Raw genomic sequence first — 131,053 nt, 5'->3', positions numbered from 1 at the left:
GTGTTCTGCTTGCACATAAGTATATGTATCATGTGTGTGCCTGTTGTCTCAGAAGCCGGAAGGTGTTAGACCCCTTGGAACCAGAATTACAAATATTTGTGAACCATTGGGTGTTGAAATTTGAACCCAAGTCCTCTAGAAGAGCAACCAGGGATCTTAACTGCTGAGCCATCTTTCCAAGCCAGTGAAACTGTCTTAAAACAAACCAACCAACCCCTTTTTCATAGAGCTAGTCAGGAAACAAGCATAAATTAATAGGCTAGAATTGGATGCATTTGCTCCTTGAACCTGTCTTCTTATTTCTGGGACTTCAACCTGGAGCTTCATCTGTATGGTAAGACAATTTTGAGCTAAGTGGCCCCTGGCCAAGGCTCAGATTCTGTGTAGCTGGAGCCACAGAATACTGCAGTGGTGGCACACGCCTTTAATCTTAGCACTCAAGAGGCAGAGGCAGATGACTTCTGAGTTTGAGGCCAGCCTGATCTACAGATCAAGTTCCAGGACAGCTAGGGTTACACAAAGAAATCTTGTCTCAGGCCAGGCATTGGTGCCTCATGCCTTTAATCCCAGCACTCTGGAGGGCAGAAGAAGGTGGATCTCTGAGTTCGAGACCAGCCTGGTCTACAGAGCAAGTTCCAGGACAGGTTCCAAAACAATACAGAGAAACCCTGTCTTGAAAAACAAGAAGAAGAAAAGAAATCTTGTCTCAGAAAAACAAAAAACAAAAAAAAAAAAAAAAAAAAAAACCAACAAAAAACATCTAGCTCAAAGAGAAAATGTATTTTAAATGTTTAATTATGTTTAAAGTGTTATTGATTTTAAAGAAACTAATTTTTATGATCATCTTTATAAAAACAAACAAAAATCTGTAGAGGGCACAAGCTCATAAATGGGCACTAGGGAACCAGGAATGTTAAGCACTCAGGCTTGTCTCTTCAATGGAAGGGATGCATACCTGTTTTCCTTCCAGGAAGCTGGGAGTGGATGTAGTTAATAGCCTGCTGACTTGTGCTATCTGTAGGGACAGGCCACATCTAAATCCCCAGAGACTATTTTGTTTATCCCAGGCTCTCCTTCCTAGACCTTTATCTTTAGCATTATTTCTCAGTCAGTAAGACCCATCCTTAGGGGAGATGTTACATGTACTTCATAGCCTGCTGACATCTGTGCTGTCTTGGTCAGGGACCACACCAGATCCTAGGTTCTTAAGCTATAGAACCCATCTTCATGGTAGAGGCCACGTGTACTTTGCAAAGGAGTTTCAATGTACTCATGCCTCAAGCTTTATTGAGCACATGGGATTGGGATAATTGTTACCAGGAAATCTTTTTCCAGATTTGTACTGGACTTAAGTATGTCTAAAATAATCAGGCCTGGTGTCAGACTAAAGCAATGGGAATAAGGTTCCAGGGCAAAATATTGTCTGATGGATGTTTATTCGCGGAGAAATCACTTACACCAGAAACAGATAACCGACATAGGTTCCCATTCCAAGGATGCCTCCAGATGCTCTCTGTCTCCAACCTAGAAGTAATAGAGCAAGCTGGGGTCCTGGACCCCAGACCTAGCCCCCCCAGGTCATGCCTGCACCTGTCCCCACACCCCAATGGGCGTGGTCAGTGCAACAGGTGCGGGCAGGGTGGATCTCTCACTACATCAGACTCTAGAAGTTTGAGCCAGTCCAGCTAAGTTGAGGTGAACCGATTCCCTTCTTGTCTTTCTTGGATCATATCTCTGTCGGTTGTAAGCATTTGCAGAGACCCCAAAACCCCCAAATGGGATGTCTGTAACAACCTCCACCACTAAGTCTTAGGGAAGGTCTCAGGAGGAAGGTGGAAAGCTATAAAAGCCAGAAGATGGGGAGGGGCACTATGAAGTACTGTCTCCTGCCCAAGCGTGACCGCTGCACTAATGACTTCATGGTCGCTGTGGCGACCTGCACATGATTGAGCCACACATACTCCAAACTAGGTGGGGGAGGTACTCTCCCACACTTTATTGAGGAGCTCTCAAAAGTATAAAGTTGTCAGGGGTAGGAAGAAACATGCTTTGGGGGGGGGGGTTCTCTGTGTAACAGTCCTGGCTGTACTGGAACTTGCTCTGTAGATCAGGCTGGCCTCTAGCTCACTGAGATCTGCCTGCCTCTGCCTCCTGAGGGCTGGGACTAAAGCCGTGCACCACCACTACTCTGGAGGAAGAACCATTCTTTTTTGAGGCTGTTCCCATTGATGAGTTCCCCGTGCTCCAGTGGATGATCCCACTCTCATCCATATATGGGCAACACTGGTTGAACTTAGTTAATTATCAAAAATTGGGGTGGTGGGATGGGCAGGCATGGTGGTGCATGCCTTTAATCTTAGCACTCAGGTGTCAGAGACAAGAGGATCTCTGTGAGTTCAAGGCCGGTCTGGTCTGGTCTACAGAGTGAGGACAAGACAGCCAGGGCTACATAGAGATACCCTGTCTCAAAAAAAAAAAAAAAAAAAAAAAAAGCTGGGGGTGGGAGGCAGTTGGAGTGATGGCTCAGCAGTTAAGAGCACTGGCTGCAGCTGGACAATGGTGGTGCACACCTTTAATCCCAGCACTCGGAAGGCAGAGGCAGAGGCAGAGGCAGGTGGATCTCTGTGAGTTCAAGGCCAGCCTGGTCTGTAGACCGAGTTCCAGGACAGGTTCCAAAGCTACCCTGTCTTGAAAAAAACCAAAAAAAAAAAAAAAAAAAAAAAAAAAAAAGCACTAGCTGCTCTTCCAGAAGATCAGGATTTGATTCCCAGAATTTACATTACATAGCCACGCAAACACTCAAACATCTGTAACTCCAGTTGCAGAGAGTCCAAAGCTCTCTATAGGCATCAGGCACATATGTGATGCATAGATATGCATGCAGGAAAACACCCATAATATATATACATGTATAAGTATATATGTGTACACACACACACACACACACACACACACACACACATATATATATATATATATATATATATATATATATGGCTGAGCATGGTGGCACGTGACTTTAGTCCTAAGGGACGCAGAAGCAGTCAGATCACCATGAGTTCGAAACCAGCCTGGTTTACAGAGCCAGTTCTAGGACAGCCAGAACATCAAAGAGAAACTCTGTCTTGAAAAACAAAACAAAACACAAAGAAACAAACAAAAGACCTGAAGTTGGGAGGGGAGAACATTGCAGGGATCCAGGGGGAGTAGAAGGAAAAAACTGGGAGGTGGATATGGTCATACTTCTTTATTTACTTGTATGAAAATCTCAAGAATGAAAAAACTACAATGAAAAAATAAACTACTTCCAGTTCCTTTCTTTTTCTTTTTGTTTGTTTGTTTGAGGTAGTGTCTCTCTCTATAGTTTTTGCTGTCCTGGAACTCACTGTATAAACCAGGTCTCAAACTCAGAGAGCTCCACCTGCCTCTGCCTCCTGAGTTCTAGGGTTAAAAGTATTCGCCACCATGCTGGGTTAAACTGCCTCTATTTTTAGCAGTAAATTAGCAACATCAAAACTCAAGAAACAAAAGAAACCATCATGATCTCCTGTATTAAGTGCTAGGATTACAGCAATGCAACACCTTGCCTGGTACTCTCCCTCCCCCTCCCCTCTAATTCAGAAGAAAGTGTACCGCAGCCATTGTCTCTGGTGGTAAAACAAAACATAATTTATAAACCACGTTGGGATCTTACACAGCTGTCGCACCGCGGCTTTACGCTGAAGGTCCCCTGGATGTGGGTGACAGAGTCAGAAGCAGAGGCTGGGCCTCCTCCCTCAACAGGAAGCTGAGAGCACAAACCAGTACCAGGAACTAAATTCCGGCTTAATTCACCCTGATGGCATGTGACTGTCCAGAAACATGTACAGGACAGATGGGGTGGGGTCGGGGCTGGAGGAAGTCACATTAAAGTGGCAGGCTCTCTGCTGGTGAGATCAGTAGTTATGGAGGTTCACAAAGAGGAGCCACCTCCCACAGACACAGAGGCCTAGAACCACTAAAGAGAGAGAACACGGCAGCACATAGCCCAGCCCTTCAGGAAAGTAGCCATTCAGCCGTCCCAAAGTCCCACCCCCTGCCCCGCCCCACACACTGGGGCCACTCTCGGGAGCTTGGCTCCTCAATGGGGGGGGGAGGGGGAGGCTTGTTGGGGTGCTGGGGGAAGCTGCCCAGGTGGATCTCAGCCCTGAAGTCAGACTTTGGTCTCACCCCTGCCTCTTCCTAATCGATGACCTGCCCCTCCTCTGTACAAGAGAGAATGTCATTCATAAAGCTGTGGTAATTTAATGTTTAAATCGCTGTTTAAGTAGAAAAAACGCAGAGAGAGACAAAATATCTGACATTTATCAATCAAGCTCTTGGTAAATGATGGCTACTTATCATCAAACAACTAATTTTGTTTTGTTGAGACAAGATCTCATCATGTAGCCTTGGCTACCCTAGAACTCACTGTGGAGATCAGGCTGGCCTCAGACTGCCTGTCTCCCTCTGCTTTCTCAGTGCTGGGATTAAAGGCCCATGCCACCTGCCACCTCCATCTCCATGCCCTGACCTCAGGCCACAACCGAATTTCTTTCTCCCCCCCCCCCACCTTCTTTATAGGTCTGAAACACCAGATGGAGGTGCTTGGGTTTCCCTGGATCTGCTTAAAAACATGGCTTTCTGATCCACAAGGGAGAAGGGGGATGCGGAGAATGACTTTGGTGAAGTCCCTGGTCTCTAGATGCTGTAGATGAGGTTGGAATGAGAGGATTTGTCACACTCTCTGAGGTCATTGATTAGCTCTGCCTCTCTCCACCAGCAGGAGGGGGCTGCTCCCTCTGGCACCAAATTTCTTTTAGGAGGTTTTTTGTTTGTTTCTTTGTTGGTTATTCATTTGTTATTATTATTATTATTATTATTATTATTATTATTATTATTATTATTATTGTCAGTCTGGCCTGGAACTTGTTTTGTAGACCAGGGGGACCTCAAACTCTCGCATCGATCCGCCTGCCTCTGCCTCCCAAGTGCTAAAGCTAAAGGCGTGTGCCACCACGGCCAACAGAGTGGTGTTGTTTTTAATTTTTCACTGCATTTAATTCTTTATGTATCTGTGGAGGTGAGAGGGTGACTTGCCAGAGCTGGTTCTCTCCTTCCTCCGTGGGGATGGAACTTAGATTGTCAGGCTTGGTGGCAAGTATCTTCTTTTTGTTTTTTTAAAGATTTATTTATTTAGTATGTATACAGTGTTCTGCCTGCATGTATGCCTGCAGGCCAGAAGAGAGCACCAGATCCAATTACAGATGGTTGTGAGTAACCCTGTTGCTGGGAATTGAACTCAGTACCTCTGGAAGACCAGGCAGTGCTTTTAACTGCTGAGCCATCTCTCCAGCCCAGAACCTTTTTAAAAATATATATCATTTATTTATTCTTATTTTATATGTATTGGTCTTCTGCCTGCATATTCGTCTGTGTGAGCCTGTCAGAATCTGGAGTTACAGACAGTTGTAAGCTGTCATGTGGGTGCTGGGAATTGAACCTGGGTCCTTTGGAAGGGCACTCAGTACTCTTAACCATTGAGCCATCACTCCAGCCCCAGCAAGTGCCTTTTTAACCACCGAGCCAGCTTGCTCGCCCATTCAGGGGACTTTTTAAAATTTGTAACCTTTTCCATCATTTTACTTAAAATTTTAGTTGGCACCAGGTGGTAGTGGTGCACGTCTTTAGTCTCAGCACTTGGAAGGCAGAAGAAGGCAGTTCTCTGTGAGTTCAAGGCCAGCCTGGTCTAAAGAGCAAGTTCCAGTATAGTCAAAGCTACACAGAGAAACCCTGACTGGGGGGGGGGGGACAAAAACAAAACAAACAAATAAAAAAATGCTACTAGAGAATTAAACCAAAATTTATTCAAGAAGAAGAAAGAAGAAATGAAGGGAGGGAGGGAGATAATAAAGAAAGCTTGCCAGGTGATGGTGCCACCTTTAATCCCAGCACTGGGAAGGCAGAGACAGGTGGATTCAAAACCAGTCTGATCTACACAGGAAGGCCATGGCTACACAGAGAAATCCTGACATGAGAGAGAGAGAGAGAGAGAGAGAGAGAGAGAGAGAGAGAGAGAGAGAGAGAGAGATACAGGGCCCATGTTATGTTTCTTTTGGATATAGTTCTGGTTCATTATTCAAACTCACAGAGATCCACAGCCTCTGCCTCCAGAGTACTGTGATAAAAGGCTTGTACCATTATGCCCAGCTGTTGCATTTGCCTCAGTATCTTCTGGGGATGCTCCTGGAATTCTCACAAGATTCACCCCATGGCAAACATACCTAAGAGATGGAAATAATTATCCATAGACTCAAGAACTGCTAGAAACACAAAATACACATCAGATTTCAGACTTACAACTAAAATAATAATAATAATAATGCAAGGTGACTAAATAAATTTTATATTAATAACATTTTGGAAATATATTAAATGAAAATAATTAAAATTATCTTTACCCTTTTTTTTAACCTTTTGTTAAAAGGGTGCTAGAAATTAAGCCAACATTGTATTTTTAAAAAGAAACAACGAGAAGCAAGCTTGAAATTACATATATGGTTCACATTATGTCCCTATTGGATAATTTTTGCTCACTTCCCTTCTCTGGGCTCTCTGCTTTCTTTCCTCTGCATTCAAAGCTTGTGTCTTCAAAGAGACAGACAGCTTCAGCCAGGCTTATAAACCTATTCCCTCCAGCATTCAGGACAGAGCTAGGCTTCGCCCAGTGCTCTGCTGTCCCCTAGTGGTCATATTCCATATAACCCTCCAGTGACAGCCATCTTCCCTCTTGGGGTTGTACCAATTCTTGAAACACTTTATGAACCCAAACCGAATATCCTAGCTATTTCCGAACCTTTGACTTTATTTGATTCGGGGTGTGGAGACGGTGGCACCCACCTGCAATCCCTGTGCTTTCCAGGTGGTAGTCGGAGAATGAGTTCAAGGTCAGCCTCTGTTACACAGTGAGTTTGAAGTCAAAACAACACAAAACAGCAGTTTATAGGAAAAAAAATCTAGGTTATTTCTTGGCTCCTGTTTACCATATTTTTTGCTTAGTGCTGGCATGATTAAGATGCCCCTTTCTTTATAGTGGCTTCTGGTTGGTGGAAAGTTATTACTTACATCAGGAACAGGATGCTACTGACCCCTCTAAATCTCTGTATGTTAACAAGTACCTGAATTAATGGAGCTAGAATTTGGGTCCTAAGGTTACTTCCTGCTACTGGTAATTGGTGTTCATAATATGATAACAGGTTTAATCTCACCATGAGGACAATGGGAGGGTTGTTGATGAGAATTATATAGTGTGCCTCCATCTTTTGGGCAATACTGGGGATTGAACCTCTAGCTTCACAGGTCAGTGCTCTACCATTGAGTTATATCCACAGCTCTTAGGTTTATATAATCTTTACCACATATTTAGTCCAGGGCCAAGTATACTGCAAACTCCCAATAATTGTAGCCATTAGTGTGTGAAACTATTTGTTGCTTGAACAGGCATCATTTGAGGGTATTCTTTGTTGCATGCTAGGACTCTATAGCTTCATGTCAGTCAACAAAGGGAGTGGAAATAACTACATTTCAATCCATCACTGAGCTGGGAAAATACCCAGGTGGTCAGGATCTTCCCGGAAATTTGCTAAACCTGGGTGAACTTAACCAACCAGGGTAATGGGAGTGCATAGGGGAGGCCATAGATCAACTCTATAGGGACCTCCAAGTTCCCCAGAGTGCATGAAGATATTCCCAGGGTTGTCTGGAAATATAGATGAGATGACATAAAATGGGCAGCTGTATAAAGAAAATGGATCTATATATTTAAAGTGGAGTATGATGAATACCAAATTCCAATGATATTCCTATTCCTGTGGATACAGGACATTTTTTTTTTAAATAAGTGACCAACTGCTCTACTTTAAAGTGTTGAAACTGTGGTAATGCTGGGAATTACAGTCTTTGCAAATGTATTTAAACATGGTGAAGACTTGTATGTACCTGGATACAAAAGCTGAAAGTTCTCACTGGACATGGTGGCAATCATCTTTAAACCCAGCACTTGTGAGGCAAAGGCAGGGGGATCTCTGTGAGTTTAAGGCCAGTCAATAAGACCTTGTCTTCAAATAACAAAGTAATATTAATAGTAGCTTTGTAACCCTCAATCTTATGTAAGGCGAATGTGAACAGAACTTTTAAACCAGGGCTGAACTGTTGGTGCAGGTACAACTTGTGTCTTAATTAGGCTGTTTATTAGAGACACCATGACCAGGGCAACTCTTACAAAGAGAACATTTAACTGAGGTAGCTGGCTTACAGTTTCAGAGGTTCAGTCCATTATCATCGTGATGGGGAGCATGGATGCATGTAGTCAGACATGGTGCTGGGGCTGAGAGTGATACATCTTGAAGGCAACAGGAAGTCAACTGACTGTCCCCGAGAGTAGCTTAAGCAGAGAAGACTTCAAAGCCCACCCCCACAGTGACACACTTCCTCCAATAAGGCCACACCTCCTAATAGTGCCACTCCCCTTGGAGGCCATTTTCTTTGAAACCACACAAACCATCATTCCTCCCAAATAGCTTTCTGTGGCCAGGGAGATGGCTCAGCAGGTAAAGATGCCTGCCACCAAGCCTCAAGACCTGAGTTCAACCCCAGGGACCCACATGACAAAAAGAAAGAACGGATTTCCAAAGGTTGGCCTGAGCATGAAGCTGGCACGTGCAATGCACACATAATAATAAATAGGTAAGTAAATAATATTTTAAAAAAGCTTTCCAAAGCACATGCGTCAATCTATATTCCCTACAGAGTGAGTGGCAAGTGTTGCAATGTGTTTGCAAAAGTAGTAACCAAGCAACAAGAACATGTCAGATACAGGGTCAAGAGTGACAGGTGACCACGTGAGTGAGAGTACCCAAGGGCCCCAGGTTTCGTTTAATGAAGTTCACAGAAGGTATGGTGGTGACAGTCTGCAGTTTTCACAAGGCTAGCACGCTCATTGTCTAGCTCTGGTAGAGCCCAAGGCCAAGTAAATGTCCTCTGGACTTTCCAGACTCAGTCTGGAGACTCAAATTCCATGGTCCTAATGGCTTCTCTATAAGAAAGAGCCTGCTCCCTGCCCCAAGTCAGGCCCTATCCTCCCCAAGGCTTGATTCTCTGACCTACTTAATTCAACTCTTTCCTTCCAAGGAATGGTTCCAGCTGAGTATATCCTGGTGATATGGGTCATTTTGCCTGCAGGGGACAATGAATGCTCCAAGGGGTGGGAGATGATGCTACTGGTATCTCACACTTCTGTGGAGAGCAGAGATGAGCCATGTATTAGTGCTGGGTGACACTAAATGTGAGGCAAGCAAGCATAGGGCATGTTAGTGAGCCGAGACTCCACTTGGTTTAGCTATATACACACCTCTTCCAACAACATCTTTGGCAATCTGAGACCCTGATGTGCATGTACCGTTCACACATCCCTCTCCAGACAACACACCTAACAACCTGTTAACAACCTAGGACCCCCACACACACATCAAACTGCATCCTCCCACCCACACTCAAAACAGTGAAATTAAGTTGCTTCTCCCTTTAATGATCATCAAACCTAGATTCTACTTAATCACACCCTAGTTATGCCTTAGGTATAAAGGATCCAGTCTTCTCTGAACTGTTTTGGGGTGTGTCTTACTTAGAGTTTCTATTGTTCTGATGAAACACCATATCCAAAAGTAACTCAGGGAGGAAAGAGTTTATTTCCTTTACAGTTCCAGGTAACAGTCCATTGCTGAGGGAAGTCAGGGCAGGAACCTGGAGTCAGGAGCTGATGCAGAGTCCATGAAGGAGTGCTGCTTACTGGCTTGCTCCGGCTGCTTTCTGATAGCACCCAGCACCACCAGCCCAGAGTCGGGCACCACCCACAATGGACTGAGCCCTCACACATCAATCAGTGAGTACTACAACCTTAACTACAGCCTGATCTTATAGAGGCATTTTCTCAACTGTGGCACCCTCATCTCTGATTACTATAACGGTGCCAAGTTGACATAAAATTAGCCAGCACAGGGTACATGCTCAATAGGCAATCTGAGTCTTCTCAGTGAACATTTAGGAAGATTCCCCTATTACCATCTTCTGCCTGTGCCTCATTGGGCATACATATGATTAAAATCAGGTGCATTGTGGAGAGAGAAAGGCACAGCAATCAAAGGCTTATGTAATCCAACCTTGCCAATCAAATAGAGAACCACTGAAACTATTCTATCTACTAGTCCCTAGTAACCAAACTCTTCCTTCTTTTTTTTTTTAATGGACACTTTTAACTCCTCTTTCTTTTAGACCTCATAAATAGAAGTCCCAGACAATATTGTGGGGTCCTTGAGGACTTTCTTTCATGTGTCAAAGGTCACTCTTGGCCCTATATCTGACATTTTCTATCACTCAACTTTGGGTGAAGTTTCCTTGTTACTTTTGCAAACCTGATTGAACCTTCATTGATTATATATATATATATCCCAAGACCAAGACTTGGACTACAGGTAACACTGGTTGAAAGAGACTCGCTCTAACCCAAACCACTGATGCTTAAAGTAAACCAAGCTGTTTGTCCACATTAGAAGTGGGATAATCTGTCCTGTCTAACAAGGACATTCTGTGTGCTGGATGGGATGCCAAGAGCTTTTCGGATATGACCATGTGGCCTGAGCAGAGCAGTCCCACAGGGCTCGTGTTGATTTCCTGGTTTTGAAGGTGAAAAGGAGGCCTGGGCAGATCGCAAGGCTTGTTAGTGGTAGCACCCGGGCATACAGCGATCGAGCTGGTTGCAGATTTCCACACTAGCCCATCTGAAGCTGGACAGCCATGCCTGCTCCATCCACCTTCATAGACAGACACCAGCCTTCCTCAGCACCAGTGCCTTGATCTTTCCAGGCATGTGACATCACAGGGGCAGTTTACTCCTCATGGTGGATATCCACACCTAGGGAAAGATCTGGAAACCCCTGCCTCTGGGACATTTTTATGCCTTCTATAGCTTTTGTGGGGGGTGGTTTTGAGACAGGGTTTCTCTATTGATTTGGAGCCTGTCCTGGAATTAACTCTGTAGACCAGGCTGACCTCGAATTCACAGAGATCTGCCTGCCTCTGCCTCCCGAGTGCTGAGATTAAAAGCGTACCCACCAATGGCCAGCTCTTCTATAGCTTTTTTTTTTTAAATTCATTTTTAATTTAAAAGAATATGTGTGTGCACCTGCTCATCTGTATATGCACCACACGTGCACAGGTGTCAGAGGAAGCCAGAAGAGGGCATCAGATCCCCTGAACAGAGAGTCACAAGAGATTGCGTGGCTTGACATGGGTTCTGTGCAAGAGCAGCAAGTGCTCTTAACCACTGAGCTGTGTCCCCAGCTCTTATGAGAGTATTGTATTGTTTTGAATCAAAGAAAGAAAGTTATTTCCACTGTATGGAATGCCCTTTGCTCTCCTTTTCCTGTTCACTCCGCCCATGCTTCCTGGTACTGTTGCTGCATGTGTCTCCTCGGAGCTTCAACTGAAGGATCTGATCCTGTGACAATTTTCCAAAGGGTTATTTTTAAAGTGTGTGTGGGGGGTGGGGGTCCCTTTAAGCTGGAGTTGTGAGCTACCTGATATGGCTGCTGAGGAATGAATTCAGGTCCTCTGCAAAGTACAAACCCTTAGCTGTTGAGGCTGAGCTGTCCCTCCAGCCTCCGTAGCAACTTCTTAGATGCCCCCTTAGAATCATCGTCTCTGTAGTGTCACTTGGAAGGCTTACCACATTAATCTACCTGTCTCCCCAGCTCTGGCTCCTGGGAGACAGAGCTGAGTCACATTAACCAGTAACCCTAGTACCTACTTCAAATAGGGATAGTAATACCCAAAAAATGCCCTCAACTATAATTATAAACTACATCCTTGTGCTAAGCATTTTGCTTGTGTTGATTTATGTAATCTCACAATGATGCCATGATCTGCCTTATCAGCATTTTCATCTGATTTTAGGGGCCAGGAGACTGAGGCAGAGATAATCAATGTCACAGAACTGGAGCCAGAAGTGTGTGTAGGCTGCCTACATCAAGCCTGTGACTTTGAGCACTATGCCATTACCAAATAGATGCTTGTTAGGATTTGGGTAAGTGAAAGAGGCTAGAATTTCCCAATATCCTTCCCAAAATAAATATTTTTATTAAACATTTCTAAAATTTCGTATAATATATGTTGGTCATATCACCCTGTCCCCCAACATTCAACCTCTTTGTCTCTGTCTCCCTGTCTCTCTCTCTCTGTGTGTCTCTCTCTCCATTCATCCGATCTGTATTGCTCAAATTCTTTGGGTGTAGGATCTGCCCTGTTCATTGTTCACCTATCATTGGTCTTACTCTTAAGAAAATGGATTTCATGCTGGTGGGGATCTTGCTCGCTTGAATTGTGCAGGTCTCCCGCATATGACTGCCCTGTTTGTATGTGCAGTCACCCTGCTGTGCCTGGAAAACACTGTTTCCTGTGGTCACCCATCACCTCCAGTCCTACAGGCCCCTGCCACGTCTTCTGCAATATTTATTTGTATTTATTTATTTATCGGTGAGGTCTCACTGAGTTGATGCTGTTCTTAAACTCACCGCATAGCGCCAAGAATGACCTAGATTTGAGTTCCTGACCCTCCCATCTCCACCCCTGGAGTACTGGGATTATATGCGTGTGCGGACCAGCCCTTTGGAAGGCATTCTAGATGGCCCTAGGCAAGGTTTAAATTCATATTCATTAAACCTAATCCATTCAAATCCAAGGATTTAAATTCACCATGAGCCCTGGCTTCCCACCAGTTTGTTTCTGGCAAATTGAATAAGGCCAAGGGGCTGCCATGGCTGGATCCACCTTTATTCATTCCCTGGACCAGTCAAACTTTAGTTATAAAAGAAGAGAGGTGTGGGGAAGAGCTCTGGCAGCCTCAGCTGCCTGACTCCGGGGCTCAGCGAACAGGCCTGGATTCCCCTTATTCAGTTTTCTTGGTTCTCCTATAGCTCACTGTCTACAGCAAGGTGAGACCCCAGGAATTCAACTGAGAGAAAAACTCAGCTTCCCATGTGGCATAAACAAGATAGATTTTTACCCTAGCCATCCTTGAACTCACTCTGTAAACCAAGCTGCCTCTTATTCCTAAGTGCTGAGGTTAAATGTGTGTGCCACCACCACCAGTCCAAGATTGATATTTTTAATTTTATTATTACTGTTGGTTGGAGGTGGTGGTGGTAGTATTTGCCACACCTGACTGAAGACAATTTTGTTGAGTCAACTCTTTTCTCCCACCTTTATGTAGGTTCTGGGAGTTGAACTCAGGTTGTAAGGAATGGTCTGTCTTTTTTAGCTGAGCCATCTTGCCAACCCTACAGGATGAGTTTTAGATGCTCCTGATAGCCAGGCTTGTCAATAATTTCAACACTGGAGAGATGGAGGCAAAAGAATCACAAGAAAGAAAAACAGAATGCATGCATTTGTCTAGTTGGGCCAGAGGGCCTCTAAGGGTTAGATTTTTGTGGAAACTCTCCAGGTGCCCTTCAAAAAGGCAGTGCCAACTTCCACAGCACTGACAGCGGGAGGTGCTCTTGTCCTCACCCTGAAGCTTTCTACAGACTCAAAAGTATTTGTCTGTTCAATTTTATTCCATGATGTTCTTTTATTCATGTGCAGAGACTCAACATGAGGCTCTGAGTGAATCACTGATCAACTTTTATGTGATCAGTGAGAATGTATGATGTCATGGTGTCTGGTCATGGGCAGTAGGTGCTCTCGGGGGACAGATGATCCCTCCATGAATCAAGTCTTCTTCCAGGTTAGGCAGCATCCCTGGTCCTTTGTTTGAGCCTCAGATAAAGCAGTTTGTTTATTCAATAGTCTTGCAGAGAGCAGATGGGGGCAAAATACATTTGGACACTTAGCTCTGCTCTTGTCACACACGCACACACACACACACACACACACACACACACACACATGAAAGAGTGGTACGGTGAGGGCACACAGAATGCTGTGGAAACAGCTAGAAGAGGCACAACAAATGTGAACCAGAACAAAGAGCGGGGGTGGGGGTTACTGAGTAAGGAAAGTGTCTTTCTTCTTTATTATTTATTTATTTACGTATTCTTCTCTCATATTACATCCCTCCTCCCCTCCACTCCCAGTTCCTTCCTCCACCTCCCCTCTCCCCAACTACCTCTCCACTTCCCTTCAGAAAAGGGCAGGTCTCCCAGGAATATCTACCAAATATGGCATATCAAGTTACAACAGGACTAGGCACATACCTTCATATTAAGGTTGAACAAGGTGACAGCCTAACACTGTTAGGAGTCACTCAAGAACACCAAGCTACACAACCATAACATATATGCAGAGGACCAAGGTCAGGCCTATGGTTGGTTGTTGGTTCAGTCTCTGTGAGCCCCTATGAGTTCTGGTTGATTCTGTGGCTGTTTCCTTAAGGTGTCCTTGACCCTTCTGGTTCCTACAGTCCTACCCACCACTCTTCTTCAGGATTCCCAGAGCTATGCCTAATGCTTGAGAGTTTGTTTATTAGACAGGGAGGGGGAGTGGGAATGCAGGGTTATAGTTTGGAAACAGCTTTTGTCTGGATCATCTATTTGGAAAGAGGACAAAGGACTAAGAATGAGGTTGACTGCTAAGAATAAGGAGTGAATATTGGGCCAGACATTGGTGGTTCATGCCTTTAATCCCAGCACTTGGGAGGCAGAGGCAGATGAGTGAATCTCTGTAAGTTCAAGGCCAGCCTGGTGTACCGAGCTAGGTCCAGGACAGGCTCCAAAGCAATACAGAGAAACCCTGTCTTGAAAAAAAAAAAAAAAAAAGGAGTGAATATTTGGGTTCAAGTTTCTTCTCTCTCTCTCTCTCTCTCTCTCTCTCTGTGTGTGTGTGTGTGTGTGTGTGTGTGTGTGTGTGTGCGCGTGTGTTGTTCAGACAGGGTCTCACTAAGTAGCTCTAGCCATCCTGGAATTCACTATACAGACCAGGATGACCTTGAACTCAGAGATCCTCCTGCCTCTGCCTCTTGAATGCTGGGATTACAGCCATTTGCTACCATGCATGGCTCTGGTTCTCTCTCTTTTATTGTTTTGTTTTATTTTATTTTATTGTGAGGCACAGTCTCATATGGCCCTGCCTGACCTTGAATTCAATATGTAGCCAAGGATGATTTTGAACTTGGATCCTCCTGGCTCCACCTCCCAAGCATTGCACTGCTCTGAGAATCTGGAATAAGCACTTGGACACCAGTGAGAGTGGAAGAGAAGGGCACCAGGTGGACCGAAGCCCGATAGTATCTTCAAGGCTTTGATCCCAGATCCTGTTTGCACTCTCATTTTATACCTATAGCACAAGATGGAGCAGGCAAGCAAGCAAGATTTTACAGAAGCATACAAGGCGGTCAACAGATTGTTAAGAGTAATGACCCATTGACTCATTGATTCAGCTTCTCCCTCCCCCTTCCTCCTCCCTTTCTCTCTCTGTTTGGTTTTTAGAGACAGGATTTCTCTGTGAAACAGCCTCTGGCTGTCCTAGAACTCGCTCTGTAGACCAGGCTGGCCTTGAACTCACAGAGATCTGCCTGCCTTTGCCTCCCTAATGCTGGGATTAAAGGTGTGCACCACCAACACCTGGCTTATTTCAGCTATTTCTTCAGGTCATTCTGTTCAGGTAGCAAGTGAAGTTATGCTTGGCAAGTAGGCACTATAAACAGTGCTTCAACAAAATCAGTAAATAAACCAATATCTGATAATTGGTATTTTCTACTTTATTTTACTTCAGGATTACAGACATGAACCACCTTGCCCAGTACATATGTTCTATTTTTTCCTTTTGATTTTTTGAGACAGGGTTTCTCTGTGTAGCTGAGGCTGTCCCAGACCTTTCTCTGTAGACCAGGCTGTCCTTAGACTCAGAGATCCACCTGTCTCTTCTATTAAAGGTGTGTGCCACACCTGCCTGGCGGAATATCCTCCTTTATAAAGATTTTTTGTTGTTGTTGCTGTTTTTTTTCCCCCCTCTGGTGGAGCACCTCAAATTGAAGAGCTCTCACTCAAACCCGAAGTCCTAAAGGTCAAAGGACCTGCTGAAGCCTGTGCACATCTTGGGTCACAAGGAAACAGTCAGAAGAAGACAGTTGTAGCCATGATGCACTCACTGCAAACCAGGAAACGGCTCATCAGCTGCTGGACCAGCCTGAGTCCATTTTAAGATTAGAAGCCTTCTTGTTAAAAATGTCAAAATAGCCGGGCAGTAGTGGCGCACGCCTTTAATCCCAGCACTCAGGAGGCAGAGGCAGGCAGATCTCTGAGTTGGAGACCAGCCTGGTCTACAAGAGCTAGTTCCAGGACAGCCTCCAAAAAGTTCATTCCTGTTTTTTGTAAAACTTGGGTTTGACCATGTCTTGACCCATTTTCTGGAATTTGACATGTTCCACACCCTCTACCGTCACCTCCACCCTGACAAGATAAGATGTTCTACCAAGGTCCTACATAAACAAAATGCCTCTGCAAATCCCCTAACCCTTGAAAATTTTGAGCTACACGAATTCCACTTTTATGTCCAATGCTGTTTTCTCAAGCCCCATTTTAGGGAGACAGAAAATAAAGCTTGCCTAATCTAACTAAAACAATTTGGGTAACAGTCTGTACTTCCATTTGGTGGGATCAGCACAGGTGAATTGGAGCTCCCTGGAGATGACTGAACCACAAACACTGCAGTACAAGCTCCAGCAGCAGGATTTGCTTCTGGATAAGGAGGAATTACTGGTGTGGACATCAGAGTCCCTGTGAAGAAGGATCCAGTAGCCCAGACTTATACGTTCCAACAGTCTGTCCTCAAAGCCCTGCTGGTTTATTATGATGACAGGCCCCTGCTGGTAGCCCACCCCACCGTGAGTTCAAAAACTTCAGAGGTCCTGGTGCAGGTGTTCCATACCAGAAATGCTACAGGTAAGTCCATCTTTGAATCAGGGTTTATCTTTGTAATAAACATCTTAGGGTTGTGATGTTTTTAAAAAGACTTGTGTGTGTGTCTCTGTGTGTAGGTGCTGTGCTTGCTTTTATGTATGTGCACTATTTGCACCCAGCCCCCCCCCCCCCACTTTGGCAGTCTCACTCACTCTGTAACCCAGACTGTTCTTCAACAGGTAATCCTCCTGCCTCAGTGTTCCAAGTGCTGAGGTGTGAAACACCATGCCTGGCTGGGGGAAAAAAAATCACTTAAAAAAGAATCTGAGCACTCAAGCCACTGCTCTGATTTTTGTTACAAATTTGAATGGACTTTATGCAGTTGAGGTATTGGTAAATAAATAATAATTCTGTCCTAGGCATAGTGGTATACTTCTAATACTACACTTGGGAGATGGATGCAGGAGAATCATTCAAGGTCACTCAGCTACAGATGAAATAGTCTGGGGGGGGGGGAAGTAAGACAGAACAGACCCTGGAACGAATTATACTAGACTCGATTGTCATTTTTAGAACAGAGAATATGAATTTTCAGATCAGGGTGGCTAAGCCAATTTGTCTAAAATGATATTTACTGATATTTTTGTGTATCCTGGGGGTGGGGAGGGCATGCTAGGACTTAACTTTGTTAAGTCAGTCCTGCCCTTTGACCTCTGGGTGCCCGGATCTACATCAAACACCTTTACTTACTGTGAGTCACCTGGCTAGTCTTCTAAATGGATTTCAGTTAAAGTTTTCATTAGTGTGGTCCTGAGGGTGTAAACAGTAGGGTTCTGTTCTGGGCAATCTGTTAGTGTAGGGCTTATATCTGTGGTTTGTATCTCTTGCCTCTCGATTGCTCTAAGTTTTTATTTATTTTTGAGTCAAGGGTTCATGTAGCCCAAGCCGGCTTCGAACTCGCTATAGTAGAGAATGACCTTGAATTTCTGATCCTCCACCTTTCTAATGCTGGAATCACAGGCACGCTCCACCACGCTTTTCAAACCAGAATTAGATTTGCACTTCCTGTTCTGCCTACACCGCGGGTTGCTAGGTTACACTTGTTTTTCCTCCGTTCGCCTTTATAAAGGCAAAACTTCATTTCCCATGAAGACTTGCGAGTGCTGCCGTTGCGTAGCGTCGCGTCGTCGCTCCGCGCCCTTTATACACACTTCCGCCCGGGAGCCACTTCCTTTCCTTTCGGTGGCGCGCGGCGGCAAGATGGCGGTGCAGATTTCCAAGAAAAGGAAGGTAAGCGTCTGGGCCCGGCCCGAGGGCTCGCGGCGCGCTTTGGAAGTGCCACCGTGCTACCCGTGGCTCCGCGTCCGATCCCGGGGAGCGGCTGCTGCCGCCTGGCGTTTCCACGGGGCGCGGATGGACGTGGATGGTGCGCTGGGCCGGCTCCGGGCTAGCTCAGTGTGACTGGGGAGTGGGAGAACAGACGCCTCAGCTGCGGGCCGAGGTGAGCACCGGGAGCCTTCAGGCATTTACTGGACGCTTTTGAGCGTCTCTCGGTCGCCAGGATTAATAATTATGGCATAGCTTGAGAGTGTGAGCTAATCCGGCGTTTTTGGTAAGTGAAGTTTAGCAGTCTGTCTTAACCCATCCTGTAAGCCGCCTCAGGTGAAAGGCTGCTCACTATTGGTGTGCTCCCTCTGGGGACCTGCTGCAAAGGCGTCCCGGACTTTTGTCATCCCATGGGGAAGAAGTGTGAAGACCATCAGGTTTAGAAGTAGATGGCCTGGCCTGTCGTGTTTGTGTTTATGCATGGTTCATAAAGCTGCCGTCCACATTGCTGTTCGAGTTAGGATTTGTCCTCTCTCGAGGTACACGTCTCACACTGCAGATGTGCCGCTTGAGAATATAGACTTGGCTTTGTGTGTGTAAATGTTTTACAACCCTTCGATGAAGAGGTGATGACGAGTCTGACGGAGGTGTTGTCTTTGTCCAGGAGGCCTCACTGTGCTGCGTTCTGTGGTACAGCTGAAAGCACTATGGTCAAAGAAACTTCCCAAAGATGACCTAGAGGCATTTGTCTGAGAAGGGTTGCTGCATTCCCACAGGGTCATTGCGGGTAGCACTGGCTAACCGTCCACCCCCTGTCTTAACTCTGAACTTGCTTTTGGTTTAGTTTGTGGCGGATGGAATTTTCAAAGCTGAGCTGAATGAGTTTCTCACTCGGGAACTGGCTGAAGATGGCTACTCTGGTGTTGAAGTCCGAGTTACACCAACCAGAACAGAAATCATTATTTTAGCCACCAGGTAAAAATGTAGTTGACTGGCTATCACCTGTAATCACTATGTGTACTCAGGTGCTATGTAAATTTGGGACTACCAACCAGTGAACCTGGCCTTGGTGAGTGTAGCTGCTTTTTTTTTTTTTTTTTTAAGACACCATTTGAAATTTACCTTAATCTTTTTTAAAGTGTATTCTTTCTGTGTAACAGATGACATGGGAAATAATAACGTTTTCCCTCTGCAGAACACAGAATGTTCTTGGTGAGAAGGGTCGTCGGATCAGAGAGTTAACTGCTGTGGTTCAGAAGAGGTTCGGCTTCCCTGAGGGCAGTGTAGAGGTGAGTCCCCTTGGCTTTTGCCAGGGGTTTAGACTGGATTTTAGATGTTGCTTCTGTAGAATGATGATTCTGGAAATCTTTGACGTGGCCAATGAGTAGTACAGGTGGATTAATACCTAGAGTTGCCTTATAAGTAGTGTGATTGCCATTCATGGTGGGCATACCTTGTATCCTGGTACCCACCCAGACAGCAGAACCCAACAATGATCTTAAGTTTGAGGGCAGTCTTCTGGAAGCTGAAGAGTCTTACATCCACATAGAAGTGACACATAGGTGGATTGGCTATCCCATCACTCTCCCAGGTGTAGTTGTGGAGAACCAGAAAAGGGCAATGAGCCATGCTTCAGTACTTAAGGGATATTACAATGATTTAATTGAAAACTGTTAAGTAATAAACATGTCCCTTTCTTTAAAGCTTTATGCAGAAAAGGTGGCCACAAGAGGTCTGTGTGCCATCGCTCAGGCAGAGTCTCTACGTTACAAACTCCTAGGAGGACTTGCTGTGCGAAGGTGAGTTTCTGTGCAACAATATGTTTCTGACATTTTGTTAGAAGCTCTTAAGTGACAGGATCATATGGTCTCTGTTGGTACAACAGTAAGGTACCTCATGGCCACCTTGTTAGGCTAACAAGACCTAGTGGAGAGTCTATTGTGAGTTACACATGCCTATAATCCCAGCACTTACAAGACCGAGAGGAGGGCTGCTTAGTTGCAGGCCAACCTGGGTTATAGTGTGAGCCCTTAAGGAATGGTCAGAGCTGTAATGGGAATGTTTGGGTATATTAAGAATGGAACAGAAAAATCATACAAGGGGGAAATATCTGTTGGTGTTTTGTGGGGTTTAAAAGCCCCCCTGATACATGGGCAGTAAAGCATAATGTTGCTTCTGTATGAGGTATACATGATTAATAGTTAAGGCTTTAGTGCTTCTAGGATAGCACACATTTCAAGACAAGTTACTTTTATTTTTGTGGGGACAGTTCTGAAGGGAAAGAACTCAAAATCAAGACATAAATCACTAGGTCGGTCAGGTGTGATAATTCTCACCTTTAATCACAGCACTGTGAAAGTATGAAGAATCAGCAATCCAAAGCCAGTCTGGGCTGTATAGTAACAAACTAGCCTGGATGTGAGGCCTGGACCCTGTCTGAGCTGGTCTGTTGAAAAAAAAATAGTTGTGTCACCTTCCTTGCCTTGGTTATGAGAGTTAGAAGGGAATATTGAAAGGCCAAGTTTGGGTTTTTGTTTGTTTTTGAGAGACGGGATCTCACTGTAGCCTTAGCAGACCTCGACAGGTTTCTTTCTTGGTATGACTGTCCTTGAGTTCAGATTTGCCTTCTGTCTCCCTAGTGCTGAGATTAAAGGTGTGTGCCACCCTGCCCAGTCTTTCCGTTGTTTTTTAATCTTAAAGGTTTTTCTGGTGTCTTGATAATCAAGTGTGTTAGCATTGTTTAGGTTCACTGGTGATGATAGATTCTGCACATTGAATAGGGTGCTTGGGGGTTCTGTGCTTCTCAACTAGGGTGGTACCTGGGAGCTACCTAACACTTTTCAAAAATAACCTGTTCCTAACCCCTGGCAATGGGCAAAGAGACACCTTGCGGTGGTGTTGTTCTTATATCAGCCAGGGGTAGAGCAGATTGCAGTCCTTTGTTCATCCTAGCTTGATGCCTGACTTGGTGGCCAAAGCTGTTTCATGCCTAGGGCACATTAAAAATGATAATCCATTCCTGCCTCATTTGTTCTACACCTTTAATCTAGTGCTCTAAGGCAGTGGCTGGTGGGTCTCTGCAAATTTCAAGCTAGTTAGGGTTATGTAGTGAGACCTAATTTTCAAAAAGAATCTTCCCTAACAGACAGCACACAAAAGGGGCTTGTCACCAAAGGCAAGCCTGACAACCTGAGTTACAAAGGAAGGGGACATGACTCCATAGTTGTCCTCTGACTTCCATGTACTCACATATCATGTGCACATAGTAAAATCGATTAATTTCTTAAAAGGTGTGAAAAAAATACCCATGCTTGAGCTTAGCCACTCCAGTTGTAGAAGGACCTGGGCATGAAGGTGTAAATGATGCTCATTCTTGAGAGAAGATTCAAACATACAGGCCAGAGTGGGAAAGCATCTGGATGATGAATTGCTGTTTTGGCTGAACTCAGGTGTTTCCCCAAGCTACCATTTGAGTTGCTAAAGAAAATATAAGTCTTGTTTTTAAGCTTGATGGAAGGGACATGCAGATTGTATCTTTGGCAGTAACTGATGAATTTCTTCCAAAGGGCCTGTTATGGTGTGCTTCGATTCATTATGGAAAGTGGGGCCAAGGGCTGCGAAGTCGTGGTGTCTGGGAAGCTACGAGGACAGAGAGCCAAGTCCATGAAGTTTGTGGATGGGCTGATGATCCACAGTGGAGACCCTGTTAACTACTATGTTGACACTGCCGTTCGCCATGTGCTCCTCAGGCAGGGTAAGCAGCTGTGCCGGGAAGGGAACCTGGGGGTAGGGAGGTGCTGTCTAAGCACTGTGTAGCTAGGAATGCCCAGGGAAGAAATTAGCAGGCGGGTATGCTTCCATGGACTTGTGTTTGCAGTCTACTATGGAAGAACTGTTAGTTACAGGGGCGGTGAAAAATTGCATTGTTGAAATGACCAAATTGGTCTTGTCTTGCCTTGTGTGCCCTTCGGTGATGACACGATGACGAGTCAGAAAGGTCATGCCTTGCTCTAGGTCCTTGTCAGTACCATGTTCTATGGTGCTGCACACGGTTCCTTTGGCAAAAGTGTCCTGCTCATTGATTGATTTAGAGGCATTTGTCTGAGAAGGGCTAAGAGTAGGTAGGTACTGCCTTCTTGCTTTCCTGATGTGTGGTGGGAGGTGGTAAAAATCCAGCCCAGTTCTAGTCCTGGTCTCTTTTAGGTGTGCTGGGCATCAAAGTGAAAATCATGCTGCCCTGGGACCCAAGTGGTAAGATCGGCCCCAAGAAGCCTCTGCCTGATCATGTGAGCATTGTGGAACCTAAAGAGGAAATCTTGCCCACCACCCCCATCTCTGAGCAGAAGGGTGGGAAGCCAGAACCACCTGCCATGCCCCAGCCAGTGCCTACAGCATAACAGGTATTGTCTGTGGTGTTGTTCCTGGGGCAAACAGACCTGTTGTGTTGTTGTGATTTTTACTGTTATTTCTGATGTACTGTGTGTGTTTGTGTTTCTTAATGTGGGAGGGTATCAGTTAGAGCATGGTGCCCAGCCCAGCAAATCTGTCAGAATGTGTGTTTTCCTTCACTGCCTTCAGTCAAGAGTTTGCAGATACCCTTGTTAGACATTCCACCCTTTAGCAACCTTGTCAGGGTTTAAGTAACAGTCTTTTTGCGGGGATATGTTTAAGGCAAACCCTGCATGGGGATGTGTACATCTGTAATGGATGAAAGCACTTGTATGAGTCTTCTTATACTTTCTTTATTTGGTTTCAGGGTCTTGGCAGCTGTATCTGGAGACTGGATGTTGTCCTGTACAGACATTTAATAAAATCTTGCACAAAGACATAAGGCCTGACTGGATGGTGACTGAGTTATGTTGGCCTGAGGAGTGTTGCTTATCCTGTTTAGTATAAGCTGGAGGGCTTGAGCAGAGCTGACCAGAGAAGTCTTTGGGTCAGTGAAGGCTGGTGGTTACAGGGCTGACATCACCTTGAGCCTGTGTTACACAGTTCAGGTTAGAAGAACAGTTTGGTTTTGCTGTTATTGATGGGACTCAGATCCTTGCACATAAGCGACATGTGTCCCCAGCCTGGAGAGCTATGTGATATTTTCCCCAGTGGACCAGCAAGATACTTTCTATGAAAGTCTGTGACACTGGTGTGCACTTACCTGCATGTAGAAAGTAAATTGGCCTGTTTAGCCATGTACTGCTATTAGTCTCACTCAGCATTCCTAAAGTAACAAAAACTTCTTGATGCCATTGAACCTAAAGCTCAGAAATATTAAATATAAAGCTATCATTATGGTCCACATTTCTAAGTCTCATACTTGAGCCATGTTTCAGGAAATACAGTAAATTCAGAAATTATTGGTAGCTTAATTGCTATAATGTCTTAAAAGCATGTACTATTGACATATGTTTTGGGAGAATTAAAGTTAGCTTGGAAATCCTGTGCTCTATTTGGTGAGACTTCCTGATGAAGCGATCAAGGGTCTGGGGTACAGCCTGACTAGTGCCAAAAGGCCAGCAGCCTTCACGAACCACTTCTATTTCCCTGTCTTTTCACCTTTGTGGCATTGCACAGCATACGAACTTCACTGAGTAAGTTATATTAGGAGCACACTGACCATAATATCCACAACCTACCTAGCCTACTTAATTCTGTACATGTTAAGTACAGGTTACCTTTATTATGTTTAGTGTTCTGCCAACATGAATGCTTGCACACTAGAAAATGGCACCAGATCTCATCATAGATGTCTGTAAACCAACCTCTAATTTCAGTACTGTTTTCCTTAGGATGCTAAAACAACTTTGTTTTTATCAAAGATTGCAACCCTTCGGGGCCACTAATAATTAATAAATCTTTGTATTGGACAAATAACTAGCTTATTGACAGCAAACCTAACCTTGGCTGTCTTAAAATCTTCTAGTTACACAGTTATCAGGCCCTAAGTTGGAAGTGACTTAATCACACCCAAGCTGTCATAATCATAAAACTGCAGCCCTGAATAGTCCTGAAACAACAGCTGTGCAGACAGTAGGCAATCATCTACTGAGGGAGGGGTGGATGCGTAAGGGTCTGTGGCTCGGGTTGGGCTGGAACTCACCATCCTGCCTCATGAGTTTTTTTTTTTTTTTGAGACAGGGTTTCTCTGCATTGTTTTCAAGCCTGTCCTGGCACTCTGTAGACCAGGCTGGCCTCGAACCACTTGCTTCTGCCTCCCGAGTGCTAGGATTAAGGGCATGTGCCACCAACGCCCTGCTCCTGAGTATTTAGATGTGTCCTTTGCCCACCCTGCCCTCAGCCCACCAAGAGATAAACTGGGTGCAATAAACAACCTACAAGGTTCCCATAGGTTGCTTTTGGGACTCACTGCTCAGTCTAGAACTGAAAACCTAAGCGAGAACTCCAATACAATGAATGCCCATTAGTTGAGGCTGTAATAAGCTGTAGTTGCTTAAACTGCTAAGGGAAATAGCTCCTAATTTGTTGAAGACACTGATTTTGTTACATGAATGAAACATTTTCATTAATTGGTCTGTAAACTCAATTACAATGACTGATGTGGCTTTAAAATTTTGGCATTTGCCAAACAGGGCAGTGGTGGCCTTTAATCCCAGCTCTCAGGAGGTAGAGACAGCCGGATGTCTGAGTTCAAGGCCAGTCTGGTCTACACAGCTACAGAGAAACCCTGTCTTTAAAAAAAAAAAAAAAATTGACAATTTCCTGGCATGCTTGAGGTGCTGGGTTCAATCTCTAGTAAAAGTAATGCCAGCATATTTATCCTCAGGCACCACTTAGTAGAGCACAACTTCTGGGAGTAAATTCTTGCCTTTACCCACTACCATCTTGCTAGTGTGACGAGTGTCACTTCACTAGCATCCCTCCAGACAAGTGTGAAGTACTGCTGCACACTCATCTGTGTGATTGAGATATCCTGTCGTGATGGGTAAAGAGAAGTAGTGAATCCCACCTGTTTCCAGACTTGAGAAATGCAACAAAGAAGTGAAAGGGTGCTGTAATTGTTACTGGCTGTCCCATTCTTGTGTGTCCTTGTCTTCCTTGCCTGTGTGTCCAGGCAAACAGCGCTTGTACAGAACAGCACTCAGTATACTAAGTGGATTTACAATTTAGAAACAGGGACCTTTGGGGAATCTGAGTGGGAAGATTGGGAGTCACTGCTTGGCCCTCTTGAAGTAGCTAGCCAGAGGACAGCATACCCTTCAGAAGTTTGCCCTATATGGGCTATTGTTCCTGGATAGACTTGATAAGCTAACATTGCTTTGTCCTAGGTGTCCCCTGGGGTGGGGACAGGCAGGCTCAATGGTGCTGGCCTGCACTCCTCCCCCTATGTCATTATCAGCTGGGTCCAGATGGCCACAGTTCCTAATCTGTGGTATTGGAGCTCAGCTGGAACCAGAGCTTTTGTGTCTGGCTGTGATGGGTCAGCCCCAGCTGGAGAAACCCTGCAGACACGGCCCCCGGGCTTTGAGGATGGGAGAGATTGGGAAACAAGAGGCTCCTCTTCAAAAGGCAATCAGAGTGCAAATGAGGGTCTGCAGATGGGGCCAGCCAGTACCTAGTACTGCAGCCCCATCATCCCAGGAAACAGCTTTGACATCTGGTGTGTTTTTCCTCTTTTCCCATCCAGCAATTTGTCACTGCTCTGGAGCTCTGGGCCATACCAAGTGTACAGTGGCTTCAGAGTTGTGTCAGATAAAGATGGTAGGAGAGCACAGACTCCACAAAGTTGTCCCGTGACCTCCACATGTACTTCATGACATGTACACACACAAGCACGCATGCTACAGTGAGTGGATACTTAACTATTTAGACAAATAGGGTCCATTGGGTAGATGAATAGTCCATCTGGGGAGGTTAAAGGGAACTTACAAAGTAGGGCCTCACCAGATGGAAACTGCTGGCATATTGCTCTTGGTGCCAATTGCACTGTCCAGTGTCCAGAACTGAGTCTGTTCATATGATAGTCTAAGGAGAGCATGGCTGTCTAAGTGGCCCACAGAGGCATAGGAGTGCTGGCAAGGAGCAGCTGCTAGGGATGCCTTCTCTGGACAAAGCAGGCATAAGCGGAAACACACCCAGCTTTTGGGAAATGTTTTATTTCTACAAGAAAAGGGGTAACAAGTTAAAGGACTATTCACATGGAGGTTCCAGGAGGAGAGCCAAGTATCATGCCCAGATTTGCCCTGCCTCCCAGTTCAGGCTGTGCCAGTCATCTGCCCAGGCTCTGGACGATGGTGACACAGCCATGAGAACTGGTGCAGCGTTGCAGCGATGGCTGGGCCTCCACCTGCCCGCTGCTGGGATCAAAGGTGAACACACTGTTGGTGCTTTCCCCGTGTTCGTCCCGCCCGCCAAGGATGTGGACCTTCCCATCACACACCGTCACGCCACAGCTCTCCTGAGGGGACAGACAGTTAACTGGGATGCGGCCAGGGACTCCTATAGACTGGCTAGGCAATATAAATGGAGACAAAATAATTGGGTGAACTTGTCCCTCACTCTGTGTCTTAGGTCTCATAAGAGCATCCGCCCTCTTAACTGTCACTGTATGTGTATTGTAAAAGCTAAAGCCATGCCTGGAAGGTCCTATGCATGTGAACAGTAACCATCCTACAGTCTCACTCAGACTTGGCCTTGAAATCACCCAGACCCAGAACAGACAGGGACCAACACTTATACATCTACACAGTTTCTTGGAGTCTTGGGGCAGCAGGTGGGGGAAGCAAGGGGCTGTGGAGGCCAGAACTTGCACCTTTTGTCACTGATGTCACTGGAGCAGGGAACTTAGCAAGTCCCTTGCCTGCTCCCTGCTAGTTGGTACCTTCATAGTAGACCAACCCCCTTTCCTCAGAGTCATATCACTTGAATTCTAGACTTGACTTACTAAAGCCCAACTGACAGCCCTGGGCCAACCTCGGCAAGGCCAGTCTCATCTGAAATGACAGGCGATTTGTCAATGGGAGAAGACGCTATTAGCGTGGAGTCATGCAAGACCTCTCTAATCTGTAAGCTCCAGGGTGTTGGAAGTGGGCCTGCACACCTGAATGAGCCAGTGCAGGGGTCTGCCAGGGAACCTCCACTTACCACAGGGCTGGGCAGGTCAGCTGCCTCTCCCCAGACATCCGTGCCAGGGTCATAGGTGAAAATTTTACTCATGAGGCCTCCCACTACATAAATGGTGTCTTCCAGGGAGACAGCCTCAAGACACCGCTGCAAGAATGGTGCTGGTGACCGCAGACTCCACTGGTCCTCCTTGGGGTCAAAGCACTGCACCTGCAGGAGGGAAACAGCGAATGGACCTCCCCCTAATACCCCGATACCCGTGTCCTCTTACCTCTGTATCTGTGAATACTTGGCAGATTACCCCAACTCTTATCCGGCTATGATTGGCTTATACGATGCTGGGGATCAGAGCTTCCTGGTGCTATATCCCCAAGCTTAGAAGATTCTTTTTTTTTTTTTTTTTTTTTTTTTTTTGGAATGGAGGAAAAGCATTTTAACAATTCTACCTATGCCATCTAATTTTTAAAAAGATTGTTTTTATTTGTGTCTCTGTGTCTATGAGTCGCTGCGGAGGCCAGAAGAACATGTCAGATCCAGAGCTACAGTGAAAGGCAGCTGTGAGCCACTTGAAATGGGTGCTGGGAACCAAACTCTGGTCTTTTGCAAGATCAGCAAGTACTCCTAACTGTTGAGCCATCCCTCCAGCCCCCATCCTTCCTTTTCCCTCCCTCCCCTCCTTTTTGTCTTGTTTTTGTTTTTTGAGACACAGTTTCTCTGTGCAACAGCTCTGTCCTACAACTCACTTTGTGGACCAGGCTGGCCTAAAACTCACAAGAGATTCGTCTGCCTCCCAAAGTGCTGAGATTAAAGACGAGTGCCCGGCTGAGGTCATCTTTCTTAACTCATTTTCTCGATCGAAATTTGGGGGAGATTCCCGGAGTGTTGACTGGATTTGGAAAACAGGTTGTTTCACACCGGTACCCAGATCTAGCCTGCACGTAGAAGGCTACACTTTTTCCCTGCAGCCTCTAATGCCCCCTTATCCCAAAGCCTAAGCCCACCTTATCAGTGTTGACACCGTCCTGCCCGGCACCCCCAATCACGTAGAGCTGGCCAGCGCAGGGCGCCACCGCTGCAGAGCTCACGGCTTCCGGCAGGGGCGCTGTGGCAGCCCAGGTGTTGGAGAACGGGTCGTAGCGCTCCATGCTGCGCAGGCGCCGCAGGCCATCGAAGCCACCCACTGCAAAAAGCTGTGGGCGAAAACAAAGGCCAGAGCCCAGGGATTCAGGGCTATACTGTCAACTCCAACACCCCACCGCTTCAGTCTGTAAGCCCACCAGGAGCATCTCAGCGCAGCCACTGCCTGGCCAAGTTCCTCTCTCCTTAGTTCCCTGTTGAATGCAGGGGGCAGGAGACAAGTGTCTGAAGGAGGAGTACTCCAGCTGCAGGTGATGCTTAGTAAAAACCTCAGTGGTTACTAGGGGTTCGCCACCCACCTACCCTATTCCTGTGTATTTCTGGATGCAGAATGAGGTTTACAAAGATAACTGGCAGTATTTTATTTTATAAGTGGCAGAGCCAAGACTCAGTACCTAGTCCCTTTGGCCCCAAGGACCAAACCTTTCACCACTGAACTGTATTCTTATAGTGACAGCTCTTTATCTGGGAGGGGTGGTGATGTTGAGACAGGGTCTTGCTATGTAGCCCTGGCTGGCATCAAACTCATGACCCCCTTGCCACAACTTCCATGTCCTGAGGTTGCAGGCGTGAGCCACTAAGTCCAGCTGCTGTGATGACTGTTAAGTGATCTTGAGCAAGTCCTTCCTTATCTTCTGGGGCCTCAGACCCCTCCTTCCTCCAGGTCATCTATGCCTTGGATCCCAGGGCAGCAGCCAGACCATGTGCCTACCTGTCCCTGCAGGGCCACCATCTTGTGCCTCCACCTGCCCTTGTGCATGGAGGCAACCTTGATCCAGGTGTGCAGATGGGAGCTAAACATCCAGACATCACGGCTGTTGATGTGACCTCCTACGGGGAAAGAAGCAGCTCTCTTCACTTACTCACTCCCAGTGCCGTCAAAGAGTCAGAAACACCCCTAATCTGAAGGAAGGCTTAGCATAGGAAGCCTTTCTCACTGGGCTACTGTAAGACTAGGCTTTGAATGGAAGGCAAGGGTACCAGAGAGATCCAGGTGCCCCGTGGTGGTGGGACACCAGTTGTGCTCAGAGAAGCAAAGGAAGAGAGGTACCCTCAGACACTCATTAAGAGCGCATGGTGGGCAGAGGGAAAGCAGGGCATCTGCACGGTGGTGGGGTAGAGGGTGACCCAGTCACCATTTGTGACCAGTGCTTTACCTCCACTTCCATCCTCAACTTTGCTAGGCCACACGGTTTTAGCCACTAACAGTGGGGTATTATGGGAATGCCAGCCTATTAGTATTCAGGCATCTGCACTGGCCTGCCCTTGGGGTTCTGACAGGATACACCCTCACCGGCAGCCACTAAGAGCACCTCCTGTGCACATTCAATATGATTCCCTTTTAAAAGTGTCCTAACCACTTCCCATCTTTCTTTCTCTCTGTTGCCCCCACCTCTCTCTGCTTCTCTGGTTAAGAACACTAGCTAGTCTTCCAGAAGTTCTGAGTTCAATTCCCAGCAACCACATGATGGCTCACAACCACCTGTAAAAGATCTGGTGCCCTCTTCTGGCCTGCAGGGACTTAGACAGAATCTCTCCACATGAGCTCTGTCTCATGGCATCTTTCTCTCCCCCACGTCATTTTTAAATTACAAAATGGCCCCAATCTCTTGATTGGAGGAGAAAATAACAGATGTGAGTGGGGGAAACAGAGGTTCCTACTTCAGTTGTGCACTCACCGGAAACGTAAATGTCATTTCGAAGTGCACAGGAGGCAAATTCAGAGCGTGTGTAACCTGGCAGGCTAGGCAGTGAGGTCCAGCGCTGACTCTCTGGGTGGTAAGCATCTGTGAAAGGCAGCTTCAGGAGCCCCTTTCTGTCACACCCACCAATGACCACGATCACTTCGGCTAGGTCCATGAATCTGGGGTGAAGATAAACCCAACTATCGGTAGACACTCAGGCTGCTGCCCTTGCTCATACCTCCCGCAAACGGTGCTGGTGATTACTGAACCAGAACGTCAGTATGCTCTGCCTCTAAGCTATATCCCCAGTCCTTGGGTTTGCTTTTTTGTGTAGCCTCTATTCTTGAACTCTATCTTGTTTCTGGTTATTGAGTTCTGGACTTGACGGCATCCAGCACCAAGCCCAGCTTCTCTCTCGCTGTTTTGACCACACAATAAAATGCCACTGCCCTTCTGCTTGCCACTGGAACCCCTACTCTCACTAACCTATATTCTAGTCTACTTGCCTCTAAATTAGAGAAAAACGACTTTCCCCAAAGCCTTTCTCCTTCCTTTGTTTAACTCTTCGGGCGGTTGTTGGGATTGTTGTCCCTTTTACAGAGGAGGAAACCGAGGCTATGGATTACAGGCTTTCTAAGTCATGCTCAGTTTGGTCTGGTATACATCCTCCATCCCTAACAGCTAATGTACTGTGACCTTCCCATAGCCACCTCCTAGTGGGGTTATTGTTGTGAGAAAGATTACTCACATTCCACAAAGCTCTCCATTATTGTCTCTTTAGGTTTCTGGCCTCGCCAGGTTTACCAAACCCTCTGACTAGTACTTTCTTAACATATCTTGTGTCCCTAGCCTCGTGTTTAAAGTCAAAGACAGCATCATCTCTGTCTTCTGTCCCTCTGGTATGGAGGGCCATTGTGGACTATCCCACCTATAGTCTCTGGGCCTGGCATTGCACAGGCAGAGTGGACTTTTCTCATGCCTTTGTATGTGTGGCTTTTCTAGCCGGTGGGTCCAAAAAGAGCAGATCCTAACAAGACCTGATTCTCAGAATGACAGATGGGGTTGGAAATTCTAATTCTTCAAGGCAGAACACCGGGAACGAACCAAGAAGCGGTGTCATTTCAAGAGGGGTAGTGAAATAACCAGAGCTAGGAGAGACGCGAGGTCTCGCTGGGGCGCAAGGCAAGCACGTGGGAGGCCATACCTCCGCGGCCGGGCCCGCAGCGCTCCTGCCTCCCGGCCTAGGATGAAGCAGGCGCGGGCCTCAAGCAGCAGCGGACGGCAGTCGCCGCAGGCCTGCAGCAGCTCATCGGCCTCCACCTTCTCCAGGAAGTAGGCGGGTGCCAGCAGTGGCAGGCGCACGTGCTCCAGCAGGCGACGCAGCTGCCCGCGGCGAGCCGGCGCGTCGTGGCGCACCCAGCGCATAGCCGCCTCGAACACGGCCTCCTCGCGCGCCACGCGCAGCGCGGGGTCGGCCAGCAGCGCCGCCACCTCGTCGGGCGCGAGCTCCAAGAAGTCGGCGTGGCGCGTCACCTCCACGAAGGCCTGGCGCAGCACACGGCCGCAGCGCTCGGCCAAGGAGGCGAGCGAGAAGGCGGCGGCCACGCGGCGCAGCGCCAGGCTGTTGGCAGCCCGCAGGCGGCCCTCGAGGAAGCGCGCGCACGACTCACGCAGCCCCGCCACGCCCAGCCGCTCGGCCAGCGCCAGCACGGCGGTCGCCTCCTCCTCGGCGCGCAGCTGCACGCCCGCGCCGTACATGTAGTCGAGCACCACGGCCAGTGCGGCCGCTGCCCCGGGCGCCTCGGGCCCTACCGGGACCACAGCCGCTGCATGCTCGGGATGGCCGGCCGCGAACAGGCCGCGGAAGTGGGCACTGGCCGCGCTGAGGGCCGCGCGGTGGCACGGGAAGTCGCGGCCTCCAGCGCGCAGCACCACGTCGGTGAGGGTGCCGCTCCGCCGGTAAGCGTTGAGCGTCTGCAGGATGCGCTGCGCATGGCAGGACGCGGCACACGAGGTCTTCACGTCTGGCTCCGACTCCTGGTGCCCCGGGGTGTCCTGCATTCTGCGAGGAGAAAACACACTTAGGCTTTTATTCACTAGTTCACTCACCAAACACTTCCAGTCACGCTCCTAGTGTCCCCACCCTCATCCCCACCTCAGCCCATCTAGATTTCTCGTGGCATTGAGCCAGCCCCTGCCTTCTGTGTCTGGTCTTCCCCTCCAGTACCTACTTCAGCCATATTGCCCTTTTCTGTTCAGAGTTGGCTAAGGTTTTTCCTGCCAGGCTCTGCAGGAAACAGATGGCAGACTCAAAACAGGAGAGTCAAAAAAGGGAGGGGGCATGGAACGATTTATACAAGTCTAGACTATGCAGTGTTTAGGGATTCCAAGTGGATTGAGTAGTGTCTCATGGTTACCATCAACGGGAGGACTACTCTCAACTTCTGAAAGGGGACCTGAGGGAGGTTGCTGGAACCTGGAAAAAGTGTTTATAGGAAAGGTCCCATTGCTCGACCTCTAGTCCCTGGTAAAGGGATTCAGGCTCCCCTAGACACCAGTGTGTTTGTGTGTCCCTCTCTCACTTCATCATGTTGCCTTCAGATCTGGGTTTTTTGTTTTTGTTTTTGTTTTTGTTTTTTTTTGAGTCAGGATTTCACTGTATTGATTTTGGAACCTGTCCTGGAACTTGCTCTGTAGACCAGGCTGGCTTCGAATTCACAGCGATCCACCTGCCTCTGCTTCCTGAATGCTGGGATTAAAGATGTGTGTCACCACTGCCCTGCCCTTCAGATCTGTAGTTCCTCTTTTTGACAAGACCCTGTTCTATTTAGTATCTGTCCCACCCTCCGTGGCACAGTGCTTAATATTTGTATTAATTAAACTAGTGTTTGTTATAGAGTATTTTTTTGTACCAAATCATAATCCCTATCTTGGGCAGGGGTCCTTGGAGAGAACTTGGGGGACCTGGGGGGAAGCTCAGAAAGGACAGTAAACACAGTTGGAGGAAATTTAAGAAAGGGATTCCTGAGATGAGTAGAATTAGCTGAGTAAAAGCAGGGGAGTGAGATATGTTTGTAGTTTCCAGGCTCCAGGTACATGGGGTTCTAATTCTCCTTTTGTCTGGAGTTATCTGACCTGGGCGAGGCACCAGCCCCATCTCCTCTGAAACAGGATCAATGCCAAGCCACAGAACAGTAACTATTGGACGGGGTGTATGAATGTGCTGGGATTGTGGTGTGCCTCCATCAGTGCTTGCCCTTTTACCCACGCAAAGAGGGAGAGCATGGGGTGTGTGTATAGTGACCCTGACAGCTCTGAGAAAAGCTTATGAAAACACACCACAGATTGCACTGTTCACCCTGGTTAGGATTTGGTCCTTAAGAACGCACAGACAACACTGTGCTGAAGCTAGACAGTGCTCTCCTTCCTGTGGGAACTTACTCGGAGGCTCAGCTCTGCTTCTGGCAATGCCTCTCCCTTCATTCTCCCATATTCTGTTGCAGAGCAGATAAGCCTGGCTTTCACAATTTCTGCAGGATCATGCTGAGTAGCGGATCCCCTGTTTCAGCAGCACACAAAATAAGCTCCGTTGCTCAGGTAGAGGTGACCAGCCCAAGCCCACCATGCACCAAGCTGTTAAGTCTAGCCCCTCTGCAAGACTTGGCAGGGTGGGGGTGTGTCCTCAAGGAACAACCAGGAATCCAGTGAGACAGCTCATCAGAGGCAGAGGAGCTGCCCTTAGCTAGCCTAGGACAAAGCTACCCTCTAGGCTGAGACTCAAGAAGGCAGGTCTCAGGAGGACAATCCCTCTGCTGTTGTGATGGTGCCTAAGTTCACCTTCTAGGAACTTTGCCAAGACATAGTCTACTGCCACCCACTGCCCTAGGCCCAGAGAACCGGACACACGATGATGGGAGACTCAGTTTCTACCCTGCAGTCCCACCATGGAGAGGGCGGGGCAAGGACACAGGGGAAGGTGGGGATTCCCACCTGGCATCCCGTGTGCATTCTCCCATCTCTACGCAGGCTCATGGGCTGACAGACTCAGCCAGTGGAAACTGGCTCAGCACTCTACTATCCTGCTGCAACCCCCCCCCCATTTTCACTCTATGCACCCCACACACACACACACTTACACTTTGGGTGGACACTTTCCACAATAAGACAGTCCTCTACTCAACCCTGCACCCAGGTACTTGGTGCCTACCTGGCCACGTCCTCTTCCAGGGACTCTGCAATTGCTCTAGCAGAGACAGCTCCAGCCTGTGCCTGCTGCTTGCCAGCTTGCCTGTTTGCCTAGCAGCCCGGGCTCCTGATTTTACTCTTGCTTTCCCTAGAATCCCACTTGGGCTCAGCTGCAGGAGGACAAAGGGACTGGACGCCAGGGGGGAGGGGAGGGGAGTGAGCCGGTAGGAATGGGCACTGGGCTTTTGTTCCCCTCTTGGACCAGTCTTGGGAGTTGGGGGGGGGGGTGTGGATAAGCATGGAATTCATTGTGTGTGTAATGCTGGGCTGTGGTGTTTCGAGGACTGGAGGCGACTGTTGTCAGGTTTGTGAGGTATGTGTATGGGGTGTCTGCTTCAGGTAGATGGGGTGGCTGTCAGCATGTAAGTATTCTAGAACCTATATGTGTGTGAGTGCATGGAACACATTGACTGTAGTACTGGGGTGCTTGGGCTATGTGGACATGTGACTACATGATTTTGGGTGTGACCTAGAATGTGGCTGCCATGGCTATGGATCCAGGTTTCCCTCCTGCCTCTTTGTGACAGCCAATCCTTTGTTCCTGCCTCACAGCACACCTGTCATTGTTGGTTTTTGCATAACCCATTGTATCTGTGACTACTCATTTGCATGTCAGAGGTTTGAGTGTATGAGAGATTAGTATCACACTAATTAGTGTCTGTGTGGACATATGTTCATGCCTATGTGACAAGGATCACTCTGTCCTGTGTGCTACCTGTATGTAGCCCTGTGACTGCGGTGTGTGACAGGAGGAGTGTGGGCCTCTTGGAGAGGTCACAGTGGGAAGGACAAGTTGGCACTGAGCTGATAGAACGGGATGGAAAATAGAATGGAACAGTCTGGGTCAGCCTGGCCTCCTGAAGCCAGAGGAAGTGCATTTGGGGGTTAGCACATGACCATTTGCTACCTCTGTGACAGGCTGTAGGGCCTGGAATTTGTGGAGCAGAGCTTTCTGTCACAGAAGAGCACAGCAATCTGGGGAGGAGGTGGCCTTGATTAGAGCCTGGCTTGTTCTGCCAGGACACCGCCACAGGCAATGGACAACCCTGACTATATCAGGCGGGAGGGTAAGGGTGACTCCTGATGCTTTGTCCTGTGTGTGCGGTGGCCTCTGTGTGTGTCAGAGCTGGATCCTGCCAGGCTCAGGTAGGTTTAGAGATTGTGGAAAAGGGTGGTGTCGCGGTTTGGTCTGAGTATAACATGACCTCTAAATGGCTTTACATGGATCCAGTGGGATGGCTCAGCTTCTATGCCTGAGAATCTCTGAGATGTACATGGTGGAAGGAGGGAACCTACTCAGACACACAGGTGCCCATGCACACACACCCGTTTGCACAGACAAAATTAAATATAGTTTTAAAACATTTAAGCCCATTGTAGTGTCACACACCTTTAAGCCCCATACTCAGGAGGCAGATCTTTGTGAGTTCTGGAAAAGCCTGGTCTGCAGAGTGAATTCTGGGATAGGCAGGCGTACATAGTGAGACTGTGTCTTCAAAATTTTTTTTTGCTGGGTGGTGGTGGCATACACCTTTAATCTTAGCACTTGGGAGGCAGAGACAAGCAGATCTCTGTGAGTTCAAGGCCACCCTCCTCTAAAGAGCTAGTTCCAGGACAGCCAGAGATGTTACACAGAGAAATTCTGTCTTGAAAAACCAAAAAAGAAAAAAAAATTTTTTTAAGCTCCATATGTTGGGAGCTTGGTCCCTAGGCTGGTGGTGCTATGGAGAAGTCATTGGGGTCTTCCTATTGCATTCATCCATCAGTTGGTTAACAATTTGATGTTATTATTGTGATGTGGAAGAGAGTGGGAGCTGGGGTCTAGTTAGGTAGTCTTGCGTTTCCTTGCTCTCTGCCTCCTGTCCACCATTTTGAGTTGTATAAGAAATCAAGCTGAGCCGGGTGGTGGTGGCACTCACATGCTCCTGGCCACCATGAAGTTCTGCTTCTCCATCACAGGCCTAGAACCAACAGTTAAGTGACCAAGTATTGGAACCCCTGAAATCATGAGTCAAATAAACCTTTCTTCTTAATTAAGTTGTTTTCCTCTGGGATTGTGTTCCAGTGATAAAATCTAACTTATGCAAAAGGGTTTGGCAAAACATATGTTCTGAAACTGGGGGAGGTTATCTGTGTACCCTGCCTGTGCTGACTAGGTTCTTTTTTAAATTTAATTAATTTATTTTTCGTGTATTTAATGTTGGTGTTTTGCTTGCAAGTATTTCTGTGCGAGGGTGTCAGATCCCCTAGAATTGGAGTTACAGACAACTGTGAGCTGTATGCTAGGAACTGAGCCTGGGTCCTTTGGAACAGCAGCCAGTGCTCTTAACCACTGAGCCATCTCCCCAGCCTGTGGGGACTAGTTTTATGTCAAGTTGACACAAGCTAGAGTCATTTGGGAAGAGGGACACTCAATTGAGAAAATGTTCCCACCTAACTGGCCTATTGCCAATTAGTTACGAATCCTATGTCACCCGCATGGGTCCTTGAGGTGGTGACAGCCCTGCATTTTCTTGAGCCTGGGAGGCCCAGGCTCATCTCACAGGGAGCAGGTGGTCTTGAGTTGTATAAGAAATCAAGCTGAGCTGGGTGGTGATGGCACTCACCTTTAATCCCAGCATTTGGGAGGCAGAGGCAGTTGGATCTCATGTTGCTTTCAGTCATAGTGTTTATCAGAGCAACAGAAAAACACACTGGGACAGACCTACATGGTGGTGGAAGGATGAACTGACCCCCACAAGTTGCCCTCTGACCACCATATCTGTACTGACACACACACACACACACACACACACACACACACACACACACACACACAAAGAAAATCTAAGAGGTTGTAAGTGGCTTGGGGACCTTTATACTTGGGGAGGGGCTGAGGGTTCACCGAGGGCTCGCCGGAGATAGGCGGTCATCTGAGTGGGAAGACACTAGAGGAGCCGAAGCAGTGGTACACAGGGTGGCCAGAGGTGAAAAGGCCCCTTTGCTGCCCTGTAAAGTGGACGGTGAGGGTCTTCTGTAGCCAAGGGGAGATACTGGAGAGTTTCAGCAAGATGGGGTTTTCAGTCACCTCTAAGTTAGGCAAGAGAAGCCTGGAGCAGCACGAGCTGAAAGAAGATCTTGCTGAGGGAAATAGTGGGTAAATCCTCCCCGATCCAAGGAAGGGGCTGTGTAGAGAGGCTAATGAGAGCCCACTGAAGGGTCCAAATGTGGAAGGCGCTCATTTCCTTTCTTCCTAGAAGGTGACAGAATCTTCTTATAGCAAGAATTCTATCTAGAACACCCATATTGGAGATGAGACAGTACCTGGTCTCTTAAGCGGCATGGAGTTTACCTAATGCAGTGGTTCTCAACCTTCCTGATGCTGTGACCCTTTAATAGAATTCCTCATGTTGTGGTGATCCCCCCAACCATAAAACTACTTTTGTTGCTACTATGTAACTGTAATTTCGCTACTGTTATGAATTATAATGTAAATATTGTGTTTTCTGATGGTCTTAGGTGAGCCCTGTGATAGGATCATTTGACCCTCAAAGGGGTTGGGGTTGGGACCCACAGGTTGAGAACCATTCACCTAATGCAAGATGGAGCAGGGAGCAGCCTTCCTCCTCCTCCTCCTCTTCTTCAGGATGCACTCAAGACCATGTATATTCCGTGGGAGCCTCGAGTACTTCCCTGTTTCTACTGCTGACCTTTTCCACACAGTGCAGAAGGCTGGGAGGCAGATGGGACACAGATACCTGTTCCTGGCGTCCTGTTGACTTCCAGCCCCAGGTATCCTTTCTCATGCTAAGCAGATGGTGTGAGCCTGCCTCAGCCACACCCCAGCCAAACTTCACCAAGGCAAGAGGCATCTGCACTTGGCTTGTTCTCCACCACATCCAGAAGCTCACAATTTCAGACAGCCAGGGCTACATAGAGAGACTCTGCCTCAAAAAAAAAATAAATTATTTTATGTGTGTGGGTATTTCACCTGTATGCATGTCTGTACCGTGTGTGTGCAGTAGAAGCCAGTTACAGACAGCTGTGAGCCACTATATGGGTACTAGATATTGAAACCTGGTCCTCTGGAGGAATAGCCAGTACTCTTAACCACTAAGTTTATTCTTCAGAAAGACATTTTGGGGGCTGGAGAGATGAGTCAGTGGTTAAGAGCACTGGCTGTTCTTCCAGAGGTCCCAAGTTTGGTTCCCAGCACCCACATCAAGTGGCTCACAGCCACTTAAAACTCCAGACCCAGGAGCTCTAACACACTCCTGAGGGTACCCACACACAAGTGGCATGTATTACATACACACAAATAAATATTTTTTTAAATTGAAAAAGATATTTTTTAAAGGCATGCACCACCATACCCTTGGAAGACATTTTTAAGCATGAGAGTTAAGGGTGTGGATATGGACTTCTCCAAAAATAGCCCTGGTTTTACTTGTTCAAAGCTATGTGACCTTGGGTGATCATTTTGCCCCCCCCCCCCCCATAAAAGGGCATTCATTAGTTTTGCAATCCAGGGCTGCTGAGGCCCAGGCATCACGGCTGACCAACAGAAGAACTCAGATACTCAGTCATTTTCACTTTCATCTGTGAAACGGCTCTTTCTCAAATCCAGAGGCCAGCACCCAAGCCCAAATCCACAAGATGCGTTCCCAAATTGCCACTGACAATTCAGAGACAACACACATTAAGATGGCAGCTTTAATTGCCCTGGCCCTTAGCTTCCTTCTACTGTAGGCATCGTTAGCCAGATGCCCATGCTCCACTGAGCCCAGAGCCCTTTGCCCAGGTGGCCCATTGCCCTGTGGCCACTGCTGTGGGAACCTGAGGTCATGTCAGTCTGTTGATCATCCCATCTTCAAGGCTTCTTCTGCCTCAGGGGCCTGTTGGACAACTGGGTGTGAGGCAGAACAGCCCCGAATCATCTGGCCATCTCTAGCTGCTTCTCGGGGACTCAGAGGCCAGTGGTGGAGGGAAGCTGGTTGGCAGGAACATATCTCCACCATAGCCATTGGTTTTCCTCCTGAGATGAACTTCCTTGTGCTTTGAGATGGGTGCACAGAGTAGAGCTGCCAAGCAGGGGTGAGGCCCAGCCAGTGTCTTCAAAATGAGACCAGAGTCATTTATCTCACAGCACAGACAGATAAATAGACAGGGGTGGGCACAGGAAAGCATCCACGTCCTCCACTTCCTTGGGGCACATGGCACAGCCCAGTGACCCACCAAACCTTCCGGGCTGGGAGGTGGAGGGTGGTTGTGAGAGTGAACCCGGAGACCAGGCCCTCACTTCCAGGGTGAAAAGCCCCAGGCCTGCAGGGGCATCTGAGAGGCTGGAGTTCTGGTGTAGCTGAGCCTCAGTGGGGAGAGCCCCCCCAGGAGAGGCTAGAACTGACAAAGGAGCTTGGAGCACACAAGCAGGCTTCGGAGCCAGCTCCCAGGGCACTGCAGGTGCAGTTCCTGTCAGCTCTTCCCATCGGATTCTACCTCAGCTACAAGTTGGGCAGACAGATCTTCAACTAATGCCCACTCCTGTCTGTGAGGGTCTTGGCACGGCTGCCACCACCTCGAGGGCCCATGGGAGCGGCTGTGCTGTTGGCATAGGTGTCATAACTGTTGTCTGAACATACAGAGAGCTCATCAGAGACCTCCACACCATCACTGATCTCTGTTGGACCAGAGGAGACAGAATGTGAGTGGGGAAGATGGGCTCTGAGGGCAGGGAGACAGGGAGGGAAGGCACTTAGAAGCAGATATAACCCCTGGATCCAGCTAGCACCAAACCTGTGGGCACTGAACCTACGTTCAGGGCTCCCCTTGGTCCCTTCTGGGACTTTAGTCCTCTGTTCCCGGGACTGCAGAAAACCATTCCAAATCCAGGCATTTGCACACATGTGCCTCTCCTTTTGAGTGACTTCCCTCCCCAGCAATCCCTCTTTTTCCTAAAATCTGGCCCAGGTCTCCCCATCTCTGGTATGTCGGTATACTAGATACCTCCTTAATTCCACAGGCTGTGCTGGAGCCTCCTATTCAAGCCAGCCTGGCTCATCCAGCCCCTATCACAGACTGCAAGAGTAGGGGCCTGAACAGAGCCCCTAAGGACACCTGTGTCCTAGTGTTGGCAGCCAGCAGGATGTTCGAGAAAGTGCTCTGTAGAATGCTGCTTGGCTCTTTGTGCCTGGATAAGCAGCGCAGCCGTGGGGTATACCTGTTCCCACAGGAGCACCCATCCTTGGGTCTGATCATTTCATTACACAGGCACCTACGGCCATCCTTCACAACCCAGCTAAGTCACCACCACCACCCCCTTCTGCCCCAGGGAGCTCTGAGCACACTTTCTGCCTTGGCATTTCTTACAAGAGCTACAGTGACACCCAGTGTTGCCTGTCTTTACAGCTGCCTTCATCAGACTGGGAACGTCATGTATGAACCAAGGAAAGGTGTAGGACCTTCAGACAGATACCCTTGCTTGTCACCTTTGTTTACCAACCAAGGGCTGACACTGACCCCCTGGATCTGTGGTTGTCTGACGTGGAGATACATGTGTTTCCATCCCTCAGTATGTGCATGGGTGTGAGCATGTGCTGTGTGACCTGTGCAGCACCTAATCCAGGGCCATGCAGACTGTCACCTGAGAAGATGAGCTTCTCTTTCATGATGCTGACGTCCCTGCTGGTCCGGCGTACGGCGGCACTCAGCATAATCTGCTCTGGGTTGTAACTCCTTATGCCACCCAGGCGCCACCTGCAGAGACGGCCCCCGTGGGCATCAGGTCTTTCCCCAGCCTTCCTGGAGCAGACACCCTGCCCATTTCCAGAGCCTCCCCTGATGTGGCCTGAGAGACCCACAGCACGAATGGGGAAACTGAGGTCCAGAGAGGGGAAGTCAACTGATCCCAGCCAGGCTCTCCTGCCTCTCTTTCTCCCCTCATTTATTAGCAGCCCTGGCCCAGGTGGACAGTTTTATTAGTTACATCCTGGCTCTTTAGGTGGGGCAGTTGCAGGAAGGGGAGCTCGGCAGATGTGACTGAAGACCTGCTTTTATGGACACGCGAGCCCCAGAAAGTCCCAGCAGAGGCTTCCTGTAAACCCACCAATGCTGAGGAAAGCCAGGAGGGGCCAAAGAGGACAGTGACCATGAGGTTTTGTTTAGGACTGGTCCTCACAGGTTCCCCAGACAAGGATGTTAGAGGAACTTGGTATGGAGTTATCTGATTAGAAATGAGGATCCCCAACTCCCCAGGAGATGGAACCCTGATGGGTGGCTGGAGGCAGTGAAGAATCCATATGAAACTCACTGTGGATTTCTAGATGGAGCTAGTACAGCGGAAACGGACAGACAGGGTGGCGGGATGGGCGGACACTGGGGAAGCAGGAGGCAGGAGGGGAAGGCACTATGCTGTGGCTGGGCCAGCTGCCTTGCCAATCCTTGGGGGCAATGCTTGTTCCTCTGGCTCCTTGCCAGGCCCCCAGTGCCAGCCTCAATGCCTGGCAAGTTGTGGTGTTGGGAAAGTGTTTGTTGAATCAGTGAATGAAAAAATGAGGTCCACAGAGAAATTATCTTCCCTTGGCTTCATCTCCCCTCTTCTCCCTCTGGCTATTCCTGACCCTTAGGAGACAATGACTCTGCCCAGGCTAAGTCTGGTGGGCTCTTCAGGTGGGAAAGATGTATAAGCTGAACTTCCTTCCAAGGGCTCAGTCCCATAGACAGGGTCTAGGAGAACCTGGACCCTCGCCTAGATGCTGTTCAGCAAAGTTGCTCCACCCAGCAGGTCCTAAGACACCTGACCATCCCTAATACCTAGGTCTCATTTTAGAAACCAATGTTAGAATCCACTGGGCAAAGTATTAAGCCAGGGTCTCTACAGCCAGGCACATCCGGGACAGAAAAGTCACTTGGGGGCGGGGGGAGGATCTCCCGGGGGAAAGGAGAAAGGAGTGAGGGTGTGGGTCATAGACATTGAAAAAGAAAAAGTGATGGGAGAGATGCAGAGGAGCAGCATGAACCACTGGAAAGGAAGGCCCAAGAGGCAGAAGCCAATGGAGCAGGAGAGAAACAGAAATGGGGCTTGAATGGGGCAGGTGGCAAAGGGTCCCCTGAGTGCTGGACTTGGGGACGTGAGGACCCTCTCCCCTGGTGCTGAGGGAATCTGGGTCAGCACCTACCAAGGTAACACTGGTCCCCAACTGCAAAACCTGCAGCAGGGACGAAAAGGCACAGCACGCTCGGCCAGATGGGAAGGATAGATCCCAGCACGCAGGAGGCTGAGGCAGGAGGATCAAAAGTTGGAGGACAACTTGGGCTACATGGTGAGACTTTGTAGCAAAGGAAAAGAGGAAAAGAAAAGGAAAGAGCAGAAAGGAGGGGTGGGTGCGAGGTGGAGAAGGGCCAGTTGATTCAGGCAGAGACGGCAAGGGTGACCCAGGCTCAGAGCTTGGCAAACAGCAGCTTTTCAGACAGACCTGGAAAGGGAGTGGCCAGAAGGGGGAAGAGGAGGAGCAGGAGGGGAACACACCAGAATTACCTGATCAAGTGATAGCTGTGAGATGCCAGAGTGCAGCAGAGAGGGGAGGGGGAGAGAGGAGGGACATGCGCCATCAGAGCAGGATGGGACAGAGAGAGAACGTCAGTCAAGAGCCAACCCCAGCCCCTCGGTTCCTAGTTGCTAGGGCCCCAGGCTGGCCCAACATCTTCCCCTCCCCGGACCACCCATTCCACCCACAGCAACCACATGCCAGCTGTCTAAAGGGGTGTGGGAGGGTTCCAGCTGGCAGAGTAGCACTGGGTCCTTCCAGGAGTGAGCCCATGCCCTGGTTGACAGTGGGCAGACTGGCCTCTGAGGGAACAGCGCCCACCAGATACCACCCAGCAGCAGATCGATCCAGGCTTTGGGCCCTGAGCTGGGTGCTCATTCTACAGGCCATCCAGCTCCTGCTGAGGGCGGGGCCTGGGCCTGCTGAGGGTAGGCTGGTTATAGACGTGTTGGGGTCTACTCACTTCTGGAGCACGAAGATGCCGATGATGAGGCTGAAGGAGATCAGGTCGGCGGTGACCCACATGAGGCAGTACTCGTCTGGGGGCTGTGGAGAGATGACCCAAGACCAGTTTCCAGTCATGGCTCATCTAGACTAAGGGGCCATAGACTGTGGGCCCTCTTACATTAGACTAATGAGGAAGGGCAGGGGAGGAGCTTGTGGCTCCTCGATATTTTATTTTCTAAAAGTGGACTTTGGGCATGTTGGGCTAGGTGTGTGTGCGTGCGCGTGTGTGTTCAGGGTAGAAGTGGTGTGTTGAGTCTTGATTGTGTGTAAGCTTACAGGAGCTCAAAGCAAAAGCCAAAGGGTAAAAGATGGGTCCTTTATTTGCATGTAAAGTGTCATGTGCCTGGCAGATGGGTATATGACCCTACAAATAGGTAAGGGACACCTGTGTGGGGCGGGAGGACACTGATCACAGGGCCTGGGAAAAACAAAGCCCCAGGAGTGTTGAAGCCTCAGTGCCCTCATCCTCAGACTAATGGGGGCAGGCACTTTGGGGGGGTCCACAGCTCCATGAGGCCTGAACACTCCAATATGCACACTTCTGCTTCCTGCCTGTTAGTTATTTCATGTCACCTTAGAGGAGTGCTGGAGATACTTTAGGACCCCGGGCAGATGAGAGCTGGAAAGCGGGCTCTTGCAGGCTTGGCAGGGTCATGATGACTTCATCAGTCTAAAGCCCATGGCCCAGGCCTCCATGGCTTCTGTTCACGACTGAGGCGAGGGCCTCTTCTGCCTTGCCCACACCTCTTTTCCTGAAACCACCTATAACTTAGCTCTGACTTGCCAACACTGCTGCCCTCTTAGCTCTAAGCCTTCTTCTTTGTGTCCTCGGGGACATGGCAGGGTAGCCTGTGCCTCACTCCTGGGGTCACCTCAGTGTCAGTGATAGAAGCTCAGCTGGTCTTGGGTGTCCCATGACTGACCCCCACACTCTCCTCACAGTCCTCCAAGTAGGCTGCCCTGTCCCCAGCCTCTTCTGGAACAACTTTCTTTTAAAACCAAATCTAGCCAGGTAGTCTTGGTGCATGCCTTTAATCGGGAGGTAGAGGCAGGTGGATCTCTGTGAGTTCGAAGCCAGCCTGGTCTAGGAAGTGAGTACCAGGACAGGCTCCAAAGCTACACTGAGAAACCCTGTCTTGAAAAACAAAACAAATCTAACAAGTAGCAGATGACCCAGGGAGCAGTTAGCTTCTTGGGTGTCGGTCAAAGGCTATGTGACCTTCCATGAGTCAGGCCCAGGGTCCCCAGCACTTCAATGCAGACCTCAGAAGTTGTGACAATTCCAGTCTGCCTTAGCCTATAAACCCCACCCCCCTACACACACCATGGATGCCACCATCCCAGGTTCTCCTCGGGGGGACCCCTTGCAGATTACTGTTCTCGGGCCCCACAATCTCCAACTTACCATGATCCAGAGTGGAGAAGGCACCCGAGAAAGGGTATGGGAGTTGTCAGAAGTGACGGATGGAACCCCAGCACACCACAGCAGAGAGAAGAGCCACGGTGCGTTGACAGTGTAGAGGTTTACACTCAGGTTCCAGGATGCATAGTCCCTGGGCACAGGACAGAGGTTGGTCAGCTGCCTCTAGCTGCTTTGATACATAAAGCTGGAGGAGCACCCCGATAGGCTGTCACCCTCATAGCCACCCCAGGAGGAAGGCTTGTCTGTCCATACTCATAAGACAAGCCCAGCCCTGCCCAGCGCTTCAATCTTACATCCCAAGAGTGTGCCCTGTGTGTTCTGCCATGTGCCCACGTGCGTTAGGTGGAGGGTTAACCTGGGGGGACACACAGTCCCTTCCCCCTCCAGGGGCACCTGGCTTGGCACAGGGCAGGCACCTGAGCTCCTGGTGGGAAACCTGAGTGTAGCGAAGGTTCAACTTCTGGATGTGACCTCTCCGTAGGCTGGCAATGGCTTCTTTAGACCCAGATGTTTGCTGGAAGCCTGGAGCCATCTTCCGTACTAGAGGCCTTTGCCTGTTAGGCAGCCACATGACCTGCCAGCAGGAGACAGGGTAGTCAGGCTTCTCCTTTTCAGATTTGTGGTGAGGGCCCTAGCTCTCCTAGACCCTTCGAGGGCCAAAGAGAGGCCTGTCTGTGATAATGGAGCCCATAGTGAACAACTCAGGCAGATTCCCTGGTCAAGACAAGATGGGCAACCTCACCCTCCCTCCTCTGACCACAGTCAGCAGCATCTAGAGATGTGTCAGAGTAGCTTCACATTCCCAAAGTGCCACACCACAGTGATATGGGTCACATTCCTCTGAAGTAACAGGGAACACAAGCACCTCTCTTCTGAATGACTGAAAGCACTTACTGGACTCTTTCTGGTCCCCAGAGTGGACCAGTCAGGAAATAAGGTGCACACAGCCCTGTTTCACAAACAGGAAAGCTGTAGTTTGGAGGGGGGGCAAGTGAGTCTATCGTGACGTCAGAGGCTAAGCCAGGGTCACCTACAGGGCTTCACCTGGTGCTGTGGGAAGCCTGAACGCAGCACGGCCTCCAGTGTGATGTTGAGGAAGCTGCCGCGGTATGGGTGATCACGGGGCGGGTCTCGAAGGTTGAGCAGCAATGTGGCATTGCCCTTGGCTAGCTCCAGGAGCTCTGCCAGGCTGCAGATGGACTGGTTCTGGACCTCCCTGTGGTCTGAGGGTGTCAGGGAGCTGGCTGTCCAGAAGGGGTCAGTCTGGCAGAGACATACAAGGACATACAAGGCTGTCACCAGCTGTTCAGAGCTTTCAAACACTTTTCTGGCAATAGAGCATGGAGACCCAGGGCAGCCAGTGCCCTCTGGTATGTTGGCAGTTGATGGCTGTGGCCCAGTAGGGGTCTTAGGATTGCCTAACCTTCACCTCAGCGGCCCCCACCTGCTTCCCAAGAGAACCCTTTGTTTGGAGTCAGTCCTTGAGTTCATTATGTAGGCAAGGATGACACTGAATTGGTTCTCTTTGTCTCCATCTCTAGCACTGAGGTTACCCTACCCTGCCAAGTATATGAGGTGTTAGGGATTGAACCCAGGGCTTGGTACATGCTAGGCACACACTCCACCAACTGAGTTACATCCCTAGCCCTAGAGCTATAGCTTCAACAAGACTACTACGGATCCACATCTTTGAGACCAGAGACCCTTTAACAAGCAATGATAGCTTTGGGGTCAGGATGCAAGAACCCAGAAAGGGTTGCTGGCTAGCCTGGCTAGGGTCATCTGAGCTGGTGGCCACCTGCCTCCTTCCTTAGGAGCCTTCTCTGTCTCCCATGCCTAGGGCAGGACCAGGTACAAGCAGACCTTGAGGAACCACTGGCCGGCGTTGAGCCTCTGCAGGACAGTCCAGTTGAGCATGGCGGCAGGCCTGCGTGCGAGCTCTGGGAAGGCCTGTTCCACATTGGTGGTTCGCCTCAGGGTGGTGTCATGCATGAGAAAGGGCACACCGTCCAGGCTGCAGGAGAGGGTCACTGTCACCACCCACTCAGGGCTACCTGTCCCCAGTCACCACCCTCCCTTCTCCCCACCCTCAAAGGACACAGCAATTCTGTTCCATCTCAGCTACTGACTCCTCACCTACACAGGGAGCGTACTAGGCCAGTAGGGACTTCAAAGGGTTCAAGGGACAAGTCCTTTGACTCTCTATGAAGGTCAAGTGGGGAAGACAGTGGGGGGCGGCTGGGGAAAGGGGTCTGGTCACTTAGCGATGTTACTGCCTCACTTAGCAATGTTAGAAGGTAAGTACTGCCTCACTTGAGGGGGAAAACTGAGGTTAAGCAGGAAGCACTTAGCTCAAGGTCCATGGCCACTAAGTGGTGAAACCTGGCCTCAAACCAATTCCCTGAAACACCATATTGATAACAGTGCCAGCACAGGTCCCTTTGACAAAGTCCACACACTTCCCCTATCTTTATCATCCCACCAGCACTGGCCACAGTTCGCAGAGTGCTGTGCTGTGAAACAATAAAAGGCGGCACACTTCCCATGCCTCGAGGCATTTTTTTCAGCTCCTGTCGGGGAGGTATGATGGCCACAATCTATACTGCCACACTGGGAGTGGAACCGTCACATTCATGGTGTAGCTGTCCATTGCACACCCTGTGGAGCAGTGTTTGGTGTCTGTGCCTTCTCCTTTCCTCAGGGGCAGGGGATGGGTCGGTGTGGGTAACCCATCATTTATACTATCACATGCTGTGTCTATAGATGGAAATGTGCACATCACTTCTGTATGGTCTCATTTTGCTTTGTTCTTCAAGACAGGGTTTCTCCATGTAGCTCTGGCTGTCCTGGAACTCGACTGTAGACCAGGTTTTCACAGAGATCTCTGCCTGCCTCTGCCTCCCGAGTGCTGGGATTAAAGGCATGCCCCGCCAGCATCCGGTTTCTGTATGGTCTTGTATCCAGCACTACTGACATTGTATTCTCTGTACCTTTCTTGCTTCACTTAGCCAAGTGTTTGCACTCTACCTGGCAGAGAAACACAGATCTAATTCTCTTTCTAATGTGTCTGTGGCAGGGCTCCAGGTCCCCACATCTAACCCTCCCCAAATAGGAGTGAGTCTGTTCTTTATCCTCTAGAGTCTGACACAAACGTCATTTGCACTTAAAGGGTGCCCGGCTGTTGTGGACCATCCATGCCTCCAGCCTCCTATCACTAAGGCTGAGGCAGGAGGTTTTACCCAGAGGCCCAAATGCAGATGCTAGGGATGGGGTGGGGTGGAGTGGGGGAGGTGGGGAGGCTTCCACTGCCCTTCTCCTCCATGACAACCTGATGGTGACGTCAGCTTGCAGCCCGTACAGCTTCTGCTCCAGGGCCTTCCGGAAGGACATCAGCGTGTGTTCTGGAGCCAGCTGGAGAGGAAGGGGTGGTGAGGGCTGAGCTAGGGTCCCTGATGACCCCTCCCCAGCCATCCGGTGGTCTTTCCTGCTGGGAGGTCTGCTTCTCATCCTGACTCATGTGTGGAGTTGCTGTGGGAACCCAGGTACCCACACAGCTGCTTTGAAGCTCAGTTTTTCTCATTTGTTAGGACATGTGTACCTCCCAGGGGCCTGGGGCAGAGGGGCAGCAGAGTGCTGAGTATGGGCTCATATGAAAGACTGACACAGCGAGGACTAGCAAACAGAAACTCTAGCCATATCACCCTTGCTGCATTACAGGCACTGAGCAAGACTCTGGAAGCAAATGGCCATTTCCACAGGCCTGTGGCCCTGTGGCAGCCTTGGGCAGAGACTGAGTGCCTAGTTCCTTCTGGATTAATCTCAGAGTCCAGTCCTGGGGGAGATTCTGGAGGGGGAGGGGGACAAGATGGGGTTTCTGTGGTATAATGAGTTTCTTCATCTCATCATACATGATAATATTCTCTCCATCTGTACACTAATACATGGACTAAAACCCAGATGTGCTTGACACATGACTTAATAAGCTGCAACCCTATAGCAGATCACCCAAGTCACCCAGCACTTCATAACCCTGCTTTGCAAACTTGGGTGAACTCTCTCTCCTAAGGACCCACCTCCTCTTCTGCCCATTGTGGATGTGGGCTCACTGTTTTCTTTGAGAGTATTTAGATGGGAGATTTCAAGTCTTCGATTCTGTGCAGAGTAAAGTGCCATACCTCTTTCTACCACTAGGGGTCAGCACTAAACCAGAGACTGGATTTAGACCTGGCAACTCTAAAAGCAATCACTTGAGAAAGAAGCCCACATGAACGCACACTTGGTGACCCTGGGCACAGTCATTCACAGTAACGTGGAGGGGGCACTGGCTGCCCCCCAAGCCAGCATTATAAGCCTGCAAGATAGCTTAGTAAGTTAAGGTTCTTGCTGCCTTGTGAGTTTAATTCACAAGACAGCACGTTAGGAGGGAACCGACTCCAACAGATTGTTCTCTGAATAACCACATGTATTCTGAGGCATAAACCATGCACCCCCGATTTAAAAAATGTTCTTTTTAAACTTGGCCTTGCAGAAGTAAAGAGCAGAATGGTGATTAACAGAGGTTGAGTGGGGGAAAGGCTAGTTACCAGGTAGAAACGAGGCAGGGGAAATAGGTTCGGGCAGTCTGGGGGGGGGGGGCTGCAGTAAATGATAACTTTCTGGATATTCTGAAACAGAAAGAGGGGAGCATTCTGAATGTTCCTAACACAATGAAACAATGTGTGAAGTTACAGGTGAATGAGTCACTTTGATGTGAGAATAATACACTGTACATGCATGTGAAAATAAAACCCTGACCTGCAAATACACATCATTATCCTATGTCGGGTAAAGTTAAAAATAAATATAAATAAAATGAACACTACACTGCTGTGGCACACACCTTTAATCCCAGCACTTGGGAGGCAGAGGCAGGTGGATCTCTATGAGTTCGAGGCCAGCATGGTCTACAGAGAGAGTTCCAGGACAGGCTCCAAAGCAATACAAAGAAACCCTGTCTTGAAAAACCAAAGCAACAAGCAAGCAAACAAACAAACAAAAAACCCAAAAACACCACAACCAGGCATGGTGGCACACACCTGTAATCTCAGCACTCAGGAGGGTGAGACAGAGGTTTGTGAGTTCCAAGCTATTCTGGGCTGCACACTGAGACCCTGTCTCAAAAATGAAACAACGGATAAAATGAGCAAGCCACCACAAATGCAAGCAGCCAAATGCACAGCTTGGGAGACTGTCTATGACAGCTTTGTCAACAGATAAATAGCACAAAGCAGAAAGCAGCGGGGGTGTGGTGGGGTGTGGTGGGGGGTTTGTCACAGAATAAATGCCACCAGGGAGACATGTGTCAAACAGATGGACTGCATGATGTCATTTGGATCCTGATTTTAAAAATCTGTACTACAAAAAGATATTTCGGGAGACAATAAAGGGAAACTAAACTATGATATTAGGTCATGTTAAATAATTGCTGATCTGGGGGCCAGAGAGATGGCTCTGAAGTTAAGATCACTGGCTGTTCTTCCAGAAGACCTGGTTTGATTCCCAGCACCCACATGACAGCTCACACACAATTCCACCAAGTCTCAGGGGATCTGACACCCTTTTCTGTCCTCCACAGTGCCAGGCAAAACAACCATATACATAAAAATGAAAGTAAATACTTTTAAAAATTGTTAATTAGGTTGGGCATTATAATCTTCATTATGTAAATGTGTGTGTATGTGTGTGGGTGCTTACATGAATGTGCTTCAGTGCATACATAGGAGTCAAGGACAGCTTTGTGGAGTCTTCTATCTTTATGTGGGTTCTAGGGATCGAATTCAGTATGCCAAGCTTTCATGACAGTGCTTTTCCGGGCAAAGCCATCTAACCCCAGCCTGTTGTTTGTTTTTAAGTCCTTATATTCTAGGCAGGGTAGCATATGCCTATAATCCCAACACCTGGGAGGCAGAGGCAGGAAGGTTGGGAGTCGTTTAAACCCAGCTTGTCTCAAAAAAAACCAAACCAAAATAAAACAGATGAAGCCACAACAGAAAGTCCTGCTGTGTCAGAGATACATCCTAAAGCATGCACAGGAGAACCGGTCTAGGGCTCACCTCCCTACAGCAGAGGAAAACTAGGAGAGCAGAGAGTCAGGAAGAGCTGTTACAAATCGTGAAAGGCAGTAATGAAGTCACCATTACGTGGTACAGCATAGTATTTTTCCATGTATGTCTGAATTTCTTTTACTGAGGCTGCCTCACTTCCCTTTCCCATCCTGCACAATAAGCCTCCAGCCCCAAAGAGGCTGGCCCCACTTGGGAAGAATAGGTTTTAGCTTCTATTCACAGTAGCAATAACATGGGCATCCCAAACTGAGGCTCAAAGGGGCTGGTGACCTCCACAATACACATAGACAGCAAACAGAACCTCCATACAGATTCCATTGGCTGCCCCTAGGAGGTGCCAGGCTCAGCACCAGTGTGGGGTTTGATAGGAGGGTCCAGCCCCATCAGACATGCTTTACGTTTTGGTTTCATGTGCTTGTGTGTGTGTGAGAGAGCGCACACGCGTGTGCGCATGTGTGTGGTACATGTGTGTACATGAGTGTATAGAGGACAGAAGTTGATGCTCATGTCTTCTTCTATTCCCCTCCACCTTATACATTGAGTTGGGGTCTCCTCCTTGAACCCAGAACTCACCTGCTGAGCCTGACTACCCCCCAACTCCCCTGCCATCTCTACCCACTGGAGTGCTGAGATTACCGACTGGCAACTGACTTTGATTTTGTCCCTTCCTCTTCATTCAGGTCAACTGCCTTCCCTTGAGTGGTTTAGAACTCCTAGACCTGGCCTTAGCTCCGAAGTCACTTGCTTACAGCTCTCCTGGCTTCCATAAGCTAAGGGCTGGGAGAGCATTGCTGGAGCCTAAAACCCCGGGTGTCCTTAGGGTTTCTGATAAGCACTTGACTTTTCGAGCAGATGCCCGAAGGGTTCTTCAGGATCCATGCCCACCCAGGTTCTCAAGCCTTGTCAGTAGTCCTTTCTACTCCTGAAAGGGCATTATGCTCCCCTATTGCTCGGCTACCACAGACATAGCATCCACGCCCCACAGAATCCTCCCCTGCAATGTTGCCTGGTTCCATCCTCTGGGGGTACTCACCATGGGGGCCCCTCGGTGGCCAATGAGAGCAGGCTTGGGGCCCAGGTCCTTTTTCTCCATGATGCATGGAGAAGAGATGGTGAGAGGGATCAGGTAGAGGGCGAAGACCACGGCAAAGAAGGTACAAAGAACAGTGACCTGAGAGGCTGCAGACACAGACACAGTGGGAACTTCCAGTGAGTCATCCGTGTAGCCCTCACCAGGCCCAGCCAGGCCTAGTTGGCCAGACCGGAATGCAGAACTTGAAGTGTTCTGAGGAGTGGCCTTTGCTCTTGATGGGAAGTGAACCCCTCCTACAATTTATGCACACACATACACACAGACATGGGGAGTAGGAACAGGGATCCAGAGCAACCTTTGGTAGCATCTATGAACCACCTAGACCCAGCTCCCCATGCTAAGCACAAGGGCCCCACCTCATGCCCAGACCACCCAGGCAGAGTCCCAGTAGGGACAGCCTAAGCAGACCTTAGTATTTGTGAAGGTCAGGACGGGCGGGCCCTCTTCAGGGAATACTCACAGGACCGCTCTGCACGGGCGAACTGTCCTGCTACGATCCAGGAGAGTGCAGTGATGGCCACCAGGGCCCCTATGTGCAGGAATGGTGCTGTGCCCTGTGTGTGAGGAGAGGCAGGAGGGACCTGGGACTCAAAGACAGGTCCAGACTCTCAGGTCACCAGCACGCTGCTGACTGTCTCTACCTACAAGACAGGCAATCCTGTCTGCATTTGTCGGCTGAGGACTCTGGGAATCCTGCTTTGAGGGACCCCTCCCTGCTCCGTTCTGAGCCTTGGTGTGGAGAAACAGGAGTGATTAAAGGCACTGCCTGTTGCAAGGGTGCTGGGAAAGCAATGTCGCTGTCCCTAGGCCACCCCACTCACCTGCAAGGAGATCAGCAGCACCTCCCACTCATCTTCCCACAGCTGGGCCACTGCTGACATGGCCACCACCGTGGAGGCCAGGATGACCACCAGCACCATCTGGAAAGGGAAGTACCGGACAGGGTCACGGCAGGAGTGAAGGGAACTTGTGTCTGAGAGAGGAGAGGAGGAGGAGAAAGCAGAGGTACACACAGGCCAGGTGGTGTGGGCGCACACCTTTAATCCCAGTGCTCAGGAAGCAAAGGCAGGTGGTCTCTGAATTCCAGGCCAGCCTGGTCTACAGAGCTCATTGCAAGACAGTCAAGGCTACACAGAGACATCATGTCTAAAAGGAAAAAAACAAAAAAACAAAAAGACAAAAAACAAACAAAAAAAAAAACCAACCAAAAATAACCAAACCAACCAACCAAACAAACAAAACTACAAAAAACCAAAAAGAAGACGTTCACACAGCAAGGAGGAGGAGGAAGGAGAGAGCCTGGGATGGGCTGAAGGCAGCAGGGACAGAGGCAGGGGCAGGGGAGAGCTGTGCAGTGGGAGGGGGCTGAGATCGGCCTAGGGGGCACTCTAGCCAGCGCAGGCGCTGAGGCACGACTCAGCTCATGGTGTTGTCTGTTAAACTAGCTGCCTGGGTCTCCCACACCTGGCTGTTTTTTTCCTCCAGACAAGTTCTTACGTAGCCTTGAACTCCTTCCTGCTAGGATTCCAGGGATGCATCACCATGTTTATGCTATGCTGGGGACTGAACACAGGATCTTGTGTGTGCTAGACACTACCAACTGAACTGCATCCCCAGCCTGCCTTCTAATATGGTCCACAGGAAGCGTGGGCCACAGCTGTAACAAGAGCATCAAGGCACCGTCAGGGAAAGAGATCTGTGGCAACAGATGCTACCTGAACCCCCAAAGTAAGTAAGACTAAAGTGGGGTTCCCTGCTTCAGTTCTCTGGAGCCCTAGAACACTTCATGATCCCAGCCCCTCACGCCCACCCGTCTGTGGCTGTAGGAGCCGGCAGGAGCCCCTGAAGAGCACTTTCTGAAGACATCTTATTACAACAGGAGGCCTCCAGAGGAAGTGCTCGCAATAAAACTGATTCCTCATAATCTTAATACAATTAAAATTTCATCACAGTTTTACAGTTGCTGCTGTACTACCCATCCTGCTCCGCAGTATCATTGAAAGTTCAGGCAGAGAATTCTTCCCCATAGTGTTGCTTCAGCCACAGGAATAACACAGGCTTGCAACATTGTAACCCCTCCCAAACTTAACCCGGGAGCACTTGGAGGCCTGGGGTAGACCTGAACTCAGCCTTGGCTTTTCTGTCCTGGGCTATGATGGCAATGGAGAAACAAGGGAGAAACCCATCCATCCATCCATCCATCCATCCATCCATCCATCCATCCATCCATCCATCCATCCATCCATCCACTCATTCACTGGAGTCTTGCTGAGACCCAAGAAGACTTGGAATCCAGCCTGTAGATTGGCCTCTTGGCCGGTGCCTGGTACATAGCCCTGGGGTCCCTATATGTGAGTCACATTTGTGGATCAAATCCTGGCTCTGTTGCATTGGAGGAGGGTAACAACTTCAGGGATCTTCTTTGACACAGGGGCAGTGATAAGTGCCTCCCAGGAAGGGGTTTGCGACATAAATGAGAACTCACAAGCAGAGTGCTTTGTATAGTGGCTGCCACTAAAAGGAAATGAGTGTTAGATGTGAGTGCCACCATTCTGAATAAGGGTAACCGGAAGGGGTAACAGAGAGGAACAAAAGAAACATTGGGAAAAGTGCCCGTCATATACAGTAAGCAATCAAGAAACGCTGCTTAATGCTTTTTATGACAAACATGGTATCTGGCAGACAGGAAGTTCTTTCTAGAGAGCAGCTGGAAGGACAGAAGCTAGCTGCCAGAAGGAACTGGCACGGGCACCAGCTGCTGGGGAACAGCCTGAATTCTGTGAGTGCTGCTGGGTGTCCATGGGGCTCAGCAGGCACCAGCCCGCTCAGCCACATGGTGGTCAGGCAGTCACAGGCTTCAGCCTCTGTGGTTGATAGAGCTCTTCTGGGTACAAGCCCTGAACCACAGCAGCTGCCCCTGGGGCAGGGGAGTTAGCACCACAGAGCAGGGGCAGGGCACAATTCTCAGTGTAGACCACCACAGCTAGGTAGATGGAGGCTAAAAGCAGCCCTCAGAGGAGGGCCTCTGAATGGTGGCTGGACACAGAGGGGCCTTCTTGGCCACAAAGCAGCTGCCCCCATTACCTTGACCTCCCTCACCCTCCCCCCTCAGCCGCCTAGGCTTCTCCTGGGGATGAGGCTTCTCCTGTGGACTGCTCACAGGCCAGAGCTCTGGGCCACAAGACTCACCCAGTACAGGTGGCTCCCTCCCTGCCCATTCCTAAGTCCTTCTACCCTCCTCTCCTTGGGACTCAGGGGAACCAGGGACTCTAAACACAGACTAGGATTAAAATGTCCCATAAAGCTGTCATCTGCAAAGCAATATGACCCTGGCATAAAGCCAGAGGAATAAATGGAAGCCAAGTTCAGAAAGAAGTCTGCATGCATTAAAGGAATATAATGGCATCTTGGATTGGAGAGGGGAAGAGCATGTGCAGGGGAGACTGGGAAGCATATCCAGCAAGCTTGGCAAGATCACACCAGGCACCAAAATAACGAACATTTAAATGTCAAAAAAGCAATGCTACACATTATATTACCCAGTGAGATCACAGAAGAATTTTCATATCATCTTGGAGTGGGAAAGACTCCTCTAGGTTTGACCCAACACCCAAGGGTCATAAAAAGAGATGACAGATTCAAATTTTTGGTGGTGGTGGTGTTTTGGGGTTTTTTTGTTTGTTTGTTTGTTTTGTTTTGTTTGGCTTTGGGTTTTCAAGACAGGTTTCTCTGTGCAACCACCCTGGCTGCCCTAACTCTGTAGATCAGGCTGGCCTCGAACTCACAGAGGTCCACCTGCCTCTGCCTCCTAAGTGCTGGAATTAAAGGCATGCACCACCTTGCCCAGCCAGATTCCATTTTTTTTTTTTTTTAAGAATTAAAAAAAAAATCCCATGGCACAAATACAATAAACAGTCAAAAGATGAATGACAAACTGGGCAAAATTTAAATTATCTGCACTTCATCATCCAAAGGGTCAACTCCCTAGATCTATAAAGAGCTCCAGATAATTAATAAGCAGACCCCATAGCAAAAGGACATGAGATGTGAAGATAAACTCCAGTGACACAGGTCTGTGAAATGCCAAGTCTCACTGAACAGAGGGGAAACACAAGCTGCAACCTTGCAGATTGACAAAGGCCAAGGAATCAGCTCACACCTGAGGTGAGGGGACCCTGTTGTCACAACCATGCACTGTCTAGGGAGCATGGGTTGGTGCCCTGTGACAAAGAAGGCATTTGGCAAGATCAAGATTATCAAAGTAGACCTTCTTGTTGGACATGGTGGCACATATCTGTAACATCTGCAATGTATGTACTCAGGAGGCTGAGGCAGGGGGATGATGAGTTTGAGATGAGCCTGGGCTCCATAAAGTGACCCGGTCCCCCCCCCCCAAAAAAAGCTGAGAGTGAGTGGTGGTGTACATATTCCTACATATTCCATTGATGCCAGGAGGAAAAGGCAGGTGGAGCTCTGTGAGTTCATGGCCAACTGATCTACATAGAGAGCTCTAAGAGACTACATAGTGAGCAACACTGTCAAAACAACAAAGAGGAAAAGGAAAATACAGGATGTTATTTCCTCCGGGATGACAGCTGCACTGCCCAAGAGCAAGTGGCAGGTGTCAATGGGCATGGCTTCCTGTGTCCAAGGAGGGCTCCTAGCACTTTTTAAAGAGGGGGGCAAAGGTGAGGTGCACTATGTGTGTATTAAAGAGAGGGAGGATGCTGAAGATACTGTGCAGCAGTTAAGAGCACTGGCTGCTGTAGCGGAGGACCAGGGTTTAGTTCACAACACCCACAGGGCCAACTGTAATTCCAGTTTCAGGAACTCTGACGCCCTCTTAAGGCCTCTGCAGGCATTGCATTCATATGGTATACTTACAAAAATGCAGGCAAAATATCTGTGCTCAAAATAAAAATAAATTTAAAGAAATAGGGAGATCAGTGAGATGGCTAAGCAGGTAAAGGCACCTGTTGCCAAGCCTGATGATCCAAGTTTGATTCCCCAGGACCCACATGGTCGGAGAAAAGAATCGACTTCTAAAAGGTGTCCTTTGACTTCCATATATGTCACATGTCTCTCTCTGTCTCTCTCTCACACACACACATACACACACGAGAGTAATTAAAATAAAAATGGAAAGTATATAGGGAAATTTTCATTGAGCATGATTTTTTTCATGTCTGAATTTTTGGTCACATAACAGTCCTTTCTGCCTCTGAGATCTCACAGGATGGTGTGGATGGAAGAGAAAGGGCCTAGAACAGGAAGCAGGTTAGCTGAGGGGCTCCTGCACAGAGCCTCCAGATCTGTCTGGCTCTGTGGAACTGCAGGCTTCTCCCTTAGGATCAAGCATGTATGGCTTGACCTGCTGAGAGCCAGGCACAGCCCCAGGAGGTGAGCACAGCATGTGCACCCCACCCCAGTGCCAGCTGGTACCTTCTTCCAAGTGTTAGCTATGTAGTTAGAGAAGAGAGGACCTCTCAGAGGGAGCTGAGGAAGTTCCCGCAGTCCTCAGGAGAGAGTCACCAGTGAGGACTGTCCCACTGTTCTCTTCATCCCTGCATGGCTTTGGTCACCTAGGCCTGGCTCCCAAGGTGCCCCTTGCTGCTAGCTGGAACCTCCTGCTCCATACACCCAACTCATGATCATCTGTGCCCTGCTTTTTCTGTCCCCCTGCTAGCTGGGTCTGTCTCAAGGATACAGTTTGTTCCCAGGTATTTCTGCCCTTTCTTAGATGGTGTGCTCACTCCTAGCCATGCTCTAGGAAAAGAGATGACCCACCCCTCCCTTTACACTCTGGGGCTCCTAGAGGGGGTGGCTCTGTCTTAGCCAGGACTGGCCCAATTTTACAGCCCTGTTCAAGCAGAGCAGTCATTAACCTACAATCAGCATGTGTGTGTATGTGTGTGTGTGTGTGTGAGAGTGAGAGAGAGAGAGGGAAAGAGAGAGGAGGGAAGGAGAGAGAGAGAGAGAGAGAGAGAGAATGAGAGTTAGATGAGACCCTGAGACCTCTGGAATGAACACTGGGGACAGCAGGTAAGTGATCCGTGCCAGTTTAGTCTTCAAGGAGCACCAACTTGGAGTGGTTTGGGATCAAGAGCCTGATAAAAATTGACAATACAAATGTTCTACAATGCATCTGGGAGAGGGAAGGCTGCTTGGGGTGGGGGGAGCACTGCCCTTGGGACACAAGCAGCACAGAGAAGGTTCAAATAACAGGAAAGGCTTAAAGAGAAAGTGAGCAAATGAGGGCCAGAGTGAGGGGCTAAGAGCCAAGAAAAGGTGAACGTGCTGATGGGTGGGAATGATGCCTCCGCAGCAGAAGCTGAGTGGCTATCTTGTGGCAGAAGCAAAAGGTCATCAGGATCAGACCAGGACAGTCTGGGTCATTCAAGCTGAGCTGGTGCTGGTGCGTGCATGGCTGCAGGGCTGAACCCTGGGCCTTCTGTTCATGCTGTGCTGTGAGACCTTAGGCATGTTGACTAACCTCTCTGTTTTTTGCCCCTGCAAAGCAGGCAGTGCCTATATTGCAGGGCTGTGAGGGTTAAAGGAATGAATGCAAGCCAGGCCGGATGGTGCCTGGCTCGGGAAGGGCAGTTACAGAGGTGACTCAGGGGAGGGACCACCCAGGCTGTCCCCTGATTCCACACCTCTTCCCCTTCCCCAGTAGAGCAGCTTCCCCTTACCTTGTGCAGCCAGTACAGGTTCATCTGCTGCCCCACAGCAATGTGACATAGTGCCAGGACCTGAAGAGGGGCCCAGGGGGCCAGTCAAGCCAAGTGTGACTAGAAAGCTTCGCCAGCTCTCCAGATGCCCTGCTCCACACTCCTGCCCTTGGTCTGACCCTAGGCAGGCAGCACACCCTCCCCACAGGCACCAGGAATGCCCAGCCCAGCCCTGTCCAGGCCTGGCCTCCTTCCAGATTACTCCAGGCCTCCAGCCTCCTCCTCTAGGAATTCCCCTGTGAACGGTCCCTGGGTTTGGCACACAAACTTCCTGACTCAATGCATGGACTGTTTGGGAGATCCAGGCCCTAGGATTCAGAAGCAGACCTGCAGTGCAGGATGTGGTCAACCCGAGTCTCTCAGTGTGGAGGACATTGAGGGTGACCCGCCCTTTCTGGAAGGTGCCTGTAGCAGGTGCTGAAAGCCAGAATGGCTCTTGTTGGCCTGGGGGTGGGGAGGGGCTTCCAAAGGGACAGCTTGAAGGAAACTCATAAAATGAGACTTCCCACCTTGGAGGCCTCAGGCCTCAGACCCAAGCAACACTCAAGGGTCCTGGGCAGAAGCAATACTCCACACCCCCCATCACAGGCCACATCTCCCTCCTCTAGGAGGAACCCCTCCACCCATACCAGCAGGCCTGCGATGTATGTGAAGGCAGCAGCTGTGGTCACGAGGATTGGCACGGACCAGTCACTCCAGTAGCCCATGCGGTTGTAGAGGTACCTGGTGGGAAGAGGGGGCAGAGGTCAGACCACCACTGGGCCACTGCCTAGCCAAGGAGCTAGGTTAACTTAGTTCTCATGCAGCTGCAGCTTACGAGCCAAAGCAAGTCCTTCCCATCCATATTGGCTAATAGTCTTCCCTTATCGTCAGTCATGCCTACTTCTGGTGAGCACTCAAAGCAAGAAGGAGAAACGCCCAGAATCACTGTTCTGAAAGCTATTAGAGTCCCTTTCCACTGGCCCCTGTTCCCCTCAGGAGCAAGGTCAACACAGCTCTGAGGGAGGAACACACTCTGGGATCTAATCCCCACACTGTCTCTTGCTGGCTCATAGGACCTTGTGGAGGTGACAGGCATCACAGATTCTAAGGTGCCCTTGGCTGTGCCATTCACCTCAAGTTCAATGGCAAACTGTGACAATATGGAACCTTAGAATTGATAAGCTGTAACACTATAGTCCACTCACCTGAAGGGTGGGGTTAAGAGAAAGCCCTTCGCAGGGCACCAGGGAACAAAGGGAAGATTGGCGACAAGGACATAACAAACCCTCCCTAACATGAGCATCCACTGATACCAGTAAAAATGCTGAGGAAATGTGATTTTTTAAAAAAGCAGCACGTGGTATTCTTGTATTCATGTGCCATATATAGCCAGCTCCCCATTAGCAGAGCGCCATGGCTTCCCGTGATTCGCTCTATAAGCTAACACAAAAATAAGAAAATGGACACATCCTTCTGCAGCTCTGGTTCCTCGGGTTGGGTTGCTATAAACAGGTGACAGGGCAGACAGAAGGAACAAACTTCTTAAGGGTCCTGGAGGGTGCAGCTTAGCTGCTCCCCGAGTGATGACTCATTCACAGCCTCCTCATGTCTGTAGGTAAAGACAGGCTCAGAGGATAAAGTCACTCACTCAGGGTATGGAGGAGTAAGCCAGAATCAGGACACTTGGTGGTTGCCTTCCCGGAGCTGGGAGGGGACATCAGGAAACTTCACAGGGCATCTGCCTCCGTACCCCTTCTCAGAGTCCTGCTCTGAGCCTGTGGGAAGGCCTACCACTCAGAAAATCACAGGCCATGCTCATCTTATTGTACAACTTGGGAAACTGAGGCCCAAAGAAGGCCAGAAATTGGCCTTGGAGCTAATCCTGAAAGATTTTCTGGTCCTACTGGCCTCTCAAGTGTGGCCACATTGGGCAGGAAAGCCCCCAGGACAAACACACAGTAGCCTACCAGATGTGTCCAACCTGCAGCCTATGGGCCACACTCAGCTAGAGACAAATTGTGAACCTCTGTAAAACACTGTTGTGAGTTTTGTTACTTTGGGTGTAATTTTTGTCTGTTTGTTTGCAAACTCTGTCGATAACAGCACAGTGTCTCAATGTCAAAAGGTTGGACGCTCCTGGCCCTATGTGGCTCTCCTTGCCTATGCCCATCCAGTGTTGCCTATGCCCATCCAGTGTTGACCCTTGGTGCTTACATCCTCTTCGTGCAGGATATAATCCCAGGGACTCAAGAGAAGCTCCAGCCTCCCAAGAAGCAGCTGGCAGGCAAAGGTGCTGCAGTTCGCAGGCAGGCCTCTGTGGCTGCCTCTGAGACAGGGCTGGCATCTGCTGAGTCTTACCAGCATCAGGGAGGTATCGAGGGTCTAACCCCATCACTGATCTATCATCAGCTTGCTATGTGACCTCCCAAAGGCTCTTCTACCCTCTCTGAGCCCTTATTTCCTCAGACTGCACTTGACATGTGTTCTTGGCACTGACTGGCTGTATGACCACAGGTAAGTGTCCCTCTTGAGACCTCACTTTGTCCACATATACAGGGTGCATACAGCTGTCTAGGGATTGCCATTGAGGGCCAGCAAGCAATGTTCCCATGCATCTGCAATACTCCCCATGCTTTAGACACTTACAAAGATGCATGACTGGAATAGAGACCAGGGCCCAGCTCCAGCACACGAGTGGGCCTGGTTCATCTTGTTGAGCTACAGGGCAAGTGGAAGCGGCAGTAGTGTGTCCTTTGTTCACTAATGTCCTGTGTTCATTAGTGACAGTGGCCTAGTCTGATACTTCGGGGAGTGTGACAGTTAATATTGATCATTAACACGACAGAATCTAGAACCACCAAGGAGGCACTGAGGAAGTTTCTAGACTGGGTTAAATGAGGTGGGGAGACCCGCCCTGAATGTGGGTGGTGCCATCCCATGGGCTGGGGTCCTGGCTTGCCTGAAAAGGAGAAGGCAAGATGAGCACCAGCGTTCACCTCCCCTTATCCTGAGGTGATATAAGCCGCTGCCTCAAGCTCCTGTTTCTATGACTGTGACAGGCTGTGCTCTGGAACTGTGAGCCAAAGTAAGCCCTTGCTTTCTGAAGCTGCTTGTGTCAAGTATTTTGTCACAGCGATGGAAATTAACTAACACACAGGTGGGAGGACAGCAGTCTTGGGGTCCTAGCAGAATCCTTGAACCTCAGCCCACCAGAGTCTAGGGAGCCCATGCTCTGAGCCAGCCCCTCCCTCCAAGGAGACTTGGCCTCCCTTGTGTCCTGCCCCCACCCATCCCCCTGAATTGTCCTCACAAGAACCCAAAGAGACAAGTTACCCTAAGTCACAGGGGGAAAATCCAGAAGTACACCAGAGGCTTGCTTCCTAGCCCTGACTCCCCACACTGGATCCCGGAGCTTGCTTCCTAGCCCTGACTCCCCACACTGGATCCCGGAGCTTGCTTCCTAGCCCTGACTCCCCACACTGGATCCCGGAGCTTGCTTCCTAGCCCTGACTCCCCACACTGGATCCCGGAGTTTGCTTCCTAGCCCTGACTCCCCACACTGGATCCCGGAGTTTGCTTCCTAGCCCTGACTCCCCACACTGGATCCCGGAGCTTGCTTCCTAGCCCTGACTCCCCACACTGGATCCCGGAGCTTGCTTCCTAGCCCTGACTCCCCACACTGGATCCCGGAGCTTGCTTCCTAGCCCTGACTCCCCACACTGGATCCCGGAGCTTGCTTCCTAGCCCTGACTCCCCACACTGGATCCCGGAGCTTGCTTCCTAGCCCTGACTCCCCACACTGGATCCCGGAGTTTGCTTCCTAGCCCTGACTCCCCACACTGGATCCCGGAGTTTGCTTCCTAGCCCTGACTCCCCACACTGGATCCCGGAGCTTGCTTCCTAGCCCTGACTCCCCACACTGGATCCCGGAGCTTGCTTCCTAGCCCTGACTCCCCACACTGGATCCCGGAGCTTGCTTCCTAGCCCTGACTCCCCACACTGGATCCCGGAGCTTGCTTCCTAGCCCTGACTCCCCACACTGGATCCCGGAGCTTGCTTCCTAGCCCTGACTCCCCACACTGGATCCCGGAGTTTGCTTCCTAGCCTCCTAGCCTCCGTGGCGTTTGGACCTCAGTTTCTAAACATCTATCAGTGGACGAGTCCTCAGAAGCACCTTCTTCTCTGTTTATGTCAACAAAAAGCTGGCAATGGCAGAGATGACAGAGGGCCCTGCACATGGACCTGAAGTGCCCCTAAAGGAGGCAGAGCTAAACCAGTGACATCTGCCAGCCAGGGAGGCTGAGCCTAGGGACTGACTCTTCTGCCCAGACCTTGGTCTCTCTTGGCCTTAGAGTTCTTGTCTATGAAGATGGCTAGCAGCGCTCCACCTCAGGCTGACATGGCTCTGCCTTCTGTTGCTAGTCCTCACAGCCAAGGCCTACAGAACGTCCCCGAGTCTCCTTGTAAACTTTAGGGGGGGGGTGTCTAAGAGCCAGCTCAGGCTAATGCCCATGTCACCTCCTCCAGGAAGCCTTCCTGAAGTTCCAGGGGTACAGAGTTTTCCCTGGATAGGACCTTCACCGAAGGCCTACAGATGGGTGACCAGGGCTCCCAGAGTGGGGCTCACTCAAGGCCATGAGGAGAGCTGGGCCCTGGGGTTCCTGCACTTACCAGTTGAATTCATCGTAGTCATTGTGGACTTCCCACCAGAAGTAGAGCCAGGTGAGAGTGAGGCTGAAGGTGCAGACCAGGAGGAAGAACCACAGACGTTCCCACTGCAAGAGCAGAGCACAGGGCGGCGTCACATCGGGCAGTTCTCCTGGGGCAGGAACCTCCCTGCCTTCCCTTCAACTGCCAGCAGTTTGTGAGGACACGACCTGTCCAGTGTCACAGAGCTGGTTACAAGAGTGGACAGGCAGGGGCAGGGCTAGGGACCCACCAGGAAAGGGCAGTCTAAGGCCTTTCTGCTGTTCTGGTGCTGGTCCCTAAAAACAAAGAATGCCTCTCACAATCTCCTGGAGCCCAGGGCAGCCTTGAACTCCTTATGCAGCTGAAAATGGCCTCAAAGGCCTGTTGGCCCCCACATCCCTCAAGCTGGGATCACAGACATGTGCCTCCAGGCCCAGCTGTTTTTAAGGTTTATTGTTAGTGTGTGTGTGTGTGTGTGTGTGTGTGTGTGTGTGTGTGTGTGTGTGTATACAACTATGGAAGCCAGAGGCAATGGATCCTCCTGGAGCTGGAATTAGGCACTGGTGAGATGCCCAACATGAATGCTGGGAATCAACTCAGGTCTTCTGCAAGAGCAATGTGTGCTGTTTACCACTGAGTCAACTTTCCTGCCAGACAAGTAGCTTTTATGGTGGTGCTGGGTGTCAGAAGCAGGGTTTTTGTTTTGTTTTTGTTTGCTTGTTTGTTTTTCAAGGGTTTCTCTGTGTAGCTTTGGAGCCTGTCTTGTAGACCAGGCTGGCGTTGCACTCACAGAGATCCGCTGGGATTAAAGGTGTGCGCACTATGGCCCAGCCAAAAGTAGGGTTTTGTGCATCCCAGGCAAACACTATCAAAGAGCAACATCCCCAGCCCCTTACATTCCCTTGTTCCATTCTCACGTGTCCATGCAGCAGGCATTGCTTACCCCCTCTACCCTGTGCTGCTGACAGAAACACTGAAGCCCAGAGAGAGACCAACCCGTTTGCCAGAGTCACACAGTAGAAGGTTAGGACCAGTGAGCTCCCTAACTGGAAGAAATGTAGAAATTGCCTTCTCCCTATGGTGCTGGGGGAGGGGGGCTGGGAAAGGTCACACCTTCTTGACTCCGGCTGGAGTGGGTAAACACAGACCCAGCCTGGTTCCTGGGAGCCTGGGCTCAGAGGTTTGCAAATGCATGTGCTGCGCAAGCCCTGGGTTTTCCCCAGCTCCCAAACCTCTGTTGAGCTCAGCAGTACTAACTGGGCAGACCATCTTGCTATGCCCTGAGAAGATGCTGAGGTCAACAGCGATAATCTGCAAACGAGGTGACACAAGTCAGATTAGTCACCCCTGCAGCGCTGAGTCCCCCCAAGTCCCACTTCTGTTCCAGCACTGCCAGAGGATCAGGAGCTCCAGTTGGTTCACTTCCTACTGGCCCCTCACTGTTTAGCCAAGCAAGGACACTCTTCCTTCTGTGTGTGACCGCTGACCCCCAGCTTCATCCCCTCAAGTGGGAAGGATCACAGGCTTGGGCTTGTCACCCCATGTTCCCGTTTTCCCATGGAGTTGGGTCACATGTCACACCTCTGGGAAGCCTTCCTGGACTCAGCTCTAGTCCTCCAAGGCCACTGTGTTCCACGGCATCAATGCCCCCTCTTCTCTAAACTCACACTCTGTGCCCCTAGATGGCTTGAGACCCATTAGAAAAAGCATCCCCCCACTTCCCAGAATCCCTCCATCCCACATCAGTAACTCAGTGTTGTGTTTGGAGTCTGACTGCCTGGGAATAAATATCAAAGCCCATTACCCCTGACAAGCTGTGCATCTCAGGACAGCTTACTCAACCTCTCTGTGACTGTTTCTTCTCTGTGAAGTAAATACAAAAATAGCATTCATAGCATGAGATCAATATGAATGGCCCCTTGCCACCATGCAGGGGAGGTTCTCAACCCAGATAAGCCACAACTGGGTACACACTGACACCCGCACGCCAGGGTGAGTCACTCAAGTTGGTGACCCATGCTTGGTGAGCAGTTGCCACCACTCACAGTCATGTGGAGAACCAGGCTGCTGGGCCTAACCCTGCTCTGCCTGTAAACTGGGGTGAGAAGGTGACATTTCTCCCAAGCCTGGGCTATGCTCGCTTCAGGGGGGTGGGGCAGGCAGGGACACAGAAAAGCTCACCTGTGTCTGCCCCACCTGGGCATGGGCCCGCACGGCCCCAGACCAGGAGAGAGAGCCCTGGCTAGGAACAAGGCAGGGCTCGTGTCTTCCTGTGGGGACAGGATTTCGGGGGCCACTACGCTGACTAAGATGGTGAAGAAGCAGAGTGAGTGGTACTCAGTCCTTCTCTCCACATCCTGGCCCACGATGCTGCTGCTGCTGCTGCTGCGTCTGAGTCTGCACACCCCACCCCCACCCCCTAACCCTGGGCTCCACCAGCCCTAGGTCCAGTCCTTCTGACAGTCTCACCTGTTGCCTCCAGCTCCTACCTACTCATGAAAGACTTGTCTCCTGGAGTCCAGCTGGCAGGTCCCAGGTCAGCTTTAACATCCGGCTCACACTCAGCATGGCATATCCCCACCGCCCCCTCACCTTGTCTAGCATGAACCCACAACTGGCTCACTGGGACAGAGGGAGGCTCCAGTGGGGGGAACCTGAACCTACTGGGGCCCTGACCTAGGCAAACAGCCTGTGTGGGGTGGGCAGAGGGCCTGACACACGTGTGACAGGGACAACACTGGTAAGAAGCCAGGTGGCACAGGTTGGGGAAGGAGGACAGGCGGGGGACCCGGGCTCACTTGGCCATATCGCTGTGGTGAGGCAGGGCAGGACACATATGAGGGTCGCAGGCTCTCAGCAGCTGGGAACTGACAGTCAGTGTCCATAGGTAGTCAAGGCGGGCAGGGCCTTGGAAGCCTGGAACTAGGAAGCCCATTTTCAGAAGCTGGGGCTGGGGAACCTGGTGATTAAAGTCCCTCAGAAGCTGGAGGTCATTAGGTCACAGGCAGCTGATGGATGGAGATGAAGAGGCCCCGACACAGGATGGAGAGAGGCGCATGGTCAAACCAGGAACAATCGGAGGAAAAGACCTGAATGGCAGGGACTGGAAGAGAGGATGGGGAAGGAGGCGAGGAGCAGTGGGAAAGGAAGTGGCCTCCCAGCAGTTCCACTGATAAAGAGGTTCTCAGGGGCACGGATGGGCCTTGTCAGGGAGAATAACCAAGGAGGAAGGCCTGGGCATGCGCTGCCCATTATCGAGTGGGCCTTGAGGCCCTGCCCTGGCCCTCTGTCTCCCTGCATTGCACCAGAGGGGGTTACAGAACTGTGTTGCAGCACGTGGTGGCTCAGAAAGGGAAGGACTTTTTTGATCACATCGCCTATGGGTGAGCAACTGTGCCCTACCATTCGAGGCAGTGACTACACGCATGTAACTTTATGATGGTCATCTGGCAGATAGCAGTCAAAGGAGGTCAACACAGGCAAGTAGAGGCTGGGAAGTCACCAAGTAGGGGAGGATTGGGAAACCCAGGAGTTCTGAGATGCTTCCCCCGAACCTGCCCTTACCCCTCTGGGACTCCAATGGCAACCCAGGTCCAGTGTCTGTTTACCATTCCCTTCTGCAGGCTGTACCCCCAGGCCTGCAGAACCTCTGCTCCTCTGGCTCCTGGATGCCTCTGTGCCCCTGTAATCCCCAGTGACCTCCCACCCCCAACACCCTGTTCTGACTTTTGGCACCCAGCAACCTGCCCTCCGACTGCACCCAGCTGTAGAGATAGGAGGGTGTCTCAGAGCTGCAATTCTGCATCTTAGGCCGGTTCTGCCCTCAGAGCCTGCAGGTCTCACATATAGGATGGGAACTCTAAGTCTTACCTTGGAAGGGTACTGGGGAATAGTGGAGCATGGTGTGACCTGGGTCCCTAGGGCCTACCAGCATGTTGGGACACAAGGTGATGCTCTGATATGGTGTGAGGAACCAAGAAAGGATAGATGTAAAACAGTGAGAAGCAAGGAGGCTTAGGTTCAAAGAACAGGCTAGCCTCAGGCCAGGGGCCTGAGCCCAGGCAGCTAGGTGCTGGACAGAGGGACTGGCCCCTTTGTAGAGTGGTAGTTCCTGTGTTCACACGGGTAGCAGGTAGCAGGAGGCCTGTGCCACATGAAAAGTGGGGGTCTGGGGTGGGGGTGGGGGTGGGGGGGCCCTGGCCTGGCCAGGCAGCATCCTGTATTCCTGCTCCAGGGGATGGGGGGCTGAGAAGTGATAACTGACAGAGACTCCCCAAGGTTCCAGCCCACAGCTTTGTCTTATCTCCTCCTTCTCTTGCCCTGGCCCTCCAGGAGCTGTACCCTTTGTGGCAGTAGGACCACAGGGGGCTGATTTCATCAAAGGTAGTGTTTCCTCCTCTCTACCGCCTATTGATGAGCACGTGACCACCCTTGCCTGTGTCCTGTCCCTCCTACCCTCCACCCCAACCCAGAGCCTTCTGCACTCCAAGACTGTGCTAACAAAAAGACCTCATTAGCAGCCAGGCTCTGACAGAGCCCAGACCTGATTGGACACAGGAAGCATGGGCAGTGCACGGGGTGGGGCGACTCTGCTACAGTTGCTCCATTTATTACCACCTCCTGTGTGCCCCTGACTGCCACCAGGATGCGCACAGTTGCCCATCACTGCTGGCGCAGTCACTTCTGGGGGTACCCAGGCAGAATGGAACCCAGTTTGTGAACTCTGTCTCTGACAGTGCCTGGTTGGAGCTGCCAGCCCCACCCCGGCAACACTGAACACCCAGAATCATAGACACTAGAACCTGAGATGTCCCACTCAGCTTTGGCCTCCTGTGTAACGCCCCCCCCCCTCCAGACCAGGGCAGGTTGGGAGTTCAGCCTGCTACAGCTCAGGCAGCCCCAAGTAGAGCCTCCAAAGCCCTTCCCTCTTAGACCCTCAGTCTGACCAGCAGATGAACTCAGACACTCAGCAAAGCTGGGTTGAATCCTGGGTTGTTCAGAGCTGAGTAACCTTGGAGATGTCCAACCTCTTTGAGCCCCAGCTTCCTGCTTTCAGAACGAGGACAGGTATGGTGAACCCTACAGGGTAAGGTATGGTGGATCCTACAGGGTGAGGTATGGTGGACCCTACAGGGTGAGGTATGGTGGATCCTACAGGGTGAGGTATGGTGGACCCTACAGGGTACCAATAAAATACCTGCAATGTGGCACTGGCCAGGAAGAGGAACAGTTCCATTAGTCCCCTTCCCTCCCCGCCTTTCTGACTCCCTCCAGTGGAGTTAAAACCACCCCCTTAGATGGAACCACATCGACCAATCCAACCAAAGGGGTCAAACAATACTGGGGTCAAATGGCCAATGAGTGTGTGCGTAACACAGCTGAGCTTTAATTCCAGCCCTTCTACCCACTGGCTGTGCGGCTGTGGGCCAAGCACTCAGCACCTCAACCCGCAGCTTCCTCTCCTGTTCATAGAGATGATGTCACCACCACCTCAGAGGAAAGCTGCCAGGCCCCAGCGATTACACATGTAAGCTGTAAGTAGCCAGATCCACCATGGTTCTTATAATTACCATTCGCGTCTGACAGCCCTTTAATTATGTGAAGACAGTGATCAAGTCTTCACCCTCCCCCTGCTCTACACAGACTCTTCCTCTGGCTGCTGAGGACAGCAAGCCAGATCACCTGCACCTGGCCCAGGGGGTGGGTACCCATAGGCAGCCAGAGCAAGAGGTCTGGCCTGGCTTTGCAGGATTTGTGCTGAGGACCCCAGGAGCTGGGTCAGGAGGCTGACACCGGGCATGCTCAACCCCTGCCTCACACACAGGCTGCAGCCCCAGCTTTGGGGGACAGAGGCCTGAAGTAGCTTTTCATGGCATTAAGGTAGGATTCTCTACATCTCACACCCACAGTTCTGCAAAGCAGGTGAGACGGTCTTAGGAAACTGGGGCCCTGACAGGGAAAGTGACTGGCCTAAGGTCACCAAGAGCAAACACACAACACTGGTTAGCCAGAACTGGAAACCAAGCCTGTGTGTCTGTCTCTGTGGTCAACTGTCTCAAGGAAACAAGGGCCAGGTCATGTAATTATCCTTGTCTGGCCACAGGGAAACAGGTTCAGAGGGTCAAAGCTTTGCCCGGGGTCTCACAATGGGTCACAGGTGAAGAGAATTTCAGCGTTCATCATCTTACCCCATCCACAGAAGATGCAGAGCAACTACGAACCAACGTAGAAGAATGATCTAGAGATGGGGCCATGGGGTTAGGGACCCAGTAAAGGAATGCAGAGTGATTGAGAATGCAGTAGATGGAGTTGGCACACGTGGGCATGCACTCAGAAAAGCTCCCTGCCTCACACCCCACACTGCTGCTCTTCCAGTCAGTCCTTTCCTGTGGAGACCCAATAGTCCACAGCAGTGACCTAGGCAGCAGACAGACCACTTCGTTCCTGGGTGTGAGTGAGAGCAGGAACTGTCTAAGAATGCAGGGGACAGAGAGTTTTACCATCTGTTATAGGAGGAATGAGGCGAGGCACAGAGTCCTGGAGGAGGAAGAGGCTTGCTGGGAGGACTGGCCAAGGAGCCTCCATCTGGGCAGGAAGGAGCAGAGAAAGGCATGGATCGGGCAGGTGTTGTTCAGGGAAATGGCTTCTCTTCTTGCGGCCGTTTTTTTTAGATTAATTTTTATTTAGGTGTGTTTGCACTCATGGACATGTGGATGCCATGGTGCATTTGTGGACATTAGAGGATAATTTTGGCAAGTAGAATCTCTCTTTCCACTGTAGGTTTCAGGCCTTAGACTCAAGATCACCAAGCTTGGATGGCAAGTACCTGTACCTCTGGGCCATCTTGTGCACCCCCCACTTATTTTTTTACGCCAGGGATGATTCTGAACTCTTGATTCTCCTGACTCTACCTCTCAGGAGCTGGGATTACATGGTGTTAGGAAGTGCTGAACATCAACTTCATCAAACCTGGCAAGCACTCCACCAACCGAGCTCCACCTCAGACCCCCAATTTAAGTTCTCACACCTGTAGGTCTACCCCCTTTTACTTCCTTCACTTCTGACTTTGTGCTCTAGGAGAGCAGCTGAGAGCAGACCCTACACTTAAGGCATAGTTACAGCAGGAAATGCTCAGCCTTACCTTCAACGCTGAGTCCTGCCCAGCCCCTCCTTCCAGACGGCAGTACACCAGGAGGGCTCCTGAGTCTACCTCTAGAGTACAACTAAGCCTCAAGCATCTTTCCGCTTGCATCTTTCCAGACTGTGATTTTCTCAACAATTTCCTCTATGCTTTCTAAAGAGAAGAAAAGTTTAAAAAAAAATACATTTCTAACCATCTGGAATTTATCCTGGTATGAGGTAAGGGGCACGATCTCCCGTGGCTGATTCATGAATGTCCCCATACTACAGGACACTTGCAATGACACCCACCTTAGTCTACCACACCACAAGTTCTCTGGTGTCTCTGTACATTTGTTTCTAGGTTTTTAGCCTGTCTGGACAGAAGCAGGCCTTTTTCCTGGGTGAGACTCTGCTGTGAGCTTGCCTGTTCAGCCTAGCTGCCCCAGTGTCTTGCGTGGTCCAGCTCTGCTTGGGAGTCCTAGAGCCATGCAACCCTCAGCATCCAGTGACACCTTTGTGCCGTGCTTAACTCACCAAGTTTCAAATGCGGGATGGAGGAAATGTGGGCTGGCAAGGGGGCAGGAGTTCCTGGGAGACAGAGCTGGGCAGGCCCTGGCAGGATTATGCTGGCTCAGGCCCAGGAGATTTGGGGGAAGGGCAGCGGGGCAGGGCTGAGATAGATGGTAGCATTAGGGCTGAGCTGGGAGGGGATTATTAGAACCCCACCGCCAGCCAGCTCCTGGCAGCCTAAGAGGCTGGATTTATTTCTCTTGGCTACAGAAGGCTGGGCAATTAGGCTTCTGTCTGTCCTTGCTTCTGCCAGGGCACCCTCAGAGCAGCAGCTCATTTGGTGGGAGGATGGTATCAGGCCCAGCTTGCAACTCCTCTTTCCTTCTGCCCATCCCTCAGGCACAGAAGAGCTGGAGGACCCTGAGGACAGGCCACTGAGAATCCTCTTGGACCCACACAGTTTACAAGTCCAGGCTGGGATAGTTCTAATACCCTCCCTAAGGAATGGCCCAGGCCTCCACCTGCTCAGACCTAGATGTTGTTAAGGTCCTTCACAGAGAAGGTGAAGGATGCACGAGGCCCTCGCCTGTTCTGTTCTTCACACCACCCCACTATAGAAGTAGAAAACTAAGCCCAGAGGGTCATCCCTCATCGTTCAGGCTCTGTCCCTGTAGCCAAAAGGAGAGTGCCATCCGTGGAAAGTCTGTAGCGAGGGCACACTCTTCTCAGGGTTAGGACAGGGTCTCTTCTTAAATGGGACAGAAGGCACATAGGCATACACTGTCCAATACCCCATTTAAAAGGCTGAGAGGCCCAGGGCTTGCCTGAGGGCCAGGGCAGCACACAAAGGCAGAGTTAGAGATGCAGCTGCCTGGCCAGGAGGGTCTGTCTGCATCTGGATTAATCCAACCGTATCCAGGAATCTGTTTTAACAGACTTCATCACCAAGGCAACCCTGAAGGTCTCTCTTCCCTTACACTCCAACCAAGACTCAAACCACAAGGCTGCCAGGACAGGAAGCTGGGAAATTCCCCTTCTTGTCCACCTGTAGAAAAAGCCAATCTCAGCCTTTAAGGGTGGCCTGAGAGAACCCGAGGGCTGAGTCAGCATACTGCCCTGCCAGAAGCCCAAGAGGCAGGCCTAGAATACAGCAAGCTCCTTTTCACACATGTGTGTCTTCCTTCTCAAGAGATCAACGGGTTCCATCTCCCTCATAGTAGTCAGCAAGATGACGTGCATACCCCCCCCCCCAAGAAGGCAGCTTCACTAACCAAGCCATTCTCCTTCCTGTATTTCTCTTAGCACACATCGCCAAGACTGAGCCAGGCCTTGAGTCCATTGGAAGGACCAGATGATCCCAGTCCTCATGGCTAGCCCTGGGTCAAAGTGCTGTGAGAGCTTACATGTCAGGGAAGGAAGCAATGGCTTGCTTTGAGGGAAATGCATCTGAGTTAAGAGAAGGGACAGTAGAAGGCGCTGGGAGGGCCAGATTACCAAGAACAGGGCAAAGCCCGGTTAGCATGGCTAGTATGGAAGGGCAAGGGAGGGACAGAGGCGACAGACCTTCATGGCAAAAGGAGCCCTCATCCAGGTCCACCCCAAGAGGGAAGCCATTGGAGCTTGGGGACACTGACTTGCCTTCCCAAAGACGCACTCATACCCGCACAGGACAGTCTGCATCTCTTAGGGTGGCCTCCAGCTTCCCAGACTAAGAACTATGGGATGACCGGGACTCTTTCCAAGGCTCTGCCTGGGTCAGCCTCCAATTGGACCTTCTAGGTGTCTGTGGAATCCGTCCCCTTGTCCATATTCCTGCACACATGCACGTTCGTGCACACATAAACACACACCACACATGTGCTGCATGCATGCAGGCATGTCACCTCCCCAAACTCTCTTCTGGCCCCTTGGCATTTCTCTCGGGCTCTCAGAGTATTGTGTACAATGTAACCCCTAGGGCCTTTGTACAGCTTGACCCAAGGCTAAATAAAGCCTGGGCTGCTCAGCCCTGCTACAGCCTGGGGCCTCTCAGGGAACATGTTTCCCTTTCCCAGATGAGGTTAAATGATTTTCAGTTCCCAAATACAAGTCAGTAGCAACAGATATTCTGCCCCATACACTTACCACCCACCCCCAGCATCCCTTGGACCTGGCTTTGATTTCCCTGGGTGATCTGGGTGTCTATTCATAACTGTCCCCTGGCCCTCACCAGCTTGGGCTCCCTTTCAAGGGAGGAGAGAACCAGGTCAGCTACAATTGTGATTCGTGAGTATGTGCCAGAATAGGTTTGTTGATTGCATACATAAGTGTAGCCCAGCCTAGCTCATTGGAGGTGGAAGAGGGGAGAAGATACAGGCTGGGATGCAGGGGTGCACACGGTGCCAATGGCCCCTCAGCTTGACTACATCACTCTTCCACAAGCTGGGAGGGATCAATTAAGGTCATAACAGCTTTTATAAGGCAAGTGTAGCACAGACATGCAAGACAGCTGATTACCATATTCCTTGGTCTCTGGCTAGGAAGTTCCTCCAGGCCTCTGACCTAAATCCCTCTCAGTATGGAAGCTGGTTTTGACACTGTTGCCTTCAGGGGACTTGGGGGAGGGGTGTCAGAGGGAGGAGGGCCAGAGCCAGCTTGAGAACAGTCTCTGTCTCACTGAGTCTTTAATTGGCAGTATTAAAGTAATGAGTCACAAACAACAGCCAATTAATTATCCCTAGTTATAAAAAGCTCTGCTTCCCTTCCTTGCCATCGGGTGAGGTACCCTCAGCCAAGCTGCTCCACACCCTCAGCCAGCAGCAGGAGAGGAGAGTCCATCTCCATGCTCTTAAGTTTCCTGCTCCCATATGGTGTGTCCTGTGAACCAAGGCTTGGGAGTGGGCAGAAGAGTGGCCTTCATGGAGGGCTTCCTTGCCAAGCCCTGTGACCCTGCTCATCCCAGCTCCTGCTTGGCCTGACCAGGCTGCCACTGGGGATCCCAGCCTAGCATCAGAGAACAACCCTGCTTCACCCCAGACCCTGCTCCTCAGCCAAGCAAATTCCTGAGTCTGTTCCTGGCCCCCAGTCTCCTTGAGCTCTCATTATCCATACACCACTGCAAACAATCTTTCTGCAGCCTCCAGCCACTATGGCGCAGACCCGTCATGACCTCTGGCCCAGCTGCTCTGTGCCTGGATTTCTCCCTCTGTAAAATGGGTGCACAATTAAATTTGTCCAGCAGGGATGTTCATTTGCTCACTTACGGGCAGCAACTCATTTGCAGGTGCTCAATAATTTTTTTAACTCTTTTTTTTTAATTATCTATTTTACAAGCATTGGTGTTTTGCCTGCATGTATGTGTGAGGGCATTGGATCCACTGGATCTGGAGTTACAGATGGTTGCAAGCTGCCATGTGGGTGCTGGGAATTGAACCTGGGTCCTCTGCAAGAGCAGCCAGTGTGCTTAACCTCTGAGCCATTTCTCCAGCCCCCAATGTTAACTCTTAGCATGACTACCTTATTTCCTAGCTCCAGGATAAGAGGGGCATGACTCATCCACTCACTGCCTTGCCTTTCGCAGGTGAAATATAGGTGAGGGCCCTTGCAGAGGCCTTTCCTTCCTGCTCCCAGAGCCAAAAGTGATCTCTACTTGTCCAGCAGACCGTACATAGCCCCTGTTCTCCACCAGCTGCTTTTGTTTTGTTTTGAGACAGGGCCTCAGGTGACTCAGGCTGGCTTGGAACTCTCTAAGTGGCTGAGAATGACCTTGAACTCCTGATCCTCCTGCTTCGCACGCCCGCGCGCGCGCGTGCGCGCGCACACACACACACACACACACACACACACACACACACACACACACACGAGCCATGTGCCTCCGTGCCTGGTTTATCCAGTGCTGTCATAGCCCCCATCACCATTCTGGCCATTTGTGTCAGGAGGGGACAGGAGAGAGGAGAGAATGTTCGTTCACACAAGTAGGAGAGGAGGCTGGTTGTGAGCCTCAGAGGCTCATCATCAGCTGACTCTGGGGTCCCCTGAGGTGAGCTCAGCCATCTGCAGAAACTGAATGGATTGAGGTCTCTGCCATTCCTTCAGCCTCAGTTCCATACCCAGGCTCTTAGCCACTGCCTCAGTGGCACACTTTCTTCACCTCTTTTGGTCACAATCAAGCCCCTTCACCTTCTGACTCATGTCCTAGGAAGGCTGCCTGGCCAGTGGCCTCTCTATTAGGAGTCTGGTCATCCCTCCATTGCCTCAGCTCCTTCCACCACCCCCCTCCCGCTCTGCTTATTACCACTTGTATGACCTTGCTCCAGCCCCTGGCTTCTGCTTCTCCATGACCCACAGGTCACCAGGAGTAATAGGAGTGGAGCCTGTCAGCACAGCACTGACTCACAGAGCATATAGGGTACCAGTCACAGGGAGGTTAGGTCAAAGAGGCCTGCTGCCTGCCCTAGGCCTGAATGGGGCAGACTGCTATGGAACGAAGTGAATGGATGGTCCATAATGCTGATGTCATTAATCTGGCCCCTTTCTGTCTCAGTGATGTAGCAGCTAAGGCTTGGCATGTGGAATGACTTGAGCTCATATCTTCTCACAGGTGGTACCATGCTGGTTGCTTAACATCCCTGTCTCACATGTTGACCCATGAGAGGGTATGTTACCACCTCTCCCTCCCAGAACACTGGCAACTAGTGGAAGAGACACCACTGACTCTTGATCTGCCAACTCTGGTCTGTGCCTCTCTTGGTCAGAAAAATTCTGTCTACCCCAAAAGAGAATAGCCACACCATGTAGAGCTCAGGATGCTAGCTCAGTCTGAGCCACAGTGGGAGGTTGGATCCATCCTGGCACTGCCAGGGCTACTGTGTGGCCTTGGCCATGTCCCTTCCCCTTCCTCTCCCTTGCCCTGTTCAGTTATGTTTCCTCCTCCCTGCTAGGTCCATTCTAGTGGTTCATGCTTCTCCTGGGGTCCTAGGCTCCTGACATAGTCTTGCACTCCGTCCCTCTCCAGCATAAGCAGGGGAGGGCAGGCAGCTACATGAGCACCCTGACACCCCATCCCAACAGCCTGGCTGAGCCTCCGACCTCAGCTGCTGCACCCTCAACCCTCCAGTCTGTTTGGGCTGGTGAATTCAGAGGCTAGCTTCTTTGTTCAGACAAGCATGAGGGAGGAGAAAAGCTGTTCTCCATGCAGCAAAGCTTTTAGATAAACACCACACAGGAATCGGGTTCCTTCAGAGAAGAAACCAGACCCGCAGGCCGACAGCGCCCCAGGGACGGGAGTGCTGGTTGGTCTGGCCAGGAAGCCAGCACTGAGGCCTCTTTATCCAAGCTTAGCACCTGCTGCCAGGCCTGGCAAGTCAGCAACTCAGGTGACTGGGCCCTGGTGCCAGGCCATGGCCCCATCAACTCCCAGGCTCCAGGATGGCCAGACACCTCCTCACTCTCCTGGCACCCCTACCTGGCCTTTCATATCTGGGAAGTGAGAAGTTCTGTTCCTCTTTGGTGACCCCTCTAGGATCAACCCCAACTCCTTCCTGTCCAGGCTCCTGGAGCAGGCTGCCCCCACTACCAGAAGACAGTTAATAACTAACTATCCATCCACGAAGACAAGTTCCTTCCTGTCCATTCCACCTGGCCAGGGACCTCAGGAATCACTGTAGGCCAATTTTGCTGGGGAAGAAACTGAACTCTGGAAGGGCTATAGGCCTGTCCAGAACCACACAGAGACAACTGAACCCTGATGTCCCTCAGCTTCAGGGCCCGTCACTGGGCTTTTGGATGCCTCTGACTCCATCCCAGGGAAGCTCACCGGTGTGGTGTCATCGTGTGAGCGTTGGTAGCGCTTCCAGCGGCAGCCATAGATGCCCGTGAGGCATGAGAGGCACAGTTGGGGCTCGTAGTACTGTAGGGGCTGGTGTCTCACCATGCTCGTGCCTGCGGCCCTGGCGCCTAGCCCTCAAGCGCCCATGGAGGCCCCTGGCTGGTACTGCAGGAGAAAACATAAAGTTGTGAGTCAGGGGAAGGGTGAAGCGTTCGTTCGTTCTGCAGAAGTCACCATAACCTAGGTCAGGGAGGAATCCTCTTCCAGAAGCCCCACTGGCTCCTAGAGGGAAAGCCACCCTTGAAGGTCCCTGAGACCTGTCCCTGCCACTCATCCTCCCCACTTCTCCAGTCACACTGCCGTCTTCAGTGTTTGCCACACTTATCTCGTATGATGCTATCTTCACTGCCCTGGAAATGTGCATGGCTCCCTCTTTCTCCTTCTGGTTTTTATCTCATTGTCCTCCCTCCCTCCCCCCTCCTTTCCCCGCTTCTCCTTTCCCCTTCCTCTCTCTTAGCTCATCATATAACCGAGGCTGGCCCTGATTTTGATTCTCCTGCCCCAACCTCCCGAGTGCTGAGTGCTGGGGTTTCAGGTGTGCACCATTCTGCCTGGTTAGTAAGACTTTTGCAGCCCCGGAGCCCCTCCCCCACTCCCCAAGCTCCCTCCCATAGTCTCAGATTTATTTTCTCAGCCATGTTCTTAAATATAATTTATCTGCTTATTTTGCTTGTCTGCCCACCTCACTGTAAGTTCCACGAAGGCTAGTTTTGTCTTTTTAATTCTCTGCTGTCTCCCCCGTAACTGGAACAGAGCCTGGCAATAGCAGACTTTCAAAATAAACATTCTACAAAATACATTATCATAAACACTGACAGGCACGGGAGTGCTGGAAATGCAGCAGGCACTAGAAAGTGTCACACATCCATGCTTCCCTTTCATCTTCACAGCCACCTAAAGTGGCAGGCACCCTGTCCTAAAGCCATCTGACTCTTAAACAAACCAAGGCCCAGAGAGAACAGGCAGCGCCTGGCCTGTCGCCACACTACGTGAAGGCATCAGAGGTCCACTCCAGCAACCCCAAACAATCCAGACCCAAGGGGCATTCAGCATGGTGGAAACTATCGAGGCTGGTGGGATAATAGGAGGTACCGTGAGGGATGAATTGCTTCTACTCAGTGCTGCTTGTCAGTCTGAACCCCACCCAACTTCCCCAGGACTCAACATCCCAGGGCTGGTGCTGGCCACGTGTGACCAGGGGAGGCAGGCATCATTTGATCTTCAGCCCCATTCTGTGGATGTCACCAGTGTGGTGATTCCAATGTACAGATGAGAAGCCTGCCCTGCTCTGTTGCCTGTAAGACTCAAAGCTGTAAGTCCCCCATCAGATCCTGAGACAATGGGACCCTGAACCCCAAGCTTCCCTCCAGTAGTGTCATGGGAAGGAAGTGGTGTCTTGTTTTTCTATGGAAACACACTTCAGGTTTATAAAATTCACCCTCACATGGATGCGCAGTGGTGTTCGGTGTGTGCAGTTTTTAATGTATTTGTTCAAGTTGTATTTGGTCCCTAAGCACCACTACCTAATGCTAGAGCATTTCTACTGTCCCAGCCACCACCAAAGCCCACTAGCAGTGGCACCCTTGCTCACCCCAGCCCACCCCTCAGACTTGACAGCTACTAAGCCACTTTCTATGGCTATAGATTGACCAGTTCTAGAGCTTACAGGTCTTGGAATCCATGACCTTTTCTATGATGCTGCTTTTATTTAACAAAATGTCTTAGAAGTTTATCCATGTCACAGCATACAAAAGTACCCCGTTTCCTTCTTTCCTGAGACAAGGCCTCATGTAGCCTAGAGAACTCAATAAGTATCTTCAGCTAGCCTTGGACTCTTGACCAGTCTCTCAGGTGCTGGGATTACAGGCATGCTCCTGTCTAAGCACTTCTACCTCCTGGTTTTTAGATAGGTAAATAATATTCAGTGCTATTTTATATCTTGTCCACCACTCATCAGTTGAAGGATACTCTAGGTTATTACCAGTTTTTGCTTGTTTTTACGTGGATGTGTATTCTCATTTCTCTCAGATACAAACTGGGGGTAGATTTGTGGGGTTGTATGGTAATTCTTATATTTGACATGTGGTACTTACATGAAATAAGTACCAAACTTATTATCCAACGTGGCATACCCTTTTACGTTCTCAAGGCCTTATCTTAGCCATTTTATACATTGGAAATATGAAGCTAAGAAGAGCTCACCCCTCACAAAGGTCATACAGCAAAGCTAAAATTCATACCCAGGCAGTCTAGCTCCAAGGGACCTTATTCTAGCCCATGGCTTGGCAAACTGTAGCCACTGCCTTGCCAAATCTGACCTGTTGCCTTTTTGTGTGTGTGTGGGGGGGGGGGGTACAGCTTGAAACCTAAGAATGTTTTCTACATTTTTAAATCGCTGGGGAAAATGGACTTAAAACAAGAATATCTTGTGACACATAAAAATCCCATAAAAGCCAAATCCCAGCATCCATAAATAAAGCTTTTTTGAGCATAGCTATGCTTGGCCCCTCTGCACAGTCTCTGTGGCTGCTTTGACTAGAACTATAGGGCTAATGGCTGCTATAAGGCCGTATAGCCTGCAGAGCCCAAAATACTTCCTGTCTGGTTCTTCAGAGGGAGGGGATGTGCACAAATTCTCTCTGCCACCCTCAAGCTGGGAGTGTGGGAGAGGCCACGATGGAGGGAGGGGCGGGTAGCAATGGGTACTTAGCCAGGGCTCATGGCTGCTTCCTGGACACAGGGTTTGAGATTGATTCTGCAGATGCCATCCTCTAAGTGCAGGTGTTTTAGTTGGGGTCTCTATTGCTGTGATAAAACACCATGCCAAAAGCAACTTGGGGAAGAAAGGGTTTATTTCAGCTTACAACTCTCAGGTCACACAGTCCATCATCAAAGGGGGTCAGGGCAGGAATAATTACTCCAGGAGGGAATAATCAGGGCACAGACACAATCAAATCAAACCAAATCAAACCAAACTCCAACAGTGTCAATAGCTCCGTGACCAGTGTTGGAGCGTCACCCCCATCCTCTGAACACCAAAGGGCCTTGGCAGCAGCACTTTTCCAGGTCTGCTACCCACAGTACACACAGCTTGTCCCAGGCTAAGCCTAGCTCCATTCCACAACTGCCGTCGCCCTTGGTGATAATCCCAAGGCCCTGGCAGCTCCAAAATGCTGGCTTGCGCCCCGTAGCCTGTCTGCATCTTCACCAATAGCTTCTCCTGGACTCTCCTCGGGGACTCCAACACTGCTAAATGGTGCCAAGCCTTAACGTCTCTCCACCATCCCTTCAGTCCTGGGACTTTGACTGCAACTGAAGCTGTGCCTTCGCTCATGGCCTCCCTTCAGGGACTCCAGCCCTGCCACAGTGCCAAGCCTCAGCTGCTCTCCATGACCCCATCATGTCTTCAAAACCAGAACCACCTGGGAGACTCATGCCGAAGGTCAGCTACCAATACAGCTAGCAATACAAGCGCAGTCTTGGCCCCACATACACACTCCCACATGCTCAGTCTTCCAGAGAAGGTGGCAATGTTAGCCACGGCCAGGAAGCCAGAGCTCATCCATGCAACCCCCAGCATTAAGGTCTCCACTGTCACATCAGCCCTCGCATCTGCCCCTCCCTCCTAGTGGGGAGGAGGCAATTACAGTGTAGGTGGAAGCTTGGATTCATCTTGCCCTGGCCACTGCCTTGCTCTGTAGCAGGACCACTCCAGGCTGGCTCTTCCCTGGGCCTCAGTCTCTAAATATGTAAAAGAGGGTGATGGCTTTGCTTTGGAGATTAAGGAGCTCTGTGACCTGCTAGGCTGGGGAGGAGGAAGGGCCACCTCCTTGCAAGTACCACAGCCCAGGAGGTGAATCCAGGAGCATGGCCAGAGCTCCCTGACCCTTGACTGCTGGCTGCCCTGTCACTTCACCTAGGAATAGAAACAGTCTCCATCTGAAAAGAGAACAGTGAATGTGGCATCCCACCTCATCCACAACTCAGTGATTCTGCCTCTGGGCTTCTCCCAGTCTCCAGGAAATGATTATCCTGTCCTTAGCTTGAAGATTCCTTCTATTCACTCTGTGTGGCCATCTCATCCCTTCTGTGTTTCAATAACCAGATGACCTAAGCCAGTGACCAAGGCCACCTCGTCTGCTTCTGATAATGGCAACCAGTGGCTCCTGCCTTTCTGCAGGGGGGAATTTCCCAGGCCCCACAAGCCCAGCTTAACACTTCCTGCTTCTAAGTCCCCTCTTCAAGCCATGTCTCCTGCCACCCTGGCCTGTTCTCCTCTCCCTAGCCTCTGTGCTGTCAGCTGATCTCTGCTCAGAACCCCTGACCAGGACCTGCCCTGCCAATCAAGCCTGCCCTCTGTCCCATCTGGATTATTTCCCCTAAACCTGGTAGTCTCCAGAGAGCCTCCCCTGAACCCTGGCTCAGTTAGAGGTCTTTTGGGCCTACTGTAGTCTACAGGTCTGCCACTCTTTCCTGGACCATTCTGTCCCTGTGCACTGCTGACATGTGTGTCTGCCTCATGTGGCAACTGACTATCACCTTAACCCTAGGGATCAGCATGGAGCAGTGAGAAGAGAATGTTCCAGAAGCTTGCTGGACAGAGGAGAATCCAGTTCTGCTCACAGAGTTGTGGCTCAGACTAGGCAGCTGACACATAGGTCAGTTCTCACAGACAAAGTGATTTCCACCTGTCCCTCAGCTTGTCACCACCCTCCCCTCCCATCAATGCTAATGACACCACTCTGCACCAATGATTTCAAGTCATCTCCTAAGACTGCTCATACCAATGGATTGCCAGAGAAAACCCCTGCCAAGAGCTTCTGCCAGCTCTGGGACAGAGAGGCCCCTCCCCAGCCCAAAGTGCTGTTTCCTGCATGGATACTTAGCTCTGAACTTCTACAGTCTAGTCTCCTGGCCACACAGGGAATGTCCATGCCCCATGGGAAAAGGGCCTGCTATGGGTCCCTGGCAGGGTGGTGGGTATGCATGCTATCCTCCAAGGTCCTCTGCTACCCTAACCTCCTGGAATATACCTGACATGTGTCCCCATAGCTCCTCCCATCTATGATTACTCTCTTTTCTGAGATGTGAGGGTCTGAGTCTTAGTGTGGAGACTTGCTGTGAAACTTGGTAAGTCATTCTCGTTGAGCCTTATTTTACATGTCATAGAATTGGGGTTAGATGAAATAGCACAGGAAAGCACTCACATCTGCAGTAAAAAGCAATGGGGTCATAGCTCATTTGGTAAAGTGTTTGCCATGTAAGCCTAAGGGCCTGAGTTGATCCCCAGAACCCACATAAAAAAGCTGGACACAGGAGCCAGTGAGATGGCTCAGTGGGTAAAGGGAGCCTGATGACCCGAGTCTGATCCCCAAAATGAAACCACATGGTAGAAGAAGAGAACTGATGCCCACAAGTTTTCCTCTAACCTCCACAGGGACACTGAGACACACACACACACACACACACACACACACACACACACACACACACACATCAGATAGGACTATGTACTTACAATCTTACAATGCCAGCTCTGGGGAGGTAGAGACATGCAGAGCCCTGTAACTGGATGGCCAGCTAGCCTAACATAATTGATGAGTTGCTGACCAAGAGAGAGACCCTGCTGCAGAAACAGGGGATCACTACCTAAAAAAGGATACATGTATAAGGAAGTAAAATGTGGCTACTTGATTGACAAACGAATCTTGAAAATGCTACCCTACATACAGGAAGCCAATTAAAATAGACTCTTATTATGTGACTCCACTTATAAAGCCCTGCCCAAGCAAACAGACAATGATTAGTGAGTAATCTCAGGGCTAGGAGGGTTAGAGAAGGACATGACAATGGGTCTGGAGCTACTTCTGGAAGCGACGGAGTGTTCTAGAACTAGAGGTATTATTTATGTGACTGTGAATATACTAAAAACCACTGAATTGTGCTCTTTAAATAGGTAAGTTGTAGCCAGGTGTAGTGGCACACACCTTTAATCCCAGCTCTCCTGAGGCAGAGGCAGGAGGATTGCTATGAGTTCAAGGCCAGCCTGATCTACAGATTGAGTTTCCAGGGCAGTCAGGGCTACACAGTAAAACCCTGTCTCAAAAAACAAACAAACAAAAAACAAGTTATACCAGGTGCGGTGGGTGGCTAGCACACACCCGTAATTACAACTTGGGAGACTGAGGCAGGAAGCTCATCCTGGTCTACAGATTTCCAGACAAAAATAAAACAAAGCTAGGCATTTTAGTGCACACTTTTAATACCAGCACCTGTGAGCCCAAGGCAGGCAAATTTCTGTGAGTTCCAGGCTAGCCTGGTCTACATATCAAATTCTAGGCCAGCCAGAGATTCATGGTGAAACTCGTTCTCAAACAATAAAACAAACAATCCAATAACAACGGAATAGACAAATTATATCTTACATAATAAAACTGTTTCCTTTTTATTTGCCCAGCTCTGAAGTCACTGTAACAGAAGGGACAGGGGCTGTGCCTGGACCCCTCCATTCCTCTCTGAGGCACCCCAATTCTGAGAACTGTCCTGTGCCCTTCAAGGAGCTCTGCTGCTCAAATTAACCTGGTCATGTCTATGGTTTGCGCCCAAACCCTTTACTAGGACAAGGGTGTTCACTGTGATCCCAGCTCTCAGCAGGCTTTAAGCTGAACAGATGTGCTGCAGGAATGTCAGGACGACACAGGCACACACATAACTACAGCTAGTCACAGCAACTTCTGTTCATCATGCTGTATGCTATGGTGGGTTCTATGGGGTGAGGATTAGTGGTTGAGTGGGAGCATCCTGGGCATAAGGGGCCAGGTCTTGTGGTGGGCACCACACAGATTGTCCTATCACAAGGGTAAGAACTTCCTGGGTGCCACCATTAGTGCTGCCCAAGGAACCTCCAAATAACAACTCTACCAAATGGAGACCATGTCTACAGTTGTGCTTGAGAGAAGCAGGTAAATTATGATGCATCCCACAATAGAATATTACTTAACAATAAAGAGAAACCAGCAACCTGGGAATGGTGGCAGAGGCCTGTAATCCCAGTACTGGAGAACAGCACAGTGAAACTTTGTGTCCAAGAAAGAACTGGCAAGGGGAAACTTGGAAGCATTGTGGTGGATGACAGCAGGCCTCTTTTAGGCATTCTAGAACAGGCAAAAAATAGAGACAACAAAAAGATCAGCGCTTGCCTGGGGCTTAGGGGGGAGGGAGAACCAGGTGGAACATGGGGATATCAGGGCAGCCACACTATCCTGTATGATCCAGTAATGCCCTACTTGTCAAATCCAGAGCTCTGGCCATGAAAACTCTCACTCTAGTCATTAACAATGTATTGACACCCATTCATCAATTGTCCCAAAGGTAACACAGTAACACAGAATGTAAAACATAGGAACAGTGTGAGGAGAAGAGGGAACTAATCAACTCCTCTAAAGGCTAAAATGGATATTTAAAATTCTGTTAAACACACACACACACACACACACACACACACAGATTCAATAAGGCTCACACAGATAATCCTGGGGGAGTCTATCTAAAGCCAGGCTGTTAAATAATGTTCAGGCTACCTCTGCAATAGCCCCCAGGGTGGGCCAGTCCTCTGTCTAGTCCTGTCTTACCTCCCTTTCACCACAGGATCCAACAGCTTGTGCCTCCCACGTCAGATCACTGTGCTTTGGTTGGCATCAGGGACACCCAGGCCAGGGACTGGAAGAGGAAATCCCTGAGGGTATCAGGGCTGGGTGTGGGGCCTGGTCTTGCCCATGGTCTGCAGGCCCCATGGAAGAAAGGACACACTGGGACATATATCCTCCTTGGCGTTGGTTGCCCCTACTGTAGCTCAACCCCATCCAAGTCCAGCAATGGTGGTCTGAGGTTAAGCCTGGCCACCATAGGCCACCTCCATTTTTTGGGAAACCACATCTCTATCCTCTCCAGGGATTTCTTCAGCACTCGCTCCTAACACCCCTTAGTCACCAGTTCTTTCTTCCTCCCCAGGGCAAAGCAGGGACTGCTCAGGGAGAACTGGACATCCCACAGTCCCACCTGCTGATGGCAGAAGAGGCCCTCTGTCGCCTGGGCTAGGCTTGAACATGAAGAACCACCTAAGCCTGGAAGTTCTCACTCCTGGAGCTTATGAAAAACTCAACCAGAGAAATGTTAGGCTAGCCAATTCCTTCCTGCCCTGCTCTTGGCCCGGTCCACCTCAGAGGCCCTCAGTTCCCATGGCTTCTTCAGATGGCTTGAATGGACAGCAGCAGGCTGTCACCATCTCACTGTGTAATCCTGGGTGCCATGCTTCATATCCCTGGATCCCAGAGAAAGCCTTGGGTTCTGGTGAGTCAGTAGGGAAGTAGGGCAAGGAGGAAATCTAAGTCCCTGGGCGATGGAGGTAGAAGAGACTGGCAGGCAGAAGGAAGCACGAGGGAGGCTTCCCAGGTAGGCCTCACCCCATCACACCAGCTCTCTGTTTGGGGGAAAAGTAACTCAGTTCGGGAGAGCTTCCAGCCAGAGCCCTCAAAGAAGTAATCATGCTGTAATTAGGGTCATTATGAATCTTCTGCATGGTAATGCCAGGCACTCTTGTTTACCCAACTCTTCTGTCACAGGAGACTGCTGGCTCTTCTGGGAAAGAACTGGAGGCCAAGGAAGGCCAGGTCTTCTCATACGTGTGCACCCCGGGGCGATCCAGTTTTACCAGCTCCTGAGGCAGCTTCTCTCCTGCCCCTGTTGTTGATAAGGTCAGCTTTCTCCTGAGGCCTCAGCCTGTCCTACCCTCAGGCTCTGAGCTCTGTCACTGGTATTTTAGAGGCTTCCACCACTGGGGTCAGGTGTGACTTAATGGGAGATTCATCTGGAATCAGGACTGCCCTTCCTTCCCTCAAGGAGATGACCTCAGTGTAGCAAAAGCAGCCTCCATCGCAAATGCAGGCACGGTGCCTTACAGTTTACAAAGAGCTCCCCCCACCCCTGTCACCCCCCCCACACACACACACAGACACACACACACACACACAGACACACACACACACACACACACGGACGCACGGACGCACAGACACACACACACAGGGACACACACACAGAGACACACACATACACACACACACAGACACACACATAAACACACACAGACGAGGTGTCACACACACTTCCCAGGTAATTACCAAGATCTTCATTTCACAGACATCATAATGAGAGGAACAGGAAGCTGCCCAGGGCCTCAGATGCTGGGAATGACAGATTCTGAGCCTTGCCTTGGTAGTGGGCTGAGGACCATGGGTCTGCAGAGACTTCCCCCCTCGGGCAGGGAGTTGGGCAACAAACCTAAATGTTTGGGGTGCATTCTAGGTTTTGACAGGTTCAAGTATCTGCCTAGAAGCTTGGGTTCTCTTGGGACCTAAAGACTGTAGAGACCCCTCCTTCCTGGTCTGTGGTTTTCAACCTGTGGGTCACGACCTCTTTGCCAAACCTCTATCTCTGAAAATATTTACACTACAAGTTGTAACAGTAGCAAAATCACAGTTATGAAATAGCAACAGAAATAAGTTTATGGTTGGGGGCCACTACAACATGAGGAACTGTACTAAAGGGTTACAGCATTAGGAAGGTTCAGAACCACTGTTCTAAGTCAAAGCTACAAGCTCATGACTGAAGAGTCACCTCAAATGGCCAGCCCTGTCGAACAGCAGCACATGACTTTAATGCCAGCACTTGGGGGGCAGACACTGAAACAGATCTCTGTGAGTTCATAGCTAGCCCGGTCTACATACCGAGTTCTAGGCCAGCCAGGGCTACCAAGCAAGACCCTGCCTTAAAAGAATGGCTAGCCCTACTAGAGAGCAGAGCTTTGCTTACAAAACCTTAGAATTCAGGCCCCACATGCCCCAAACCAACTTCAACATCCTCTCACCCAGCTTGAGCATATTCCTGGCACCCAGAAGGCTGGCACAGGAGTGCAAGGCCAGCCTTTACTACAAATTACTGTCTTAAAATAAATAAATGAAAAAAGTAGATGTTTTAAAAAATCACTTCCCTCAAGATACCCACAACTATAGAATTCTAGAACAAGGTGACTAGGATTTCAGGACTAGGAAGTCACAAAGTATCAGTTCCAAGTAAGTTCTAAGGACACCCTCTGGCCTCTCCTCCATGCAGATGGCCCTGTGCAGCAACTAGTTGCTATGCTTGGCTGCTTAGACAGGCTCCTATGGCATTTCTACCTCTCTGGAAGCTTGGGCAGCCCCTCCAAGCCATCAAGACTGCAGGAGGGTTGCCCTGGGAGGATTCCCTCCCCTCATGGCTCACAAGGAGCACTGCCGGGTTCTCCCTGGAACAATCAGAGCCTGTAGGCATCCCAAAGACCTCTGGCTGAGCCTAGAAGGCCAGCGGGGGCAGGAGGGGTGGGAGGGGAGCTCGCATGGGGCTGACTCATCACCTTCTCACCTACTCTCAGGTGTACATCCAGGGCTTTGCCTAACAGCCCAGTGATTCAGTCAGAGCTCAACAGGCTTTCTCTCATGCCTACTGGGACCCCAAGAAATGGGACCACTGGCATGAGGTCAGGTGGGAAAGAAGGAAGCTGGGTCTGGCAGAGACTTGACAACTTGCGAACTCTCTCTGCCCAGTTTTTGTCCCTTAAAGGCATGGGGAGCAATGCTTTATTTACTTATGTAAACCAGCAGAGTTCTTATCCAAACAGCTTCTCTAATCAGACCCAGGATGGAGAGAGAAGCAAGCCCTCCCATCTAAGGACACCTCTCCTGTTTCCTTCAAGTCTGCCTCACCAGCCTCCCCTCCTGCTCCTGCACCAGGCTCCAAAGACAAGTCTTGCTGACAGCTTCAACTCCCGTGCCCTGTCCCCCACCCCCACGGTTAACACACGGACCTGTGCAAGCCCCAGGCTCAGTTACCATGTCCCCAACCACTGCCTGAGCACTTTGGGCTCACATGAACTAGCTGAGCCTTTGAGAGCCATCACCACCAACCTCAGTACTTAGTTATTAGTTACATCTATTCAGACTCCTGCCCCATGTGGCCAGCCTTGTCTGAAGCCCCAAGTATCTGCCACCTTGTACCCAGTGATAGGGACGGAAGACATCACAGACCCCTCCCTGCCAAGGAGTCTCTGTATCAGGGGACCTAGGTGCCACACACTGGGTTAGGCATCAAGGGGATGCACATGTATTTGCCAGTGGGGGGGGGGGGTGGTACTGGCTAAATGCGCAAAGCAAAGAGAGAAAGAACCAATCGGAACTTTTAAAGTCACACAACTAGAAGGTATGATAGCACACATCCATAATCTCAGCACTCAGACAGCACACATCCATAATCTCAGCACTCAGACATTGAGGCAGGAGGATAGAGTTTAAGGCCAGCCAGGGCTACACAACAAGATCCTGTCTCTAAATAAATAGACCACACCACTACAGAGTCTAGGCTGAAGTCTGTCTTTGAATAATAATTAGTTGTTTCACAATTTATGGGGGGAAAATAAGTTGCTTAAAAAAAAAAAAAAAACAAAGCCTCAATTAGACACATTTCTCCTACAATTTTTTTCCTAAGCCTCTGATACAGGTTTGCATGCATCTGTCCCAGGTCTGATGAAGATGATCTGAGGCTGGGTGCAGGATCCTACCCCACCCTCATCATCTCCCCCGTCATTACTGTCTCTCTTTTCCCCACAGCATTCTGCAAAGGAAAGCAGTCTCTCTGCCTAGGCATGTCTCAGAACATGAGGCTTAAACCTGTCTTCACCTTGTTCAAAGGTCCGGCGTTCTTTCTGATGATTAGAGCCTTGATTGACTGTTGAAGAAGAAAGTCCTAGGAGTTGGGACCTACCTCAGGGCTCGGGGCTGTTCCATGACACAGAATTTGCCATTCATTCCTTTGACCAAAAGAATGGCTTTCTCTAGGCTCTCTGTCCAGATGAATCCTCCCTGAAGCTGTGTGCCCATTAAAAGCTCCAAAGTGGAGTTCAAAGAAATAACTACTATGAGCTATGCACAGGGGCTAGGGACCCAAGCCTATATCGCTTGGGTTCAAAACCCAGATTTCCTATTTACTTACCTGGGGAGGGACCTAATGCCACTGTGCTTCAGCTTCCTGGTTTATTACATGGGATAATGGCATCGACCCCCTGGGCTGTTACAAGGGTTAGGTGAGCTACTAAGTCAGATGAGACCTGGAATGCAGATGCTGTACTCAGCAGGAGACCCTCCTTCTCGGAACTGCACTTTCCTTCTCCATAAATGGGACAACTGTTCCTCCCGTTTTTTCTTCATAAACTGTAGGGCTCTTCTCCGAGGGAGAGGCAGGCATTGTTTCCAGTCAGGGGGCTGTTCTCTGCAGCCTGCTTCTACTTCCTCCCCTCTCCCACTTCCTTCCCTTCCTTTCTTTACCTGGAAGAAGGTCCGGAGACTGTGGGCTGTGCTCCAGGAGTGTCCTGTCCACAGAGATGGTGATGTCACTTCAATCAAACAGCTGAGGAGACAGGATGACAAACTCACTGAGAGCCTTCATCTCCCCACCCAGCATCTTCCTTCCACACATGGCTTTGACGAGCGGCGTCCTGGTACTTCCCACCCTGATGCTGCCCACCCTGCGCTGGGGGTGGGCCCACTGATGGGTAGCTTCTGGTCCCCAGGGAAGCTATGAAGCTGGTGGCTGGTGCAAGGACACATGGTCCCACTCCCATTCCCGCAGGACAAACCCAAATAACCTGCTCCTTGAACACCCATGCCTCTGTCAGGTCCAGGTCCAGCCATCCCAGGGCAGAGACCTTCCTGCTGCCAGGGTCCCTGCTTTCTCCAGGAGCTGTGAGAGCAGCTGCTCTTCCAAGGAGGCCGCCAGGAGAAGACAGGGAGGGCCGGTGGGCTGGAGGTGGATCTGGGGCACCACAATTATGTGCCTGTATTCTGACTCATGCATTGCCTCCCCACCAGCTCCCACAGCCAGAAGGACAGCCCCCACCCCCGGGAGCTATGAGGAGAATTAGGAGATGGGCTATAGAAGAGGAGGGTAGAGGAGGGGGCATTGAGTCAGCACTTCCAATTCAGAGGACACTGCCACCTTGCTTATTCAGTGACACCAATCCCAGCAGGGCCAGGGCCTGCCTGTGTCACACAGGGCAGCAATGGCTCAGGCCTGTGCCTCTGTCAGTTTGACAGCACTCCCAACCCACTCAGATCCTGGAGCTGGCATGAAGCACACAATTGACCAGCTTCGGAGTGGGCAGGCAGAGTTGGGTCCATAAACAGCTTCCACAGACACTGGAGCAACAACTCTCCCCTCCCTACCCTCCCCCCAACCCTCCTGCCCCAGCCCCGCCTCTGCAGCTTTTCTGAGCTTTCTCACAATCCTTGGGATGTGATGCACTTTATAGTTTACAAAGCACACCTATTGACATAGGCCTGCTGGCACAGGCCTGTAAACCGAACTAGTCAAGAGACCAAGGCAGAAAGAAGGGTCAGAAAGTTAAAGGAAGGCCTGTGGGCTTACAGGGTGACTCCAGGCCAGCCTGGACAACTTAGGGAGATATCTCACATATTTTAAAAGCTAGAATGAGACTGGGGATACAGTGCACACCAAGGCTCTGGGTCCAAGCCTACCAAAAAAAAAAAAAAAAAAAAAAAAAAAAAGGAACAAATAAAACACAGGGATGCTCAGGCTTAAGGTAGAGGGATATAAACAGAGCAGGGCAGCTCAGACTGGAGAGTACCAGGAACCACCCACCCTGGGATTCTGGGAGCTCCAGTTGGCCTCAGGATGTCTGGTTTGGGCCTGGGGCTCGGCATGCCCATGTCATAGAGCCAAGGACCACAGTCTGAGTAACAAGGACCTCAAGGAGAATTCAGTGCTGGGGCAAGCCACCCAACGGGGAATCTTGGCTTGTGTAGTGTGATCTTGAATATCTTACTTAATCTCCTATGAATAAAGCAATAATAATAATGATACCTGCTCACTAGCCTGTGTGGGAGTAACTAGCTAACATGGGTAAAGCACCCATGTGACTCTTATTAGATTTGAAACTGAGGCTCTTGGGGGTCTGGAAAGATGGTTGGTGGGTAAAAGCAAGCACCTATTGCCAAGCCTGCTGACATGAGTTTGATCTACACTCAGAGTAGAAGGAGAGAACTGACTTCCAAAAGTTGTCCTCTACCTCTGCACACGCGCGCACGTTGTGCACGCACACACACACACACACACAAATTTCAAAAAATAAAATAAAGCAGAGGCCCTAGGAAGTGGGCACACCCAGCAAGAGTTTAAATTAAACCCCCCACACTCTGATGAGACAGGGTTTAATTTTAAACTCTAAAACCCAGACTGTTCTCAAACTGGAAGCAATCCTTCTGCCTCAGACTCTTGAGGGTTAGGATTACATCAACGAGCCACCTGGATATCTTTTCATTTTCTTTTTAATATTTTCTTCATTATGCTGTTTTAAAATTCTTCTCATGTATATGTATACATGGACCACATGTGTGTTTATGTATGTGGACACACATTTATGCAGGTATATGTGCATGTATGTGTGTACAAGAACGCCTAAGGTTGACATTGCCAGTCTTCTCCCATTGCTCCACGACCTCAGTCATGGAGGGACAGTCTCTTAGAACTTGCTGTAACACCAGTCTGGATAGCTAGCTTGTTCTAGGCATTCCCCATCTCTGTCTTCTAAGCCCTAGAATTGCAGGCAGGCTCCATGCCCACTAGGTTCACTCGGGCATCCACACTCAGGCCTCATACCTGCACAGCAATCACCTTATCCCCTGAGCCATCTGCTGGGCCCTTAAAATTGTTTTTATTCCATTCTATTTTATTTTACTATAAAGAGTCAAGGTCTCACAAAACCCAGGCTAACCTCAAGTTCTCTGTGTGGCTCAAGATGACCTTGTGCTTCTGATCCTCCTGCCTCCATCTCCCCAGGACTCGGGTTACAGATGTGTGCCACACGCAGTTCATGTGGTACTTGAAGTCAAACCTAGGACTTTGTGCATTCTAGAGAAGCATTCTACCAACTGAGCCCCAGCCCCACAATCCATGATCTTTTGGGATGAAACCTGTGATACTGAGCTGTGCAAACATCACTGCCAGCAGGAGACATTGAACACACTTGGATATGGAGGCACAGGGGTGGGACAGGGAACCCAGGTGGTCACCAGAAAGTTGCTATTAGAGATCCAAGTCCATGCCCCTGCCTGGAGCCCTTTCCCCCATGCCTCTCTGCTCCACGGGGAAGAAGAAGTGTGACAGACCCACAGTGAAGTGTCTCAGCTCTCTTATCAGCCACCTGGGCTAGTGGCTATCAGCAAAAGCAGATGAACATGACCAGATGCAGAGGCCAACCCCACCTCTACTCTTCCCACTGGGGCCTGTGACCACCAGGCAAGCCAAGATACAACAGACTCACACCTGAAGTGAACCAAGACAGCTCATTTCTGACCTCTGACTGAGCCACTGGCTTAGTCTCTATGTCACCCAGTGGGGGTCCAGGCTAAGGGTGACATGTCCAGGCCTGGCTCTAGCCCCACCTTGACTTCCCAGCTCAGGGACAGTGAGAGCCAGTGAGTCACTTGAAGGAAGTTCTGGGCCCCAAACAGGAAGTGGCTCTTCAGTCTGAACCCCCCTGCAGGATCGAAGCAGTATGAGAGGCTGCCCGCAGAAGGGAAGCTGCTCGGGACACTGCAAAACCTGCTAAGATTTCACTCAAATATGTACTCCCTAACCAACACCATTCAGGTCCCGGGCAAACCTGTCTCCTGTTCCTGAACTTGAAGAACAAAAGGTGTATCTGTCCAGATGACTGACAGCCACGTGCTGAGTGGGATACATGCTGCTGGTGTGTGTGTGTGTGTGTGTGTGTGTGTGTGTGTGTGTGTGTGTGTGTGTGCATGTGTTTTCTTCCTTTTCCGTTTGATTAGTGGAGTTCACATGAAACTTACATGGTGCCTGAGGAACCTCTTATAATATTTAACAATTCCTGTTTGCTCATGCAACAGGAAATGAGATCCTCATTCTTTTAAAAATTATATTTATTTATTTACTTTTATGTGTGCAACAGTGTAAATGCAGCAGTCAGAGGACAAGTTGTGGGCACCAACTCTTGTCTTCCACACGTGGGTCCCAAGTGTTACAGGTATGTACCACCTTGCTTAGTCCACTTATTTAGTTTTGGGCATGCTAGACGGCTTGTGCTTGTTAGGCAAACATTCTCCCACCGAGATATATCGCCATCCCTTATCATTTCTTTCTTTATATTTTGACCCAGAGCTTGCTAAATTGCCCATGCATTCATCAACCATGTGTTCTTGGTGCTTCAGTCTCTCATGCAGTTGATCCTGCAAGACCTGGCCAGGTTAAGTAATCTTATTTTAAAAACTGATACTAAGCCAGGTGTTGGTGATGCACACCTTTAATCCCAGCACTTGGGAGGCAGGGGCAGGCAGATCTCTGTGAGTTCCAGGACAGCCTGGTCTATAGAGCAAGTTCCAGGACAGGCTCCAAAGCAATACAGAGAAACCCTGTCTCAAAAAACCAAAATACAAACAAACAAACAAAACAAAACAAAACCCTGATACTAATTAGGATACATGTTGTTTAATTTTAATAAATTTATAAATGCAACATCTACAAAAAATAAAATAAATTTTCTTGTGTTTATATTTATGCTAGTTTACAGTTTTAACAGAAATGTATTCAAATTTCACACACTGTGTATGTGAATACAGCACTAGGGGTGGAGACAAAGCCTTTGCATGCTAGGCAAGTACTCTGCCATTGAGCCACACCCCCAGGGCTCAAACTCTGTGCCCTTTGCAAGATAATTGCATCTTGTTTTTAATTCTTTAAATCGATGTTGCCAACAGAACACAAATATTATGAAAATCTTGCTAAAGTGAAGACTAAAATGTTTTATGAAACAAATAAAAGTGAAATGTAAATCTCACTACTTCCACACCAGTGGGCCATCAACAAAACACCCAACACACAGAGGCATTATTTACATGTGAACACTCACTGATGGAGAGATGGCTCAGTGGGGAAAGCAACCGCTGTGCAAGTGTGAGGATCTGAGTTTGAATCCCCAGAACCTACATAAAGCCAGGCATGGCATCAAGTATCTGTAACCACAGCACTCTTGTGGTAAGGTAGGAGGTGAAGATGAGACTCCCCAAAGACTGAAAGGCCAGCTAGCCTGATGTACACAACAATGAATGACAAAAAGAGACAGTGTCTCAAGCAAGATGGAAGTGAGGACCAATACCCATAGTTTTCCTCCAACCTACATACACACACACACACACACACACACACACACACACCAGAGAGAGAGAGAGAATAAATGAATATGGACACTCAATATTTTGTCACTTTAAGTCATGAAACTGTCATTGTACATGTGTAGTTCAGTTCCTACAAGGAAAACATGCTTACCATAGTGGAAAGGCCAAGCTGACTGTCTAGCACCCACCCCAGAGGCAGGCCAAGGCACCTGCACACGCTGTTTCACTCTCCTGCAGAAGGGATCCTACTGGCAGCTGGTATGCTGGAGCAGGCAAAGTCACTTGGATTTCTACTCTGACTCCCAAGTCTGAGTAGCCCATCACACATTTCTGGAGCTTTCTTGAGTACCTGGTTGGCTGATGGCACAGACTGGAGGAGCCCGTGAAAATAATGGAGAAGAATTTTGTGTGATGCAGGTGGTGGGCTGAGGGCAGAGAGAAGTCTTACGGGGTGGGTCAAAGCTGTCCCCAGTCTGAGCTTCTGCCTAGCCCTGGGCTGAATCCATGTGGGGATCAGTGACAAACAGGGATTGCTGGTACCATACTAAAAGCAACTGACTCCAAAGGAACACCTGTCTAAATGTGGTTAGGAACCCGAGGCACTGTGGTTCAGAGAAGGAAGGAAACTTGGCCATAGTCACACAGCAGGCGATAGAGTCTGGCTGCACTAGAACCCATGCCTATGCACTTCAGGACTAGACTCCCAGTGGCCTGAGTCGGGAGCAAAACCATGGGTGAAATCGCCTGTGATGTCAGGAGGATAGGAGAGTTAGGATGGACATCATTGCGACCAACCCAGGCTGACCTCAGCAGTCTAAGTCAGATTCAGTCAGAACAGCATGGAAGGATAACTTTCTGTTTGTTCCTTACTGGGATGCGCTGATCAGCATTGTTTTCCCCAGGGAGGAAAAGACAAGTGCAACTGTGCAGAGTCCAGTCAAGGTCCTGCATGGCCCTGGCCTAGGCCAGGGTCCTTTCCTTCGCTGATGCCCTCTGGCCTGGAAGAAAGCGCCACAGCCTGGCAAGCCTCAGGCAAGCTGTTGCCAGTTCTCTAGGGGCACAGGGGCACCTAGAAGCTGAGTTCAAGGAGACCCAGGCTGGCGGAGCAGGAGGTGTGGCGATGGTCCTGCTGACTATATGACCCTGGGCTCCCTCCCTGCACCCTGCCTACGAGCTGTCAAATCTCCAAAGCCAAATGTCAGCTCCACCACCTTCCAGGAACCCTTTATTTTGGAGGACACACTGGACCATGGTTATCCTCCTAATGGCAAGTGCCTGACTTTGAGGGGCCCAAATCCCCCTGGACTGCTGGAAGCCCTGTACCCCAAGGCACCACCATCCTTTACCAACAACGTCTTTGCTCCTGGACTGTTACCACTGGGGTACAGTTGTCAAGGTCTCCCAATCGCCTGCTGGACTAAACCAGAGTCCCTGCTAAGGTCACCTCTCACCTCATCCTCCTCTTCCCTTAGCAGTTTGTGTCTCCCTAGAATTCCTGAAAACTATTCTCACGTGGCTCCTGCATCTGGGCCATGTGACCTCAGACACCTGGGAGTCCGCTTCATCACAGAGATGAGGGAACTGAGGCACAGTAATCCCCAGCAGCCAGGCAATAGAACATGAACTTGACCTGAGCTCTTCCCTGATGAAAGCCCCTGTCTTGGCCCCTCTGCTCCTCTCTGCCCACTGCTTGCATCATCTGGATGTGTTCATGTCCTCACACTCTGCTGCTCTCCCCTCCTGGTCCTCTGGCCTCACTTTCCTTCCCTGCTCTCATCACTAAAAGGAAAAGGAAGGCTCTGTGGAAGGCCCAAGGAGAATGACTCAGTCCTCAGACTCCTAGCTGGCTCTGACCCTGTTTTTTTGGTCAATCCTTGTGAATCAGGGCGGGTCCGACATTCTGGGAATGCAGGGAGACTTCAAACCAACCCCACGAAGAAAACAAGTTGTAAAAACACTGGCCACTGCTCAAAGCACTCGGTCGGATGATAGGCTTGGCTCCACCATCAGGGTTGAACAAGTTCATCAGGAGGGAACACACAGCAGGAAAGACATAGGCTAGACTCAAAGGAAGAATGTCCCAGTAATTGAGACCTGGGACCAGGGCTGGGTCTGGGCGTGGTCTCTTTGCAAACAGGCAAATCAGCACTCTGACCCTTCTAGGACCTTCTTGTCTAAAACATTCATGAAGCAATCTCCTCAAGCATGGAGGAGGCCAGCCCCACACTTTCCCAGGCTCCCCTCCTGACCTATGCCTGCTTCAGGAGGATCCTAGTTTCCTCCCAGCCTGCTGGATGCTTTCTACAGACCTGGAGGTGGACGGTGCTTTGGGCAGGATAAATGCTGTCTCCACAACCACTCTTAAGCTTCTATACTCCACAGTTGCCCCTGTGGAAAGAGCACCTCCTCCAGGCAGCCTCCAACCCTGTTACTGAAGACCATAATAGGTCCTTAGGGTGCCTGGACCTCCTGCAGACAGGCTCCTTCTAGCTGGGAATACACAGGCCTGAGTCTGTCCCAGGCAATCATGTCTAAACCCAGCCTGCATGTCTTTCCTTCTTTGTCTAGAAACTTCTGGAAGAGTCGTCCATGCTCATGTTGCCACTTCCTTCCTTGGTCCCAACAAGTTTAGCTGCCTTGCAGGACACCTCTTCGTTCATCCTCAGCTAACATTAACCTGACCCTCCTAGAAAGGTTTCCTTCCTTGGTTTCCAGGAAACGTTCCCTCCCAGCTCCCAGCCCCTTGCTGCTCTCTGCTCCCCTGTCCTGCATGGCTGCCCAGCCCATACACATTTTCTCTCTCTTGCCTCTCAGATCTTGAGCTCAACCACTGGGCCTTTACACACTAGGGCTTATCTTAGGGTGTGACTAGCCTGGCACCCAGGTCATCTGCCCTGCATCCCCCAGAAGTCCTGCACCACAGTGCAACTCACCACTCTCCCTTAGGCCTGCCCTCCCTCTCATCCCATAGCTCCTGACTCCCAAGGAGAGGAGAATCACTCTCCCACTCTCTGCCTCAAATCCCTTAACCCATGGGGTGCCAGGCTCTGCTCCTGTTCCCCGCCCCTTCCCAGTTGTTTTCTCTAGGGTCATGGCTCAATTCCTACTGCAGGAACCTCTGACTGCCCCCACAGGCTTCAGTATGCCTTTAGCTGCGCGCGCACACACACGCACACGCACACGCACACACACACACACACACACACACACACACACACACACACACACAGAGTCCAGAAACACCCAAATGAAGCAGCATGTCAGAGACTCAGGCTAGCTCCTGGAGACAGCCAGCTGTGTCTGCTCTGACTCTCAGTCCCCAGGGCAAGGACAGATGCCTCCCTCTGCTCCTCCAGGAACCCTCATGAGTCACCTCACTTTCTTGCTATTTCCTAGAGCTGTCACAAGTGTCCAGAGAGGATAGTATGTACCCCCTTACACATGCACAGACACATCACATACACACAGACAAAAACCGCACAAGGCATGCATGCATGTGAATGCATGCATCGGCCCTGCCACCAAAGCAGATGGGACATGAACATCCTAGAGAAAGAAGCCACTTGGGCTGGAGAGATGGCTCGGCCATTAAAGGCTAGGCTCACAACCAAAAACATAAGAGAAAGAAGCCACTGGTTCAGGGAGCGGTGGATCTGGCCACCTCATCAGCTACCCCTGGTGGGCATCCTGGTCTGTTTGGACCCTGAAGTTGCAGAAGGATGAAGGAGAGTATGTGAAGAGGAGAAGGCAAGGGATGCAGGCCATGTCGGGACAGAGGAAGCTACCACATGACTTTGGTCCCACCAGGCCTCCTGCCAAAGCAGGACCCACCCTCTACAAACTGAACAGAGATCTACTGGAAGGGGAGGAGAGAGCCCAGGTACACACACCACATTCCAAGATGATGTAGATGACAGGAAAAAACATGGCCCGAGACCCATCTGCCTGACCCCTGCAACCCCAGCACCTCCCAAACCCTCCTGAGCTCACAAGTAGCCTCCTCACGGTGGCACTGCAGGCCCTTAAACCTTACTCTGGTACCTACAGATCAAGAATAAATGTCCTGTGCAAAACTTTGTCCAGTCAGGCCTCTAGTTCTGCCCTCTGCACCCCAGGGAGCCCTGCCACTTGGAGCTGTGTCCTTCCCCAGGAACTCCACTTAGCTCTGGATTTCCTTTGTGTGGAACATGTGTGTACAGTCCCCACTTGATAAACTCCTATAGATCCCTCAACACCCACACAGGAAGGGCCTCTGTTCCTAGGACAGGCTTTAGTGGTGGCAGCCCAGCACACCATGAGTAAATTACATATGGACAAAATCACGCCAGGCTATAAATAGCTGTCCAGCTTATATGCGATGCCTAGGCATTGTTCTAGGCATTTCCTGTTTTGACTCATGGAGCCCTTAGGACAGGGGCAGATTGGATTACCAGAGACATCTGCAGCAGCACTGCCCATCCCCCACAATCCCCTTAGTGTCACTCTGACATCTTCCTTTGGAGAACTAAGGTCTGGGTAAAAGGGTGGGAGAGCCTGGAAGTGATGGCTGAGGAGACACTCGGATGCTCTCAAGGCCATGTCTTCTAAGTGAGGCAACAGCTCACTTGTGAGCATCTCTTGCAGGAACCCTGAATCACTCTGTGGGTGCCTTGGTTGCATAGGAACCATCTTGCTACGGGAGAGAGCTCAACCAGCTTGTTTGGCTGTAGACAGGGTCTAACTGTATAGCCCTGGCTATCCCAGAACTCACTGGATAGACCAGGCTGCCTCAAATTCACAGATATTCACCTGCTTCTGCCTCCTGAGTGCTGGGGTTAAAGGTGCACACCACCGTGCTCAGCTTTCAACCAGGCTTTTGGACAAAGGAGGCCCTGAAAGTACATGAAGGCAAAGAGAAGCCCCAGTCCAGGGGCCCAGCTCCTTGCTATTGCACACATGTACTGCGCCAGGGGCTGCTTGCCTGAGCCCATCTTAAATCTCTGATTTATTAAATGAAAGGGCTTGTTTGTTTGTTTGTTTGTTTCTGGGCAGAGTCTCATGTAGCCCAAAATGACTTGAACTTGCTATGTAGTCAAGGATGACCTTGAACCTCTGATCCTCTTGCTTCCACCTCCTGGGTGCTGGGATTACAAATCTGTACCTCCACAGTCAGTTTTAGGAAGTAGAAGAGATCCAACACAGGGCTTCAAGCATATGAGGCAAATACTCTCCAATTAAGCTACACTCCCCTAAAATGACAGCTTTTTGGAGAAGAAAAACATAGGGCACAGAGAGCTTAAGCAACTTGCCTGAGGTCACACAGCCAGTAAGTAGCAGAGGCAGAATTTGAACCCAGGCAGTTTCAGCTCACAATCCCCACTATTCCTGCCAGGCCTGTGCTACATGCCTCCAGGTTTCACTGGTCTCCCACTCCATCACAGGGCTCAAGGGACTGGCTACCAAGTGAAAAAATGATGGAAAGAAGAGATGGGCAAATGGGTGACAGGGTGAGAAAAAGCAAAAGCAGTGTGTGAGCCCCCAGGCCCAAGATGGGGAGTTAACACCAGACTGTGGGGTACAAGTGAATCCGACCAAGTCCTGCTGCTAGGATAACTTTGCTACTCACGACCCTGGGGGTCATGGGATGAGAGGTGCCCTGGCATCTGCCCTCTGTGGGGATGTCCTCACAGGCTCACACTGCTCCCCCTCCCCCCAACCCTCCCTGCAGCTCTGACATGTGCAGAACTGGGCCTGGGCACAGTTCTGATACTCTAAGCCCTGTGGACTCCAGGTGCTGCTAGAGACCTGGATCTCATGGAATGGCCACTGACTGACTGGTCATGTGAATTTGGACAAGCGGCTGACTGTCTCTGAGCCCAAATGACAGGCACACAGATGCCACTCATGGGGATACAGATGACATTGGGTAAGTGGGTCCTGTACCCCTAAGAGTAAATCAGGTAACAGGAATGACCTCTCCCTGCCACTCAGTGTGAGCTTGCTGTGTGCCAGGCATCTATAGAGGAAAAGTGTCTGCTCTACCACTGAGCAGAACAGCCAATGTGAAAGGACTCAGAAAAGGTCCAACCCAGGCCTGTTAAACTTCAAAAGTCCAATTCTTGACAAAATCTAGAAGCAACCCAACTGTCCATGAAAGGGTGAATGGGCAAAATGTGGTATGTCCACACCATGGAATATTACTTTGCCTTTAAATGGAAAGCCTGTCGCTTGCTGTTTAACAGGGATGAGTCAAGAGGACATTACCCTAAGTGAAATAAGCCATTCACAAGGTGACAGATACCAGGGGGTTCCAATTAATGAAGCTTCTAAAGGAGTCAGATTCATAGAAACAGAAAGTAGAGTGGTGGTTACTAAGGACTGGGGTAAGGGGAGGAGAGGGGAAGAGGTAGGGAGGATGGGATGAGAGGAAGGGAGGACGGGAAGGCTGTCTAATGGGTGTACAGTACAAGTTTTACCTGATGCAAAAGCTCTAGTGATGAATTCTGGAGCTATAGCTCAAGGGTAAAGCACGTTCCTTTATGCATTGAGACAAGGCCTGGGTTCCCAAACAACCACTCTGGGGATGCACAACAATGTAAGTGTAGTTACCACCATGAAGTCGTGAACCAAATTAGCTCAGGTGGGATGTTATGTGTTTCTCTTGTTTTGTAGATGGGTCTCTAGCCTAGACTGGTCTCAACTCTATATAGCCAAGGATGGCTTTAAACTTCTGATCCTCCTGCCCCCATATCTGCAGCACTGGAATTACAGGCCTCCATGCACCACATCTGGTTTGTTAACATGGTGCCAGGGATTAAAACCGCACCATCATCCATGCAAGGCAAACATTCTTTCTACCAAATGAGCAACATTCCCTGCCTGTGCTATGAATTTTTAATATAAAATAAAATTTAATAAAATGCTTTCAGTTTGGGGGTAGACATGAGCTGAGGAAGGATACTGGGGAGGAACACTCAGGAAGTCTTCAAATTTGCACAGGAAAACTTCAGAGGGGCAGGATTTGGGCAAACACAGATGGGTGGGGTCTCTCTAGGCTAAGGCTGGACATCCAGTTGACTCCAAGCCCTGAGTGCTCAGGTCTGCCCCCTGAGGAAAGCAGACCCTGGCCTTCAAGAAAGAAGAGATTTCTTGAGCACCTACTATGCGTTCCTAGGACCACTTGCCATATGACCTGGGCATCCTTCTTTCCTCGTGTTTCTCTCTTCCCAAGAATGATTCACCGTGCTGAAGTGTCCCTATAGTTCTCAAACTGGCAATGACCGATTAGAGTGGGCACAAGAAGCCTGCAGGGAGGAGAGTATAGGACATTGCCTGGAGAGGACAGCAGGGAACTGGTGTTTTGGTCTCATGGCCCTGCCCCAAGCAGCCTCTCCCCAATTTGTGGAAAAGACTCGAAGACCCAAGAGGGTTTGACGAAATTCAGACTCAATGGGCCTATGCCTGGACCTGCTATGCATATGACAGGGCCACAGTCCCCAGCCCCAGGCCAGTTGTTTCTCCAGTTCCACAGAGGATGCCAAAAGTAGAAAAGACTCAAGTACATAGCAAAGCATGACTTGTTATGGTCATAAGGATAAAATCTTCCCACCCTGGAGCTCTCTTGAAGAGAATGCCTCTGGCCCCTTCCCCTGACTCCCAGCAGCCCTGTCCTCCAGAAGCACAGGGTGGGTAAGACACTGGTCCCAGCCCTGACTCTGCTAGGTCACAGCAGGACACCATCCCAAGGATCCTCACTAATAGCCATTGGGTAGATTAGATGAGGCCCGGGCACCAAATGCTGAGGCCAGGGCTGGCATACAGCAGGCACTCAATATCAGCCACCACCTTCAGTTCTCTGCGTTCAGACAAAAAGCCATTTTATTGATTGGTTTGTTCCACTCAAAGGCTGGTTTGTTTGTTTGAATGGTCCCAGAAGACCTTCCCCCAAGACACTGGGAGACTGGAGGCCCAGGGGAGAGGGGCATGGGAGGAGCCATGGTCTACAGAAGAGGGGGAAAAATGTTATCCCCTGGGACCAGGCCGTGGGACTCGTCAGCTGCCCTTCCACCCAGGAGAGCCCAGGGTGGTCCCAGAGCTACTTAATAAGCTCCCTGGTGCCTGGCAGGAGACCGATGCATTGGGTGGCGCTTAGCTCACACCCAGTCTTCTATTATTAGCAAACAGAACCTGGTGCCTGCCCCACACTGCCCAGAAGAACCTGGCAATTCCAGGTGGCCACACACAGCAGTGGGCCTGAGTGGGCAACCCTGTGGCCTGAATTGAGCCAGGCCACTGGAAAGCCTCCAGGTGGCCTAGGACCCCATGGAGGGACTGCCTGGGCTGGTTACAGGTTTGGATTCTATGGCCCACTAAGGCCACGTCTAAGAAATGATTTTGTAGGGACAAGGCTCTAAGGTCCCCTGAGCCAGTATTTTCAAGATCTAGGGATAGAAAACAAAAATCTATGGTTCTAGAAGAGCAAGGGTCTCAGAGGGCTACACAGACAGGCCCTCTGGCCATACCTGCCCTTCCCCAGGCAGCCGCAAAGGCAGAGGCTGTCGGTGCTTCCCTGACCCTGGGCCCTAGAGCAACATGGTACAGCTGGTAGACTCCCTCCAATCATCCAGCCTGCCCATGAACCCTAGGTGTCTCTTGACTGCCCCCCCCCCAAGCACTAGACACTGCCCGGCAGGGTAACCGTGCCTGTCCTGTACCTGTAGAACCGGCACACACCCCGATCACAAGCAGCAGTGACCTGCCGCCAGGTCACTTCTCCCAAAGTGGAGAGATGGGTGAGAGCCCCAGGCCCACTGCCTTTAGGGATCATAGCTCCTCCACAGTGCTTCACTTTCTTTCCGTCACAGCTTCCTGGTGCTACCTCTGCAGACACCTGCTTTAGATGGGAAGACCGAGGCAGGGAGGAAGATCGGCTGCTAATGTCACATAGGGATTTGGAGGCAGAGGCCAGCAGAACCCTCCCTGGGTTAGGGATCGCCAGTGAACACACCTTTGGGCTGGTGCCCACACCGGTCCTTCTCTGGGCCCTTCCTTTCCATCTACCCCAAACTGCAGCCCCTGTGGCACAGCTGTCTTCTGTTCTGAGTCTCTGACACTGTAACTGTGCCTGAAGGTCATCTGAGGGATAAGCTGAGAAACAGGGGATGGGACATTGAGTGGGATCATGGCCTCATGCCCAAGGGTGGATGCTGAGCACATATGTGGTCTGTTGAGGACTGACCCTGGCACATGTAGGGGACACTTGTCAGGTACACACAGCAGCTAATTAACCAGCTGCTCCATCTGAGGAAGTAAATGAAGCTCAAACAGCCCATCTTCACAGTGTGGCTGTCACCAGGACCAGAGAGCCAATCTTAGTTGCTGGAGCCCTGGGCTGTGCCTGGAGCGGTGTCCCCAGGCCTCACAGCTCAGTGGCTTCTGCTTTTCCTTCAATGCAGCATATGGAGAGTGCGGTGTGTGGTTCCCTGTAACACAGGGACAAGAAAGAACAGGACTCCTTAGATCACTTGGTAAGCCTGAAAGTTGCCTGCCTCCCCTGAAAGTGACAGGCATTGGGGTGATTTGGAGTGACAGATGCTAGCATACCTCTGCTATTGCTCTTTCCTGAGCCCTGTGGAAATGGTCTCTTTCTTCCTTCCTTCCTTCCTTCCTCCCTTCCTGCCTGCCTGCCTTCCTTTCCTTATTTATTTATTTATTTATTTATTTATTTATTTATTTATTTATTTTGCTGAGGGAGACCACGGATCAAGTGTCTCTGTTTCTTGCTGAGGCCTGGAATTGGCTCTTCCCTTCCTGCCAGTGGCCTACCACACACCCTGCTTGCTTTGACCTCAGCCCAGCCTGTAAGATCAAGCCACTTCAGCAGCTCTTTGCAATCAAGGTCAGAAAGGCCAGCTGCAAATCCGAAGGTATGCAGACACAAGTGTGGAGCCCTGGGCAGAGCCCACCATTGGCCTTTGCTAAGCCAGATAGACAGGAAGTGGGTTAGAGATGTGACTCAGAAGAATGCGTGCACGCACGTGCTGGGCACTGTCTTCTCTGAACCAGCTTAAGTTACATTGCTATGCTATTACATCCTTCCAGCTGCTGCCACCCCTAGGCCTCTCCTACCCACCAACCCAAGCGTAGAGAACATCTGGACTGTCTCTAGGGCCAGCCTTGCCAGCTGTCTGTTCTCCACTCTGCTCTGATGGGGCCAGGACACCATCTGGGAGCTGTAGGCATAAAGGCATTAGGAGGGACCCTCAGGATTCAGGAGGATGGGATGCTGGGTAGAGTCAGCCCTATCCCTTGAGATCCCTCCTGGCCAGGTAGCTCTGATCAAGCACCCCTGTGTAGTCAGGCTGCTGGAGCCTGGAGTGGATGCTTCAGATTTTGATGAAATACAGTCACCTTAGAAAACTTAGTTGCCCTATTGACACCTCCTTAAAACCAGTAGGGAAAAGGAGAGGATGTTAGAGTGGCTGTCTCATTCTGTTCTTCAGGTCCTATGACTACCAGTCTCAATCCTTCATCATCAACAGCTGCCCAGGGCCAGACATCCCCCTCCCTGCCATATATGCAGGCAGCCTATAGCAGTGCTGACAAATTGAGGAGAGTTCCTGATGCATGCTTCCCACCTGTCTCAGAAGTCAAAACTCCTGGGATGCAGCTGGGGAGGGTGGTGTCTGGTCCCTAGATCCAAGAGACAAGAGGGACAGCAAGGTGTCTGTCCCTGCTTTGTGCATACCAACACACAGTACTGGCTTGTGTGAGAAACTTGTACATAATTCAGAGTCCCATTGCTGTGGCCTGAATAAAACCTATGCATCAGAGGAAGCCTGGCAGGAAACAGTGAGCCACGACCAAGGAACACGTCTAGAAAAGTGTGAGCCAGAAGTGTGGGGGATTCATAGCAACTGAGCAATACACACTATTGATGATCATAGCGTGCACTCTCTCTCTCTCTCCCTCTCTCTCTCTCCTTCTCCTTCTCTCTCTCTCTCTCTCGCTCTCTCTGTGAATCTATCTATCATCTATCTATCTATCATGTATTCTATCCTGTCCTATTTTTTTTCCTGAAACAAGGACTTATGTATTTCAGCCTAAACTTGAACTTACTACAGAGTCAAAAGTGGCTTTGAACTTCTGGTCCTCCTGCTTTTATCTCTTGAACACTTGAATTAATTGCAGATATGTGCCATCATACCTGGTTTATACATTGCTGAGGATTCAGCACAGAGCGTTCTAAGCAAGCACTCTTATCAACTGAGCTACACCCCCAGCCCCTAAGTCAGTTTATAATATGTATCCATGTTATCTCCTTAGATCAGTACAGATGCCTTGTGTGGGAGTTATTATTCTCATTCAACAGAGGAAGAAACTGAAGATGGTAGATTGAAACTTTTCAGAATTCCTACACCATATCAAGCTGATGCACTAACCCTCATTTCAGCCAGGCTCAACCGGCCTCTCCAGCTCCACCCTGCTTTGTTTGAGATCCAGGGCCATAGGAGAGCCATTAGTGAGGTGACCTGGGCTACCAACTGCTGAGGCAAGGTAAAAAGAGGAGTGCCGTTCACGGGCAAAGGTGGCCAACCCAACCCAGGGGCCTCTGGATCGTCCCCGCTGGAGGACCTCAAGACTGGAAACAAAGTGAGCATGCCCAGAACTCCTTTCAGCCTTTGGGAAGATGTGCTGGTGGCTTCACCTAACCTCAATAAGAGGACCTGAGGCTCTCAGAGAAGGACCTTTTTAAAAACCCAGTCAGTCCACACATGCCAACTGGGCACTAGCCATGTTCTGGGGACACTGGGATGAGTGTGACTTGGCCCTGGCCCTCAGGGCACCACTCCTGGTCAGCTAGGAACCCACTCAGCTGGTACTCTGACATTCCTTATCTACCCAGCAACCTCTCCAGTGGTTTTCCTCTGCTCCCATTGTCCCCTTTGAGCATCCCCATACACTGCCATCTATACCTCTGCTCCAGGTGTCACTTTGCTGAGAATACTGGACAGACCCCATCCCCCACCCCACCCCACTCCATCTCTCGTGTGATGTCTCACTACAATGCCAAGTCCAGGCCAATGGGTCTCAGGAGGCAGAGTCCTGTGCTCTCTGCCCTCCCTCCTCTTATAGGCCTTCCTCACTCCACCTGACTCCTCAGCAGCCAGGGTAATTGGTCCTCAGTAGCTCCTGGGAGATCTGATGCTAAGCAAGGTCTAGGTACAGCTCCAAGGCACAGAATAAATGTGTCACCCGCCCACCCACCACCACGACCTGGAACAATTAAAAACTTGCTTCTTCCTTTTAAGGCTTGTATTTGTCTTTCTTTAAAAACCCTTAGTGGGCTGGGAAATGAAATGGAAGATTCTTAGTCAGACGTGTCTTGGCATTTCCTAGGGTTGGCTGTGCGCCTGGCCCACAGTCGGTGCCTGAGACAGGTCCATTTGGTGGATGAAGAATCAAAACATATCTACCTTTCACGTGTCTTACAGCCTGAAGCTCTACTATTATAGCCAAGCCTGTCTTGCACCAGTGTCCTCAAGATAGTCTCCAGAATGCACAGTCCTAAGCCAAGAAATGAGCTTCTTCCTGTGCAAGGCAGGCTGATGACAACTTGTCTAGTAGTCTGTCACAGGTTCCAGGCCTCTAAAAAGCTGGGGAACCTGGCATAATAATGTAAACCTGAAATCACAACACTTAGAAGGTACACACAGGATGGCCTGGAGCTCAAGGCCAACCTGATTATATGAGACTGTCTCAAAAACCAAAGCACAACACAAAACATCACAAGTTTGGGAAAGGCTAACTGTACACTGCTACTTGTTTGTAACACAGGAAAAGGCTCAAGAAGGTTCTGAGTTACATATGTGACACTATGGCTTCCTAGAGCACAATTGGGGATTAATTCAAGTCCCTTGCAGGATAGTGTGTGTGTGTGTGTGTATGTGTGTGTGTGTGTGTGTGTTGTTAGAGGATGCTCTGAGGCTGGTATCCAGGAACAGCCACACTGAACTGACCATTTAATACAGGCATAGTCCAACCTCAGCCTCTTGGTGACAGACAGAAAAGAAGGTGAGACCAGAGTCTGCAAATAAAGTATAGAGGAAAGAGATGATCAAGGATGGGCTGGAGATGTGAGCTAGCTATAGGGTAGGGACTTGGCCTGCTGGTGTTGAGGTGTTGAGATTCCTCCCTAGACTATTGTGGAGATTCAGGGTGGTGAGGCAAGCAGAGGCAGAAGTCCAGTGCCAGAATTCGCTCTGTGCATCATTTCCCTGTCTTCTGCCAGAAGGGTGTGGTCATGCCCTGACCAAGCACAGCCACTGCAGAAATCTTCTAGGATGGAGTTCTCAGCAAGGCTCAAGGCACCAGCAGCTTGCTGGATAGGAATGAATGATTGAAGGCTAATAATAAGACCAGCCAATTAGAAGACACTCAGACAAGCAGGAGGGCAAAAGGAAGGGGTGCTGGGGTACAGGGGTGCAGGGGGCAGGTTTGTAGATAGCAGGAGGAAGGGATGGGAAGACTAGGGCCAGAAGATAGAGCTGAACAGGTACAGTCATAGAGCTAGCACTCGGTAAAGCAGGCAAGATGACCACTCCTACCTTGAGCAGAAAAATAACCACCTCCCCGTCCCAGGCTCCATGCTCAGTCAGGAAGATTCCATCCCAAATTATGCAAACGGTTTTACAGGTATGACAAACAGAGGAAGCCTCTGGGCATGACACAGGCCTTCACTGCCTGGAAGACAGCTTCTTGCACCTACACCATTTGGCATACTCATTGTGCAAGACAGTTTGAAAATACCTACTAAGTTCCAGGCAGGGCTGTTTGGCACTACGGACAAGAAGCCACAGCAGGCACCATCATCACACATGGAGGATTCTGAGTAAATGAGGCGGCAGCTCACTTGAGGGTAGAAGCAAGGTTTCATAGGAAAAAATAAACCAAAAAACCCCACAGACTGGATGTTCGGTGGAGCAAACCATTGCTCTGAGTGGCCTCAGCCGGTCACCTTGCCTTGACTCTCCATCCTCTCATCTATAAAGTGAGGATGATGGTAAAAACCACAAAACTGCACCAGGTACAGGATAAGCATCTCCTCACTCAACTCTCATAGCCAACACAGGTCTCTAGCTGTGTGTGTGAGATGAGGAATATGAGATCCATGAGGAGATGGGAGTCACAATGGAGTCCTGCTTCTAGAACCTACCCTCGTTGCTACCCTAATAAATGTTCCTCATAGACTGTGGGAAACTCAGATACATTGCAATACTAATGCTTTGCAAGGCTACACTGGTGGGTGTCCAAGGCAACAGGAAGAAATCTTGAGTCCCCTGTGATACCAAAATGCTTAAGTTCCCAAGGCTTGCAGAACTGGCAGAGTCCAGAACATCTAGGGAAAGAAAGCCATACTCCTGAGGCTTACTCTCCTCCCTTTTTTCCCACAGAGCAGAGTTCTGCCTGATGCCCAGCTCTTCCAGATGGGGCCAGCTTGGTCTACAACCACCTGCTCATCCTGTGTTAAACCCCTGTCAATCACATAAGGGTCCTGCTTGGTCTGGGAGTCAGGGGACACTCTCCAGGGTCCCTCCCCAGTCCCTCAGACAGGCTGTGGGACCTCTCTCCAGTCCTTGTACCAGTTTTGCTGAGCCTCTCTTTGGCTTCCCATTTGCAGGGATTGAAGAGACAGTAGATTGCGTAGTTCTCCTGAAGGGAAAGTGTACAAGCAAGACAGAGCCTCGTGCAGAGTTAGCTGGGCAGGCAGGCCCAAGAGCACCATGATGGCCATTGTCTGGAATTGCCAGCTGACCTGGAGCCTGAGCCTGAATGAATTATTCAGATTCTACCACCACTAAACACCAGTAGAGCCCTTGCCTACTCTACTCTCAGGTTGTCTGGGGCCCGACAATAAGAAAAAGGCCATGAAGTGACATTGCACATCTATACTAGGGGTAGGGTACCTGGACCCCAAAATGCAGATATCCTCTATGGCCCTGTGGGTGAAAGAGGTTAAGTAGCCTTAAACTCCATGGCAGGACAGGCAGTCACCAGCAGGCAGGCCTCTGGCTCAGACCAGGGCTCTTTCCTCTGGCCTAGAACCACACTGTTTGGAGTGTGAGTTGTTAAGACAATTCACACACATACCCTCTACCCTGGGCAGAAGGCTCTGCTATCGGCTACCGGGACCCCATACTCCGGGGTGGAAACTGACAGGCCCTGTCACTCTGTTCCCTGCCTCACTGCAGCTACTGTTGGGTGCATTCGGATGGAGGATGGGCTCAGTCTGCCTCTGCACAGTCCCCAGACAAGATGAAAGGGATTCCAGCTTCAGAACAATGGACTTCAGTTAGATGCAAGAAAGAACTTCCTGGAGAGGCATTAAGGATGACACAGACAAGGAGAGCTGAGTGAGAGTGGCTGTAGAACTTCCTGTGAAATGTAAGATGCTGTCTTATCCATTACATCATTTACCTTCAAACAGAGTGGACAGTAATTGTTGCCAGGCTCATGGGTGTGCAGCTAAGGCTCAACCAGGCTTAGTGTCTTTCAGTTCTACTCAAAGATGCAGAGGTGGGACTGAAAGTGAGGGCAGACTCTGAGGCCCACATTCCTTCCTCCACAGGACTCTCCTCTGAGCATTGAGATACCATCCCTGTCACTAATGCCCAGGTGTGAGCTGCTTATGAGGCAGGGTGAGGTGTGCCTTGGAGGCTGGCTACAAGGGCTCTGTGTTCCATGCTCTGCAGACACCATCAGCATCCTAGCATTTCCATGCCAAGTGCTCCTGTACTGTCCCTTAGCTAGGCTTCCTCCCAAGTTCAGAACCTGTCCTTTGCACCATGCTACCTGTTCCCTGCTTAGAAGTAGCCTCACATGCTCCCCACATCCTCCAGTACCAATGATGACTTCCTACCATAGGTTCCTATAGGTTCCATATTCCCCCATTGGCCTTCAGGAGACTGAGTGGCTCCTGAGCTCAGGGTGCAAGTCCTGAATAAGCATCAGAGACTAGTGGCGGCTGCTATCATCTCTAGGGGACATAGAACACGACCACCACAGGGCTGACTTTGAGCTGGCATGCAGAGGACTCTATGAACCTGCCACCAGTGTCTTCATTAACTTTGCCCATTGGGAGGTAAGGCAAGACCACTCTGGAGGCCACATTCATCCTTACTTCCTGGGGAAGGCAGAGATGGAGAGGAGGTAGCCTCTGGACCCCATCTTTGAGAGACCTAGGTAGCAGTTAATGTGCTTCGGCATGAGGTCCCCAGCTTACTACACTAAGGGGCTGAGTGTAACTCCCCAACAGTCTCGTTCACATAGAAAAACTCTGCCCAAAAGACAAAATGACTTGCCCATTGTCACCTTGCAGTAAGTGACAAAGCTGAGACTCAAAGTACAAGTTTTTGTGTCCCTAAACGCATTGGCTTCACCCCACACTACAGTCATTGGATTGATTTGGCTGACAATACAGAGAAGTTGACTTCAGTGGGGCCAACTGCTGGTGAGAGCTTGCACAGAGGCCCCTGATGCCCCCTAGACACCCTCCCCTCCCTGGAAAACAAAACACCCCTCTGACATTCTCCAGTTCTCCCAGGTGGGACCAGGGCCTGGTGGGCGGGGCAGTCGGGTGTCCGGGTTGAAAAACAAGCAAACTCAGACAAGGCTCCATTGTTACAGGGAGCCTGACACTTTGACCACTAAAACAAAACCAAGCAAATGGAGCGCTATCACTTACGGAAAAGAGGGACAATGCGGGGGCTAGAGATGACTCAGTGGCTGTTCTTCCAGAGGACTGGGGTTCCATTCCCAGCACCCATACAGCAGCTCACAACTGTCTGTAACTCCAGTTCCAGGGGGACCTGACACCATCTTCTCGTCTCTGGGGGGGACCAGGCATGCACTCAGTACACAGACATACAAGCAGATAAAACACCTGTCCACACATAATAAATATTTCCTTTAAAAAAGACAATGGGAGAACCCTAAGTCTATGGACTCACCCTTCCTCACCCAGCCCCCTGGCACATGGCATCCAGGGACTGAGTCCAGCCAGGCTCAGCCACTGCGTCTGTGACCCCTTTCACTGCACACTGCTGACATGACATGTCAGGCACACACATTCCATGCATGATCTCATCTTAGACAAAGATTATTTCTACCCCTAGTCTTCAGATGAGGAAACCAAGGCTGGAAAGGGACACAGGGGGAGTGAAGCCTGTCAGACTGAGGTTCTTTCCACTGTCACGCCTCTACTCAGAGAAGCCCCCGTCAGCAGTGTGGCCTTAAGTGGACAGTATGTGGGGACCACAGGCAGGTCTCAGATGCAACTGAATGTCCTGAAACTCTGACAACTGAGCCCACCCCTCCCTAAGGAACAACCCAGGCCTTACCAGAGCTGCAGAGACCTTCTCAGAAGGTCAGAGTTAGTGCAGCCACACCTACCTCAGGAATACTCTAATCCCATGTTCCAGAGGGCATGTCGTCAGCCTTCACAGCCAATCCTAACCAAGGCAAGCACAAGGGTGCCCTGACCCCAGTTTGCCTCTGGTGAGTTTCTTTAGGATACTTTGAGTGTTGGGAGGGCGGGTGTCCTGACTTCCTTTACATAGGAAAGAACCCTTTGAGCCTCTTGGCAGGGCGGGTGAGATGGTTTGAGGGGGCACTTTTTCTTTTTTCTTCTTTTATTTTATTGTTGATGATGGTTTGTTCTTTCTTGAGACAGGGTCTCCCTCTAGAGCCCCAGGTGTCCTAGAACTCACACTGTAGACCAGACTGGCCTTGAACTCACAGGGATCCTCCTGCCTCTCCCTTCCGAGTGCTAGGATTAGAGTTGTGGGCCACTAGGCCCTGCTCGGGCACTTTTTCTCAGTCCACTCATTCACAAGATGGACAGCTACAGAGGGAAAGCCAGGGACCCCCCACTGTGACTGGCTACTTTGTGAGCCAGAAAATAAAAGAGCTCCAGGGACTGTCGAGAATTTGGCCCCCAGCCTGGGAAAGGCTAGGTCTCTTGGGCGAGCTGCCTATAGTCCCTGTCCATCTGCCTTTGGGTCTCTTATTGTGGATGGAGAGGTGGCAAGGGATGGAGGGAGGACATCCCACAGAGACTAGAGGTCCTGGGTACCCTAGGAAGGATGACACAAGCCCAACTCAGAGCATGGCCTCCAGGAAGCCTTCCCTGATCCTTCCCTGACATCCCAACCCTGACCTACCTTGTCACATTCTGCACTGTCATTGCTTCTGTGTCCTCCTCACCCTACCAGGCTGTTCATTCACACTGCAGAGCAACTGCTCTTTGCCTGGGATCCATTCCAACACTCCCCTTGAGCACCTGTTCCCTCTCAGCAACCTGCTTGGTACTGGTGACACGGATAACAACAGTTTACCATTCACTGAGTGCTTATTATTTGCTGGGGCTTTGTGTGTGTGTGTGTGTGTGTGTGTGTGTGTGTGTGTGTGTGTGTGTGTGTGTATGTGCATGGTGCCGGGGATCGAACCCAGGGCCTTGTGCATTTTCAGGAAGTTCTCCACCTCTGAGCCAAACCCCAGGCTGTGCCCTTTTGAGCACCTTATGTGTGGGATCTATGTCATCCTTACAATAGCCCTGGGAAGGAGGTGATGTAATGAGCCTCATTTTTCAGATGAGGTGAATTGCCTCAGCCATATGAGTGGGACCAGCCCAGCCTCAGGAAATCACTTTTCTGCTTGGAATTTTGGCACCCACGTGTTTGCCTGTGGTCAGTACATTTCCCCCACAGCCCACAGTCTCCAGGGCTGTCACCTATTGGTGGATGAATGGTGGGGTAATGCTACCTCGCTGTAAAAAAATAAAAAGAGGATTCATACTTGTTCGGCATCTATTGGCTGGATGCCAAAGGCTTGTCTCCGTTGGATTATTGCTGCTACACAGGATTTGAGAAGAGACACCCAGGTCCCTAGACTTCTCAGTCCTACTTGCTGCCCAACTCCCAGCTCAAGGTACCTCCCAGGCTTACAACTGTCTGCTTATGCTCACACATGAAGATGGGAAGCAACATCTCCCATCTAAATTCACCCAAAAGCCTCCTCCAGGAAATCCTCTCTGCCATGCCCTGGATCCAGTCTCTGGGCTCTTCAGTTAGCTTCTTACAGAGTCATTAGTGCATGAGGCCAAAGAGGGAAAGGCAAGGGGATTCACTAGCCAAGAACCTGCCTGTGTACTCCACCTCAGCAGGTACCCACTCCCAACATCTCATTAAGCCTTACACATTGCTATTATCAGCTCATCTTATATGTAAGAAAACAGACGCTAGAGTTGAAAGACTTGCACCAGGAACCACTTGCCTCTTTTGTCCTAGGACAGCTACCTTGGGCCAAGCACACTTACTGGGCACTCAGGAAAGGGGTTCTACAGGTTGGTCAGCAAACAGACCCATCTCCTCCCCAGGCTAATCAGGTGAACAGAGGCCTTGGGCCAGCAACAGAGGGGGGCTGGGCTCTACCTGCTTGAAAGGAGTTCCAAGGGCTTCTGGGAGGAGGCGTCTCCAGGCCTAATCCTCCCCTAGCCACAACAGAACAGCAGCAGCAGGCAAGCATGGCCCACAAAGCCCTGGCACCCTATAGGCAGCAAAGCAAGGAGAAGCCAGTTGCCCTGCCAATGACCCCACAGTGGCCAGGCCAGCTGGCCTCTAGTCCTGCCAACCTGGCCTAGCCCTGCCAGCTCTCAATCATAGCTAATGACCATGCTGCCTGCAGCCCAGGCCACCACCCTCCTTCAAATGACCACAGTGCTCCTGGCCCAGATATCAGCTAGGCCAAAATCACAGCTGCCTGCCCCACCACATCCTTCGGCCCTGTACTGTGACCTCTTCTGCCAGGGTCATGAAGGACACTGCAGAAGACTGGAGACAACTAAACAAGACACGGAGGGTCTGACTCACTGCAGGCAATCTACCAGGACCAGGGTTCCTTCCTGGGCCCCATACTCACTCAGTCCATCACTGCCATTCATTGGCCTAGGTAACAAGGCTCGAGTCTAGGCTCATCATATGCAAAGAACACTTTTGGAGTACTGGATGGAGTTGAGGGCAGAGAATATCTGACAGGGAGGAGCAAGGATTCCCAGGTGAAATAGATGCAGGCCAGACTCCCCGTTCTCTGATGTTTAGATGTAAGAATGTGGGCAAGACAGAGCACCTCTGTGAGCTCCAGTCTCTCAGCAAAAACAGCCATTTTGCAGAATTATCATGATGGATAGTGTCTAAAGTGCTCAGCACAGTGTGCAGCCCATCCTAAGCATTGAAGGGTATTAGCTATTACTAACATCGCCATGGTAGAATTAAATGTGCATGCATCTCCCAAACTGTAGAATACTACTACTTTTATCAGTATATGTTTGCTATGAAGTGTTAAACATTTACAGGTGGTACCCCAGAGGGTTGGACAGCCCAGGAACATTTGGGGCAGGATTTGTGACTCAAAGTGGGCCAAGGCAGAGACAGAAATGAGCAGAGAAGGAGCAGGGATGTGGCACAGACTATCCCACAAGCAAAAGGGTAGCTCAGTGGTCACACACAGTGTGTTAAGCAGACAGTAACGAATGAGCAAGGAACCGGAGGCCCCAATAGTGCCTATGGCTGGCAAAGGCCACACCCGAGGCCTAGTCCCCACTTCAGAGGGGCTCTAAGCAGGGCCTCCAGTCCTCTCCCAACACACCGGCTCCCCTGTGCGCTCACAGTGAAGCACTCCTTTATGACTACCATTGCTGCCCAGTGTTTTATGTGACCCTATGGTCACCCATAATGAACTTGCAAAGTGAGCCTCACTATGCTAGTTTTACAGAGGGGAGAAACAGTGGCCATGTATTGTCAGGTGTCTTGGCCTCCAGTCTCACCTTGAACAAGTGACACACACAGGGTTCCCCAGGACCTCCCTGGCCACCACTCTTCCCTCCCCTCCTCCCACATAGTTGCAATCTGAGGCCTACAGCTTGATCCTAGCCCAGCTATCTCTGCTGCCTATATAGATACTTCTCTCCCCCCAGCCTCCAACAGTAGGGAGCTGGTAGGAAAGTAGGTCCTCACCTTGTCCTGCTCTGTCCATACACACACACACACACACACACATTCGCATACACACACTCACACACACTCACACACACACACACTTACACATGCACCCTCAGTATAACTCAGACTGAGGCACGATCTGGAGCCAGGGGACTCCTCTGATGGGGCGGAAGCACAGTAAAGCCCAGCTATTTCCCTAGCCTGCCTCCCAGTGAGGGGAATGATAAATTATTCACTGTGCCCTATGCTCAGGGAGGCCAGACAATGGGCCAAAGGGAAGGACACCAGCTCCTGCCCCACAGGAAGCCACAGCGGGTGTGAGGACTGTTAGAATAAAGAGCCCCTTACCAGTGTCCCCAACAGATTCTAGAAGGCTTTGTAACTAGGGAAGGTGGCACAGGGAGTCTGGTGTTGCTTAGCCAGGGCCCAGCTAAGCAAGTGGAAGTTTCTCACTCTGTAACAGCCACCTGTGTTCTAACTTCAAGCAAGTTTGAGGATTTCCCAGACTTCCTGGTCAAAACTCCAGTTTCCTTTCTCCACAGGGAAGGAAATGGATGGTGGCCAGGCGCTGTGTGTATTTGAAGCTCAGTTAATCTTGGTTGGAAGAGTCATTCCACTCTCACCATAGAGCACAGGGCTCAGAGGCTGACATGGCTGCCCCACAGTCAGGAAACAGGGTAGGTTAATCACCACAACCCTGACCGCTGGTCACTTAGCCTGCAGTCTGCCACTTAGCCCGTCTGAGTAATTTCTCCACCACTTGGCAGACAGTTGACTCTCCAATAGTTCCTGAAGCAAACTCAGCAGGCCTTGGTCAAAGATTTCACCTCTCTGAGCCTCAGTTTCCCACACAGGTTAGCCCCAAGCAACAAGCCCATACTACCTGGGCAAGCTCCACAAACTCCTTAGTGCTCAACAGTTTGTCTACAGGAGCCTCTGGTTTTCTGAGCTGGTGACAGTGTTTTGACTCCACATCAGGAGGCTCCCCGCAGCCCCCTGCTCTACCTAACCTGAGCCTCCCAGCTCTCTCCAGAAGCCAGAGAAATGAGATCACAGGTGTGAAATTCGTTCATCAAAGGAGAGCTCTGTTTAGATCAAGGATTATTATGAGGATTTGGATCCTCAGGCAGAGGTGGGGGAGGGGGAATCCCAAGCCCCTTAGTCACCTTCTATGCCCCCAAAATCCCTCCAACCTCAGGAACAGGCTTCTAGTCCTTTAAGACCCTGCTCCGTGGTCTCCCAGGGGCTTTCCAAGGTAATTTCCCCTGACTCCAGGGAGCCCAGCACAACAAAGGTTAAGTAGTCCCAGCCAAGGCCACAGTGCCCAGACCAAGGCCATATGCCTCCCCCTCCCCACCCGGAACAAGAGTCCACAGAGTCTGTGCCAAATGCTCTTTCACAATGCCCCTCTCCTGCACAGATCCAGAGGCAGTGAGAGGAACATCTGCCTGGGAATCCAGACACCTGGACTGTGTCCCCAAACCTGGCAACCCTAACCTTAAGATCTGAAGACATTCCTGGGCCAGAAGGTCTTGCAGGTCCCTTTGCAGTCACAGAGACTGAGGTCAAGACTCCATCTGAGCTCCAGTCCAACGACATATGGTCACCCCAGCCTCATACATGCTCACCCCAGCCTCATACATGCTCACCCCAGCCTCATGCATGCTCACCCCAGCCTAATACATGCTCACCCCAGCCTCATACATGCTCACCCCAGCCTCATACATGCTCACTCCAGCCTCATGCATGCTCACCCCAGCCTCATACAAGCTCACTCCAGCCTCATACTGGACGTGGGGAAGCCCCAGCCACAAACTCCAAAGGTAGGATCTGGGAAAGGGCCAGGACCCCTGGTGGATGTCTGGAAACCTTTTTCAGGTCTACTTCTGGCTCATCTACTCACTGGCCTTACGGCATGGAGCAACTGTGCTTCCCCCAGTCTTCATAGCCCCCATTAATAATGTCCAGAAGGGAAAGTGGGTGAGTTCTAGGGACTACAACTCCTGCTTTCACACGGCTGTGGCTTGGGAACCAACATGCTGAATCCCTAACAGATAAGAATACTTCAGGAACTCGGGGCCTCTGATTCTGGGAGGCAGGTTGTCCCTCCAACCTGGACCCCAGGAAGAGATCTTTTGGAACTGGGAAGCCTCCCACCTCTGCCCTCAACGCTGGGTCACTTTTCCTGGCAGGTGGCATGTTCATAATCTAAGAGTCACTGGTGAAGAGAAGTACCTCAGTGCAAGATAAGTGCTTGGATTTTGGATATCCCCCACCTTGCCAATCTCTTGCTTGCAGGCTATCTACTTCCTTTCTTCTCCCCTCCCTCCCTTTTTGCTCTCTCTCTCTTTATCTTCTCCCGTCTATTCCTCCTTACGGAGAGCAGGAGTCCTCGGCCCTGTCATGCCTTAGTTTCCCTACCGGTCCGCGTCCATAGCTATCAAAACGGCTTTTATCTCACGGAGCTTTGGATAAGGAACAATTTGAGTGTGCAAGGGCGGGGCTCGGACCTGCACACAATGGACACTCAATAAGTGCCGGTTTCTCTCTACTATCTTTTGCGCGCCCTCTCCCAAATAGTTGAATCTCTGTGGATGTCCCCTCCACACCCTCCACTGACTCGGGCCCTGTCTCTCGGCGCCCGGGACCGCTCCCGCCGCGCATCCGGGGCTCTCACCTGCAACCTCGGTTCGCTGGAGACTGGGGCAGAAGAAGCCCCTGTGTTCTCTTCGGCGCAAGCACTCCCAAGTCCGTAGCCTAGGGCGGAGGTAGGTGGTAGCTTCGGCTCGCAACACCAGCCCAGGGGTTCAGTCTGACTGTCCTGATTGCTTGGGACCCCTCACGGTGCGCTGGACCCGGGAGGCGCCAGTACAGTTTCAAGTCCGGAGCAGTCCGGTCCAAGGCAGCTGAAGGTTTGGTTCTTCGGGAACCGGAGGCCGGTGGGCGTCCCGGCTCCTCTACACTCAGGTTCGGAAGCTGGGGCCACCTTGCGCGGACCCGGAGCGGAGGGCACACGGGCGGAGATGGGTTGGTATGATAGGGCCGGGTGCGTCCTTCTTCGGAGCTCCGGATCAAGCAGCTGAGGACCACCGAGCTGGTAAAGTCCAGGCGCGGAACGCCGAGCTCGGACCAGCAGGGCAGGGCAGGGCAGGCTGGGAGCCAGCGGCCGGAGCACAGAAAAGAAGTCTGCCCAGGTCCCAACACGGCTCGCTCTGCAAATCTGGGCGGACCTAATCCGACGGCGGACTCTGGAGCTCCGCGCCGCCGCTCCACTTCCTCGTCTTACCCGCTCCGCGCTCGCCACTTGCTCAACCCGGCGCCACAGCCTTTGCCACCGCCGCTGTCACCCTAGCTGCCCACCCCCACCCGAGCTGCAGACCGAGCCGAGCCGAGCCCCGCCGAGACAGCGCCCGAGAGCCCGAGAGCCTCGCCCCGCCCCCCAAGGGTGGAGCTATGAGAGACCCCGCCCCTAGCCGGCCGCGGGTAAAGGCGGGGCGTACGGGACTATGCTAGGCGGGTCCCCGCGTGGTTGGGTAGCAGGAGCCAATGGGAGAGTGGAAAGAGGGCGGAACTCTGCTGAGCGTGGTCTGGTGCGGTTGGAGGACAATGATTGCGGTGGGCAGCCGGGGAGCCGGCCGCCTGGAGACCAGAATAAAGGGAGCAGCGTGGAAGCATGGCTTGACCGCGACCCTCAATAGCGAGGCACGAGGTTGGGGCCGGAATTTCCCTGGGTGGTGGAGCCCGGGGCGTGGCGTGATGCTGCCGGCCTCTGGCTCCTCCTAGCTCCTTACACTGAGCTTGCATTTGAGAGCAGTGAAAGGTTCAGATTTTAGGAAACGGTGAAAAGAAGTTTTTAGAAATAAAGGGCAGATGTTTCCCACACTTCCCCTTTCTCAGCGTTCGGCGGCTCAAGGAGGAACGTCGTTATTAGTTTCAAAAATAAGAGCGGAGGTGTGTGAGGTTGCGCACCCGCTCCCCCTCCCCACAGGGCCTCCTGTGCCGGGCACTGAGCAGATGTGAAGGGGTTTGATATATGAATGAATATTGTGAGTGCGCGCGTGGGAGGGGCATATGTCACTAATTGGCTTGGGGAGCCCTGGGATGAGGCCGCACAGCACAGCTTCATCTATAAGCCTCAGTCTTATGCGTGGAGCCCCATGTCACTGCTGCCAACCAAGACTGAAGAGGCCACGTGATGTACCCCAGATTCTACTGGTCTAGGATTCTACCCACCATCTCTGACATTCCTGGGCTAGACTTGTTTTGAAAGGTGGCTTTAACCTCCTATGGTGATGTTCAATCACTTCAAGGTCATCCTCAGCTACTAGTGAATTCAAAACAAGTGTGGGCTGCATGAGACTCTGTCTCACAAAATATAATAATAATGATAAACTAAAGATGCTTCAGCTTAACAGGGAAATGAGTGAGGAACCATATTGGCAGTGGGCTTAGAAGATGGAGGGAAAGGCATTCCTGCAGAAGGGATGCCTTTGGGGATCTCTGCCTTGAATTGGTTATCAGAGGCTTCCCTGAGCAGATGACAGACATTCTGAGGTCAAAAGGAGTTAGCAAGGTTAATAGGAACTTGGGCTCCTGGGGAATCCTGGCATCAGGAGAGAGGTATGCTCCGAGGAAGAGTCAATTTGGGCAACTCCAGAGAGGCAGGTAATGAGTTCAGACTTATACAAAGGACCAGCCAGATGATGCTGAAGGTCAAGGCTGGAGGAGCCTGGAGTGAAAGCCATGAGAAGTTTTCAGTCCACTGTTGACATTATGGAGTTCTGTAGGAAAACAAACAAATATCCTTAAAACACATAGCCCAGGAGATGAGTTGCACACGGCCTGCTGGAAGACTAAAGGTTCCTGGTTGAATTTGGTAATGGTGCTAAAATCCCTTACACCTTCCCCTTTTGCCAGGAACTTTCTTCAGCTTTGAGCTGGCAGTACCATCACGCCCTAAGCTCCTAGCCTGCCTGCTATTGTAGCCTTTCTGTTTTGACCTGTGCCAACCAGCCTCTTCTTTCCACCTTTTATCTCCACCTCTACATCATACCTCTCTCAGAGTGAAGAGCGAATGAGGTGCGTGGTCTCCACACAGTCCCCCTGTGGCTGCTCTTACTGCCCTCCTGGGCTGTCATGAACTCCACCTTGAGTTTATTCCTGCTTCCCTATGGGACTGAAGGTGAGGGTTCAAGACTCAGTGCCCACTGTTTATTACTGTGCCTTGGAGCCTAGACTGCCACGCAATACCTGAGTAACAAATATCACCATCTCTGAGATGCCTTCCTGAACTCTGAGGCAGCCTTTGGTCTGGTTCACTTGCCTGGAAGATTAGGCATGTCCATTGCCTCATTCCCCCCACCCTTCATGGCTGGGAGCTGCTCTGTGGATGTATGTCCCCCCCCCCACCATGGTGTCAATAATGCCTGGTGGCCCTTGAGAGACCTCCGCATAAAGAGCTGGATGAATGAGGTTCTCAGAGTAGAGCTGTCTGGCTGCCCCTGCTGGGACAGCCTCCTCTGGGGGTCAGATGAACAGAATGTCAAAAAGAAAAAAAGCTTTTCAGAACACAGCCCCATCGGATGACTCCTGAGGCCATCTCAAGGTCACTGAGCAGTGACCAGCACTCAGGTCTCAAACACCCACATTTGCCCCCTGGCTGCCCCTCTGGAGGAGAAATCTGATCTGAGGCAATCTGGCCTTTTGTGGCTAGGGAGGCCACAGTGTGACAGTGGTATGATTGGTAGTGGGTTGTCTGGGAGGATGTCAATTCATGGACTGGCTTGGAACCCATGCCTGGAGGCTGACAAGAAACAGTAGCCTTCTGTGAGCCCTGCCACTCCTGAGAACCTTGTGCCTCTAGCCAGAGAGATTTGCAGAAGCGCTGCAGTGTACGCGCACTGGGCACTCCGTGTTCTTATCCCAGATGGACACTCGATTGCAGCCTGACAGTTATCAGTCACTCTGCATTCTTTTTCTAACTAGGCCACCTTGTTGTATAAAGCTTCTCCACTAGATAACCTCTGTGTGTGATGAGTGGGCACAGTGCTCAGTGGTGGCAGGAGGCACTGATCAGAAGGCTGTGTGACCTTACCCTTATGCAGCTCACTCTTTAGTGGGGTTAGTGAGCTCAGCTGATCTCACTGCACATGCAGATTCTTGATGCTTTCCCACCTTGGTCCCTGGCTCCACCAGCCCAAAGTGCCTGCCTGCATGTGTCCATTTCCACCAGGGAATGAATGTCCCTTCCCTTAAAACTTAGTATACAGGCTGACTTCTCCAAGCAGCCTACCAGTTCTTTCAGTGGACAGTGCCATGCCTTACTCTGAGGCCTGTCTCTGAAGGCTTCCAGCCCCTGCCCTGAGCTAGCGTGTTTCATCCTCTCATTCTCTGCTCGTCAGTGTTTCTTGAACTAAACTAAGTCATATGCCACAGTCATATGGATACCCAGGCTGAGACAGTGACACCCTCTAGGATGAACCCTTTGGTCCAGGACTACCTGTATGGACCTGTGTGTCAAGTTCTTTGGGAACACAAGGACAGATGGTTGGGTCAAACATCACCACAGGGACAGCATAAGAGTTGGGTACCTGATCTAGAATCACTTGAAAGAAACCCTTGGGCATGTGTGTGAGGGATTTCTCCCCTGGAGTAATTGAAGTGCGAAGCCCCACCTATGTGGGTAGGGCCATCCTGTGAGCTGGGGTGACAGTCTGAATAAAGTGAAGGAAGCAGGCAAGGACCACCCTTCATCACTCTTTGTCCTGACTGTCACTGCAGTGTGACCAGCTGTCCCCAGGACCCTGCTTCCATGACTTCCCTACCGTGATGGATTGAGCCTTCCTACTATGAGCCAAAACAAACCCTTCCTTCCTTCCATTGCTTTTTAAAGGTGTTTTGTCACAGCAACTAAAGCAAGTAGCACGCAGTACCTAAAGCTATGTGGATCACTCAAGATAATCAGTGGACACTGGTCACAGACATGTGAACACGGGAACTGTCCAGTGATGGGTGTGAAAGTCCATTCATTTGTAGAATAGGACTGAGGAAAGGTGGGGAAACTGAGGCTGGATAGTGGAGCAGTTAGACCACAGCTTCTGGAGCTACACGGCCCAATCTGGAACCCTGACTCTGCCTGTGTTGGCTCTGTGATCTCTCTGTACGTTAGTTCCTCATCTGTAAGGTAGAACTTGACTCAGGGTATTTCAAAGGATCAAGTGAGTTAATTTTCCTTATATATTTGGGTTATGTTGATATGTGCTGAGCCCCACATAGATCCTGATAGATTAAATGAAGATGGAGTGGGCTTTGGCGTGGCAGGGTTGACTGTGGGCTTCATCCTAAGGAAACCACTTGGATAATCCCTGTTTCGTCACCTATGGCTCTGAGGGCTCCAGGCAGCTGTCATTTTACCTCTCCAACCTTCTATGTCCCCTGTGGCACCTAAAATCTCTATAAAGTAGGACTATAGAAGCTGAGGCCATATACCAAGAAAACTTTATGGCCCATTTATTAAAGATGGGGGCGCTGTGGAGGATCCAGGACCCTAAGGCATTGTAAGAATCTGAACCCTGTTCTCAGCCTCAACTTTCTGAGGCCAAAGTAAAAGTAAACAAAAATGGCCTGATGAAAGGTTGGTGTTGGGGTTTCAGTGAGAATGGGCCCCACAGGCTCATGTATTTGAATGTCAGGGCTGTAACTGGTAGAACTCTTTGGGAAGGATTAGGAGGTGTGGCCTTGTTGGAGGAGGTCACTGGGGTGGGCTGAGATTTCAAAAGATCACACCAGGCCTAGCCTAGCTCACTCTCTGCCTGCAACCTGCAGATCAGATGTGAGCTCTCAGCTACTGCTCCAGCACCATGCCTGCCTGCCACCTTGCATCCCACCATGAAGACATGGACTTTCCCTCTGAAATTGTAAGCAAACTCCAATTTAAATGCTTCCTTTAATAAGTCCCTTGGTCATGGTGTCTCTTCACAGCAAAAGAAAAGTAGCCAAGACAGGAAGGTTTGGAGACAAAATGTTCTGTGGCTGTCTGGGGCCTTGGATGATGGGAGAGAAGGATATGGATAAAGATGGAGGATCAAGCAGGAGCATCCTTGGTGACAGGTCAGCCCTTTCTAGGGCAGCCAAAGAAGGACCACATGTTAGGGTGGAGCCAGAGTAGGATGACTGACAGCAGGATGGTGCAACAGAGGACAGAGGCTAATCTGGCACTGGGAAGAGAAAGTGCCTCAGGGCTGGGGTAGATGCCTCAAGAATGGAGGACCACAGAGTGCACAGAGGCCAGTGAAGAAGATATGTGTGGCCCCTTGTGACTTGGGACAGGGTCGGTGACTTTGGTAAGTCTGAGTCAGGTTAATGAAGGGTGTTACCTGGCTCTCTTTTCTCCCAGATTCCTGAACACACTGCCTGGAAAGGTTAAGACCTTCATTTCCTCTATATCTCTTAAGACTAGGGAGCCTGACTCCACTGCCTGACCCTTCACTATAGCACCCTTGGCTGCTCATCAGAGCCAATATTACTTTGTCCCCGTCAGCCTCAATTTCAGGGCTGGTAACCTCTGCACCATGGACTTCTGGTCAGATTTACTTCAGTGTCTTTAGCGTAGGGCATAGGTCACACTCAGCAGGTGTGTATGCATTTTCTGTAGAAAGCAAGCGCTTGCATTTGGCTGCCAATGCTGTCCCCTGCTGCCTGATACTGGTTACTGCAATAATATAAGCTAAGGCTGAAGCTGGTTCTCCAATTTTGGTTTCAGGACCTCTTTCATACCTAAAACTTTGGAGAACCCCAAATGAGCAATGATTATTGGATTTATATATTACTGAAACTTATATTACTATAAATTAAAACGAATAGATTTTAATTTTCTGTAATTTTAGAGCAAGCATAGTTGTCAGTATAACAACAAACATTAGGAAGGATAACTATATTCTCCCAAATAAAAAAAGATTGTGAGGGCTAATGAGATGGTTCTGTGAATAAAAGTGCATGCTACCAAGCTTGACAGCCTGAATTTAAGTTCCAGGACCCAAATGATGAAAGGAGAGAATTGTTGCTTCTAGTGAGTTGTCCTCTGACCTCTGCATGCACACAATAACACACATGTGCACACAGACATGCACAAAATAATAAATGCAAAAATATTCAGCAACCCACTGTGAGCACAACACACACACATATGTATATGCATATGCATATGCATACACAGACACACACACATAAACACACACCAGAAGCAGAGCCTTTAACACATGTCCACAGTGCTGTTCACCTTGGGCAAAGGGTGGGAGCAAGCCAGATGAGCAGATAAGGAAAGGGGGAATGTACACAATGCAACATTCTTCAGCCTTAAAAGCGAAGGGAATTCTACCACAACATGAATGGACCTTGAAGATATGAGGCTGAGTGAAATGAGCCAGACACAGGGCAGGCGGTTCTTCCTGCATGAAGCATCCAGAGTGGAGAAATGCAGGCAAGAACAACAGTTCCCAAGAGCCTGGGGAGCAGGGTGGGAACTTAGTGTCGAATGTGTACAGGGCTTCAGTGTGGCAAGATGGAAACATTCCAGATATGATGACAATGTAACACAATGCCTATGTACTTTGCATGAGTGTGCTAACCTTGCAAAGCATATAACCATGACTAGTACACAACACAAGCCCCAGACAGTACAGGGACATCACAAGACTTGGGCTCTTCTAAAAACTGTTCCTCTTATTTTTATCTGTGTATTTGTGCCCACATATGTACATGTCATGGCACTTATGTGGAGGTCAGAAGAATCAATTATCTACAGGGATCCAATTCAAACAGTCAGTCTTGGTGGCAGGCACCTTTACCTGCTGAGCCCTATAACCAGCCCTCAAATTCCTCTCATAATGACATGAATTTAGAGAGAAATGGGTACAGGCCAGTAGGAGGAAGGTTGAAACTGGAGACTTGTAAGTTTGAAGCTAGCTTTGGCTACACAGTGAAACCCTTCTTCACAAACAAACAGCCAGGTGGTGGTGATGTACACCTTTAATCCAGCACTCAGGAGGCAGAAGCAGGTGGATCTCTGAGTTCCAGACCAGCCTGGGCTACAGAGTGAGTTCCATGTCAGCCAGGGCTATACAGAGAAACTTTGTCTCAAACAAAAAAAAAAAAAAAAAAAAAAAAAACAGAAAATAGAAAAAGAAAATACACATATTTCATTCTGTCACTGGCTTGTTTCTGATTGCAAGAAATCACAAAGTGATTAGTAGTCCTTTCTTCCTTTTTGTTTCATTGTCCTTTCAATGCCTGTCCTTAATACATATCTTATCTATCTATCTATCTATCTATCTATCTATCTATCTATCTCTCTATCCATGTATCTAAATATATATGCCTAGTACACACACACATACAGGCACACACGCACATCTCTATCTATGGCCACAAAGGAACCTGGAGCCTTGCACATACCAAACCTTTATCACTGAGCTACCTTCAGCAGGGATCATTTGTGACAGCATTGGAAGTGACATAAAGCACTTTCCCCACAGGGGAAATGCTCTGACAACAGTGTTCAGGAAAAGTGTCTGTGCAATTGTTTAAAGTATGAGCTGAATTGGTCACCCTTTCCACGGTGCATCATGACCACTGAAAAGAAATACTAACAGTTGAATTACACATACGAAGACTAGGGTGTCTGGCACACATTTACTCAAAAATGAGTAAAGTGCATCTGGCATGTTTCTAGGCAAATTCATAGCACTTACTGCTAATGACAAAATTCAAACTTTCAAGTAAAAAAAAATCAGAATTTGGGAAACTTGTATTTCTGCTGGGAGTCTGACAGCATCTGATGCCTTTGGTGATGTGTGTGTGTGTGTGAGAAAGAGAGAGGGAGAGAGGGAGAGAGAGAAAAAAATTTTAAAATATTTACTTTTTTTGTTATTTGGTGTTTGCCTGCATGTCCTTTAGAACTAGAGTTATATAGCTGTGAGCTGCCATGTGGGTGGTGGGAATTGAACCCAGGTCCTGTGGAAAACCACTGAGCCATCTCTCCAGCCCTAGCAGTTTTTTAAAGAGTGTACTCTTCAAACTTTGGAACAATACTTGATGTGATTACATCATACTTGGATAAAATACACATTTGGGGCCTGGAGAAATGACTCGGCGCTAATGAGCATTTGCCACTCCTGCAGACCACCCAGGTCCTCCTTTCCTACTGTGCCTTCTGGGCAGCCCACCCAAGGTGGGAAGAGTTGCTGGCTCATCTATTCACTGCTTCCTTCCTTTCTTCAGTCTTGTGAGTTTGTTCTGAGTGACTCGTTGGTGCCCAGTGTTACTGCAATGCTGACAGTGGGCATGTCTCTGCTTTCACTAAAGAGACTGTGGTAGAGGAAGGGAGATGATGAGCACCTGCCACTAGGGAGGAAGGTGGAGCTGACATCCAGTAAACTCTGAAGTAAATGACAGGAGCAAAGGCCTTATGCAGGGGAGGGTGCCTAGTGTCCACGTGGCTGGAAGGGAGTGTGTGACTCATGGGAACTGAAGAGATAAAGGAGACCAGGTCATGGAGGCTAAGGTAGGAACCTGACTTTTTTTTTTGTTTGTTTGTTTGTTTGTTTTCTATGAGACGATACTAGAGGTATTTGACTGAGGAGTAGAATGGGGGAGGGTGTGTGTGCATTAACTGCAGAGGAAGGGCAGTGTGGCAGATCACAATGTGAGCAGGGATGGGGGGGGGGGTCCAGATCCTTGGGTGTCTTTCAGAAGCAGAGATGTAGGACTAAGGAGGTCAGTGTGCATGTGAAGGGCAGAAGGGAACCATAGGAGTCGATTCTCAGAAACCAAACACCTTGTCTTTTCAGACTGGGTTTCTCTCTGGCCTGAGTTCACCAAATAGGCTGGGAACCATGGCTAGCCAATAAGCCCCAGGGAGCCACCTGTCTCCATCTCCCTGGCTCTGTGATTGCAGGAGGAACTCTGGACTTGAACTCAGGTCTGCGTGCTTGCACAACAAACATTTTGCTAACTGAGATGTCTGTCTCCCCAGCCCCAGGATTTTCTGATCAAAAAAAAAAAAAAAAAAAATCTTTCGGTAGGCTGTGAGAAAAAGGAGATCAACGTCAACCCAATTAGCTCATACAAGAGGAAGATGAGAGAGCCAGCCAGAATTCACACTCGGACATGTTCATTTCCAGATGACCTTTAGACAGCTCAGAAAGAAAACTAAATAAATAAAGATTGGACCCACCATTGGACAATCAAGTCTAGAATCAGGGAGAGTTCTTGAAACCTGGGTGTTCCAGGCATAGAGAAATGTGATCAAATGGGGTTGGCAAGGCAATACTGGATGCCAGAAAAGAGATGGGGTGCAAGCTATAGACTCTGGAGCCCAGGGTCAGGACAGAGGAGAGCAGGCAGCAGAGGCCACAAGCCTCAAGGAGGTTAAAGATCAAGTGAGGAGGAGCCAGGACAAGAAGGCTAGCCTGAAACCAGTAGCCAGGAGCCAGTGGGCAGGGCAAGCATGGAGGATCCCTCCACCCCTGGACGGGAAGCCTCAGCTACCTCTTGAACCTAGGAATGAGTTCAGTGGAAACTCAGAGGTGAACCCTGGAGGAGAAAAGACTCAGAGGCAGGGATATAAGCCTCTCTTCAGAGAGGATTGGCTATAGAGCAGTGGTCCTCAACCTGTGGGTCGTGACCCCTTTGCCAACCTCCTATCTCCAAAAATATTTACACTACAGTTCATAACAGTAGCAAAGTTACAGTTATGGTCACCGCAGCATGAGGACCTGTAGTAAAGGGTCAAAGCATTAGGAAGGCTGAGAACTGCTGCTCCAGAGAAAAAAGATGAAGGCTTTCCCAAGCTGTGTGCCTGTCGATGGGAGGGGTGGGGTGAGAGGAGAAGCGATGGCCTTGAGGTGGAAGGCTGAGGCTGGCACTCAGGCAGAGGGGCACAGGCTCCTCCCTGAGCAGAGAGAAGGCCACCTGCCCATCCCCAGATCCTTTCTGGTAGCTTCAGGTTTCTCTGAATCACAGAGTGAGACTCACAGCTGGTCAAGGCTTGGCAGAGACATGAAGGAGAGAAGAAGGCAGGAGAAGGTGGCCCTGGAGGGAAAGAAGACAAATGTCTTGGGAGTTAGATCTAATGGTGCAGGCTCCTAAGAGTGGCCTCCAGATGCAGAGTGCAAGGCTTTTCCACGCGGGTGAGGACCCAGGCAGGAGTACGGTAAGTGGCTGTCTGGCTAGCGAAAGGTACAGGCCTGGATTTGCATATGCAGGCAAAGCCCGCCCTCCCTGTTCCATTGTCACCTGCATGTGTACAGTGGACATCTAACAGCACAGCTATGCCTCTTTTTTTTTTTTTTTTTTTTTTTTTTTTCTTTAAGGTGGCCCTTCAGCAAGGTGGGGCTCTTTCCAGGGGACACACTGCCTATCCACTTTGCAGCTTGCAGTGTGTAGCTGGGCACCTGGATGGTACCATCCTTGTCTCCTAACCAGAGCCTCCTCTCAAGCCCAGGCCACGTTGCATTTGCAATCCCACAGGTGAATGCTCAGCTTCAGTTTGTGGCTAGCATATACTGAGCCTTAGGGTATTGTGAGAAGCCAGACTCGTCTGGGAATGTCCCTGCCACTTATTTCCTAGCTCCAGCTCTGTTCCCCTGTCCCCACATCCCTTCCAGAACATTCAGGATGAGGTGTGCTAGCCTCAGGCACACAGCCACTGTCTTTCTTAGGTTGGGGAAAGGTCAGTAAATGTTAAAGGGAAAAGGAGCATGCATTTTCTGCATGATTCTGGTGTGGTCAGACTTTGTACTAGGAATTCATAATACCCATGTCTTGGTTCTACCACAGTGACAACACTCCTAATTTTTTCCTGGGTTTATGGTCTTCGAAACAATGAGTGCCTTCCACAGACACTCTTGCAGATATCTGTTCCCAGGACTAAAGTCATAACAAATGGAATGTAGATAGAATTGCTGTGTATGAATTTTGACAATTGCTCTTAGAGAGGCTAGCATGCAGTTACCCCATCCTTTTTCTATCTGCAGGCTAGAACGTGGATATGACTTGGACTCTGGCTGCCATCTTGGTCTTTGGAGACAAGTGCCACGCCCTTTGGGATCAGTGATGGATAAAACAAGGCCCCTGCATCACCTCTGGACCATCAAATTCCAGACTTTGTTTTATGCATATTAGTGTTTTGCCATAGGTTTTTTCCCCCCAGAACTGGAGTTACAGACAGTTTTGAGCTGCCATTTGGGGCTGGGAGTTGGACCCAGGTCCTCTGGAAGAGCAGGCTCTGCTGAGCCGTCTCTCAAGCTCCTATTTCCAGACTTTATCCAAGTGAGAAACACTTATTTGAGTCACTGCTATTCTGTGGTTCTGACAGAATGAAACCCACTTCACCTTTCTCTCGCTGTCATCCTTACAACATCTGCCAAGTAGATGTGACCTCATTTTAGGAAAGAGACTAGGAGCCTCAGAGATGATAAGCAAATGATCTAAGACTGCTCAGCCACTGTGACGCTGAAGTGGGATTAAGTCCTGGTCGTTATCGTTACTGGGCCCTGATGTTTCCATGGCCTTGCCACCACTCTCAAGCTGACCCACCCGTGTACCTGTAGGTCTGGACCATGAAATCACCTGCTTCCTTTACCCATGGTCCAGATGCTTCTGATGAGCAGGAGGAACATTGCTGGAGTACAGCTGTTATAAGACAACCCATTGCTCTAGTTCTCCCCAAACTGTCCCCATTTCACCCTTAAAAGTCCCATATCCCTCACTCCTGGGCAAATCAGTCCTGTTGCATTTGAGCTGCGGCCCAGGGAAGACCTGCCACAGTTTCCCCAGGCAACCACTGTGTGATGGTTTCTAAACCTTTCTTCCTGGCACTACTAGGAGCCTCTGGACTCTAGCTGGGCTTGAGCCATGAGGAAGATGAAGCTTGCCGTTGCCAGGAAGAGGCACCAGCCCAAATGACACTGGCTTTTCCCTGCACTCACCTTGGAAGTCAATCCCGTCCCACCCCAGCATCTTCACATTTCCTGTCTCCTGAGTCACTGCACAGCACCCCCTCCTGGTGGGGGCTGAAGTGAGCAGGCCTCCCTCCAAATTCCAGCCAGCCTAGTGCAGCCATCTCCTTGACACAGGACAAGGGTCTCTATGTGAGAAAGACTCCCATCAAAGCCAAACTCTCCCATCTTCCTTCCCAGGGAGGTGCTGGCCATGTGTATTTGCCTTTGAGCTTGTTTCCTGGCTGCACAAGGCTGTTAGTCCCTGCTCAGGCAGCAGTTGCAAGGGCTGGGACAGCATGGCAGGTACCTGGCCCACAGCCAGGGCCCAGTACTCTACACTGTCACTCTACACATTTCCCACCAGGCAGCTAACAGAACCCAAAGGTAAGTCAGAAACACAGCCCGCAACCCCACACACACACCTCAGAATACTTCAAGGAACGCTCAATATGTCAGCGTTGGGACATAAAGACGGTTTTCAAAATGCATCAGTTGCTGGGATGGAGGTAGAGAGTAATGCTGTGAGTGTTGGGACAAGACAACTTCAACCTGCAGGGAGTTAATCCTGAGGAAGCAGAAGTGAGTGGGCCCTGTGGACTAGAATGCAGCCAGGAGGGTCAGGGACATGGGGACAGTTCTGGCAGCTCCTCCAGAACCAGGATTCTGTCCTCTACCAGCAGTGACTTCAGGGCTCTGCCTGTCCCTGGGGTCTCACGGGGGATCTAGAAGCTG

The 131,053-nt window shown here is 50.1% G+C and overlaps 3 protein-coding genes and 3 non-coding genes across 9 annotated transcripts; 4 read left to right on the top strand and 2 right to left on the bottom strand.

Annotated features, from left to right (window-relative positions):
* The first annotated feature begins 18,113 nt into the window (after nucleotides 1-18,113).
* Nucleotides 18,114-23,724, top strand: Rps3 (ribosomal protein S3). The gene is made up of 7 exons (XM_051192327.1): nucleotides 18,114-18,257; nucleotides 19,138-19,268; nucleotides 19,489-19,582; nucleotides 19,998-20,092; nucleotides 21,860-22,047; nucleotides 22,497-22,693; nucleotides 23,050-23,724. Exons 1-6 carry the CDS (start codon nucleotides 18,114-18,116, stop codon nucleotides 22,688-22,690), a joined length of 846 nt encoding a protein of 281 aa, XP_051048284.1. The 3' UTR covers nucleotides 22,691-22,693; nucleotides 23,050-23,724.
* On the top strand, nucleotides 18,907-19,051 carry LOC127229010 (small nucleolar RNA SNORD15). The gene has a single exon (XR_007835098.1). It is a non-coding gene; the product is annotated as a small nucleolar RNA SNORD15 (small nucleolar RNA).
* On the top strand, nucleotides 21,153-21,295 carry LOC127228971 (small nucleolar RNA SNORA48). The gene has a single exon (XR_007835069.1). It is a non-coding gene; the product is annotated as a small nucleolar RNA SNORA48 (small nucleolar RNA).
* Nucleotides 22,259-22,403, top strand: LOC127229009 (small nucleolar RNA SNORD15). The gene has a single exon (XR_007835097.1). It is a non-coding gene; the product is annotated as a small nucleolar RNA SNORD15 (small nucleolar RNA).
* A 2,790-nt stretch (nucleotides 23,725-26,514) lies between the features above and the next one.
* Klhl35 (kelch like family member 35) lies at nucleotides 26,515-32,251 on the bottom strand. Its single transcript, XM_051192008.1, has 6 exons — nucleotides 31,395-32,251; nucleotides 30,185-30,369; nucleotides 29,218-29,336; nucleotides 28,370-28,558; nucleotides 27,390-27,578; nucleotides 26,515-26,703 (listed from the first exon to the last, which is right to left on the bottom strand). Exons 1-6 carry the CDS (start codon nucleotides 32,249-32,251, stop codon nucleotides 26,515-26,517), a joined length of 1,728 nt encoding a protein of 575 aa, XP_051047965.1.
* Nucleotides 32,252-39,113: 6,862 nt separating this feature from the next.
* Nucleotides 39,114-118,719, bottom strand: Gdpd5 (glycerophosphodiester phosphodiesterase domain containing 5). 4 transcript variants are annotated; one of them, XM_051192323.1, is made up of 18 exons: nucleotides 118,000-118,719; nucleotides 89,401-89,482; nucleotides 76,916-77,092; nucleotides 63,469-63,572; nucleotides 59,445-59,538; nucleotides 58,777-58,836; nucleotides 52,906-53,004; nucleotides 52,545-52,638; nucleotides 52,025-52,170; nucleotides 48,216-48,298; nucleotides 46,751-46,901; nucleotides 45,932-46,150; nucleotides 45,304-45,461; nucleotides 44,870-45,017; nucleotides 43,421-43,503; nucleotides 42,948-42,962; nucleotides 41,055-41,167; nucleotides 39,114-40,091 (listed from the first exon to the last, which is right to left on the bottom strand). In XM_051192323.1, the coding sequence occupies exons 3-18, from the start codon at nucleotides 77,030-77,032 to the stop codon at nucleotides 39,943-39,945; spliced, it is 1,833 nt and encodes a 610-aa protein (XP_051048280.1). In that variant the 5' UTR covers nucleotides 77,033-77,092; nucleotides 89,401-89,482; nucleotides 118,000-118,719; the 3' UTR covers nucleotides 39,114-39,942. The 4 variants fall into 4 exon arrangements, with proteins under 4 accessions (XP_051048280.1, XP_051048281.1, XP_051048283.1 ...); XM_051192324.1 differs by lacking the exon at nucleotides 118,000-118,719 and adding an exon at nucleotides 113,122-113,142; XM_051192326.1 differs by lacking the exon at nucleotides 42,948-42,962.
* Between the last annotated feature and the right edge of the window lie 12,334 nt (nucleotides 118,720-131,053).

This window comes from Phodopus roborovskii, unplaced genomic scaffold (assembly GCF_943737965.1).
Source record: "Phodopus roborovskii unplaced genomic scaffold, PHOROB, whole genome shotgun sequence".
NCBI classification, from domain to species: Eukaryota; Metazoa; Chordata; class Mammalia; order Rodentia; family Cricetidae; genus Phodopus; species Phodopus roborovskii.
This window is presented reverse-complemented; position numbering and strand designations above follow the sequence as displayed.

Excerpts from the sequence above, each read along its gene's own strand:
- Klhl35 (XM_051192008.1), bottom strand. The coding sequence starts at position 32,251 with ATGCAGGACACCCCGGGGCACCAGGAGTCGGAGCCAGACGTGAAGACC. Across the intron at positions 29,337-30,184 it reads AAATGACATTTACGTTTCCG|GAGGTCACATCAACAGCCGT; the intron begins GTGAGTGCACAA and ends CTTTCCCCGTAG. Across the intron at positions 28,559-29,217 it reads TGGTGGCCCTGCAGGGACAG|CTTTTTGCAGTGGGTGGCTT; the intron begins GTAGGCACATGG and ends TTTCGCCCACAG.
- Rps3 (XM_051192327.1), top strand. The coding sequence starts at position 18,114 with ATGAAGACTTGCGAGTGCTGCCGTTGCGTAGCGTCGCGTCGTCGCTCC. Across the intron at positions 19,269-19,488 it reads ATCATTATTTTAGCCACCAG|AACACAGAATGTTCTTGGTG; the intron begins GTAAAAATGTAG and ends TTCCCTCTGCAG. Across the intron at positions 22,048-22,496 it reads CCATGTGCTCCTCAGGCAGG|GTGTGCTGGGCATCAAAGTG; the intron begins GTAAGCAGCTGT and ends GGTCTCTTTTAG.
- Gdpd5 (XM_051192323.1), bottom strand. The coding sequence starts at position 77,032 with ATGGTGAGACACCAGCCCCTACAGTACTACGAGCCCCAACTGTGCCTC. Across the intron at positions 58,837-59,444 it reads CATACATCGCAGGCCTGCTG|GTCCTGGCACTATGTCACAT; the intron begins GTATGGGTGGAG and ends GCCCCTCTTCAG. Across the intron at positions 46,151-46,750 it reads CCGGCCAGTGGTTCCTCAAG|ACTGACCCCTTCTGGACAGC; the intron begins GTCTGCTTGTAC and ends TGTCTCTGCCAG.